Source organism: Chiloscyllium plagiosum, unplaced genomic scaffold (assembly GCF_037043375.1).
Source record: "Chiloscyllium plagiosum isolate Xiang-an unplaced genomic scaffold, Cpla_swu_hap1 HiC_scaffold_37, whole genome shotgun sequence".
In the NCBI taxonomy this organism is placed as follows: Eukaryota; Metazoa; Chordata; class Chondrichthyes; order Orectolobiformes; family Hemiscylliidae; genus Chiloscyllium; species Chiloscyllium plagiosum.
Window position 1 is genome coordinate 17037638 of NW_028270175.1, and position 143799 is coordinate 17181436.

The 143799-nt window shown below is 43.6% G+C and overlaps 2 protein-coding genes and 1 non-coding gene across 6 annotated transcripts; 2 read left to right on the forward strand and 1 right to left on the reverse strand.

Moving 5' to 3' along the window:
* The first annotated feature begins 1054 nt into the window (after positions 1 to 1054).
* On the forward strand, positions 1055 to 39236 carry LOC122540375 (putative glutamate receptor). 2 transcript variants are annotated; one of them, XM_043676015.2, is made up of 11 exons: positions 1055 to 1174; positions 3542 to 3618; positions 8848 to 8879; positions 15777 to 15839; positions 18368 to 18550; positions 19313 to 19539; positions 25609 to 25706; positions 28320 to 28537; positions 29827 to 30052; positions 30338 to 30585; positions 38317 to 39236. In XM_043676015.2, the coding sequence occupies exons 2-11, from the start codon at positions 3552 to 3554 to the stop codon at positions 38398 to 38400; spliced, it is 1446 nt and encodes a 481-aa protein (XP_043531950.1). In that variant the 5' UTR covers positions 1055 to 1174; positions 3542 to 3551; the 3' UTR covers positions 38401 to 39236. The 2 variants fall into 2 exon arrangements, with proteins under 2 accessions (XP_043531950.1, XP_087836522.1); XM_087980396.1 differs by lacking the exon at positions 1055 to 1174 and adding an exon at positions 1240 to 1256.
* LOC122540492 (U2 spliceosomal RNA) lies at positions 30793 to 30985 on the forward strand. Its single transcript, XR_006309324.1, has one exon. It is a non-coding gene; the product is annotated as a U2 spliceosomal RNA (small nuclear RNA).
* Positions 39237 to 39369: 133 nt separating the features above from the next.
* On the reverse strand, positions 39370 to 112522 carry pank4 (pantothenate kinase 4 (inactive)). Of its 3 annotated transcripts, XR_015753447.1 has the most exons (20): positions 110345 to 112521; positions 98997 to 99079; positions 97704 to 97912; positions 94181 to 94364; positions 93334 to 93426; positions 87531 to 87684; positions 82821 to 83002; positions 82536 to 82617; positions 79128 to 79228; positions 75833 to 75988; positions 70697 to 70809; positions 69033 to 69120; positions 61613 to 61764; positions 60831 to 60886; positions 57966 to 58015; positions 51606 to 51710; positions 48544 to 48644; positions 47693 to 47761; positions 45221 to 45497; positions 39370 to 39620 (listed from the first exon to the last, which is right to left on the reverse strand). XR_015753447.1 is itself a non-coding variant. In XM_087980394.1 (19 exons), exons 1-19 carry the CDS (start codon positions 110511 to 110513, stop codon positions 45284 to 45286), a joined length of 2361 nt encoding a protein of 786 aa, XP_087836520.1. In that variant the 5' UTR covers positions 110514 to 112521; the 3' UTR covers positions 39713 to 45283. The 3 variants fall into 3 exon arrangements, 2 of the variants coding, with proteins under 2 accessions (XP_087836520.1, XP_087836521.1); XM_087980394.1 differs by lacking the exon at positions 39370 to 39620 and having other exon boundaries at positions 39713 to 45497; XM_087980395.1 differs by lacking the exons at positions 39370 to 39620; positions 48544 to 48644 and having other exon boundaries at positions 45360 to 45497; positions 110345 to 112522.
* Positions 112523 to 143799: the final 31277 nt, after the last annotated feature.

Below are 143799 nucleotides of genomic sequence, written 5' to 3' on the forward strand. Positions count from 1 at the left end.
TTCAGTGTTTGTAGTTGAGCCAATAGACATCAGTCACCATGCTGGGAAGGTGCAGGGGGACTTCCTACTCCTCTTCACAATAGCCTTTATGGGATCTTCACATGCAGCTGCAAGGGAAGATTAGGCCTTGGTTTTGTTTTATGATGAGAATGGACATGATAACGAGATACTGATATATGGCATGAGGTAACAGTGATATTGGAAGTCGTGTGGAAGAGACTAAGAACGAAAGATGGAAGGGATGAGAGATATACTTATTAAAAGGTACATATTATGTACAAAAATACAAACAAAAGAATTTGCTGAAACTTACCAGAGTCAGTCAGCAGTCACTCACAGGAAAGGGGAAACAATCAAAGGCCAAAATGACTGGAAGAGACAAGGTTAGCTATCTCTCCGATGTGTAGAGTAGAATCAAACTGCAAGCCTCATGGCAACACAAACTCAGATTAACAACCAGTCTGAGAGATGACATCTCCATCAGTAAAGCACCTGCTCTGTACAGTACTGACAGTCCAGATAAGGGGCTCAGATCTCTGAAGTAAAGCTTATTTGAACCCTCAACATTTTGGTACAAAGGTGAAAGTACTACCACCCAACATCAGGATACAGGCACATATAATATATAGATATCTCCTCCTCAATATGTTGTATAAACCAAATTCATATGGGGAACTTGTGAGTCATTCAGAAGAAATCATCTGTAGTTCTATTCTCTCCTAACTTGCTTGAATTTCTTGTGTTTCTTGAGCTTCTAACGTTGTCAGTGTCCCTCCGTTTTCCAATAAATCTTGCTGCTCAGTGACAAGGGGAGAATGCATGTAGTAATTGCACAGACACTCATCACTGCAATCTACTTTGTTTCTGTCTCAGAGAATGTAGCAGGCTGGTCATGCACTAGCCTTAGCAAAAGGGAAAACACAAAATTCGGTACATAGTATTCGTCAGTTTAGCTTTCTAGAGTTTGGTTAAATATCTACAAACAGCTCTCAAACGAATTTAGTATTCAAGGCTCCAAATGTCAACAACCTTTCAGTTGCTAAGGTTTCCTCAACTGGCTCCTCCTAGTCATTCTACACCCTCCCTCAGCTCCAAACACTCTTCATTTTTGTCTGACTTGAACCTAACTAAGCATAACTTGAACTGCCTACACCGAGAGAGAAAGGAGTGGAAAGTAAGTCTCAGTGCTGATGCTTGTATGAAATGTGTTGACTGAAATGAGGAACTCTACAGTTCTTTCTTTTTGACATCATATCGTAAGTTATTGTTGCTAATTATTGTTAATGATCTTGAGGGATCTATAGGAGCTGATCAGGATTATTTTTGTTTCTTTTTTAAAGTTTAGCTCACATAATAAAGAGATTCTCCCCCTCTCCCCCTCCCATTTCTCTCCCTCTCTCCTGGTTTTAATTATTATGCTGGAGTACAGGAGGATTGCAAGAGACCAAAGTCCACAATCTAAGCCTATTTCCCCTCTTCTACTTTAGTGCTTCTCGGCTCTCACTGAGAATTGGTGAACCAGTTTTGTAGTGGGGGGTTCTGGCTCCTAACTTGCATTCTGAAGCATTAATATCTGGATCTCTAGAGCTCTCAAAATAATTGAGATCATCAGCTCTCTTCTGTTTTTAAAGCTCTTAATCACACGTTTATTAACTGCAGCAGCAATTTTCTAATATGATCTGTGTAATTCAGGATTGGATGGCTGGTTTGTGATACAGACCCCAACGGTGCGGGTTCAATCCCCACACTGGCTAATGTTAACATAAAAATCCTTCCTTCTCAATCTCTCTCCTTATCTGAGTTATGGTGTCCCTCAAGTTCAACCAGCACCAGTCATGTCTCTCTAAAGAGCCCTCTGGGACTATGATGACTTAATTTACTTTACCACAAGATCATAAGTGCAGTTAATAGTGCTGGATTGCAGCAGGATAATGTATCCAAAGTTACATGTTGCAAAGTGGAAGCATTTAGTCTCATCTTGCCACTCTTGGTCCACACAATACACATGGTATCTAACGCAGTTTCGGAGGGAATGAGGTGAAAAGGCAAATGATCACCATGGGCAAAACTAACCTAACTACACGATTAGGTGCCGTGCTGATTTTGACATCCTCTCGGTTTTAATTTTCATTCTGGACAGGGGTGTGTTTTACATGCCCCCCCAGTGCCATGATTTTCCCAGCTGGAGGGTCAGGTTAAAATTGGCTCCTATTTGAATTTAGGATTAGTGGTTTCCTCTCAAAAAGGAAGATCAGCACATGATCTGGGATGAGCTCACGTCTGAGAAAGTTGAAATCACAAATCCACCCAAAGCTACAAAACTCTGGATATTGGGAAGTAGTGGAATTGATATTGCTAACACTTTGATGCAGCAGAAATTGGGACGAGGGGGCGCTATCAATAAACACAGTAAAGGAAGAACTTGCACTTAAACATCGCCTTTCAAGAGCTCAGGGCATACCAGTGCTTTTCACAGCCAATGATGTGCCTTGCGTATTGTTACACAGAGAAATACAGAAATCAAATTAAGTATAGCAAGGTTCCACAGGGGGAGTTGAAGAGAAATTTCTTCATGGATCAATTCACTGCCTGAAAGAGGAATGGAATTAATGGGATAGATTTGTCAAAGAGTCAATACATGTTTGACAGGTGGCTGGCCTGGCCTCTTCCTATGCTGCAAGATTCTATGAATCTTTAGGGTTTGGAGGGATATGGGCCAAATAGTAGCAACTAGGAATAGGTCTTTCCATGCTGAAGGGTCTTTCCATGCTGTATAACTCTATGTCTCTATGATCATTTGCTTTAGTGACAGTTATCAAGGGATTAATATTTCAAACATACCAGGAGAACACCCTGCTCCTATAGATTTCCTCCCACAGTCCAAAGATGTGCAGGTTAGGTGGATTGGCCTTGCTAAATTGCCCTACAGCATCCAGAGACGTGCATGCTAAGTAGATTAGCCATGGTAAATGTGGGGTTACGGATATAGGGTGGGCTGTGGCTCTGGGTGGGATGCTGTTCGGAGGGTTGGTGCAGACTCGATGGGCTGAATGGTCTGTATCTGCACTGTAGAGATCCTATGACTCTAGGTAAAGAGTGCAGATTTCTTTCCCTAAAGGGTGTTGACAAACGAGGACACAGAGTACCTGGCCTAGTGATGTAACAATTCCATCATTATATCCTAGACCTTGCTGTACTTGTGGCAGAGAATCTATATCGAGCAACTCGATCCAGAACAACCTATGTCATTTTCAGAAATGACTTCCCCAGTTGATATGACCGCAGAGCCTGAACTGTCCAAACATTTATAAATCAAACCCTATTTTACTCATGAAGGGTTTGAAATTCTCCTCCACAATTTGGGAATGAATTGGATGCTTTCAACGATGATGATTGGCAGTGGGTACAGCATTTGTCAATTACACCAATTCTTCATGTCAGTCTGAAAGTAAACAGGAGGGACTTTTCACCTGAAACAGAGCTGCTCGCTCTACTCTCTTGGATCAGAGCATCTTTTCCCATTGTATTTATCTCATTCCAGGTTGATCACGATGGAGAACGGTATGAAGTTATTTCTGTCTGTGACAGTGCTGCTGTCTTTGACCACCGCACGGACAGGTATGAATGTGAAATGTTGCAAATTTCAAACTGAAATCAAATCTGCCGAATTCAGTTCATAAACTGGCAGCAATGGTTAGCACTGCTGCCTCACAATGCCAGAGATCCAGGGTCAATTCCATCCTCGGGAAACTGTCTGTGTTGCACTTGCACATTCTGTGTGGGTTTTCCTCCCATAGTCCAAAGATGAGCAGGTTAGGCATGGGAAGCATTTTGGAATGGGGCTGATGGGTCTGGGTGGGATGCTCTTCAGAAGGTCTATGTGGACTCAATGGGTCAAATGGCCTGTAGAGTGGTAAATTCTTTGAAATAGAAGCACTTGCATGGCCTGTAGAGTGGTAAATTCTTTGAAATAGAAGCACTTGCATTTTTACAATGCCTTTGAAAATCTCAGAACACCATGAATAAAATATTTCTGAAGTGTACTCACTATTGATATAATGAAAGTGCAACATCAAACCCACCAAAAATAATCAGATTATGACCAGATAATCCACGTTTGGTCAGAACAGCAGAAAGAAGTTCACAACATTTCCACAAAATAGAGCTTTCAGATCTTTAAATATCAACTTGCGAAGGCAGATAGGGTCTCAGCTTTACTTCTCACCTGAGAGACAGTTCTTCTGACAGTGCAACACCCCATCAGCATTACACAAAAGGAACTGTCTGGGATTTATGCACAAGGTCTTTGGTGTAGAACACAAAAACTCAGCATTCTGACTCAAAGACGGCGTCACCAACCACTATCCTCAAAACATAATCACTGAAAACAGAATATCTGATCATTATCACTTTGCTATCTGTGGGAGCTTGTTGTGTACAATTTGACGACCAAATTTCTCACAACTCAAAAGAGACCACTTCAAAAATACTCAATTGGTTGTGAATGCTTTGAAGTTACCAAAGGCACAATATAAATGCAAGTTCCTTCTTTAAGGTGCCCTCAATTGTTCTTTGTGCATAAGGGGCCTAGTGATTGGGACTTTGTTGATCTTTCCAGACCTTGTGTGCAAATTGGCTGTCATGCAAAGTTTGGAGATTATTTAACTGTGATGATAAAGAGTCATCTAGGCTCAAAACATTAGCTTGCTCTCTCTCCAACCGGATGCTACCTGACCTGCTGTGATTTCCAGCATTTTCTTGTTCTCAGTCATTCAACTGTGATGCTTTCTGAGCAGAATAGGCTTCCCATGCAAAGGGTGCTGACAGCATATCAGCAGGCAATCATTAACCCTTGAAGCGGCATTCTCAAAGGAAAAATCAGTGCCTTTGGGAAAGGAGGAAGAGCAAGTTGGAAAATTTGTTTTAAAGAATGTAGCAAAGTCGTTTTGTTTTTTTTTTCACCTTACACTTGCAGCTTATCCCACTAAATAATTGTCACGTTCATCATCAATCTGAGCTTGGGCTCTTGTCACTGGGCAAACTTACATTTTCTATGTGACCAAACCAGACGCAGCCATCACACCCCCCTCGGGCGCTCTTGATCTTTCAGTCTATCTCTTTGAGTGAAATTAATGAAAGTATAGATGCCTCAGTGAGATCCTGGTCTCATATTCAGAGTCAGGCAGTGGTGAAGCAATTGAGAGCTGGGATTCTTTATTTAAAACAAGTCTTTTTTTTTTAAATGATTATTTTCAGAGTCCCAGCATGTTGGCTTCCTCTCTGCTCTTCATTCAATTGTAAGCTTCCTTTTTGGAATGGACTGAAAGGCCTCTCTTGTTTATTCTGGGTCGTTTTATCAGTTTTATTGTCAAGGCTTCAGAAGTGGAAGAGGAACAGAACGAGAGAGGGAGAGCTAGAGTGTGTGAAGAGTGCCACGGGGGACTCCTCGAACAAAACAAAAACACACAAGAAAGCGTTTAGGACAAGTTTTCCAGCCTCCCACAGAGTCGCAGGGCTGATAGTACCTCATTCACCTTCTAGTGGAGAAGATGTAGAGAGCTCAGGGACATTCCTCGGTCAGTGAAAGTTGTCGGTATATGGGGAACATTCCTCTTTAATGTAAAATAATGAGATGCATCTTCCTTTTTAGCACATTCTCAGAAGTTACAGTTCAAAATGGAATTATAGAAAATCTTGTAGGGGAATTTCATAGAATAAATTAAAAGAAACTGTTGAAAATTGGGGTGGGGGGGGGGGGGGAGGTGAAATGTAAAACTGAACATTTTTATCTAACAAAACAGCAAAAATGGCCACAACGTAGTCTGCAATCTCAGCCAGAAACCACCAGGCCCTGGGGAATGATACAAGTGAGTAGCTAACTAGGCAATGCAATAGTCAACCACATTGCTGTAGGTCTGGAGTCCATATGCAAACCGGATGAGGCTGACTGATATCCTTTTCTCAAGGACATTACTGAACCAGATATATATATTACAAACAATGAAAACAGTTTAATTGCAATCATTATAAAGTCTAGCTTTAATTCAAGATTTATTCATTTAATTCAAATTCTACTGGCTGCCATGATGGATTTAACCCAGTGTTCACACAGCATCAGCCCAGATTATTAGGCTAATCTACCATCACTTGGCTACTAACATGGCTTTATGTGGGTGTGGGGATCATCATAATGAATAAGGCCTCATGGCTGTAGGGGCAAGTTGGATGTACCAATGGGTCTTTTTACCAATTCCACATGTTCTTTTGCAATCAAGGTACACAGATTTAAGGGCATGTACAAAGGGTCCAGGTAGGGAGATCATGATAAATGTTTTTTTTTATGCAGCGAGTTGTCATGATCACAAATGTACTGCCTGAAAACATGTTGGAAGCAGATACGACTGTAACTTTCAAAAAGGAACTGGATGAAAAGGAGAAATAAATAAGATTATTCCAGATTATTTGGATAATGTTTTCCAAAGGTTGATCTTGATATGATGGGCCAAATGCACCCCTATGTGCTCTAAGTTTCAAAGCCACCAACCTTGTGATTTTATCAACTGGAACCTGACATTTCTTTTGGTTTTCCATTAAAACAAATCTGATTGCTCAGTCATAAGGATCAACAGGTTACAAATTTAATTCCCAGCCTGCACTGATTTCAGCTTAGCAGAGCAACAGAGCCCTACAATTGAGCTCACTGCCCCTTGAGCTGTGAATTATGTTGTGGGAGTAGCGAGAGGGTCAAGATTAGAAAAATTAACTGCAAGTTGTTAACCAGCGCTGCCTGTTGAAGTCAAAGAAGAAAATAATCTTGTGTGCTCCTGCTATATTTTACTACCTGTGCCAACATTGAGACATACAGCAAAGAAACAAACCCTTCCATCCAACTCATCCATGCTGACCAGATATCCTAAATAAATCTAGACCCATTTGCCAGCATTTGGTCCAGATCTCTCTAAACCCTTCCTATTCATATACCCATCCAGATGCCTTTTAAATGTTGCAGTTGTACCACTTCCTCTGGCAGCTCAGTCCATATACACACCACTCTCTGCAAGACAAAGTTGCTCCTTAGATCCCTTTTAAATCTTTCCCCTCTCACCTTAGATCTATACCCTCTAGTTTTGGACTGCTCCACCCTTGGGAACAGACCTTGTCTATTTACCCTATCTATAGCCCTCATGATTTTATAAACCTCTATAAGGTCACCCCTCAGCCTCCAATGCTCCAGGGAAAATAACCCCAGCCTATTCACCCTCTCCCTAGAACTCAAACCTGTCAAATCTAGCAAAATCCTTATAAATCTTTCAAGTTTCACAACATCCTTCCTACAGCAGGGAGACCAGAATTGCACACAGTATTCCAGAAGTGGCCTATTCAATGTTCTTTACAGCTGCAACATGACCTCCCAACTCCTATACTCAATGTGCATATCATTAAAGGCAAGCATACCACATGCCTTCTTCACTATCCTATCTACCTGGACTCCACTTTCAACAAACTATGAACCGGCACTAAAAGGTCACCCCAACACTCCCCAAGACATTACCGTTAAGTATATAAGTCCTGCTTTGATTTTCCTTTCCAAAATGCAGCACCTCACATTTATCTAAATAAGCTCGATCTGCCACTCCTCAGCCCACTGGCCCATGTGATCAAGATTCCATTGTACTCTGAGGTAACCTTTGCTGTTGGCTATCCCTCCAATTTTCATGTCATCTGCAAACTTACTCACCATATTTCCTATATTCACATCCAAATCATTTATATAAATGATGAAAAGCTGAAACCAACACACCGCTGGTTACAGGCCTCTAGTTTGAAAAGCAACTCTCCACCACCCTCTGTCTTCCACCTTTGAGCCAGTTCTGTATCCAAATGGCTAATTCTCTCTGTATTCCGTGTGATCTAACCTTGCTAATCAGTCTACCAAGAGGTCAAATGCCTTACCGAAGTCCATATTGATCACATTCACCACTCTGCCCTCATCAGTCCTCTTTGTTACTTCTTCAAAAAAACTCAATCAAGTTTGTGAGACATGATTTCCCATACACAAAGCCATGTTGACTATCCCTAATCAGTCCTTGCCTTTCCAAATACATGTGCACCCTGTCCCTTAGGATTCCCTCCAACAACTTGCCCATCACCAATGACACGCTCACCGGTCTATAGTTTCCTGGCTTTTCCTTACCACCTTTCTTAAATAGTGGCACCATGTTAGCCAACCTCCAGTCTCCCAGCACCTCGCCTGTGACCATCGATGATACAAATATCTCAGCAAAGGGCCCAGCAATGACTTCCCCAGCTTCCCACAGAGTTCTAGAGTACACCTGATCAGGTCCTGGGGACTTATCCACCTTTACGCATTTTAAGAAGTTCATCACCTCCTCCTTTGTAATATAAACATTTTTCAAGATGTCGCTGTTTATTTCCCAACAATCTCTGTCTTATATATTGTAAACTCTGGAGGTTTCAAAGCTAACCTTCTCACAGTTCCCTATGTCTGCTGCTCCTCTCACCCCAACACTGCATCACTCCTCAGTGGCAGCTAGTGAGCTTCGAGATTAAACTTGATAGCTATGTCCCTATAATCCTTTGGTTAATTTGCATTGCCTGCCTTTAGCCACATAAATGAAAAGAAGCAACTGGGATGAGGTATTACAGAGCAATGGATTTTCATAGAACTGCAGCTTGACCTGATTTTCAGCCTACGATGGTAAATGATGGCTTTTTGTGCTTTATGTCTATCAAATTAGGTACTTCAATTTTAAATTTTAAATAATGCTTTGGGCATTTTCGTCACTTTGATGCCAGTCTAAGTTTGGGTCCCTTTTCTGTTCGCAGGTGCTATGGAGAGTCAGGACAGCCTTCAAGAGGTCAGAATATTCTTGCAACACACACATAGCCTGTGGGGATATAACATGTTTAATATTCATGATAATATCATTCGGATTTGAATATATAGAGTTATTTGCTACATACTGCCTATATAATTTTCTAATGTAATTATTTCCTATAGATATTTCTGATACATATAAATATTCCTATATAGATAAATATTCACCATATTCATAAATATTTACAATGTAATTATTACCACTATATAATGCTCATTGTAGAAGTATTCTCTGTGTACAAATAGCTTATCTTATATACATTCTTTACATAAATAAACACTTTCTCTAGGAAGATATATTCCCTATTTATGTAAGTACTTATAAATGACTTGGACTTGGCATATTATCAATAACTGTAGATGACTCATAAAATGAAATGTAGTTAACTGGGGATTGAACTGTAAGTGATCTCAGGAGCACATAGTCAGATTTGCAGATAGATAGAAATGTGAAATTCAATGTGGAGAAATGCAAGATGATAAGTTTGGAGAGCACATGGCATGTATCACTGTAGGGTAAAAGTGTAAAAGGACAACAGCAGCAACTCTCATCAACTCAGAAGGATTCACAGCACAGCAGGAAGCCATACAGTCCTTTTTGCCTGCATTGGTCAACTAAGATCCAACTAATACTAATTCTGTTTTCCATTTTGGCACATAGCTTTGGAGGCTATAGCAACACAGTGAAAACATAAATACCCATGAGAGGCTTTGCCTCAACCACTCTTTCAGCTAATGAGTTCCAGACTCTCAATGAATAAAATTCTCCTCAATTCCCCACTTAGATTTCAACCACTTTCCTTAAATCTATGCCTCCTGCTTTGTGACCCCTCTACTAACGGAAACATTGTCTTCCTATTCTGCCTAACTATTGGGGAAGAAGTGACCTGTACAGGAAGGACAGATTGCGCCTAAATTGGAAGGGGATCAATATGCTGGCAGGGAGATTTGCGAGAGCTGCACAGGAGGATTTAAACTAGTAAGGTGGAGCGGGTGGCACCCAGGGAGATAGTGAAGAAAAAGATCAATCTGAGACTGGTGCAGTTGAGAACAGAAGTGAGTCAAATAGTCAGGGCAGGCAGGGACAAAGCAGGGAACAAGGTAGGGCTGATAAATTAAACTGCATTTATTTAATTGCAAGAGGCCTAACAGGGAAGGCAGATGACTTCAGGGCATGATTAGGAACATGGGACTGAGATATCATAGCAATTACGGAAACATGGCTCAGGGATGGGCAGGACTGGCAGCTTAATGTTCCAGGATACAAATGCTAAAGGAAGGATAAAAAGGGAGGCAGAGGAGGGGGAGTGGCGTTTTTGATAAGGGATAGCATTACAGCTGTGCTGAGGCTGGAACTGAGAAATAAGAAAAGGATAATCACCTTATTCGGATTGTATTATAGACCCCCTAATAGTCAGAGGGAAATTGAGAAACAAATTTGTAAGGAGATCTCAGTTATCTGTATGAATAATAGGGTGGTTATGATAAGGGATTTTAACTTTCCAAACATAGACTGGGTGTTAAGGGTTTAGATGGAGAGGAATTTGTTAAGTGTGTACAAGAAAATGTTCTGATTCAATCTGTGAATGTACCTACTACAGAAGGTATAAAATTTAACCTACTCTTGGGAAATAAGGCAGGACAGGTGACTGAGGTGTCAGTGGGGGAACACTTTGGGGCGAGCGACCATAATTCTATTAGTTGTAAAATAGTGATAGAAAAGGATAGACCAGATGTAAAAGTTCAAGTTCTAAATTGGAGAAAGGTCAATTTTGACAGTATTAGGCAAGAACTTTCAAAAGCTGATTGGGGGCAGATATTCGCAGGTAAAGGGACAGCTGGAAAAAGGGAAGCCTTCAGAAATGAGATAACAGGAATAGAGAAAGTATATTCCTGTTAGGGTGAAAGGGAAGGCTGGTAGGTATAGGGAATGCTGGATGACTAAAGAAATTGAGGGTTTGGTTAAGAAAAAGAAGGAAGCATATGTAAGGTATAGACAGAATAGATCGAGTGAATCTTTAGAAGAGTATAAAGGCAGTAGGAGTATACTTAAGAGGGAAATCAGGAGGGCAAAAAGGGGACATGAGATATCTTTGGCAAATATAGTTAAAAAGAATCCAAAGGGTTTTTACAAATACATTAAAGACAAAAGGGTAATTAGGGAGAAAATAGGGCCCCTCAAAGATCAGCAAGGCAGCCTTTGTGTGGAGCGGCAGAAAATGGGGGAGATACTAAATAAGTATTTTGCATCAGTCTTTACTATAGAAAAGGACATGGAAGATATAGAATGTAGGGAAATAGATGGTGACATCTTGAAAATTGTCCATATTGCAGAGGAGGAAGTGCTGGATGTCTTGAAATGCATAAAGGTGGATAAATCCCTAGGACCTGATCAGGTGTACCCTAGAACTCTGTGGGAGGCTAGAGAAGTGATTGCTGGGCCTCTTGCTGAGATATTTGTATCATCGATAGTCACAGTGAGGTGCCGGAAGACTGGAGGTTGGCTAACGTGGTGCCACTGTTTAAGAAGGGCGGTAAGGACAAGCCAGGGAACTATAGACCGGTGAGCCTGACCTCGGTGGTGGGCAAGTTGCTGGAGGGAATCCTGAGGGACAAGATGTATATGTATTTGGAAAGGCAAGGACTGATTCGGGATAGTCAACATGGCTTTGTGCGTGGGAAATCATGTCTCACGAACTTGATTGAGTTTTTTGAAGAAGTAACAAAGTGGATTGATGAGGGAAGAGCGGTGGACGTGATCTATATGGACTTCAGTAAGGCATTTGACGAGGTTCCCCATGAGAGACTGGCTAGCAAGGTTAGATCTCATGGAACACAGGGAGAACTGGTCATTTGGATAAGGAATTGGCTCAAAGGTAGAAGACAGAGGGTGGTGGTGGAGGGTTGGTTTGTGACCAGTGGAGTGCCACAAGGATCAGTGCTGGGTCCACTTATTTTTGACATTTATATAAATGATTTGGATGTGAGCATAAGAGGTATAGTTAGTAAGTTTGCAGATGATACCCAAATTGGAGGTGTAGTGGACAGCGAAGAAGGTTACCTCAGGATCTTGACCAGATGGGCCAACAGGCTGAGAAGTGGCAGATGGAGTTTAATTCAGATAAATGCGAGGTGCTGCATTTTGGGAAAGCAAATCTTAACAGGACTCATACACTTAATGGTAAGGTCCGAGGGAGTGTTGCTGAACAAAGAAACCTTGGAGTGGACGTTTACAGCTCCTTGAAAGTAGAGTTGCAGGTAGATAGGATAGTGAAGAAGGTGTTTGGTATGCTTTCCTTTATTGGTCAGAGTATTGAGTACAGGAGTTGGGAGGTCATGTTGCGGCTGTACAGAACATTGATTAGGCCACTATTGGAATATTGCATGCAATTCTGGTATCCTTCCTATCGGAAAGATGTTGTGAAACTTGAAAGGGTTCAGAAAAGATTTACAAGGATGTTGCCAGGGTTGGAGGATCTGAGCTACAGGGAGAGGCTGAACAGGCTGGGGCTGTTTTCCCTGGAGCGTCGGAGGCTGAGGGGTGACCTTATAGAGGTTTACAAAATCATGAGGGGCATGGATAGGATAAATAGACAAAGTCTTTTCCCTGGGGTCGGGGAGTCCAGAACTAGAGGGCATAGGTTTAGGGTGAGAGGGGAAAGATATAAAAGAGACCTAAGGGGCAACGTTTTTACACACAGAGGGTGGTGCATGTATGTAATGAGCTGTCAGAGGAAGTGGTGAAGGCTAGTACAGTTGCAACATTTATAACTCATCTGGATGGGTATATGAACAAGGAAGGGTTTGAAGGGACATGGACCGGGTGCTGGCAGGTGGAACTAGATTGGGTTGGGATATCTGGTTGACATAGATGAGTTAGACCGAAGGGCCTGTTTCTGTGCTGTACATCTCTATGACTCTGTGTCCCTCTATCAGAGGTAACCTCTATCAGGCCTCTCTCAACCTTTGTTACTCCAAGCAAAACAATTGCTGCCAATCCAATCTTTCATAATTCCTCAGACCCTCCAGCCCAGGCAGCATCCTGGGAAGTCTCCTTTGCAATCATGTAGTGACCAGAACTGAACATAGTACACCACCTGTGGTCCGACCAGCAATTTTTATGGTTCCAACATAACCTCCCTGCTCTTGTATTCTATCCCTCAACTAATAGAGGCAAGTATCCCAAATGTCTTTGCAACCATCTTATCCACTTTCCCTGCTATCTTCAGAGATCTATCGACATTCATATCAAGTTCCCTCTGATCTTCAGTATGTTCAAGGATAATAAAGTTCTCCTGTTATCCCTTGTTAGCCTACCCAAAGTGCATCACCTCACACTTTTCCAGGTTGAATTCCATTTTCCTCTGCTCTATCCATCTGTTCAGTTCATTGTTATCCCCCTCACTTTTCAAGCTGTTAAACCTGCTCGTACTTCTTTCCCTCTCTCAGTTGAATTCTTCCCAACTCCCCCACCTTGATCGCGACACATGCATCAACCTTTCCCTTGTCAAGACCAATTAAAGACTGTGCCCACACAGATTACCTCGATGGTCCCTACTCTTTCCCTAGTCCTTCGCTTGGTCTTTATGCATTCTTAAAGAACCTTTGGGTTTTCGTTTATTCCAGCTGTCAATGCTTTCTCTTGCATACTCTTGAATTTCCTTTTTAAGATCGCCATGCACTATTTATACTCTTCTGATGTATTAAGCCCTCAGTGTCTGCCATTAGCTTCACTTTTTATCTTAATCCTAACCTTTGCGTCTCTTGACTCTACCCTTTGTCTTTATGGGAACATATTTGCCCTCTATTCTCACTATTCCCTCTTTGAAAGTCTGCTCTGGCACAGTTTTATCTGCAAGTAACTGCACCCAGTCCACTTGGGCCAAACTGTATCTTATCTTGGCAAAATTAGCCTTTCCCCAGTTTAAAATATTTAATCCAGATCAATCCTTAGCCTTTTCTATAATTATTCCAATTCTAACAACCACTACCTCCACAATGTTCCCCACTAACACACTATTCACCTGCCCAAGCTTCTTTATGAATATTAGGCACATAACAACCCCTTCCTTGTGGGACTTTCTACAGACTGCCGAAAAAATTATCTCCTGGATGCAATTTAAGAATTGTGTTCCCTCTCTACCTTGCATCCTCAAACTATCCCAGTTAATAATTAGGTGGTTAAAATCCCCTACTGGTGCTATCTTATTATTCTTACACTTCTCTGAAATTTCATTAAGTACTCAATTCTCATCTCTCTCTGAGCTACTTGTAAATCTATAGAATGTACTCAACAGTGCACTTACCTCTTTAGTGTTTTTTTGCTTTCACTCATATGGTCTCATTTAACAATCCCTCCAAGATATATCCCTCCTCACTGTTATAATTGGTTCCTTGACTAATATTACAACACCCCTCCTTTTCCATGCTCCTCTCTGCCTCACCTGAACACTTTATAACAGCATTGAGCTGGTAAACCTGCCCAGCTAGCAGCCAAGTCTCACTGATATCTAGGATATCATACTCCCATATGCCTGTCTGTGCCCCTCAGCTTATCTGTCTTACTGCTCAGTCTCTTTGCATTAAAATGTATCCCATCTGGCCCTGTTAAACCTGCTTCTTACTGTCTTCCAGACACACATACATGAACTTTAACTCCTAATTCCATTTCAGCTTGTCTCCCCTCTGAACTACCTGTCAGGGTCCCATCCTCCAGCCACTCTAGTCTAAATCCACCTGAACAAAATGAGTAAATCTCCCCACCAGGATGATGGTTCCCATTATTGTTTAGATGTAAGATATAATCCTTTCACCGTGTAGAGATTCACGGTGCCTCAGGAAGCTAAAGCCCTCCCTCCTGAACCATCTTTCCAACCATGCATTCATCTGCTCTATCCTCTATTTGTATACTTACAATTGTGAGTATCTGGAGCTTACTATCTTTGAAGTCCTGCTTTGTAGTTCCCTAGTTAACTCCCAAAAGTCTGGTTGCAGTCTTCATTTTTTTATGCCCTCGATCCCAATATGGACCGTGGTCTCTGACTGCTCAACTTCCCCTTTCAGAATGCCTTGTAGCCATTCCATTATATTCTTGCAGGAGCTTATAGAGAGAGGGAGAGGAATAAAATCACAAAGGGATTGGAAAACAAGATTGAGAATGTTAGATCAAGGTGTTTGTGGACTGTATTTCGATGCAGGTCAGTGAGTGCATGTATTTGATGGGTGAAATGATCTGGTGCATTTAAGGTATAAGCGACATGACAACTTAGCAATGCTAAACTTACACAACTTATTAGCTGGGCCACAAGTAGAATATCATGCCCAGTTCTAGGACATCTCAGTTGAGGAACAATTTGGGGAAAATCTAAGGTTGATCACAATCCCATTAATGTGGAGGAGCTGATGTTGGACTGGGGTGGACAGAGTTAAAAATCACACAACACCAGGTTATAGTCCAACAGGTTTATAGCCCAATAGATAGCTGATGAAGGAGCAATGCTCTGAAAGCCAGCACTTCCAAATAAACCTGTTGGACTATAACCTGGTGTTGTGTGATTTTTAGCTTTGACAATCTCATTGAGAAGAGAGTGCCAGAGAAGTAGAATTCTTCAACTCATTTCCCACATAGCAGAACAACAAGTTCAGGGAAATTACCCATGTTCTCCTTCAACCAAGAAAGGAAGAAATCCCAATGTTGAGAACTTCAATGATTGAGACTCAAACTCATAAAAATTAAATCTCCCCATGGCTAAATGCTCCTATCTGTCCACATGCCCAGAAAAAACGAGCAATATTGATATGTTCTTCAAGATCATTCAGAGAAGGATCCTCCTTGCTAATCTGGCCAATAACATGGTTTTGTTTTCTTATCTTTCAGCTGATGCAGATCAGAGAAAAGAGAGAGCTTTCAAATCAGACATTGAGAGTCACTACCATTCTGGTAATGTTACCTTTTGTTACATGGGTAGCACAATCACAATAATCACAACAATGCATTCAATTTCCAGCACCAAACAGGAACTTTTCCCACCAGATTTATACATCATCCTTTTCCATAGCAGTTATGTTTAAGAAGAACAAAACTACAGTCAGTATCAAAGACCGAGCATCAATATAGGTTAGAAACTAGCCTTCTATTTCTGGGTTCAAATCCATTGCAAGATTATTGGACGATAACCTATTCAACCTAAGTAAGGCTCCTGTGTAAAATTGTTTTGACCAGCTCTTAATTGTCATAATCTAACAGCACCAACATGCTCTGAAATCCACAGTCTAGCTTGTACAAGTCAGAAGGTAGACAGATATGGGGAAATGGAATGAACTTAATGTTAAATGAGGAGAATTTTCATCAGAAATTTGGGCAAAACAGACCGAAAGATACTTCAGGAGACAAACAGAGAAATGATTTGGAGGTGCTGGTGTTGGTCTGGGGTGTACAAAGTTAAAAATCACACACCAGGTTATAGTCCAACTGGTTTATTTAGAAGCACTAGCTTTCAGAGTGCTGCTCCTCACAACCACCTGATGAAGGAGCAGCGCTCTGAAAGCTAGTGTGTCCAAATAAACCTGTTGGACTATAACCTGGCAATCTGTGATTTTTAACAGAGAAATGAAACTTTAATCCCATCAATAATGAAAGGTGATCATGTATCGGTGTCCTTGCAGTGCATTCCTGCATTATGACATTCTGCCCCAAACTTGGATTATTCATTAACACAAACTCAAGTCCATCAGATCAGTGCCAAAAGTTCTGCAGGAACACTGGTATCAGCTATACTGGCATCAGCTACACTGGCATCAGCTACACTAGTCCAGAGCTGGTGCTCTGTATCTCTGTAAAAAAACTCAGTTAACTCATTAGTGCAAGGTACTTGGGGCTGTCAGTAGATTTTATTCTGTAGTTTTAAGACAATGAGCTATTGCCACAAGTGACCTGGTGGTGGGAAAAGCTGTTTGCTTATATTTGATGGCAATTCCATATATAAACAAAGGAAAAACAATCGAAACTATGAACTGAGGATTCTTATGGGTGCAGTGATACTGCCCTTATGCCTGAATCAGGAGACCCAGGTCAAGTCCCACTTTTTCGAGGGATATGTTATAACAGGTTGACAATGAATGAATAATCTAGGCTGTCACTTAAACTGCAGTGCCAAACATTCTTGCACTATTTGAGCTGGCAACTTGCAGACGAGTTGTAAATCCAAGGTTCCCCAAGCGACCATAAAAGTTCTCACATCTATAATAGTCTTTGTCAACATTTATCCCTCAGCTGGCATTGATAGAGTAGATGATCTTATTACTTCTGATTTTTGACCCCAAGCTTGCCATTTCAATACACCAGCTTGGTCTCACATTAGCGTTACCATCCTAGAGCAAAGCCCAATGCAACTTGAAGGAACAGCACCTCATTTTCCACTTCGGCACTTTACAGTCTTTAAGATTCAATATTGGGTGCAACAACTTCAGACCTTGAACATTGTCCTCCATTTCTATCATACCCTTTCCTATTCCCGTCCATCATGTTTGGATTTTCTCCCAGCAAAACTGATCTATTGTCAACTATTCATACCTACCATTATCATCTCTCCTCTACTACCATTACCATCTCTCCTCTAACATTTGCCCTGGATATTTTCACCAAAGTTCCACTCTTTTTTTTGATACTGGTATAAAGGAAACCTTTTAAGGATTCTTGTGGGGCAATGCTAGTATCCTTAACCCTGTGTCAGAAGGTCCAGCTTCAGGTCTCACCTCTACTGAAGGTATACCATAACATGTCCAAAAAGGTTAATTAAAACAACTAAACCTATCGTTTTCAGTTCTGAAGAAGTCATATTGGCCTTGTTACGTTAATTTTATTTCTCATCCCACAGATGTTGCCAGACTTTGTTGAATTGCTCCAGACCATTCTGGTTGTTTTTGTTATTGGTGGGTGTTGATTAGTGAAAATTGATTGAGATGCTTCCTTACAGTATAACTGCCATTACATTTCGAAGTGCTTAACTGGCTGTCAAGTGTTTTGGGACAGCCTTAAGTTATCTAAGGTGCTATAGAAATGCAAGTTTTGCTCTTTTAAGTAAAACCTCTGCCTCTTCCTCTGGTTTATTCTGTCAGCATATTTTCAGGTCACTTTGGGTTAATCTTCAGTGCCTAATATTCTATTTCGCAAAATATGTTCTTCCTACTAGACAAATCTTATTAAGATTATCTTCCAAAGCACATTTAATGTTGGTTTGTGTGGTGAGAAATATGTACAAAGCCCTGAGCATAGCACTTGGGTAACCAGAATGGATGAGCTTGCATGAGACTAATAAAAAGATTTAAAACACTCAGTCAAATTATAATGATTAGATGCTATTCATGCAGACAAGAAAGGAAAGACTTGCATTACATAGCATACTTCATTGGTGTGATTGGTTCAGTGATCATGTTAATGGAGTTTTCTTGATGTTTTTAATTCAAAAGCAAAGTCCATTCATTATGGCCAAGCCTTCAGGAGGTTTCGAAGGATTCTGTATTGATTTGCTTCAAATTTTCGCGGAAAGGTTAAAGTTCCGTTATGAAATCAAACTTGTGAAGGACGGTTTCTACGGAAGCAGACTGGAAAATGGAAAATGGACAGGAATGCTGGGAGAATTGATGGAAAAAGTAAGCTTTTTTTAAAAGTTTCATTGTTGGGTGATAATCATTGACCGTTCCTCTTTGCCTGAGGTGGTGATGGGCGATCTTCTTGAATAAATCATGAGTCTAGGACTACCCTTCTAGAATAATCACTTATGTTACTGGATGCTACTAAACGAATAAGTAAGTTTAACTTTCCTTCTTTGTGGGTTGGGTGCCAGTCGACTGTTATGATTGAAAGTCAATAATAGAATGGTTATAATTGTCATGAAGTCTATTACACATGCCTCCTGCACATAGGTCTTCAGTCTGGTCAGTATGATGTGGTGTCAGATTCCTGACTGCAAGGTAAATACATCCTATCTGCTCTCTGCATCTACCACAACAGTGAGACCAGAGTGAAAATAACCGGGAACTTCCCTTCAGTGAGGGGCTTACATACCTTAGGTTGTGAAGGAGATACAGTTAATTTTGCATGAACCTGCACACTGCTCCTATATTTTTTACCAATACCCTTGGCTGAATGAAGGGTAATATCAGGAAGTGGCCCAGCTCCTGATCTTTTCCTGATTAAACTTTGTTGCTTTGGGAAGTGCTGTTTATTGTGAAATAGTTCTCAGCACTCATTGCCTAGCACAAAGCATAAGGAATGAAATGGATAATGTTCAGAGTCACGTTGGTAAAGAACAGTGCACCTCACCTGTTGTTTTAACATTCTTGTGTAACTCTAAGCCTGCTGTTGTTGGAGAGAAGGGTAAATAGTAATTTTCACCTCCTGATTCTTCTCAGGAGGCAGACATGGCCATCGCTCCATTGACCATCACCATGGAACGTGAGAAGGCGTTCAGCTTTACCCGTCCGTTCATGTCTGTGGGAATTAGCATCCTGATACGTAAAGACTCCAACAGCCAGGGTGCCAGTCTTTTCCAGTTCCTGAGCCCATTCACGGCTAACACCTGGCTCAGTCTGCTCATCGCCTACACCTTGACCTGTTTCTGCCTGTATCTTGCAGCAAGGTATTCTTTCAATGTTTATTGGATTGAGTTCTGACCCAATTGCACTGGAACGCATGATCAGGTTTCTGATGACAGACAGAAAAAAAGTAAGAAGGAAATGAAGGAGATAAGGAAAGAGGGAGAAAAATGAAGAATTGTGAAAACTGGAAAGTAAGAAAATCTCCTTAGCTTGACATTGGGATTGGGTTATAAGTGTCTATGAGAGAGTGTATGTATGTGTGAGTGTAATGGGGTATAAGTGTGTGAGAGGGTGCGTGTTTGCATGTGAGTGTGAGAGTGTATGTGTGAGCATATGACAGTGAGTGTAAGGGTCTGTAGGAGTAGCGTGTGAATGTGTGTGTGTGTAGTGCAGTGGGGTCATCTGTAGTGCGACATGAACCCAGGGTCCCGGTTGAGGCCATCCACATGGATACTGAACTTGGCTATCAGCCTTTGCTCGGCCACTTTGTGTTGTTGCCTGTCCCGAAGTCTACCTTGGAGGATGGTCACCCGAAGGTCCGAGGCTGAATGTCCTGGACCACTTAAATGTTAGATAGATAGATAGAAGATAGATAGAAGAATACAGCGCAGTACAGGCCCTTGGGCCCTCGATGTTGCGCCGATCCAAGCCCACCTAAACTACACTAACCCACTATCCTCCATATACCTATCCAATGCCCTCTTAAATGCCCATAAAGAGGGCATCCCAGTTCTCCGACTGGGAGGGAACTCTCCTGTCTGTTGATTGTTGTGCGGTGTCCATTCATCTGTTGCCATAGCATTTGCTTGGCTGAGTCACATGACTACCTGCCACGTACACGGTGGGAGGTGGCCTAAGCGAAATGGCAGTATCCGTGTCGACACTCTGACACGTCTTGCAGCGTCTACTGTGACAGGGGTATACGGTTTTGTCCTGAAAGCCGGATAGTTTGCTGTGAACAAAGATCTGTTTGAGGTTTGGTGATTGTTTAGTGAGAGCTGGAGCTCTGGGGAAGGTCTTGGTGAGGTGCTCATCCTCAGCAACTCTTGCTTGGGATCATAGTGTGCCAACACCTTCCACAATGATAGCTGTTTCTTACATGACCATTTCTACAGCTGACCCTTTTTTTAAAGAGTTGATGCCAGGATGTAGGCCAGGTTATATGTAAACTTTCCATAGTAACGTACCAACCTGGGTCACCTTTGATCACCCTCATTATCTTCCAAAACATGTGTCCAGTTTTGTCAGCTTTGTCATCCAAGTAGATCACTTGAGGTGCCTGGAACACACATTTGTTACCTTCTAGGGCATACACTCACCTGAGAGAAATGCCTAAGGACTATGTCCAAGTTCTCTAAGTGCTCTTTATTGGTCTTGCCTATTATTAACACATTATCTAGAGAAATGGTGATCTGGGATAGACCTTGTAAAATGTTCTCCATCATCTGCTGAAAAATTGCACAGGCTGATGATATCCTAATGGCAGTCTTGTTTATTGGTACAAACCCTTATGGGTATTAGTTGTAACATATTTCTGGGAATCCTCATCTAACTGCAATTGCAGGTACACATGGTTCATGCCCAGCTTTATGATGGTCAGCGCCCCTCCAGCCAGCTTTGAGTGTAAGTCCTCTGTGTGAGGGATTGGGTATTTATCCGGCTGTGAAAAGCAGTTTACTGTTTGTTTAAAATCCCCACTAAGGTGAACCAAACTGTTGGGCTTCACAACTGGTACGACTGGAGCTGCCCATTCTGCAAACTGGACTTCTGTTTTCAGTCTTCTGATTTCTGCCTCTATATTTGTCTAAATGGCACTGAGTGGGTCTTGCAGAATTCTGGAATTGTTCCTTGGTCAACCTGCAAGCTGACCTTGACTCCTTTGATAATCCCTAGATCTTCCTGAAAAATGTCTGGCTATTGAATTAGGACTGCACTCAGGCAGCCATTTTCTAATCGAAAAATGTTGAGCCAGTTGAGGTGAATCTTTCACAAATAATGTCGCCCCATCAAAGTTGGGCCCAAGCCTTTTACTACAAGTAGTGGTAACTGAACCAGCTGCTTCTTATAAGAGTCATAGAGTCATTGAGCTGTACAGCAGGGAAACAGACCCTTCCATCCAATTCATCCATTCTGACCAGATATCCTGAATTAATCCAGTCTCATTTGCCAGCATTTGGCCTGTATCTCTTGAAACCCTTGCTATTCATATACCCATCCAGATTCCTTTTAAATGTGTAATTGTATCAGCCTCCACTCATTCCATACACGCAACGCCCTAAGTGTGAAAAAGTTATCCTTTTCAAATCTTGCCCCTCTCACTTTAAACCTATATTGTCTAGTTTTGGACTCCCCATCATGGGGAAAAGGCATTGTCTATTTATCCTATCCATGCCCCTCATGGTTTTATAAACCTCTACAAGGTCACCCCCCCAGCTTCCAAAACTCCAGGGAAAACAGCCCCAGCTTTAGATTAGATTAGATTAGATTACTTACAGTGTGGAAACAGGCCCTTCGGCCCAACTAGTCCACACCGCCCCGCCGAAGCGCAACCCACCCATACCCCTACATTTACCCTTACCTAACACTACGGGCAATTTAGCATGGCCAATTCACCTGACCTGCACATCTTTGGACTGTGGGAGGAAACTGGAGCACCCAGAGAAAACCCACGCAGATAGGGGGAGAACGTGCAAACTCCACACAGTCAGTCGCCTGAGGCGGGAATTGAACCCGGGTCTCTGGCGCTGTGAGGCAGCAGTGCTAACCACTGTGCCATCGTGATATAAAAAAAGTGTGGGAAGAAAAAAAGAGAACAGGAAAAGAACAGGAATGTCAGAGGTTCTGTTCACTAAGAAAAGGAGTGTCAGACATCCTGCTGACTCTGAGAGCTGGCTCTGAGGGAGCTGGATTAGTGTCAAGGACTTTCCACATGTAAATAAAGCATGACTTGGTGACAGGATACTGGCCTCTGTGGAGTTATTTCAAGCATCACCATAACTTCAAACAATGCGACAGGACTGCATTATCACTGATCCCCTCTGGTGGAACTATTTAGAACAGGAGCTTCCAGCAGCTCAATTGTGCCACTTGCTGGAATTTTGTTAGTACAGCAGGTATTTGTAACTTTGCAGAGTTAAACTCCCTGGGCCAAATCTTCAAGGGATCAGAACAATGTGGGCTATGGTGTAATGTTTGGCAGAGTCAGGTGGCAATGGGTGGGGCTATTCACAATGCCAAGATCATCTCACTCCATCGTTATAGCTTTTCACAATGTCAGAAATCACACCACCAGGTTGTAGTCCAACAGGTTTATTTGAAATCACAAACTTTCAGAACGCTGTTTCTTCGTAAGACTCCACCTGATAAAGGACCAGCGCTCCAAAAGCTTGTGAGTTCAAATAAACCTGTTGAGCGATAATCTGATGTTGTGTGACTTCTGACTTTGTCCACCCCACTCCAACACCGGCACCTCCACACCATGGTTTTTCACAGGCAGTATGGTGAGATTCTTGCTAGGAAGCAGCCAGATACCAAATTGACGGGGATTGACGTTTGTTGAAGGCCCTGTTCAGGTCACAACGTGCCTCATTAATATTCAGCCTCCTGATTTACTGAATTTGCCAACAAGCTGGAGGTCAGGAAAACTCAACAAGGAAACCAAAGCATGTACCTGATGAGTTCAGCTCCCCACTTGCTCTGAACAATACCCATGTTGCCCACAAACAAACAATAGCACATGGGCATGATCCATGGTCATCAGGCACGGGCGCCCCTCACCCTGGGACACTGTATCTAGCATCTGGCATCTGCCAATCCCAGATGACTGTCCGGGCACTTCTCCAATGCACTGGAAGAATAGACTCATATTGCAGGATGTAATGGGAATTAGCATTGAGTGGCTGCAACAGGGACACTGTGTGCACAGGGCCTGGCACGAACTCGCAGACTGGCGGGGTTATATCCCAGTGCTGCTCACTTGCTCTCTGTGTGCACACTCACACTGTGGCTACCTACGTGCTCGGCCTTGCCTTCCCTTGCCATGTAATTTGAACAGACACAACAACAGGTAGCTTTTCTTGCTGCTAAGCAATTCATACTGCTGTGGCTGCACATCTTATAGCACTGCAACGTGCTACATCAATGTCACTCCTGCTCTATGTGACATCCAGTTGGGGTTTCACTGGTCGGGGGTTGTGGGTGGTGTGGTGGTGTATTGGGAATGGGTAACGGTCAGTCTGTTGGCTCCATGGTGGCAAGGCTGAGGGGGTAAGGTTAATGCAGTAAGGAAGATGCACAGGCACCAGTCAAGAGTCTGGGCACTTCTAGTCCAGGGCAGTCCAGTCAGTCTGTTGAGGGAGTGGATCATGGTCATGAGATCAGGGGGGCAGTGGTCAAGTGTTTTCATTGCTGCAGAACCAAGCCCTGGCAGCTTCGCCTTCTGGACTGGGGACTGCAGGCTCCAGGGAAGAGTACAATGGTGAAGTAGCTTAAAAATGTGTTGCTGGAAAAGCGCAGCAGGTCAGGCAGCATCAAAGGAACAGGAGAATCGATGATTCGGGCATAAGCCCTTCTTCAGGAATCGGCAGCATCAAAGGAACAGGAAAATCGATGTTTCGGGCATAAAACCTTCTTCAGGAAGTAGACAGCTGTTAACACACTCAGAGGTGGCTGGATAAGTGACCTGTGAGGGAAGGAGCTGTGGGAAACACCTTTCTTTTGGCTTTTGTTCACTGGCACACAGGAAAGCAGGTCGCCTACTCTGTGGCCATCCTACATCATGGATCCGGTCTGTGTGATACACCTCCCTGACACAACCAACTGTTGGACAATCCATTGTCAGCACACCTTGCACACAGAGGGAGCGCTGAACACACGGAATGTTGTAAAAGGATGGCTAAAGGTTTTCAACATGACCCAATATCATGTATATGCATTGCTCCCCATGCTTTTAGATAGCACAGTAGGCTCTCAGCATAGACCTCTATCCATGGAGTCTCATCTGTGCCCAAGAAGTATTGCTGGGTGATGTGAAAACACCATTAGTACAAACACAGGGAGACTCTCAACACAGGTAGGTTAAAATCAAGAACATAAACTGAAGGTCACTTACAAGAAAGCCACTTTCACCCATGTCATCAAAGTATGTTTTCTTCTTTCTCTCCCTCCTACAGCACGATGGATCAGTGGTTAGCTCTACTACCTCAGAGCACCAGGGACCCAGCTTCAATTCCAGCCTCAGGCGACTGTCTGTGTGGAGTTTGCGCATTCTCCCCGTGTCTGTGTGGGTTTCCTCTGGGTGCTCTGGTTCCTCCCACAATCCAAAGATGTGCAGGTTAGCTGGATTGGCCGTGTTAAATTGCCCATAGTGTCCAGTGGTATGTAGATTGAGTGGGATGCTTTTTGGAGGGTCAGTGTGGATTCGATAGGCTGAATGGCCTGCTTGCACACTAAAGGGATACTATGATACTCCATCTTAGTGGCCTCCCTGGACTCCCGCTGGGGTCAAAGGAGCCTGCTCAGCTGTTGAGTCCATTAGCCCTGGATGGGCGGAAGGGTGACCCAGAGGACACCTATCTAGATGGGCTAGGCATGTTATGGATCTTCTTGCTAGGGTAAGTCAACCCTCCTTTGCCTCAAGTTCCAAGGGTCACAAGGGAATTGGCAGGCTGGAGATGGAGGGCCTAGCCATCAGTGCAGGATCCTGAGTCTGGGTGCACAGCGACCTTTTAAAGATGGCATAGCTGTAATGGATTCTGAGTTTTCTGAGTGGTGAGTTTTTATGGGAATGGCGTGTGGTAAGATAGGGCAGAAATTGGACATAAGAGCGCGATGTGAGAATGATAGCTAATTAATGACATTGGTTTGGTAAAACAGGACAAGAAACTCTCCAAAATACTCAATGCAACTTGGCTGAAAAGCATAAGGTTCAGGGTCCCTCTATCTGTTTGCTCAAACACTTCCAGGACATGAGACAGCACGGCTAAAGTAAATATTGCACTTTAAAAGTTTATGGTTATAAAAATTGGATGGGGTAAAATATTGTTGTTGCAGAGAATTACTAGATGTTAATACAACAATGTGCAATATTTGATGCAATCATCATTTTGCAGACTGAGTCCCAATGAGTGGAGGGAGCCCGAAGTTGAAGATACTCATTTCTCACTGCTTGACAGTTTCTGGTTTGGAGTCGGTGCTCTCTCTCTACAAGGTAAAGTATCTCTAAGCATAGAGTCAGCAGCTGACAGTGCGTTTGAATGAGCCCAGGTTCTGTCCTCTGGATTGTCATATTTTCCATGATTTGCTAAGGTTTAAAAGACTGGTTAGTGCTAATCTTCCAGTTCAGCTTTGTTTTTCAATTTTGATTTATTATTATCAAATATACTGAGACACAGTGAAAAGTTCTGTTTTCTGTGCTAATCAGACAAATTATACATAAGTACAGCAGGGTAATAGAACATAATGCAAAATATAGTGTTACAGCTATAGAGAAGGTGCAGAGAAAGATCAATTCTAATATGAGAGATCTGGTCATAAGTCTGACAACAGTGGGGATGAAGCTGTTCTTAAATCTGTTGTTAAGTATTTTCAAACTTTTGTATTTTCTAACCAATGGAAGATAGTATAACCAGGTTGGGTGGGTTCTTTGATTATGTTGGCTGCTTTCCAGAGGCAGCGGGAAGTGCAGACGGAGTCAATGGTTGGAAGGTTGGTTTTCATAATGGACTGAGCTGCATTCACAACTCTCTGTAATTGGTTGCAGACTTGGACAGAGCAGTTGCCATACCAAGCTGTGATGAATCTGGATAGGATGCTTTCTTTGGCGATTGACATAAGACTGCAAAAGAACCTAAAATCCCTTCAACTTCTGTGCCACAGGTCTCTGGAGTTTCATTGGCTCCTGCTTCAAGGTCCTAGAAGAGTCAGTCAGAATACTGTAGATATATATATATAGGTGAAACTGTTCTTCAATGGTAATAGTGATCTTCAATAGTACAGTGCTCACTGTTTACTGTCCTCCAATGATATAACACTCCCTCATTGCTGTCCAACCAATAGGGCAGCATTCACTAAGCAGTGCTCATATAATAGTGTAGTACTTTGTTAGTACTTCACTGAATGTAAGTCTAGATTTAATACTCAAGCACCCGCACTTGAGATTGAACAGGAAACTTGCCCATTTAGAGATGCCAGTGCTGTTATTGACTCTTGACTGACTCATCAAAGGAATGTAGGAACAAGATTTGACTACTTAACACTGCAAACCTGCCCAGTCATTCAATAAGATTATGGTTTATTAGAACCTGCTCTATATTCTGTACTACTTTTGGCTCACAAAATTCCAGCAATCTCAGATTTAAAAGTAACAACTGATCCAACTTCTATAACAGTTTATGGAAGGGATCAAATTTTAAATTTAAATATCCTTCAGGTGTTTCTTAACTTCACTTCTGTTTCTAACTTAGGTTACATCCACTATTCCTATACTCCTCAATTACAAGAACTAATTTTCCTTTAACATCCCTATGAGTTCCACTTAGTATTTTGAAACTATCAATTAAATGACAACTACAATCTTTCAACGTCCAGGAATATGACCTCAGTTTGTACAATCTCTTCTTGTAGTGTAATATTTGGAGTCTAGGAATCAATGTGTCAATCTATGTTGCTGTCTCTTCAATACTAATATAGCCATCCACAGATATGGTGCTCACAGTGCTCCAAGAGCTATCTAACTATTATAGCTGCAGCACAACTGATTACCCTTTGTAAGAATGTGAGAAATAAGAGCAGGAATAGACCATTCAGCCCCTTCAGTCTGCCCCACCATTCTGTAAGATCACAGCTGTTTTGCCCCAGCCCTCAACTCTCCATTAATTTGACAAAGGATCAGTTAGACTCGAAACGTCAGCTCTTTTCTCTCCTTACAGATGCTGCCAGACCTGCTGAGATTTTCCAGCATTTTCTCTTTTGGTTCCCCATTAATTCAGCTCAGCACTACCCTGAATATCTCCTTATTCTTTAGCTATGCCTACTAGTTTGAAGGTCCCCACTAGTGGAAACATGATAGATATTATCTACATCTATCCTCTATTCTAGCTTTCTGGGTGCAAGTCCTAAATTTCAATTGCTTTCTTGATTATTTTCTGTACCTATCTAGAGCTTTTTAACAATCTGTATTCAGGATCTCTTCAGAGCTCCACTGTTTCTAGTTTTTCATTGTTTAGAAAGTACTCTTTCCACTTTCTTTAAAAGCAGAGTTCGGAAATGGGAGAGAGGAGTGCTGTGCATTACTCTGGTCTTCACAACACAACAATGATAATAAGACACAAGACTTACAGGGGAGATAGCAGAATAGAGGGGCCAATATTGACTGAAAGAATTGAACAGTCTGTGGCCCTTTTCTCTAGGAAAACGAACGAGGAGTGACCTAAAAAATCTTCATAACAATAAATTTTGGTAACAGAGATAAAAAAGATATTTTGACTGGTGGGAATCCAAAACTAGAATACGTTGTCGTCACTAATAAATTTAATAAGGAATTTAGGAGAAATGTTTTCATGGAAAAAATGTGGAACCCAATATCATATTGTAAGTTAGGCGAGCTGAATAGCATAGATAATTCTATGAGAAAACTAGGCAAGCAAGGTCGGGGGAGGGGGGGGGGGGGGGAAGGAATAGACAAATGTACTGATTGGATGAGTCAATGTAGGGTACAAAAAGAATCTTGTGGGCTATAAGCACCAGTAGGGTCAAGTTGGGCTGAATGGCCTGTTTTTGCACTAAGTTCTGTAAAAACAATATCCTTATTATATTTCACTAGGTGTGGGGCCACATCCCAGATCTCTGTCCACACGTATCATTGGGACAACCTGGTGGCTGTTCAGCATCATTTTCCTGGTAGCATACGCTACATATTTTGCAGCCTCATTGAATTCAGAGGCACAGGCACCACTGATCAATTCCTTTGCTGACCTTGCAAAACAAAACGAAATTGACTATGGCACAGTATATGGCGGTTCAACGTTCTCATTCTTCAAGGTATGTGCTTGGACGTGGATAAGCATGGATCTGGCAACATACTGGTTACACTAAGGACAAAAAAAAATCCAGGTGCTTAGACTAATAATTTGTACAATGTGTGTGCAAGTCCCATAATGGTAGCTAGTGAATTTGAATTCAATATCTAAAAATAAAATCATAACAATTCCTGAAACTCCTATCAGTAAATGCAGCAGTAAACGCCCTTCCTGATGATGGGCTTATGCCCAAAACATCGATTCTCCTGCTCCTCGGATGCTGCCTGACCTGCTGTGCTTTTCCAGCACCATACTCTCGACTCTGATCTCCAGCATCTGCAATCCTCACTTTCTCCTAGTAAAAGTAAGCAAGAGTCTGTCAGACTGTCATAAAAGAAACAGTGGTTCACTAATTTATTTTATGGAAATAAATTATGAAATGTTGGCATGTAACTCTGTATGATTAACTCTTGGCCAAGGAAGTCACTCAAAAGCTTAAGGAAGTTCACCTCCCATCTCCTCAAAGTAGCTATGGATGGGCAACAAATACTGGTCTTGCCAGTGATGCCCACGTAGAAGTGCAAAATGTTAAACACCCTTAAAGTGTAAAAAGTTCATGATTTGAAAAATCTTGATAACGAATCAGTGTAGAGCAGCAGAGCACCCATCAGTAAAGAATGCTTAGCTAATTGGGGGTGAGATCAGCGTAGCTAAATACTAATAAAGTCTAAGGTGACAGCTCTTGTGCCACCATAGTAGAATCCCTACCTCAGGACCAAGAGACCCAGGTTCAAGTCCCACCTCCTCTAGAGGTGTGTAATAACATCCCTGAACAGGTTGATTAGAAAATATCTAGAGTATAATAAGGCAACAGTGAAATCCATCAATGTCATCAACAGATGAGGATGAATCAAGTCACCCAAAGCCTTGAGTCCTTTCACAATGTTGTGGCTGGTGGAAATCTGAAAAGAAAGCAGGAAATGTTGAAAAATAGAAAGTAGGTCAGGCAGCATCAGTTGAAATAGAAAACAGGGAGCTAACAATTGAGATTGATGATCTTTTATCAGAGCTGGGAAGAGTTAGTGATTTAAAGGTTTATAAGCAGATGCAAAGCTAGTGGAAAAAGGGTAAGAAAGATCTGCATTACGGTGGAGAGTAGCATTTGATGAAAAGTTAAAGGGATGACTGAAGAACAAATGATGAATGTAGAAATCTAAGCTGCTGAGTGATTAGCATTTATCTAATTTCTACTTATCCTTCTATTAACGAATGTTACTCTTATTGAAACAAATATCTTCAATATCATTGCAGCTCTCAAAGATTGAAACCTACCATAAAATCTATGAGAGAATGAACAATAAAGGTGATTCTGTCTTAGTTCATACAATGAAAGAAGGGATACAACGAGTGCTCGACTCCAACTACGCCCTGATTGGTGAATCCTCAACAATAGACTTGGCTGTTGCAGAGCACTGCAACTTGATGAGGGTCTCCAACTTTGCAGCTATTAGGGGATATGGAATTGCCACTCGCCTCGGTGAGTTGCAATCTTTTTTGCTAAATCAGTTGGCTCATTTAAGATAGATGGATGTGTTTCTAGAGAAATTTTATATTCTGACTGGAATTCGAAGAATTTGAGTTGACTTTGATATGCTTTGGAAAGTCCTGGTGACAGGTGATGCTTTATATAACTTCACACCTACTCAACATTCCATATCTCCTTCCCCACATCAAATGAATATTGTCTTCTCACAGATGTATTGTTTAATTATCAATTGTGCTTCAGGAATATATCATGCTTTGTCTTGTTTTTTGTCTCAAGGTGACCCACTTAGAGACTATTTAACTCAGACCCTTTTGGAGCTTGAGGAATCTGGACAACTTCAGCAGCTGCAAGCAAAATGGTGGAAGTCTTCATGTGGTCATTCTGAACACTCAGCAGAATGGAGTCCACTGGAAGTAAAGCAGATTGGAGGCACCTTCCTGTTTCTAGGAATTGGAGTGTCGTTGGCCTTAGTTGTTGCTTGCATCGAATTGGCTGTGAAATCAAGAAAAAAGGCTGATCAAGATGTATGTATTCCAGTAATTCCTTCTTTCAAATCCCAAAGACATTTTCTCCTCCTCTTCTTAATTTATTACATCACACAGCAAAGGCAAAATCCCAACATCTTTTCCCATGGTGCCTCAGGTAGATGAGACAAAACACTTTCACAGAGGACAAGGAAAAAAATTAAACAAACTTTACTATTTGTCTAACTCTTTCCAATACACAAACAGATCGCTTCTCGGCCTTTTGGCTTAGAACAATGTGTAGTTTCTGTTCTTATCAGTTTAATATCTGATACGTCCCCCATGTGGGGCACTGTCTATTAAATTGATTTTTGGAGCAGGGAGATGGACTAGGAGCTTGCTCTGTTCACTCCACACATTGGCCTGGTATTGCAGTACCTCCAGGAACAGTGTACTCATCATGGGGCAGCACGGTGGTTAGCACTGCTGCCTCACAGCGCCAGAGACCCGGGTTCAATTCCCGCCTCAGGCAACTGTCTGTGTGGAGTTTGCACATTCTCCCTGTGTCAGCGTGGGTTTCCTCCAGGTGCTCTGGCTTCCTCCCACAGTCCAAAGATATGCAGGTCAGGTGAATTGGCTATGCTAAATTGCCCGTAGTGTTAGGTGAAGGGGTAAATGTAGGGGAGTGGGTTGCTGTTCAGAGGGTCGGTGTGGACTTGTTGGGCCGAAGGGCCTGTTTCCACACTAAGTAATCTAATCTAAAAAAAACATGCACACTGTTCCTTATACACACTGCACATGTTGCACAATCTTACACGGTCCCAGCTTCTCACACATTCTGATAAGTATACATTGTACATACATCCCAACCTTACATTGATACTCACACTCACACCTGTGCACCATTTTCTCCCATACAGTCTATTGTCCATAATATAAATACAGGAAGGTAACAATTGGACTGACAATAGCAATGCATTGCCTCATGGTTCATGTATCCAAACCCATTGACTAACTTTGGAGTTGGAGAGCACACAAGGAAAACTGTTTTGTGGTACTGAGATCATAACTTGGTATTACTCAATGGAGTGAACCAGCCTGTTACGTAAGGGGGTGGGGGGGGAGCGGCTGTGAAGGAGAGAGTCAAGACAAACAGTGTCTTTACCATTCACCCACACTTTCCTCCCTTCCTCCCCCCATTTGTGGCTGCACCAAATTTGAAGCCAAAATCCTTCGAATATACATGCATGAATTTGAACAGCGCATAGAATGCGTGTACGTGGTGTCAATTCATAAGGCCTTTATAAACTGTCACGTTGTGGAATTTGTATTTTTTTAAATTCTTCATGGAATATAGGCATTACTGCTTAGGCCAGCAATTGCCTATTGCCCCTCCCTAATTGCCCTGAAGCATGTTATAGTGAGCTTCCTTCTTGAATTGTACAGCCTTTGGGATGCAGAAGTACCAATGATAGGATTTATGTTCGAGGATTTTGACCCAGCAGCAGTGAAAGGAAGGCAATATAGTTCCAAGTCAGAATGGTGTTTGTGCCTTGCATAGGTGATATTCTCATGCATCTGATGGCTTTAGTCTTTTAGGTTGCAGAGGTAAAGTATTAGGAAGGTATTGTCAAAAGAGGCTTGGTATATGACTGCAATGCCTCTTATAGATGGTACTCACTGCTACTACTATGCATTAGTGGTGAAAGGAGAAAATGGTAAAGATGGTGGGTGAAGTGTCAATCAATGGGGCTTTATATTGGATAGTGTTGAGCTTCTTGAGTGTAGATGGAGCTGCAATATGCAAACAAGCGGACAATATTCCATCACACTCCAGATTTGTCCATTACATGGTCAACAATCTTTGGGGAGACAAGTAGACTGCAGGCTTCCTCATGTCTGATCTGCTCTTTGAGCCACAATATGGCTATAGCTGGTCAACGGTAACCTCCAGGATATTGATAGTGGAGATTTGGTAACAGTAATGCCAGTGAATGTTTTAGACAATGGTTAACTTCTCTGTTTTGGCACTGGTTATTCCTTGTCACTTGTTTGGCACAAATGTTACTTGCCACTTATCAGCCTAAGCCTGGATGCTAGCCTGGTAATGCAGCGTATAATCAGTCACCTTCCTTTGTGCTAAGTAGAACTTCAAACAATGGAATGTTCCCCCTCTATTTCCATTGCCGGTAGTTTTGCTTGGGCTTCTTGATGCTGCACTCAGTTAATATGTCAAGGGCAGTCATTCTCATTTCAGTCATTCTTACCTCACTTGTACAGGTCAGCTCTTTGGTCAATGTTTAGACCAAGGCTGTAACAATGGTCCTGGTGGAACACAAACTAAGCATCAGTGAACACCTTATTCCTTTCCAAATGCTACTTCATAGCACCCTTCCATCACTTTGCTTAAAACCAAGACTAGCCAGATATGGTGGTAATTGGAAAGGTTGGATTAAACATAGATAGGTGAAGGGATCAGATAGTGCTGAGAAAGCAGGGAGACTGTAGAAGGATTTGGAGAGGCTAGGAGAGTGGGCAAAGAAGTGGCAGATGGAATACAATGTAGGAAAGTATGAAGTTATGCTCTTTGGTAGGAAGAATAGAACATAGACTATTTTCTAAATGGGGAAGGCTTTGGAAACCTGAAGCATAAAGAGACTTAGAAGTTGTAGTTTAGGATTCTCTTAATATTAAGATGCAGTTCAACTGGCAAGTAGGAACACAAATGCAATGTTAGCATTCATTTCAAGAAGATTAGGATACAAGAGCAGAAACGTAATGCTGAGACTGAATCAGACTATATTTGGAATATTGTGAGCAGTTTTGGACCTCGCACCCAAGGAAGAATGTGCTGGCATTGGAGGGGATCCAGAGGAGGTTTGCAAGAATGATTTCAAGGATGAAGGTTGTGTCATATGAGGAGTGGTTGAGGACTCTGGGTTGGTATTCAATGGAATTTAGAAGGATGAGGGGGATCACATTGAAACTGACAGAATACTGAGAGGCCTTAAGAGTCTGGATATGGAGAAAATCTTTCTACCTCATAGGAGAGACTAGAAACCGAGGGCACTGTTTCAGAATGAATAGGTAACCCTTTAAAACTGAGATGAGTAGGAATTTCTTCAACCAGAGGATAGAGAAACTGTGGAAGGCTGAGAAGGCCAAGTCATCAAATATAGTTATGATAAAGATAGATAGTTTCTTGGTTGGTAGGGTTACAGGGAGAAGGCAGAAAAACAGGGGTGAGAAATAAATATATCAGTCATGACCAAATAGTGGAACAAACTTAATTGGCTGAATGACCTAATTCTGCTCCTATAGCTTACCTTATGCATTTGTCCTTATTCTTGTGGACAGGGCAAATCTAGGCAGTTCTCCACAATATTGAGTAGATGCCAGTTATACTGAAACAACTAAACTACAGATGTGGCAAATTCTGGAGAACATCTTCTGTATTGTTGCCAGAATGTTGTCAGAGACCATAACTTCTACAGTATCCAATGCCTTCAGCATTTCTTGAACATGGAGTGAACCAAATAGGCTGTAGGGGGATATGCAAGATACTGGAACCCTCAAGAGGAAGTCAAACCAGATCACCTTAGGAAGCATAGGATGGGGAAGGAGACTGCAGGGGATGGGCACATTAGAAATATGGAGCTTATTCAAGGAAAAGCTCCTGAGTGTCCTAGATAAGTATGTACCTGTCAGGCAGGGAGGAAGCTGCAGAGCGCAGGAGCAATGGTTTACGAAGGAAGTGGAATCTCTGGTCAAGAGGAAGAAGGCGGCTTATGTTAGGATGAGATGTGAAGGCTCAGTTAGGATGCTTGAGGGTTACAAGGTAGCCAGAAAAGACCTAAAGAGAGAGCTCAGAAGAGCCAGGAGGAGACATGAGAAGTTGTCGGCGGATAGGGGATCAGGGTAAACCTTCAGGCTTTCTACAGCTATTTAAGGAATAAAAGAATGACAAGAGTAAGATTAGGGCCAATCAAGGATAGTTGTGGAAAGTTGTGTGTGGAGTCAGAGGAGATAGGGGAAGCACTAAATGAATATTTTTTGACAACATTCACTCTAGAAAATGACAATGTTGTCGAGGTGAATACGGAGATATATGCAACTAGACTAGGTGGGATTGAGGTTCACAAGGAAGAAATATTAGAAATCCTGCAGAGTGTGAAAATAGATAAGTCCCCTGGGCCGGATGGGATTTATCCTAGGATCCTCTGGGAAGCCAGGGAGGACATTGCCGAGCCTTTGGCATTGATCTTTAAATCATCATTGTCTACAGAAATAGTGCCAGAAGACTGGAGGATAGAAAATGTGGTTTTCCTGTTCAAGAAGGGGGGTAGAGACAACCCTGGAAATTATAGACCAGTGAGCTTTACTTCAGTTGTTGGTAAAGTGCTGGAAAAGGTTCTAAGAGATAGGATTTATAATCATCTAGAAATGAATAATTTGATTAGGGATAGTCAGCACGGTTTTGTGAAGGGTAGGTCGTGCCTCACAAACTTCATTGAGTTCTTTGAGAAGGTGACCAAACAGGTAGATGAGAGTAAACCGGTTGATGTGATGTATGTGGATTTCAGCAAGGCGTTCGATAAGGTTCCCCACAGTAGGCTACTGTAAAAAATGCAGAGGAATGGGATTGCGGGAGATATAGCAGTTTGGATCAGTAATTGGCTTGCTGAAAGAAGACAAAGGGTGGTGGTTGATGGAAAATGTTCATCCTGGAGTCCAGTCCAGTTAATAGTGGTGTATCGCAAGGGTCGGTGTTGGGTCCACTGCTGTTCATCATTTTTATAAACGACCTGGATGTGGGCGTAGAAGGGTGGGTTAGTAAATTTGCAGATGACACTAAGGTCAGTGGAGTTGTGGATAGTGACAAAGGATGTTGTAGGTTACAGCGAGATTAGCTGCAGAGCTGGACTGAGACGTGGCAAATGGAGTTTAATGCGGACAAGTGTGAGGTGATTCACTTTGGTTGGAGTAACCGGAATGCAAAGTAATAGTAAGATTCCTGGTAGTGTAGATGAGCAGAGAGATCTCAGTGTCCAGGTACACAGATCCTTGAAAGTTGCCACCCAGGTTGACAGAGTTGTTAAGAAGGCATACAGTGTGTTAGCTTTTATTAATAGAAGGATCGAGTTCCGGAACCATGAGGTAATGAGATAGCGATGTCCTTGAACCGAGTTGAGTTTTTTGTTTTGAAGATAGGAGTACACTGTTTTTCTCTTGTTCCACTATTCTACATATTTCAATATAAATTTAATGCGGTATTCTTGGGAAAAGAAAACCTTTGTCACTAGCCAAGTGGCTTGGTGAATTGTAACAACCAGTTTTGAGCAAGTTTCCCACATACTTGAATGCTTCCTTCACATTTGCCAAGACATACATAATTTGCATATCAATAGAAATGTTTTGCCCATGTGCTCATCTGACAAACTTATTTTCACTGCTCAACTTATGCTTTTAGATTTGCTTTATTGAAACTTCATAAATAGGACCTGAACCATGTGTTTGTTGCAAACTTGATGCCAAAATGGAACACATCAAAGCCAACTTGTGGGATAATGACTACCTTGATCAGATCATTTCTCTCAGTACATCATGCAAACTCACAATGTTGCAGCTGTACTATGTGAGAATAAGTGAACACTGGTGTAACCAACAAGACTACATCATCAGCAAGTTGCTCAAGGAACATCTGCTCAGAGTTGATGAACTGAAGTCTGATGCCACACACAGAGTACTGTGTATTATTTTGGTACATAAGAAAGCATGTCATTACATCAAGCTGATTCCTGGATGAAGGGGTTAGCTTATCAAGAACAGCTACCAGGTTAGGCCTTTGTTCATTAGTTTTTCAAAGATTGAAGAGTGATCTCATACAAAATTCTAAGAGGACTTGACAAGATAGATTTTGAGAAGATATTTCCACTAATGGGGGAATCCAAACAAGGGGACCTATTTACAGAATAAGGGGATGCAAACAAATTTCTTTTCCCAAAGGGTTAGTGAATGTATGGAAATCTCTACCCCGGAGAGATAGAGAAGCTAGATCACTGAAAATGAGATGGCACAGTGGTTAGCATTGCTGCCTCACAGCGCCAGCGACCTGGGATTGAATCCACCCTTGGGTGATAGTGCAAACTCCGCACTTTCTCCCCATGTCTGCATGGGGTTTCCTCCTACAGTCCAAAGAATTGTAGGCTAGGTGTATTAGCCACTGCAGTTGTAGAGATACGAAGGGTCTGGGTGGGTTGGTGTGACTTGTTGGATCAAATGGCCTGCTTCCCCACTGTAGGAGTTCACATAAAGTATCTAAAGAGGAGGTAGATAGATTTTTGAAATCTGAGTTCTCAAGATCATGCTAAAGAGTTGAGCAGGCCTGAGAGACCAATAACTTATCCTATTTCTTATGTAAAGTATACACAATGGAAAAAGAGGGGGGAAAAAATTAGATTTTTCTCACTGAAAAAGTTTTTAAAAACTCTTTTGATCATTAACTCTTACAGTTCCAGAAAGCACAAAGGATAAGGTTTGAGATGTTCAGATATTATTGGCTTGACATTCTGGCACATATAAATGAGGTTCATCAAATTAAGACAATTGTTTCAGGATTTTGATAGACACAGTTCCTTGCGGAACACAGTATTGAAAAGCCAATCAGGATTGATGACAAAGATTTTTTCAGAAACAGTATAACTGAGATTCAGCAGACTGGTCACCAACTACTCAAGTAAATTCAAAACAAAGCACAGCAACCTGACAGTTATAAACCGGACAGGGATCATTAGTAAACAAGCATTCATCAGAAACGTAACTGCAAGAAGCAAATCCAAAATCTTTCAAAATCAAGTCCATAAAAATTATTAAATATGAAGTCATCATAAGCACTTGCTGCTTCAAATGTTGGCATGCAATTAGTCCCGTGCTGTCGCTGTACTAGGTTGATATCTCATTTTTAGGTTTGCCTGGTACTGCACTCAGCAAACCCTTTTGCAGTCTCCTTTGAATCGGGGTTAATCTACCCGGGTGGAAATGATAGACTCAGGATATACAGAGCCTTGAGATTATGGATCAATTAACTTCTGCTGTTGATGGCCCACAGCACTCGTGGATGCCCAATTTTGAGTTGCTAGATCAGTTTGAAGTCTGCATGGTGGTAGGCTACACAACACAATGGTCTCCACAATGACTGTGCAGTGATCATAGACAGATGCATCTGCTATGGATGGATTGGTGAGAATGACTTCAACGAATTAATTCTCCAGGTCTGTATTCTTCATCATTCAGTTTCACTTTGAATAATAAGGTTTCATGATGACTTTCATCCACAGTATGGCTTGTGTGTGTGTGTGTGTGTGGGGGGGGGAGGCGGCTCACTGGTCCTTTCTTACAACTGAACTGACAATTCTTCCAAGACTAATCATTCTCCGGGGTCAACAAAAATTCTAACACGTTGTAAAAGAAGGGTGGTAAATGTCATTGCCCACCAAAAAAAGGAATTGTACGTGAGGTGAAAGTTCTGATCTTAATTTTAGACCGGATTCACATCTGAAAAAGCCACCTTCTTAAAACGGCAATCCCACTTTGAGATACCACAACAATAACTGTTGTAAGTAGCTTTTTTTTTTAAAGTTATATAGTAAATGATATGTGGTTCATAGTTTGAAGTTAAAGCAGGTGGTGGTCTCTGACTTGAAGTGATGTGGTTGACAAAATCGGAAAAGGCTTTATCAGAGTTGACTCAATCATAATTAATGATTCCATGCATTTGTTCTTTATTTACAGAAATCCTGTTGCAGCATCTTCACTGAAGAACTTAGCCTTCGGTTTAAAGGGAGAAGTGATGCCAGTAAAAAGACCAAGGCCTGACTTAATGAAGATGTCTGTTCACTCTGATGATCCAAGCTAACCCACTTCAATCCTTCTTCTAATGCAAGTTATAAGTTGAATCAAACAACTGCTAACCTAGAAAACTGTAGCACATATCTAAACAACCAACCTCGAAAAAGACTTAATTATTTTATGTAACTAGAAATTGGTAATTAAAAAGTTAAAATGCATTGTAAAAACAGGCTTTGGAAATGATGTTAGACAATGCAGAAATAAACTGCAACAGTACATGTCAGAAGTAGGAAATGTTTTCAAACCAATTAATTGCAAACAGACCAGGCTGGATTGAGCCATACTCCACAAGATCTGAATCTGACTATCCCAGTGGGCCAGCCAATTCCAAGAATTTATCATCTCTACCGGTGTTGGTTTTCAAAACCTTAGCCTGACTGTACAACGTGAGGGGCAATTTTAATCCAGTTCTTGGATAAGTCTATAGTACAAAGCTTACACTAACTTTGCACAAAAAGACAAAAACAATCTGAATGGCCAAAAAAAGGGTTGCTCTCAAATATTGGAAGTACTAGTTCAACAAGGGGAAATTTGAGGTTAAGTGTAAGCACATTGTTTTATTTGACTGCACAATCCTCAACATTTATATTTTGTGCCTGACCTGGGGAACACAATGTTTAAAATAGGACAGTACTTTATTCTCCAGCACCCCGCAATTTAAAGAATTTTTTGATTTATTTTAAAACTTGCATGGCTTTATTTGTCACGCTACTTTATCTATTATTTACGCAATATTCAGTAAAAGCTTCATGTCATGTCAGTGTTGATTTAGACTGTTATCTTAATAAAATATTGTATACATACACTTGTACTAAGTACTTTTTTGTTAAGGTTAACATTTAACTCATGGCCATTTTACTTGTAACTTTGCTCTCAAGACTGACGATCTTACTTTAAAAAATTACATATTTATAATAAGAAGGTTTATAACCTTAACTTAAAATGGTTGTTCATTTCCAGGGTTAGCAGGATAGAAACCAGCACACAAAGACTACTACCCTTCCCTCAGTAGCCAAGAGTTTGAAGTGAGAGCAAGTTTAGGATAGATAAATAGATAAGACAAATAATAAACTGTACTAAAGCGAACATGAAATTTCAAACCAATTCCTAACTATGTCTACAGTACAGTGATAACTTATGCATTACAATATATATACTTACCACTTCATTTAAAACTGGGAGATCTCCTGGAAGTAAAGAACCAGATAAAAATACAGATCATCAACACATTTGGCATACTTTTCAAATTAAGATTAGTCAAAAATCACAGAACAAAATACTCCTTCCAAAATAATCTATATTTAATCTATTGACATGGTTTTATGTAATTGAGCACATAAAATACAGCAAAGATTTTCCCTTTTTAAATCCATTCCTTAGTTCAAGTGGTCTCCCACATCATGTCATGCTGTTTGAGCAGTGTGACCCAGGTCAATCCAAGATAGCTTTGACCATTTTTATTTTTGCCTTGTATTACAGTCAAACTGTACAAAATCCTCTATTTTAAATTGGCATTCATCATTCCAAACCAGAATCTAACCTATTTGATAGCACTAGCCTGAGATTGGAAATGTGACCTGAGTATGAGATTCAGTCATTGACTTTAGAGGTTAACTGCATATTGCTGTATGTTACCTGTCACCCTGTCTACATTACTGCTGCAAGATATCCAAATTCTTCCCTCTGAAAATTTAAATGCACAGCATTTGCACGTTATTTACTCATTCCTTGCAAATTAATTCATCAGCTCATCAAAAAAATGACTTAATTACAATACATGATGCAACTTATAAACAGAGGATCTGGAAAGCATTGTGGAGCAATATTGCTGCGTATTTCACTGCCAGATCACGTTATCCCATCAACTTGCACACCTTCTTGGTGGTTTTAATCATTTTTAACTGCCAGCACAATAGGACTTGAGATGCACTGTCGCGCACCCAAGGAGCATGACTCAATCAGCAGCTGTGAATGGCTGCAGGTTGCTCAGCACTGAATAAAAACCAAAAGACTGCAGATGCTGGAAATCAGAAACAAAAACAGAAATTGCTGGAAAAATTCATCAGATCTAGAAACATCCGTGGACAAAAATCAGAGTTAACATTTCAGGTTGAGTGACCCGAAACGTTAACTTGGATTTCTCTCCACAGATGCTGTGAGACTTGCTGAATTTTTTCAGCAATCTCTGTTCTAGTTGCTCAGCTGAAATTTGGAGAGGCCATCAAACTTTCAATTAACACTGTAAATTTACAAGTGCCACCTCTCTCCACGCCACCACAAGAAGTTATTCCCTTTCAAATTTTTCTTTTTTTTCTGTAAATCTACACTCCAACATAAAAGATGATTTTCAAAATGGGAAGAGGGTGGAGCAAAGGTAGTGAAATGACTGCATTTTCTTACTCAAGATGAACTGCTCAGTAAAACTTGTTCCGAGCCACATAACACTGATTAAATTTTTTATGACGTGTCAAAGTTAAACAGTGTATAAAACAGATTCAAGCCATTTACGCATAAAGTGAAATTTATATCTACATGGCTAGGCTGGGACTTTTAACTCACTAATCAAATATAAATTAAATTCATGAATGATTACAATCAAATTATTTAACATCTTCTTCTGGCGCACTGATAGTGTTGTTACCCCTGGATTGCGAAGCCTAAATTCAAGACCCATTTGCTCTAGAGGTTGATTAGAAAAAGGGGAGTTTAAATAAAAATGCATTTCAATTTTTCATCGTAAGTGCCTGCTTTTGCTCAATGGGTAGCTCTCATCCATGACTCAGGTTATTAGTTTGAAACCCTTTATGGACTTTGACAGTGAAATGCTGCACTACTGGAGGTAGTTCAGCATCAGATATTAATCTAAGATCCTAACTGCCTGCTCAAGTATTAGTTATATATCCCCTGGCACTACTCAGAAGGAAGTTCTCCTAATTCCTACTCAACATTCCTTTCTCCAACTCTACCAGTCACTCAACCAGTTGCTGTTTATGGGACTGTACTGAAAGAAAATTGGCAGTTGTTTAGTTGATTTCTTTTAAAGCACTTTGGCAGATCCTTGTATAACTATAACGCTTTTCTTTTCTCTAAATAGCCTTTCAAAACAACGAGAAAGATCTTTAAGCCCATCTTTATTCATCCAGCCAGAAAGGTTCCCCTGCCCCAACTCTTGGAACCTGACAGCTGCTTAAATGATTTATGTACACCTTACCGTACCCACTAACCATTTTTAGTGTGAAGAACTTCTTGATGTTCATGCTAATGTTACCTAGTACCAGCTTGATCTATCCTACTGTCACTGTTTAATTTGAAGGAGTGCTGCCAACGCATCTTTTACTAGCTTGTTAAAGACTTACTCAAACTCACACCACATCCTGAAGACAGCTGCCTGGCACAACAAAGACGATACAAAGCAATCAAATTGGGGCTAGTGTTTCTCTAAGCTGCATGCATGCACCAACCTCACAGTAAACATCAGTGTAAACTGTAACAGTGGCCTTGCAAAACATTCATCATACATTAGAGCAAACAGATCATGCAAAACAAAAAGAATTGCGGGGATTGTTAGAAACAATGAATATTGATACCAGTGTGTCAACCGATGAATTGGAGTGGATCAGGATTTACAATTGGATTTCACAAGTTTCTAAACTCATGTTTGAAACTACAGGAAATAAGTGTCCCAAGGACAGCAGGACTGTTTTGCTGGCTAAGTGGAGGATAATTAAATAATTAATAATGTGCATAAAATCAACCCCTAGACAGTGCAGCCTCCAGGTAGGACCGACAGGGGTATTTTATTAACCTCTCATTTTGACCAGTGGTGGCGTTGTCACTAACTGCAGACAACAAGAATATCATGTGATTATCTTAGTGAGTCAAAATGCTGGTTCTGAATTTAAAAAGCATGATTAAAACCCCATTAAATTAATTTTTTCACTTAAAATCAAAACTTCTTGTGGTCTGATTGTGCCAGCTGATTATGACACAGCTACAGAAATCAGGAAAAGCCAGAGTTTGATCTGTTTAATGAATTGATCTCAGTTAGGGCAGCAATACAAGTCAAACAGTTGGTCACAGCTCCCCCAGGGACACAAGTCCAAGAAAGCCAGCTATGATTCCTACTTATGACTGCCACATGGCAACCCCATTAGAAAAATATTGGGGTGCTTAAATGTAAAACAAGAACAGGATCAAGCACTCTGCAGTATTTTCCAAGGCCAAACACTGTGGTGAAAGGAATTGTCTGGGCATATTCATGAGGTGCAGTCAATTGCTGAGATGCTACAGGTATATGGGCTCTGCAAGGCAGCCATTTTGAGTTCTCTGGAAAGATTTTAAAAATAGCAATAGTGAGAGAATTAATATTGCAAACCTATTCCATAATCATGATTCCTGAAGAAGGGCTTATGCCCGAAACGTCAATTCTCCTGCTCCTTGGATGCTGCCTGACCTGCTGCGCTTTTCCAGCAACACATTTTTCAGCTATTCCACAATCATGTCTTGGATATTAAAGCAATAGCGCTGGGAGGTGCTTCAAGCTTACATGATTACTAACACACCACTGTTATCACATAAGTTCCCACATTTGCAATAGAACATATGAAGTGGTTTCACTTCCTTTCACCCTGTGCTCCCAAGCTCTGTCTAGCTGACACTGCTTGTGCAATGCTGAAAGGATGGCAGAGCAGATTCATTAGTAACTTTCAAAATGGAATTGGAAAAATATTTGAAAAACATTCTGGGCTGCAGGGAAAATCCAGTAATATAGAACTAACTAGATTGATATTCTGAAGAGTTGGCAAAGAAGATCCCATTATACTTCAATCACAAAGATAAAATCATTCTGCCAAATGAGATATCCAACTAGCCATAAACAATTTCAATTAGAATACATTTTGGGAACAAATACTGCTTAAAATTTCTACTTCCAGTTAAATTAGCAGATTTTAAAACCATGGAGGCAGAAATAAAGCAGACTGAACATTCCTTAGAAAAGGATACACCAAATGAGGCTCTTAATGAAGGCCAATTCCTAAAAGGGCAAAAGTAAGTTCATGTGACTAATATAACTGATTGACAAAAAAGGATCTTAAGTGTTCAACTGGGTGGTGGAGACAGAACTCATTTTGGTCACAGCAGTTCAGAAAAATAGCATGATACACCCTTCAATTTTTATTTATGCTCTCCATCGTTCTTGACCAAACAAACTCAGAGGCATGGGGAATCAAGAACAGACCAGCCTCCAGGCATTATTTCTGTATAGTCATGATTTGTACGTAAGCTGAGACACCAAGAATCAGCATGCTCCTGTAACCTAGATCATTTTAAACTTGATCTCTTCAAATCATATCACCTGCCAATGGAAATAAAGCATGACTATTTACAAGACCATAACCACTCAACAATGGCATCAACCAGAACTCTTTTGATCCTTCACAGCTCCAATTCCTCCCTGTTAGCTCTTGGTATTAGCTCCTCTACCCCATCACCCAAAAGACCTGGGTACATTTGACTGAATTTACTCTGCATCATTTCCAATTGCCACAAGGTTTCCAAAAATTTGCAAAATTCTTGCAGGGTACTGCTTACTTTGAAATGTAAAAGTGGACAACATATAAATGTAATACTTGAAACCTGACAAGCCTTTCAGGACAGTACATTGCTAGCATCTTAAATCAAGAAAACTTCAAACAAAAGTGAAACCTCCAGGTCAATGGTCACTTCTGCAAAAATCAGGTGCTGGGCTCAACTAACATTTCAGTTCAAAACAAGTCTTCGTTTTAAAGCTTTGAGTCCCTGTCTTCAGAGATTTAAGTCGGCTGTTTCAAATCACAAATAGATTGTACCTGTCTTGATCTGGTACTCCAAGCCAGCAGGTTTGGGTTCAAGACAAACACCAAAGACATATACACAATATCCTAGTTGATACTCCCAATGTAGTACTGTAAGAGTTCTGCACTGTCTAAGATGCTTCCTTTTGGATGAGACATTAAATTGAAGACTATTTGCTATCTTAGATGGAAGTGAAAGATTTCATGGTGTTACCTCCAAGAAGCAGAGGAGAGTGTTCTGTGGTCTGATCAACATTGATCTCTCAACACTGAAAAAACATGCCATCTGGTCATTATCGCATTGTAATTTATTGGAGCTTGTTGTGTGTAAATTGGTTGATATGTTTTCCTAGTTTACCACAGTGATGACGTTTCAACAGTAGTTCACTGGTTATAGAATAACAGACCCGTACTCACCAGTACTGCACCCAGAGTGGTGCAGTGATAGATTTGCACTCCAATACTGTGCTAGTGACAGAACAACATCCACCACAACTGTATCCAGAGTGTGATACTGACAAAAAACTATACCTACCAATACAGCTTCAATTGCTCTTTTCAAACATGATTCAAGGTTTGAAGCACATTTGCAATTGTACTACCACCAAGGAGGTGCAGTGTTAAAATATCACTCATGCACCATTACACTTTATTGGCACCTAAAAGGAAACACCAGCATCTGCAGACACACTACCTTTAAGTAGATTTCTTCAAAGGGAACAGATAGCCAAAGAGATAACATTTCACCTGATTGTCTTGAGTGACCAAAAGCAAAATAATTGTTCGTTTCCACAAATACTGTGTCTATACAATAATTGTTTGTTTAAAACAAGGATATGGTTGCTGTACATATATAATATATATTATTGCTTCTGACACAAAAGCTTTGCTGATCCATATTGACATTTTTTGCAAATTCAATTATATAGTCACGGAAAAAAAAATACAATTACATTCCACAGGAGACATCTCAGTGCCAGTGCAATGTGAAGTCCTTCTTCATCAAGTCCTCCCAATCACTTTGGTGGCATCTCATATTTAAAAACGACGCTGAAAATTCTCCCACCAAGTCGTTCTGCCAACCAGGCATTCTTGATGACGGCAAGTTTGAGGCTTTCACAACGTAACGCAGCGTAATAGTTTGTATGAATAGCTCGACCCATGCCTTCAATTATCACCAGGTCAGTCTTCCTCTCCCAGACGACTGTTGCCAACCCTTTGTCCAGTCGACTGAGAGAAAGAGAAATATAAAAGATCAGTATTAATATTTATAATAATTCTAATCTTTGGGTGAAAGTGACAACAGTTCGGGATGTCAACTGGGTAAAGGCTCGTTCTCCATTATCCAGAATTTCCATATCAACATGCAGCAGAAATGGAGGGTAATTCCATCAAACCCATCTATGCTCATGCTATCAATGAAACAACATGACTTCACATCCCGTTAATCTTCAATCCCATTGTTAAAAATAACACACCAGGTTATAGTCCAACAGGTTTATTTGGAAGCACTAGCTTTCGAAGCGCTGCTCCTTCATCAGATGTAATCCCATTGTGGCATCATCAGCACTCTGAACTCCCTCCATTACACCATTTCACATAATACTTCAAACAACAGAGTTAACTAAATAATGTTTTCTGGATTTCTCTTTAAAGCAGTATTTTACACCAATTAAAATTTGCATCTAATGGTGCTACAAAGCTTTTGACCTCAGTCAGGTGTCGACTTAAATCAACAAGATTTCCACATCAGAGAATTTAAGCCTCCCTGTTTCTCTCATCTTTCAAAGCCTGCGCCCTATTATACCTTGCTTTGGGTGAAGAGTCAAGTTGCTTTTATCTGTATCACCTCCACAGTGCGCTTCTACTTTTTTGTGTTGTGCTAACTGCACCCGAATACAATATTTGGCATAATTTTGCCAGTTGTTTACTATCAGTGCAACTCAGTTGCTAATGCTCTTTCTAAAATGATAAGGTTGTAATTAAATCTCCACTCCTGGGCTTTGATACATCAATACAGAACTGCAAGTTAAATAGAAACCCTGTCTGTTTAGTTGGAGAATAAAGATCCCATTTGGTTTTTGAAAAGTCACAGGGTGTTCTCCCCATACCTAGACCAACATTCTTTGCTCAGTTGCTAACACAAAGACAGAATTACTGCTCAATTTCTCAACAGCTGACTGTGAACCTTTTTTGTGCAAAAAATTGGTACTTGCAGGGTTAATCTGCGTAACAAAAATATTAGGTGAAACACAGTGCAATATCCTGAAAACATTTAATACTACGCAAATGTTTTCTTACAGCATTTCCTAAGTACCACATATATATCCTTTAACTCTACTGCTCAGAATACAAATTTCACCGTCCTCTTAGCTTGGAGAACAATGATGCAAAAACAAATTGCTCTTAAAACCAATGTGTTTTATTATAACCACATACATCACTAAACATGAGAGACAGATCCATGCCCTGCAGCATTTCACTCTAATGTTATGTTTTTAAATTAAAGTCTAGGGCAAAAAAGTACTTGTTCAAACTTTTCACTCAACTGGACTTGTATGAAAATTAAAAATGCAAATTTCTGAAATATTATTTTTAAAATTCACTCAAGTTATGGGTCAGATATACACTCATGACTAACTCCATCAAGTTGAGTGTGTGTCAGATCTTTTTCCCTTGGGAAAAGACTGCAGAACTATTAAGGAGAGGACACAAACAAAAATAGTTCCCTCTTGTACCCCTCCCAATAGTTATTGGCCAAAGTGACAAAAATTTACTCAGCTCAAATGAGCATAAGCAGAACAGTAGAACGTTTTAAAAAGGGTAACAACTCCCCAATGATTCAGTTGCTACAGGCAACTTAGTCTCACAGACCAGAACGTCCCTGAATTCTTGCCAGACAGCTGACTTCAACTGCTACAGCAGTTTTGATCCTACAACTGGAATGGCAGTTCTGGATTATTATGAAGGAAAAATAAATAAGCCTGTGTTCGGTTCCTAATTATGCATTCAATTGTGTGTGTGGGACACACACTGAGACAAAATAGAGAAACAGGATCAAGCAACTGAGAAAGTAGGAGAAGGAAAGCACAAGTTTGAACGTTAGAGAGAGAGAAAACAAGGCCCGCATTGGCACAGTAATGATGAAAAGATGGCACTAGGAACTGTACCAGAGCAAGAATCAAAGTCACAGAACAAGGTCCATTGCCTATCGTTTCACAGCATAATTATAATTAAATATTGACAAAGCAGCTCACCTCCGTAAAAACAAACAGGCACTAAATTTATTTTTGGGGTGGGGTTGCAGTGGTGACTGAACCCTTATTAGGTAGTATGATTAAGGAGGCATTTGAAAGACACACTGGGAAAGACAAACAATTATCAATTAAACAAGGTCTATTTAATAAAAAAATAAAGAAAATTACCTCAGATCTAGACAAGGCGAACTTGAGCCACTCTGAACCAATAACAATTTATCTTCCTCTAAAGCTTTCCTGCAAGAAGGAACAGGAACACAGTTAACCACAGTTGCCAGCTCAAACATTACAACAGCCACACAGCAATTAGTTAAAGGGCCAAGGATAGTCCATAACAGCAATAAATACCCTAAAGTCACAGATATCACATTACTGCAGGGGTGCTCTCACTTAACTTCAGCAAAAATCTGAAGGAATAGTGTAAAAAGCCTTTTTTATCAAGTGTGCAAGTGTTTTATCTTACACTGGTAAAGTATGGCAGAGATTCCACCTTACTGTTTAAATCTCACCACAATGACTGAAAGCAAATTTTGTTAGTTCTGCTCCTGTCCCTTTACTGGGGTACAATTCTAGATCCATCTAGAACCTGGACTTAACCAGGTGTAAGCCTGGATGACATTCGCCTCAAGGGGCAATTCAGTGGTGGAGATGGCGCCTAGTCTTGTCCTCATTTTCTAAGCAAAGGTCAACCAACCAATTTACTGGAATCTTCATACTTTAGACGATGTGACCAACAAATCGTGCTTACCAGCTTCTCTCCATCCCAGGATACACATAATCAAATGCCTTTGAAAGAGGCCATTTGGCCCACCATGCCTGGATCAGCTCTTTGAGAGAGACATCTTAATTAGTCCCACTTTAGTTTAATAGCACAGCAAATTCCTCCAAATGTTATAAAATAAAATGAAAAGATAAAGTCTCTTTTTTAAAATTAGTACTCCTCCAGCCAGAAGTAATATTTGGAATTGTATTGAAAGTAAAGGCAGGACTAGTGAATGCAATTCTTTTACACTGCGCACCTGATGACTGAATCCATCGCTGCAATCCTCTCTGTAACTATTGCCAACTCACTGCAGGTAACATCATTTAATGCTGGTCCTGAGTTACTGGCTAAAATGACCTGCATTTGAAGACAATTGTGTCAGGCAAGCTTGGAGTGAAATCACAGACAGATCTACTGAAATAGAATTTAGACATGTCTTGCAAAAGCCATGGAAGCAAAGCAAGACTCAAAAGCTTCTGCTATCACATCAAATATTTACAGTGATGATCCAGCAACTGTGGAGTGTTACCCCAAATATACAGCTGCTGACTGGAAACTGCCCGTAAAAAGGTTTTTGACTACACTTGGCATTTGGAATGGAGAAGGGAATGAGATCAGACAGCCTCGAAAGGTAATAAGCAGCAAAACAGCAATCACAACAAAGTAAAATAGCAACAGGTAAGCCTAGAGTAAGGTCTTTGACACAGGCACCTCCAACTTAAAAGATGGTCAACATATCACAAAAGGAAGGAGCAAATTACTGTAGATGCTGGAATCTGTACTAAAAACAAACGATGCTGGAAATCCCAGCAGGCCAGGCAGCATCCGGAGATAGAGCAAGCTAATGTTTCGAGTGTAGATGTCTCTTCATCAGAGCTGAAGTGAAATGTGAAGGAGCAGCTTTTATGCAATTCACTTCATACATTATTGATTTGGATGAAGGAACCGAGGGTATTCTAGCTAAGTTCACAGACAATACAAAGATAGTGAGAGGGACAGGGAGGCTGTAGAAGGATTTGGACAGGGTAGGAGAGTGGGCAAAGAAGTGGCAGATGGAGCACAATGGGGGAAGTGTGAAGTCATACACTTTGTTAGGAAGAATAGAGGCATGGACTAGTTTCTAAATGAGGAGAAAATTCAGAAGTCTTAAGTGCAAAGAGACTTGGGGGTTCTAGTCCAGGATTCTCTCAAGGTAAACTTGGAGAATGAGTCAGTAGTTAGGAAGGCAAATGCAATTGAGAGAGTTGAATATAAAAGTAGGGATGTACTTCTGAGGCTCTCGAATGCTCTGGTCAAATTGCATTTGGAGTATTGTGCACAGTTTTGGGCCCCATGTCTCCTGAAGGGCTTATGCCCAAAACATCGATTCTCCTGCTCCTTGGATGCTGCCTGATCTGCTGCGCTTTTCCAGCAACACATTTTCACCCCATATCTCAGGAAGGATGTACTGGCCTTAGCATGTGTTCAGGGGAGATTCACAAGAATGGTCCCAGGAATGAAAAGCTTAATATATAAGAAATGTTTGAGGACTGTTGGTCTATACTCTATGGAGTTTAGGAAGATGAGGGGGGGGGATTTAATTGAAACTTGCAGAATACTGAATGACCAGGACAGATAGATGTTGGGAAGAGGGAAGATGTTTCCATTGGTAGGAAAGACTTTGAGTAAAGGGGAGCCCTTTTAGAACGGAGATAAAGAGAAACTTGTTCAGCCAGACAGTAGTGAATCTCTGGAATTCATTGCCACTGAAATCTGTGGAGACCAAATCATTGCGCATACTTAAGACTGAGATAGATATGCTTTTGAGCATCAAGGGAGAATGGGATTGAGAAACTTTTCAGCCTGATTGATTGGCAGAGCAGACTCAATGGGCTGAATGGCCTAATTTCTGCTCCTATGCCTTATGATCTCAGTAATTGGGAGCTGAAGTGCTGGGGTAAAAAGGGTGCTGAAAGTGCAGGTTAAGTGATCGGAATATGAGAATGAATGGCAGAACAATGGTCTGTCTAACTGCCAAACTGGAAAGAACAGATGGTCCCACTGGAGCTGGGGAGGGGATATGGTAACAGATAACATAACAAGTGAAGCTACAAGTATCACAAAAGGAGTATGTATTTTGAATGTAATTCATTCCTATCAAAATGTTGCATGATCATTATAGCTGGCTTACAGCTAGATGAAAGTCTGTTACACACTAGGAAAAATAGCATTTACAGACAAAGATGGATTTAAGGTAGAGGAGGCACAGCCAGAGAATATTAAAATGATACTTATTTTGCAAACCTCTTTTGATTAACACACTTACTTTCGTGTCACACTTTACTGACGCCACATCGTGAAGCTCTGATTCAGCAAACAACATTACACAAGGGTAGAGACACAGCCTAATGCCCAACAATCTCAATTCAATGCATGTATGTGCCTGCGTACATGCTCACTAACACACATATACACAGCCAAACACAATCGGTGTTAAGATTTGAGATACTAAATGGAAGGTGGGGCAGTTTACTCCTTGGACCAAGCAACTGTGTGAGGATGCTAGGGATGGGGGTACGCCATTTTAAGCCAATGACAAAGTTGGTGACAAAGAGGAACTAATAAAATAAAAATTAAATTCGACCGTTTGCAACAACTCGAAGTCCAAGGAGGAAGAATGAGGACCAATTTGGCTAACAGAAAATATGCCCTTTTTTTTTCCCCCATTTCTTAACCGTATAACACAAGTTCCCTAAAAATGCTGTCAAATATTTGCTGCCCTCTGGAGCTTTTCCTGCATGACCTCTTGTCATAAACAAATCTACAGAATTAGTGTCAGATACTCAATTCTGGTAGACATTGAGAGCCAAGTCATATCCTGTCCTTATCCAGCACACTTTAGAGCTATTTTCATCCGCTAATGATTAGGGGAAACTAATCTGCCTCCTAATTATCCCAGTGCTTTAGAGGTCAGCACCTGTAGCCTCCCACTGCCATCCTGAATTCATTCAACTAACTCAATACAGCTGAGGCACTGAACACCCATGGCTAGTATCAAATAAGAACAAATTTACCACTTTCAGCCACTGCAGCAACCTAAGGAAGAGAATAAGCATAAAATCAAGGAATAAAAAGTGGGTTTGCCCCACCTCTAGCATCTCCACACTGTTGCGTGGTCCAAGAAGTGACTGCCACACCCTCCATTTAATATCTCAAACCTTAACACAGTTTGGCTCTGTATATGGTAACGTGTGCATACACATGCATGTGTCTAATTGAGATTGTTAGGCCTTTTGTTCACTATTTCTCAACCATAAGTAGCAATGTATAATATGTTACCTCTGTGCCTTTTGAGAGCAGCTCCCTGACAAATGGGAAGACTCCAAGAATTATGTCTATTCCACTATTATCTACGAAAAATAAGGCACATTTGTGAGGAGGACCCTGCAAGAGAAAGCCAGTAAAGTTTGGTATTTGATCAGTGTTTCTTATTTTTTTAAAATCTCTAATCAATTGTTATATTCAGATTGCCATTAGAACTAGAAATAAAATTTCTTGTTAACCAATGACAATAAAAATTCAATAAATTAGCAGTACTAACAACAGAAATTAATGGCATTTTTGACAGTCATTGCCAGATTAAGTTAAAAATTTCCCAACACCAGGTTATAGTCCAATATGTTTATTTGGAAGCACTAGCTTTTGGAGCGCTGCTCTTTCAAAAGCTAGCACCGCTACATCATGAATGCCAGATTAGTGAGATCATATGACAATACTCCAATTCTCAAAACTCGCTGACAATACCAATTCTCCTCCCCTGCCCATGTCTTGCTCTTGGGATTTATGAAGAATTAATTCTTCAAGTATCTTAATTGTCCTATAGCCATTCTGCATATACATTTTACCTATAAACCATCCAGATAATTAATTAGATACCAATTTGTAACTCACTTTCAGGAAGTTGAAGTAACTACATAAAAATTAAACATTTAAAAATGTCTGCAATGAGATCAGAATTCCTGCTGCTTCCTCTCAGATCCATAGCTCACGAGGGCTCATATACACAATGCCAAATCAGGACACAAAAAGCAAAATGCTGCAGTCGTCAAGTCATATAGCACAGAAACAGACCCTTCGGTCCAACCACTCCATGCCAAACATGATCCCAAACTAAATTAGCCCCACCTGCCCGCTCTGAGCGCATATCCTTCCAAACCTTTCCTAATCATGTATTCATCCAAACATCTTTTAAACATTGTAATTGTTCCCATATCAACCACTTCCTCTAGAAATTCATTCCACATGTGAACTTCCCTCTGTGTAAAAGAAATCATGCTTCATGTCTTTTTAAATCTCTCTCCTCCCATATACTAGGGAAAAGACAACGATCATTCACTGTATCTATACCCCTCATTATTTTATAAGCTTCTAAGGTCTCCTCTCAAGCTCCTATGCTGCAGTGGAAAAATGTCCCAGCCTTTCTTTATAACTCAGAACTTCTATACTGGGCAACATCCTGGTAAATCTCTTTTGAACCCTCTTCAACTTAATAGTATCTTTCCTATAACTGGGTGACCAGAAGAGGCCTCACAATTTTTTTTAGATTAGATTAGATTACTTACAATGTGGAAACAGGCCCTTCGGCCCAACAAGTCCACACCGCCCCGCTGAAGCGTAACCCACCCATACCCCTACATCCACCCCTTACCTAACACTACGGGTAATTTAGCATGGCCAATTCACCTGACCTGCACATCTTTGGACTGCACCCGGAGGAAACCCACGCAGACACAGGGAAAATGTGCAAACTCCACACAGTCAGTCACCTGAGGCGGGAATTGAACCCGGGTCTCTGGCGCTGTGAGGCAGCAGTGCTAACCACTGTGCCACCGTGCCGCCCACAGTGAAGTTCTGTACAACTTCAACATAACTTCCAACTCTTATACTCAAAGGTCTGAGTAATGAAGGCAAGCATGACTAACGCCTTTTTAACCACCCTGTCTGTGACGCACACTTCCCCTTAGGTACCTCTGTTCTATGACATTACCCAAGGCCCTACGATTAATCGTATAACCGCTACTCTTGTTTGTTGTACTAAAACACAATACTTTGCATTTATCCAGATTGAACTCCATCTGCACTTTTCAGCTTATTGACCCATTTGGTCAAGCTAACTCTGTTATCTTGTAGAACCTTCTTCACTGTCCACTGTGCCATCAATTTTGATGTCGTCCACAAACTTACTAATCATGCCTTCTATATTCTGAAAATCATTTACATAAACAAACAGAAAATACTTTAATTATTCAGCAAGTCAGATAGCATCTGTGAAGAGGAAAACAAAGTTAGCATTCCAGGTCAATGACGTTGCATCTGAATAGTTTTGAATGAAGATCACAGATGAGAAATGTTAACTCATTCTCCCTGCACAGAACTGCCTGAACTGCTGAGTATTTCCAACATTCTCAGTTAAAAGATGACAACTTGGAAGAGATAACTGCTTTCAGCCATCATATTTGACTGGTGTCAAAGTCAAGTTGTCTGCACATTTTAATATATTGAAGAACTTCATTTGGTCACTTATTTGACCCAGTACTCAACAGTTTAATACAACATTAAATTATTCTTCATGACCCATTTGAAAGGATACTCAGTAATGGTGAATGGTTATTTTCCAGACTGGGGAAGATATACAAGTGCATGCTCTTCGGGGTGGTGATAGGACTAAAGCACCACCTGATATATATCAATGACCTTGACTCTGAGGTATCAGACACAATTTTAAAATATGCCAATGAAGTATTGTGAAATGTGAAAAATGACATCCCAGATCCAATCCTCCAACTCGGCACCACCCTCTTGATCTGTCCTACCTGTCCAACGCCACCCATGTGCATCTACCTATTGCCTTCTCAATTACATTCCCCACAGGCCTGGCCCCACTCATCCTCCCCCACATTCTTGATGAAGGGCTTACGCCCTAAATGTTGATTCTCTTGCTTCTCGGATGCTGCCTGACATGCTGTGCTTTTCCACTGCCACACTTTTTGACTCTGATTTCAATCATCTGCAGTTCCCACTTTGTCCTATAGATGCAGAGGGGTCAGAGACAGACTGGTTGAATGGGCAGACAGTTGGATGATGATATTTCATAATAAAAAGTGCAAAGTTTGATAGGAAGACGACAGAGCGGCAAATTGAAATAAAGGGTACAATTTTAAAAGAGGTGCAAGAACAGAGAGACCTGGAGACATTAGCATTGAGAAAGTGATTAATAAGACACGCAAGGACCTTTGGTGTTTAAATTGAGGCATAAAGTGTAAAAGCAATGCTATTATGAAATACTTTTATAAAACACTGAACACCAATTTGGCTTCAATTGCAGCATTGCACCCAATTCTGGGCACTACATTTATGTTGACTTCAATGACATCAGACAGGTTGTAGAAAAGAATGGTTCCAGGTAGTGAGGAACTTCAGTTATGCATAAGCTCTTCATCAGGAATGTGGGTGGGGAGGGAAGGGACTGAGAGATAAATAGGGGGGTGGGGCTGGGAGTAAGGTAGCTAGGAAGGCATATGGCGATGGGGTGTTTGGTGAGTGTGTCCCAGAGATGTTCCTGAAAACGTACCACAAGTTGGCATTCTGTCTCCCCAATGTAGAGGAGACCACATTGAGAGCAACAGACACAGATGTTTGGATGTGCAGAAAAATCTCCTGGATGTGGAAGGATGTTTTGGGGCCTTGGGTGATGGGGGAGGTGTGGGCACAGGTTTTACACCTCTTGCGGTGGCAAGGGAAGGTGCCAGGAGTGGAGAGTGGGTTGGACCTAACAAGGAAGTTGTGAAGGGAATGGTTTCTGCTGAATGCTGATAGGGGTGGGGATGGAAATATATCGCTCATTGGGGGGGGGGGGGGGGATTCTGAGTGCAGGTGGTGGAAATGGCGAAGCTGTATCAGGAGATTAGTGGGGTGGAAGGTGAGGACTGGGCGGGTGGGGGGTTCTATCCTTGTTGAGGTTGGTGGGGTGGGGTTAAAGGCCGGAGGTGCGGGAAATGGAGGAGATGCGGTGGAAGGCATTTTTGACTACACGAGAGGGGAAATTGTGGTCGATGAAATCTGGGATGTCTTGTAGTGGAATTGCTCCTCCTGGGAGCAGATACAGCAGAGGCATTGGGAGTAAGGGATAGGGTTTTTTTTTGGGGGTGGGGGTAGACAAGGTAGCTGTGGGAGTTGGTGGGTTTGAAGTAAATGTCCGTTGATTCGGTCGTCAGAGAGGTCCAGGAAGGGGAGGGTGGTGTCTGAGACAGAAAGGTGTATTTGAGGTCATGGTAGAAGGTGTTTGTGAAGTTGATGAACTGTTCAACCTCCTTGTGGGAGCTCGTGGTAGTGCTGATACAGTCATCTATGTAGCGGAGGAAAAGGTGGGGAATGGTGCCAGTATAACTGCAGAAGATGGACTGTTTCACGTATCCAACAAAGAGGCAGGCATAGCTGGGGCCCATGCGGGTGTGCTTGGCTACCCTTTTGGTCTGAAAGAAGTGGGAGGATTCGAAGGAGAAGTTGTTGAGGGTGAGGACCAGTTCCGTCAATCGAATGAGTGTGTCGGTGGATGGGTACTGGTTGGGTCAGCAGGAGAGGTAGAAACGGAGTGCTTGGAATCCTTCACCATGGCAGATGGCCATGTACAGGAACTGGATGTCCATGGTAAAGATGAGGCACTGGGGGCTAGGGAATTGAATGGACATAAAAGGCTGACAAAAACTGTTGAGGAAAAGAATGTGCCTTTTCCAAAATGCTTGAAAAAATTTGAATAAAATATTTGAACTTGGAACCATATGTTGAGGCAAGATAATAACAAGATACCTTTGGGAGTGTGAAATTATGGCTCACCCCACAAGAGAGAATATGCGAGAAGGTTAATTATTCAGGAAAGAAAATGATAATCAGAGGAGTGAAGGTGTAGTTTTATATGATTCAGGTGTCAAGACAGTGCATTTTGGTTGGCACGCTATGGCCAGCATGCTCTATAGAGGCTGCAGAGTAGATCAAGCTTGATTGAAAGTGTAAAATAGATGTGCGAAGTAGAAAAGACAGAAAAGCTAGAGTTATTTACTTGAGGGAGCAACTGGCTAAAATGGAAGATTGCATGGAGGTACTCAGTACAATAAACAGCATTGACAAGACAAATCCAGAAGGTTATTCACAACTAGTCTAGCTGATAATAATTAGAGGATGCAAATTTTAAAATAGCTTTGTTTATTCATACTGCAATTTATGCCTGAAACAACCTAACTAGTAAAGGAGTGCAAGTGAAAGAAACAGCAGTATTCAATACGCAGTTCAACAGTATGCTAGACCAGACGAACTGATAAACCAAAGGACAAGATGAAGGGCCAAAAGGCCTTTATAATATCATTTTCCTTAGTTTATGCATGTAAGGGCAAGTTTTATAAATACATAAGTAAGATGTAAGTGATCGTACTGTAATTATTAAATGACTTACAACATTTAAAAGGCATCTGGATGGGTATATGAACATGAAGGGTTTCGAGGATACGGGCCAAATGGTGGCAAATGGGACTAGATTTGTTTTGGATATCTGGTCAGCATGGACAACTTAGTCTGAAGGGTCTATATCCATGCTGTACATCACTATCACTCTAGGACTCTAAACGAGTGGCAAGAGGCTTGTGTGAAGCATGAACGCTGCATAAATCAGTTGAGCTGAACAACCCATTCCTGCACTGTAAATTTTGTGATAATGTTTTAGGCAATAAATCTCATGTCTGGTACATTAGTAGTTAATGGAAGCTTTTTGGCCTCCTGAGGGATGGATAAGAATATAACCCAGGACATTGAAAGCTATAAAAACACAACTCAAGTCTTTGTTTAAAAAGCAAAATGCTTTTGTGAAGACCTGGGACCAAATCATAGAAAATTACTTGGAGGGAATGTAAATTGCTGGCCAAACTCTTCTTGATGTGAATCATTCAGCAAGCAAGAGAGTCCATCAAGTCAGCTTCCATGAACATTCCTGCAATTTATTTTGAAGAAACTTTTTCACTTTCCTATATGCTAATTTCAATTCTGCATAAGCAAACCTTTTACATGTATCACAAATAGTTGTAACATCGACACACAAGTCAGGCAAGATTTTCCACTTCTGTATACTACAGAATACAATTAAGGGCAACAACTCAGCTGAAATAAATATGAGCCATTTATGGTGCATTCACTAATGGTGCCAAGTGTTAGTGGTTTTGTTTGAATATGGGTATAAATGTAGGGTCTTCTTGGAAATGTACCACAGCATGCTTGATTAAAAATGTAATGCGTGCACGTTTTCTACATAATGGTCAAGCTTTGCATTTACTGATGGGATAGAAGTTTAAAAAAGATGAATAAATGGAACAGATCATATAGATATATAGGAGTAGGCAGCCTATGTTTGCAAATTTAAGAATTGGATAGATATTTAACACAGTAAATGATAGGGAGGCACAAGAGTTAGAAAACTATGTTATTTTACAAATTTAGAACTGGCCAGATCAACTGCAAAGAATTATTTAGATTCTGCATACTAATTTAACTCCCTTTAACATTATAAACTTCCAGGTATCATTATTATATCCAATATTTAACCCATGGTATCTTGATTATGAAACACAAATGACTAAATATTTCTAAAATTCCTACCTTAAGACGCTCTAACCAGTCATTGTATGCATCCACCAACCAAGGGCGTGCTGTGAAATACAGAAATATACACCTCTGTTAGTTAATTAAATCAAATTCTTCACAAATGGACTCCCACTGTTTATTAAAGGGAAACTTCAGCATCAGACCAAGTATTGTGGCAACAATGACAATCTCTAACATCAGTCTCAAGGACAAAAAGGAAGTGGTAATCCTCATACAAGGAGATACTTTGGCAGGAGTCAGGAGCTCCGCCAGAAAGATTAAATTGATTTATTTTGGCAAAGATGCACACCGTACTAATAGTCTATACATTTTTTTGAAGAGATTTGGATGGGTGAGTGGGGCATTGAGATGATTTAACTTTGTAGTGGAGAGGTTAATTGAATTAGGATAGAATCCTTCTTTTCCATCTCTATCTAGACCCCTCCTTGCAATTCTGTTTCAAATTCACCTGTGGCACATGGCTATCGCTGGCTGGGCCTGCACTTACTGCCTGTCGCTAGCTGCCCTTGAGAAGGTGGTGGTGAGCTAATGCAGTCCATTTGCTGTAAGTAGATTCACAATGCCATTTGGGAGGGAATTCCAGGATTTTGACCCAGCAAAGGAATGTTGATATATTCCTAATGGCGAGTAGCATGAGATGCAGGTGGTGGTGTACTCACATATTTGCTGCCCATGTCCTTCGAGATGGAAGTGATCATGGGTTTGGAAGTTTGGAGGACCTTTGGTGAATTCATGCAGTGCGTCTTGTAGATAGCAAACATTGCTGCAACTGAACTGGTGAAGTGACTCAATCAAGCAACTGCTTTGCACTGAATGGTGTCAGATTTCTTGAGTGTTCTTGGAGCTGCACATCCAGGGAAGTGAAGAGTATTCCATCACACTCCTGATTTGTACTTTGGTAAACAGGCTTTGGGGAGTCAGGAGATGAGTTACTCTAACCTGCTCTTTTACTTATATGGCAAGTCCAGTTCAGTTTCTGGTCAATGAAGACCTCCCAGAATGTTGATATTGGGGGATTCAGTGATGGTTATGACACTTGTCCAAGTCTTGTTGCATTTGGACATAGACTGCTTCAGAATGAGGAGTTGCAAATGGTGGCAAACACTGAAATCTACGGCAAACATCCCCACTTCTGAACTTACAATGGAGGGAAGCTCATTGATGAAGCAGCTAAGGTGGTTGGGTCTAGAACCCGACCCTGAGGAACACCTGCAGAGATATTCTGGACTGGGATGAGGGACACAACTATATTTTCTATGTGCCAGATATGACTCCAACCAGCAGAGAGCTTTCCTCTAATGCCCATTGACTCCAATTTTGCTCGGGCTCCTGGATGGTACACTTGATCATATGTGACCTTGACGTCAAGGGCTGTCACTCTCATCTCACCTCTGGAAAATCAGCTCTTTTGGCCATGTTTGAACCGAGACTATAATATGGTCAGAAGCTGAGTGGCCCTGGTGGAACCCAAACTGGGAGTCAGAGAGCAGGTTATTGCTGAGCAAATGCTACTTGATAGCACTATTGATGACACCTTCCATCACTTTACTGATGACTGACTGACGTGGTAGAAATTGTTTTGCTTTTTGCGTGCAGGATGTACCTGGGCAATTTTCCACATTGTCGGGTAGATGCCAATATTGTAGCTATATTGAAACAGCTTGGCTCCGGGCTCGACAAGTTTTGGGGCACCAATTTTCAATGCTATTGCCGGAATATTGACAAGGCAGTATCCACGGCCTCCAACCATTCCTAGATATCAGGTTCAGTGAATTGAATTAGCTGAGGATTGGCAACTGTGATGCTGTGGACCTCTGGAGAAGGTCAAGATGGATCTGGCTGAAGTTTACTGTGAATGTTTCAGCCTCATGTTTTGCACTAATGTGCTGGGTTCTCCCATCACCAAAGATGGTGTTATTTGTGGAGCTACCTCCTCTGTAAAGTTGCTTGACTGTCCACCACTATTCACAACTGGACAGCTTTGATCTAATCTGCTGGTTGTTGGTTTGTTTAGTTCAGTCTCTCTGCTTATGCTCTTTGGCATGGAAATATTCCTGTTTTGTAGCTTCACCAGACTGAAAGCTAATTTGTAAGCTCCTAATTTGATATGGCTTCCTGTGCTCTGTATTGAACCAGGGTTGATCTCCTCCCTTGATGGCAATACCCATGGGAGACACAATAGGCCATGAGGTCGCAGATTGTGTCAGAATTTGATTCTACTGGTGCTGATGGTCCACATGGATCCCAGTCTTGAGTTGCTAGATCTGTTGAAGTCTGTCGCATTTAGCACAGTAATAATGCCACATACGATGCAAGATATTATTAGTGTGAAGTTATGACTTTGTGTCCATAAGGACTGGGCGTGGTCACTCTTACTAATACTGTCATAAACAGTTGCATCTGTAGCAGGCAGATTGGATGAGGTGAGGAAGAGGTGAAGTATGTTTCTCCCACTGGTTGCTTCCCTCACCATCTGCTGCAGACATAGTCTGGCAGCAATATCCTTTTGGACCTAACCAGCTTGGTCAGTAATGATGCTGCCAGGCCACTCTTGATGGTGGGCATTGAAATCCCCCAAAATGTTGAAGAATTACTACTTGAAATGAGTATGCTGGTGAGCAAACATTACCCATGAAATTGTACTGCAGAGTGATGCAGCCATTTCTGGAGCATTTGGGGAGGCAGGTAGGCTAAAGTGGAGATTACTAGATTAGTAAGTAATTTAAATAATTGAATTTAGATTTCAATTAATTTAGAGATTCCCCTAATATCTAAAGTCAATCCCTGGCACAAAGGATACCAATCTCATTTGCAGATTTGAAAAACTTTAATTTCGTACAATGCCTCATGGCACCTTACCTTGTAAGCGCTTTTTTGCTTCTTCAAAGCCAAATGCTGAATTTGTTTCAAGGACACTAAATGTGGGGGGGAAAAACATGATTTACCACAACAGGTACATTGTAACCAGAAAATGTTTTTCAAGAGAATATCCAAATGTTGTTCCTGGAATATGGCAAGGCAGTGCTTTTCTATCATCAGAACTTGTATTTGTATGTACAAACAGCATCTAATCTGACAGTGAGCCAGCTTCTGTTCTTTGTTGGTGCTTAATTTACCAACAGTTCCCAAGACTGCAACAGAAATCAAATCCCATGGGCCAGGGTTCCTGCTGCTGATTGCTGTGACATTACCCCTGCTGCGAAAGTCACAGGATAGATGACAAATTATGTCAAAATTGATGCCTCCTTTCACCCCACAGTCAAAAAGACTGCAGAACATCTATAGTCAGACATTAAGACATTAAGAATGCCTACAAGCAAATGCTGAACAGCGACAAATGTCCAAGATCTCAAAAAATGGAAACAAAATAATTGCGAGTAAAAGAACAGCCTGTATTATGTCAGTAGAAAACTAACTCACTGAAACCTCTTGCTCTCCAAGAAGTCGGATGACACCAGCTGGAACTTAGGTCGCAAAGGTGAAACCTGAACCAACCAGCATCGAGGTAATTATGGACAAAAATTTATTAAAAACTTGAGCACAAGACAGCACTTCAAGAAACAAATCTTCCTCTATTCTTCAAAATTTTGCAAATTAATTAAAGTATGACAGAGTTCAACAATGCACTCTTTCCAACTTACTCTGAAACAGCTTTGGCTCCCCAGTCAAAGACATTTCCTGCCAAGAGACCTTTCACTAGTGCAAACTGCCGCTCCTCCATGCTAAGTGACTCCAAAGCCTGCACAACCTTCTGAAAATGTTTCAATGCTATGTCATTCTCCCTCTGTTTCACCTGCAAAACAGTAAGTGAACATAACTGCAATCAAACATTAAGAAACACCAGCAGAGACATAAAATGCTCAAGATCAGCCAACACTGGGAAAGATATATGGACCGCAAACAGGCTAATTTGATAATCACAAACAAGTTACAGTCAACACCAGAAGTGGGACATATATCAGGGCTGCGGCAGATGTTGCTCATGTTTTGTGCCAAGAACCACTAAACATTAATGAATTCTCACTTGGAATACTCCAAAGCACATCTGTACCCACATCTGTTTACCAGATACAACAACAAGTAACATGCATTTCCCTTGACTAAAATAGAATATCCTTTGTCAGGAATTAGCATGTGCTTTATTGTATACTTCAGGACTTCAAATGGAAAAATTTCTGGCTGGAACAGCTGCTCCTTTTTGGAGGTATTTTAGGTGCTGGAGGTGATTTCCTCAAATTCCAAGAGCAACAATTACTGTTTTATATGCTGTTGCATTGTTTTGGAACTTTGGAAAATAAATCAAAACAACAGCAGTTTTAAAAGGGAGAAGAACAGACAAATGAAGCACATGGTGAGGTCAGTGCAGGGGAGAGAGAGAGAGAGAGAGAGAGAGAGAGAGAGAGAGAGAGAGAGAGAGAAGAAACTGACACCAGAGTGAACCTGCACAGTACTGCCTTTACTGTTTGAATTCATGCATCATTGGACATCGGAGTGCGTCTGGGAAAATTAACAAACAGTGAAATTCGTAACTGATCTTGGAGGAACTGTGTGGACGAAGTTCACAGCACAGAATCAGGTAAGTTAATTATTTTAAGTGGTCTACAGAAAGTCTGTAGTAGTGCGTAGAGTGGGTTCTTTCTTGATTATGTATTTTTGAGATATGTCTCTTCATTAAACTTAAAATATATGCCGTAACTATTAATCAAACCTGGGGCAGTGTTTTGTAGAGGAATAAGACGGTGTTATTTTCTGGGTCTGTAGATTGTGAAGGAGCAAAAATGGCCTTTCATAGAGTGATATGTGCTTCTTGTCAGATGTGGGAGTTTAAAGAGAGTTTAAGGGTTACTGCAGATTATATCTGCAATAAATGCTGTTGGTTGCGAATCTTATCAGATCAAATGGATCGGTTGGAGAGACAGTTAGAAGCAAGAAGGAATTTAGGTGATGGATGGCAGTTATAGGAAGGGGGGAGCTGGGGGAGTCTCAGACACAGTCACAGAGATGGGTTAACTCCAGGAAAGGTAAGAGAGGTAGGCACCCAGTGCAGGTGTGTTCTGTGGCTATACCCATTTCAAACAAGTATGCTGTTTTGGAAAATGTAGGTGGTGATGGATTCTCAGGAGAACGTCGCACAAACAGTCAAGTTTCTGGTATTGAGACTGGCTCTAATGTAATGAGGGGTACGTCGGGTTCCAAGAGATCAATTGTGTTAGGGGATTCTCTAGTCAAAGGTACAGACAGACGTTTCTGTGGCCAGCAGCGAAAAATCAGAATGGTGTGTTGCTTCCCTGGTGCCAGGGTCAAGGAGGTCTCAGAGAGGGTGCAGAATATTCTCAAGGAGGAGAGGGGCCAGCAAAAGGTCATTGTCCACATTGGAACCAACGACATAGGAAGGAAAAAGGTTGAGATTCTGAAGGGTGATTAGAGAGAGTTAGGTAGGAATTTAAAAGGAGATCCTCAAAAGTAGTAATATCTGGAATACTCCTGGTGCTATGAGCTAGTGAGGGCAGGAATAGGAGAATAGAGCAGATGAACGCATAGCTGAGGAGCTGGTGTATGGGAGAAGGATTCACATTTTTGGATCATTGGAATCTCTTTTGGGGTAGAAGTGACCTGTACAAGGACGGATTGCACCTAAATTGACAGGGGACTTAAATACTGGCAGGAAAATTTGCTAGAGCTGCTCGGGACGATTTAAACTAGTAAGGTGGGGGGGGTGGCACCCAAGGAGATAGTGAGGAAAGAGACCAATCTGAGACTGGTACAGTTGAGAACAGAAGTGAGTCAAACAGTTAGGGCAGGCAGGGACAAGGTAAGACTAATAAATTAAACTGCATTTATTTCAATGCAAGGGGCCTAACGGGGAAGGCAGATGAACTCAGGGCATGGTTAGGAACATGGGACCGGGATATCATAGCAATTACAGAAACATGGCTCAGGGATGGGCAGGACTGGCAGCTTAATGTTCCAGGATACAAATGCTACAGGAAGGATTGAAAGGGAGGCGAGAGAGGAGGGGGAATGGATAGCATTACAGCTGTGCTGAGGGATGATATCCCTGGAAATACATCCAGGGAAGTTATTTGGGTGGAACTGAGAAATAAGCAAGGGATGATCACCTTATTGGGATTGTACTACAGACCCCCGAATAGTCAGAGGGAAATTGAGAAACAAACTTGTAAGGAGATCTCAGTTATCTGTAAGAATGGTTATGGTAGGGGATTTTAACTTTCCAAACATAAACTGGGACTGCCATAGTGTTAAGGGTTTAGGAGGAGGGGAATTTGTTAAGTGTGTATAATACAATCTTCTGATTCAGTGTGTGGATGTACCTACAAGAGAAGGTGCAAAACTTGACCTACTCTTGGGAAATAAGGCAGGGCAGGTGACTGAGGTGTCAGTGGGGGAGCACTTTGGGGCCAGCGACCATAATTCCATTAGATTTAAAATAGTGATGGAAAAGGATAGACCAGATCTAAAAGTTGAAGTGCTAAATTGGACGAAGGCCAATTTTGACGGTATTAGGCAAGAACTTTCAAAAGCTGATTGGGGGCAGCTGTTTGCAGGGAAAGGGATGGCTGGAAAATGTGAAGCCTTCAGGAATGAGATAACAAGAATCCAGAGAAAGTATATTCCTGTAAGGGTGAAAGGAAAGGCCGGTAGGTATAGAGAATGCTGGATGACCAAAGAAATTGAGGGTTTGGTTAAGGAAAAGAAGGAAGCATATGTAAGGTATAGACAGGATAGATCGAGTGAATCCTTAGAAGATTATAAAGGCAGTAGGAGTATACTTAAGAGGGAAAAAAGGGGACATGAGATAGCTTTGGCAAATAGAATTAAAGAGAATCCAAATTTTACAAATACATTAAGGATAAAAGGCTAACTTGGGAGAGAATAGGGCCCCTCAAAGATCAGCAAGGCAGCCTTTTTGTGGGGCTGCAGGAGATGGGGAGATACTAACCGAATATTTTGCATCATTGCTTACTGTGGAGAAGGACATGGAAGATATAGAATGTATGGAAATAGATGGTGACACTTTGCAAAATGTCCATATTACAGAGGAGGAAGTGCTGGATGTCTTGAAACACAAAGGTGGATAAATCCCAAGGACCTGATCGGGGTACCCGAGAACTCTGTGGGAAGCTAGAGAAGTGTTTGCTGGGCCTCTTGCTGAGATATTTGTATCATCGACAGTCACAGGTGAGGTGCCAGAAGACTGGAGGTTGGCTAACGTGGTGCCACTGTTTAAGAAGGGCGGTAAGGACAAGCCAGGGAACTATAGACCAGTGAGCCTGACATCGGTGGTAGCAAGTTGTTGGAGGGAATCTTGAGGGACAGGAGGTACATGTATTTGGAAAGGCAAGAACTGATTAGGGATAGTCAACATGGCTTTGTGTGTGGGAAATCATGTCTCACAAACTTGATTGAGTTTTTTGAAGTAACAAAGAAGATTGATGAGGGCAGAACAGTAGATGTGATCTAAATGGACTTCAGTAAGGCAATTGACAAGGTTCCCCTGGGAGACTGGTTAGCAAGGTTAGATCTCACAGAATACAGGGAGAACTAGCCATTTCAATACAGAACTGGCTCAAAAGGTAGAAGGCGGAGGGTGGTGGTGGAGGGTTGTTTTTCAGACTAGAGGCCTGGACCAGTGGAGTGCCACAAGGGTCGGTGCTGGGTCCTCTACATTTTGTCATTTACGTAAATGATTTGGATGTGAGCAGAAGAGGTACATTAGTAAGTTTGCAGATGACACCAAAATTGGAGGTGTAGTGGACAGCGAAGAGGGTTACCTCAGATTACAACAGATTCGTGAACAGATGAGCCAATGGGCTGAGAAATGGCAGATGGAGTTTAATTCAGATAAATGCGAGGTGCTGCATTTTGGGAAAGCAAATCTTAGCAGGACTTATACACTTAATTGTAAGGTCCTGAGGAGTGTTGCTGAACAAAGAGACCTTGGAGTGCACGTTCACAGCTCCTTGAAAGTGGAGTCACAGGTAGATAGGATAATGAGGAAGGTGTTTGGTATGCTTTCCTTTATTGGTCAGAGTATTGAGTACAGGAGTTGGGAGGTCATGTTGCGGCTGTACAGGACATTGGTCAGACCACTGTTGGAATACTGCGTGCAATTCTGGTCTCCTTCCTACCGGAAAGATGTTGTGAAACTTGAAAGGGTTCAGAAAAGATTTATAAGGATGTTGCCAGGGTTGGAGGATTTGAGATATAGGGAGAGACTGTACAGGCTGGGGCTGTTTTGCCTGGAGCGTCGGACGCTGAGGAGTGGCCTTATAGAGGTTTACAAAATCACAAGGGGCATGGATAGGATAAATAGACAAAGTCTTTTCCCTGGGGTCGGGGAGTCCAGAACTAGAGGGCATAGGTTTAGGGTGAGAGGGGAAAGATATAAAAGAGACCTAAGGGGCAACGTTTTCACACAGAGGGTGGTACGTGTATGGAGTGAGCTGCCAGAGGAAGTGGTGGAGGCTGGTACGTTTGCAACATTTAAAAGGCATTTGGATGGGTATATGAATAGGAAAAGTTTGGAGGGATATGAGCCAGGTGCTGGCAGGTGGGACTAGAATGGGTTGGGATATCTGGTCAGCATGGACGGGTTGGACTGAAGGGTCTGTTTCCATGCTGTACATCTCTTTGACTCTATGACTCTATAACAAAGATAGGAATTGAGCTAAGTCTGTGATTTGGACTATAACTTTCCCAACAACTTGAATAGAAGTATAAATAAAACAAGAGCAAAATAAAAGAGTAAACTACATCGCATTTAATTTCTAACTCCTAGATAACAACAACGATTGCAATATCCAGTTAATTTTCCAGTAATAATTAATCCAAACCAGTGCATGTGATGCAGGAGTTATTGTGGAAGCACTGTCTTCCTACACACAGGTTTTTCTCTCCACATTAATGACATCTGAATACTGCTGCAGGGTTGGGTGCAGGAATATAGAAAAAATAAGTAAATTATATTTCATTGCATCTTTTATGACCCCAAGAGCTCTTCACAACTAATTTGTTACTTTTGATTTGCAACCACTAATGGCAGGCAGAGAACTATAACAGTTTCAAAGCAATAATGTTATAGTGGCCAGACGAGGAATGAGATAAATGACAAGATTATCAGTTTTAATGATTTTAGTTGCGGGATAGTACTGTACTGGCCAGCACAAAATGAGGACTCTTCTGCTGTACTTCTAAGTCTGTCCTAGGAGGATAGATAAGGCATCCATTTAACTCAATTAAAGATGCCACTTTTTCCATTCTGCACTTAAGTAACTGCACTTAAGTGTCAGCACAGGTTAGGTGGTCAAGCACCTGAAGTGGAATTTGAACTCAGAACCTAAGTGGAATTTGAACCCCAACTTAAGGTGACAGTGTTCTTCCACAGGATAAAATAAACCTACTGAATCCTTTCAAGCTCAAACCTGGAAAAAATAAATTGAAGCTGTCTCCACATCAACTGGATCCAAACAACAACTGTTGATAGGGAAGAAATGTATCTCTAGTTCCAGTTAAGATTCAGATTGGGTCAAATAAAATATAAGGTGACTGAATAAAAGTGTTAGTTATACTAGGGCCTCAAAAAGACATCATATTCCAAGTCAGAATGGGGATGATTGGATAACTCCCCATCAATATCCATGGGATTGATTTTACACTTACGATTTTTATCTAACTATCTTCTGCTCACCGCCTGCTGCTGCAGAATTAATTTTGATATCATTGAGAGTCATTGCTTTAGTGTGTACAGACTCATTAAACAGACTCCGCAGATTGTTTGATGCAATGCACTACTTAACTGATTGCTGAATAAAAGGCCTAACTTGTTGCAAAATAGAATGCTTTCTGCACACTCTGCCACAAGTTCTAATTCATTAGCTGACATGGTGACATTAATACATATTAAACATAAAGCACCAGTATCTTGGAACCAGTTGGCCCTCCATGGACCCAACACATTTGATTGCAACGTTATTCACCTCGAGTAATTTTCAAGACATTTTTGAAGAACACATCAAAATGAAAGTTCCATCTGCCAAAGGTGCACACAAGGCTGCAATTAACACTACTGTTTTATACAAGATTCTACAACTGCTTAGACTCTAGGGACAATAACACTGATTGAATGAATGTTTAAGTTTCAATCTGACAGGTTATTTTAAATACATGTAACAATGTTAAACTGTAATATTGTCAAGGGATATGGCGTGGGGGGGGGGGGGGTGAGATCAAGCAATTTAATCAGATCCTACATGCACTGGTTATTCCCCAAGTCAAGCAAGTAGATTAAAAGAATCCACCATTCATCTCTGCCATCCTTTATAACCATTTTGTCAGAGCCAAGGCCTTTCCTTTGATGGTATTTGCGATTGTTCCACATCCACTGCATTTGAATTTGAATTATTAATTTACTTTCGGTTTGTTTTTATTATCTTCGTGTTACTGCACCTTGCATTGCCAATTCTGTATTCAACTTTAACCTTGATGCATCCAGGAATTTGAAAATTATTTCTCATGATTTTGAGAGACATAACAGTCGGATTGCAGGGTTGGATAGGCTCACAATCTCAGGAGAAGGGAAGTGAGAAGTTGTGTATGTAGAAGCTTTTGGGTTTATTCTTCGGAAGGCTGGACTGTCAGGGATTGGAACAGGCAAGGAGACAGAAAACCACTGTGCCAAATACTGACATATCATTTATAATTTATCAAAAAGCGCACACTGTTATATATGCAAAAGTGTGTTTGTTCTTTTATCTTAGTGGCCTTCTTTTCAGAAAAGGCTAACTTTGATGAGCTGAGTGCAAATAATGTCATAGAGTACTTTTTTCAACATTGTCCCCTGGTTGCAGTTTATCACCATAATAAACTTGAAATATTTCAGGGGCTATTTAATCTCCAAATACACTTTAAACATCACAGGCCCCATTTTTCCATGATCAAAGCAACGCAAGGATCAAACACATTTGACAAAAGCTTTTTCTTCTAAACCAAATTACTGGTACTTCTTTTTTGAGGAAAAGTAAGGAAAGCAGGTGTGCCTACTTTTGAGTAAGGATCTGGAAAGTTGAATTCATTCAGACAATGCTCCCGTGTGTCCAACAAGCTTCTGACTGTTAGGGATCCGTATGCACTGAGAGAAAAACGGAAGTGAAGAAACATTTTCAGGATATACCAGGATAGCCAAAAGGTGTACAAGAATCTTTTTTTTAAAAAAGCAATCATAATGCTGCCCAAGGTTACTGCACCTTGCTGCTATGTCCAGTAGAAGGTGTAAATGCGAAGGGTGTGCAATAATAGATCAGGTTTAGCATTAATGCCTTCCATGTTTCATAGCCTGTTGACATTCATTCCCCAGGCTCCTCCAGCCATTTCTGTCATGCATTGGAAGGTTTCCCCACTTTGGATGCATCAAAAAATAGGTTTCTTTAAATAATGCATTTTAAAGTATAAAATTGTCACTGGAAAATGAAGATTTCCCACTTTAAGGGTTTTTGTTTAAATATTTCTCTATCTCTTTGGCAGCAATGAGTTATGCTTTTCAATAATAGCAATCCTGATTGGCCACAAGACTTCTATAACCACTTAATGATAGTAAATATAGGAACTGTTTGACTAAAAAAAACAAGATCATTTGAGTCTACCCTCTACATCCTGATAGTCAAGTGATATAAAACTAAATGGATTTGCTAAGCAGTCATGGCAATTATTCTCTATAATAAATCTACAACAGATTCAGACATGAGACAAGGAATGCCACACCCCACTGGAGAAGAGCCTTCAGAGCCACAGACCCAAAGTTACCTGTTTCACCCATACATAGTTCAAACACCAAAAATTGTTTACGCAGTACATAATAAAATATACTATTTCCTGAAAGAAATCAATCTAATTTGCAACTTGAATCAATTACAACCATCTTCCTCGGCTGTTTTCCTCTGAACACTACCAATGATTTACCATTCACTTGATGAAATAATGCTTCTGCAGATTAGTTCTGAATTTAATGCCTTTCGAGTGTAGGCTGTATCCTCTGGTGCTATTGCTCTGGATACGGTGAAGCAACTGGTAATGGCCAGCATTATCTATTCCTGAAAGCAAACAGATCAACTTCTCAACCTTCTCATTGCCAGTGGGGACATGCACAATTTACATATCATTCCTCATAATCAAATCCCTTCAATCATCCTGACTGCTCTCTTTTGTATCTTTTTAATGGCTAAAATATCTTACTTGCACTGTGGCAAACAGAACTGGACACAGTATCCAAGAATAGACACACGAAAGTGGCAAGATTGCCTCACTATTTCACTGGATTTATCATCCAGAAACAGGCTATTTGGCCCATCTGGTCTGGTCTTTACTGAAATTTATTCTCAGCTTAAGTTTCCTCCTATCTTACTTCCTCTAATCTCATCAGAATATCCTTTCGCATCTTTCTCTCTTAACTACTTGCTTCTGTTTACATACATTTGGAATCGTCTCAACTACTTCTTGTGATAGAAGGTTCCAGCTCAATGTGAACCATTAGTGATGTCTCAATATCTGATTAGTCATAAAGCCAGACATTTACATGTATTAAAGCAACATGATCCAGATGCTTGGAAGGGGAGATGTTGTCAACACTGAGCAACATTACAGAATTGTGAACTTCGTACATCTAGAATTACTTTGAATCCATTTAGAAACTGGACTTGGTCAAAACTCACAATGGTTGGTGCCTCAACGTCTGAAGTTTGTGCCTGTATTTCTGCCGGAATTTCTCTGCTCGCTCTGCAGCATCCAGTGATTGTGGTTGGCTCGCAACTGCTCGCTTTACTACCTGAAATGAGAAATAGAAAAACATGGATTCATACCAAAGCAGATTCTGTTAGCTGATCTAAAGAGGTGTCATAATACGGAGGAAGTGAGGACTGCAGATGCTGGAAATCAGATTTGAGTTGTTGTGGTTCTGTTCGCCGAGCTGGAAGTTTTTGTTGCAAACGTTTCGTCCCCTGGCTAGGCGACATCATCAGTGCTTGGGAGCCTCCTGCGAAGCGCTTCTTTGATGTTTCCTCCGGTGTTTATAGTGGTCTGTCCCTGCCGCTTCCGGTTGTCAGTTTCAGCTGTCCGCTGTAGTGGTTGGTATATTGGGTCCAGGTCGATGTGTTTGTTGATGGAGTTTGTGGATGAATGCCATGCCTCTCGGAATTCCCTGGCTGTTCTCTGTCTGGCTTGCCCTATGATAGTAGTGTTGTCCCAGTCGAATTCATGTTGCTTGTTGTCTGCGTGTGTGGCTACTAAGGATAGCTGGTCGTGTCGTTTCGTGGCTAGTTGATGTTCATGTATGCGGATTGTTAGCTGTCTTCCTGTTTGTCCTATATAGTGTTTAGTGCAGTCCTTGCATGGTATTTTGTACACTACATTCGTCTTGCTCATGTTGGGTATCGGGTCCTTCGTTCTGGTGAGTTGTTGTCTGAGCGTGGCTGTTGGTTTGTGTGCCGTTATGAGTCCTAGGGGTCGCAGTAGTCTGGCAGTCAGTTCCGAGATGCTCCTGATGTATGGTAGTGTGGCTAGTCCTTTTGGTTGTGGTATGTCCTCGTTCCATGGTCTTTCTCTTAGGCATCTGCTGATGAAGTTGCGCGGTATCCGTTTTTGGCGAATACCTTGTATAGGTGTTCCTCTTCTTTTTTGCAGTCCTGGTGTACTGCAGTGTGTTGTGGCCCTTTTGAATAGTGTCCTGATGCAGCTTCGTTTGTGTGTGTTGGGGTGGTTACTTTCATAGTTTAGGACTTGGTCTGTGTGTGTGGCTTTCCTGTATACTCTTGTAGTGAATTCTTCGTCTGGTGTTCTCTGTACCATCCTAGACGTGATGGTACAGAGAACACCAGACGGAGAATTCACTACAAGAGTATACAGGAAAGCCACACACACAGACCAAGTCCTAAACTATGAAAGTAACCACCCCAACACACACAAACGAAGCTGCATCAGGACACTATTCAAAAGGGCCACAACACACTGCAGTACACCAGGACTGCAAAAAAGAAGAGGAACACCTATACAAGGTATTCGCCAAAAACGGATACCGCGCAACTTCATCAGCAGATGCCTAAGAGAAAGACCATGGAACGAGGACATACCACAACCAAAAGGACTAGCCACACTACCATACATCAGGAGCATCTCGGAACTGACTGCCAGACTACTGCGACCCCTAGGACTCATAATGGCACACAAACCAACAGCCACGCTCAGACAACAACTCACCAGAACGAAGGACCCGATACCCAACATGAGCAAGACGAATGTAGTGTACAAAATACCATGCAAGGACTGCACTAAACACTATATAGGACAAACAGGAAGACAGCTAACAATCCGCATACATGAACATCAACTAGCCACGAAACGACACGACCAGCTATCCTTAGTAGCCACACACACAGACAACAAGCAACATGAATTCGATTGGGACAACACTACTATCATAGGGCAAGCCAGACAGAGAACAGCCAGGGAATTCCTAGAGGCATGGCATTCATCCACAAACTCCATCAACAAACACATCGACCTGGACCCAATATACCAACCACTACAGCGGACAGCTGAAACTGACAACCGGAAGCGGCAGGGACAGACCACTATAAACACCGGAGGAAACATCAAAGAAGCGCTTCGCAGGAGGCTCCCAAGCACTGATGATGTCGCCTAGCCAGGGGACGAAACGTTTGCAACAAAAACTTCCAGCTCGGCGAACAGAACCACAACAACGAGCACCCGAGCTACAAATCTTCGCACAAACTTTGATCAGATTTGAATGTGGGATGCTGGAAACACACAGCAGTCAGGCAGCATCCGAGGAGCAGGAGAGTTGACGTTTTGGGCCGAAGCCCTTCATCAGGAATGAGGCTGTATAGTCTGTTGAAAATTGTTAAATCACTGACTTCTTCCAGTTCTCATGAAAGGATAACTGACCTGCTCCATGGCCTCTTTTCTCCTTGATGCCTTGGGGTTCTCAGATATGGACAGCTCGGGTCCTCCACTTCACTCTCCTCTCATCATCCAATAGAAAAGCGGAGGACCAGCGCCATCCATATCTGAGATCCGCAAGGCATCTATATCTGAGATCCCCAAGGCATCAAGGGAAAGGAGGCAATGAAGCAGGTCAATTATCCTCTCGCGAGAACTGGAAGACGCCAGTGATTTAACAGCTTTTAACAGGCTGTACAGCCTCATTCCTGATGAAGGGCTTCTGCCCAAAATGTCGATTCTCCTGCTCCTCGGATGCTGCCTGACCTGCTGTGCTTTTCCAGCACTACATTCTCGACACAGGTGTCATAGTACAACATACCAGGAGAGTGAGAGAGCGCATGAGAGATACAAATAAAGAATTTATATTGCGCATTATCATACAATCCAAATATCCAAATTGCTTCATGATCAATTAAATTACTTTTGATGTGTAGACACTTCATATATAGACCAACATGGCAGCCAACTTGAATGTAGTGAATGACACAAATGAGCAGGTAATCTCAAGTTGGCAGTACTAGTCGAGATAAGGCAATGACTTTTATTGGTTCTACAGAGCCTTGGATTTTACTTCAAATTACTTTGGAGTTACTGAAATCTTCCCCAGGACCTGAAATTCTCTCTCTAAACCTATGTGCCACTCTCTCTGCCCATGTTTAAGTTGCTCCTTAAACTTACTACTTTAACAAACGATTAGCAACCCAGTATGCAAGTTACTTGGTTTCAAACTTTTTCCATGATTAAACTCTCATGTGAAGCATCTTGCCATTTTACTACATTTAAGTGTTATATTAACCCAAATGATCCAACTTCAAATGTACTCAGATTTTGTACATCTGGAATTCAAGATTTATCACTTTCATAATGGCTTATTCAGCAATATGTTATTTTACAGAATAAAAGTGGCAAAGCATATAAAAAGCATGACAACTGCACTATGGCTCATACAAAAATATGTTGCAACAAATCTGGTGACTGTAAGCTCTCAAATCCAAACACAAGTCCTAGTCATTTTTGGATTTCAAAATAATTTTAGAATGCCGAACCTCTAGCTTGTGAACCAGATAAAAGTATAAAGCTCAGACATAAAATAGCGACAAAGCATTATAAAACAGTAAAAAAAATATTTTTATTCAACTAAAACTAGTGATGAAACATTTATAAAGCAGTTAATCGGGGAATCAGCAAAGGTACTGATTACATTTGGTAGCTACATCGCCCTTGGTAAAGGATCTGTAAAGTTTTCAAAAAATTGGACAGACCTCAGGCATGTCTTTGGCATCCATCCAAACTATAAAGGACCAAGCCTTTCAGACCTCTTGTTTCAAAAGAATGCTGAGTTCAAATTTAAAATAGAAGAAGAATATAAATTCTCTCCAAATGATAGCTTGGGAGCACTGGCCTAAGCTATTGATGGTCACCTGTAATTGCAATGTACTAATATGACACAAGGACTGAAACTAAGAACCTTCCAAATGCTTCATTGTGTATGGTAGACAAGCAGTAGCTCAATGTGTATAGGATGGTGAGGGAAGAGGAACTGACTACAATGTGTGTCTGTCACCATTTTGAAGACAGAATATGGAGGTTTTATTTACCAGAAATTAACTAGAAAGTTTTATTCATAGATTACAAGTTATCCCATGAACAGCAATTGATTAAATGACCAAATAACCAGATTTTAGATTTTCATTGAGGAACAAAGTTTGGCCAGAATTCTGAGGAAATCTAACCTACATTCATTTGCAATGTACCACCAGACTTTTAAGGACCAGTGGAGAGGCTTTGGTTTAAACATCTTATCGTAAAGATAGTATCTCTGACAGAGCAGATAACCCTCAATATTGCACTAATGAGTCAACCTAGATTATGTGTTCAAATTGATGACGTGGAAGTTAAACTGCAATCTAATGACTTGGAGATACAAGTCCTATCCACCAAGGGAACTGACAACGGAACAGCAGCAATATCCAAATTTACCATTAAAACTTAAAATTGAGTAGCTCAGTGGGTGCGTGCACCAAACAATAGAAACCTATACTGACATTGCCAGCCTCAATTCCTTATTTAAGTGATTACAGTTGGTGCGACTTGCTGAAGACCAATGCCATAGGAAATGGAAAAAGTCAGGATTTCTGTCACTGACTATTACCCAGGAAAGCTTCTTGCAAGTGCAGCATGGATCTCAACAGAATTTAAGATCATACTTCAGTTTGGTAAACATGATAAAACAGCCCAACACTTCTTTTTGAATACTCCACAAGGCAAACGCCTGCTTATACTAAGCTGGAAGAAAGCGAGGACTGCAGATGCAGATCAGGGTCAAGTGTGGGTGTTAGAAAAGCACAGCAGGTCAGGCAGCATCGGAGGTGAGGGGATTCAACATTTCGGGCATAAGCCCTTCATCAGGACATAAGCCCTTCATTCCTACTGGTCGATTCTCCTGCTCGTCTGATGCTGCCTGACCTGCTGTGCTTTTCCAGCACCACACTCTCTGCTTATACTAAGCAGTCAACGCCTGTGGAAATGAACCCGAACAGGAAGGAACATCCTAGGCAAAATAGGGAAGTGCGGTTTAATTAAAATAAATCAAGAGGTAGGAGGGGGCATAAATCAATATTTCCAGATAACTACAAAGGAGATCACACAGCAGCTTCACCCAGAAGTTAAGGTAAACAGCACAGCTACATTTAAGGTGAAGCACACGAAGAACCAGAAATAGCTTTGATTGGGTTAAAGGAAGAAGTAAAATGTCAAGGCACTCGTAAAGAACAAATACCAGCACAGATGAGGTGGGTCAAATATAAATTCTATTTAAACAAAATACTTACACCATCTAAAGCATCCTCGAAGCAGCTCAGCCAATACTCCCTTGCCATTGCATCTTCTGTGAGATCAACTGTATCTGGGACATATGAAGAGGCGTCAAGGAGGAGTGGAAGGTTCACTAGCTGCCGTTCCAGTCTGTCCATCTCCAACATGTCAAACTACCAAAGAACCAAACCTTGAATTTACTGCATGAAGTAACATGTTTATTTCTCATTAGACATCTTTTGTAATACCTCAAAAATGTACAAATATTGGTAGAGTGAGCATACACACTGCCAAATTGTCACTTACTGGAACTCTCATTGGCTGTTGATGTTTATCTGGCAAAGTTTCTTTCGTTTTCTGCTACCTAGTCATTTATCAGGTCAAAATTCATTGCAGCTTGGTATAATGTATTAATAAATGAAACCCAGCATGAACTTGTTAAAACAAAATGACATTCCTTTGATTAATTCAACAGAATTCTTTAATTTAACAATGCAATTAATGGATCATGGAGGAATGGCTGATGAAGCTTATGACTTTTGGACATCAGTTGTGTGTATATAAACTTAGCTGAAGGACAGAATGCAGAGTGATGAATAATCATTTGAGAGGCTGAAGGGAAATGTGTGGTGGTGTGCTACAGGCATTGGTATTAAGAGCACTGTTCTTTTTCATCTAAGTCCAGGTCATTAATGCAAATGTGGAAAAGTTGTAGACTAAGTTTGCAGATAATGCAAAACATGTTGTAAACCATGAGGATAGTTAACAGGCTTCAGAAGGTCATAGACAACTGGTGAAATCTGCAGACACATGGCAGGTCAAATTTAACCAAGAGAAAAATGTGGCATGTTTCATTTTGATATGAAGAGCAAGAATCAGTATAAATTAAGTGGTACAATGTACAGGAACACAGGAGGTGCATCTTGCTGGTGCAACAAATTCAGAGGTTGTTAAAAAGGAAAGGAACCCTTGGCTAGGCCCTACTTGAGTACAGTGGCCAAATTCTCAGATAACCAAGATCTCACTGAACGGAGGAACAGACTGAATGGGCTGAATGGCCTACTTCTGCTCTTCCATGTAATGATTTTATTCTGGGCACCACACTTCAGGAAGGATATCAAAACTTTTGCAAGGATGTAGAAAACCTTTACAGGATGCAACATTACTTCAGGATTAAAGACTTCAGTTATATGGAGAGACAAGAGAAACCCAAGTTATTCTCTTTAGAGCAGCAAAGGCTAAAAGAGAAGGGGCATTTGATGGAGACAGTCAACATTTTAAAAGAGTTCTATATGTCTACGATTCGATCACAATTAAAACTATAAACACGAGCCAGCATAGGTGGCCCCGTAACCCAAACACTTTGGAGGCTTTTTAATCATGGCAGCACTGTCCTTGCAAGTCCTTCCATTTCTTGCTTTTTACCACAAGGCACTGAAATAACTGTATTTCATTTTATTATTTGTTTACAAGTGCTATCAATATACTTCCAACTCACACTTCTGGAAATACTAAAATAAAAATTATGGGGTAAAATTCAGCATGCCTGTTAGAGTAATTCGAACTGATGCAAAAATACAGCGTGGAATACGGACAGGTTTTGTAGGAATTTATCCAGCTGGGATTTCTCTCAACCCTCCCAAGGATATGTAAACAGTGGAGTGGTTGTAATCAAATGCACTCCTTTCTATCCTGCACTAGAGAGAAAGGGAAAGCAAGGTAACAGCATGCATGGCCATTCAACCTGCAATGCCAACTGTTCAAGGTATTTGCCAATTCTTTTCTGCTCCTTCTTTCAACAGGATGAGAATTACACTGAAAAGGTAACGCAACAAAGCAAAGGGAAAGAAATGAAAATGGTCACTTACTGAAAACTGTAGCAGGAGTAACATAAGGTGGAAGAAACCAGGAAGGAATGAAAGATGCAGGTTAGAACTTAAAAGTGCAAAATAAGCCAAATAAGAAAATACCCCCCACAATTTCATGCAAGCTAGATCTCAACCACTGAAGAGAAGAAATGCCTCCTTCTCTGCACATCACCACAACGCTTCAAGTATCATAAATCTTATTGCTTGACATTACAGGGAATGAAGTGGACAATACTCTGCAACTAAAAATATCTCAAGGCTTTAACAGGTTTTTTATCACCCTAATTCAAAACACAAAAGCCTTCCTACTTTAACAGCAGTCAAGTGTCGGTCAATGATAGCCTAACAAAAAACTTAAACATGGACAATATTCTGTCAGGAAACCAATATTCTCATATATAGACCATGTGACTTGACATATCCTGTAACAAATAGTAGCTACCTGGAACACAATCTGATGTGAAGGTACCATGGTTTCATACAAGACAGGCTCAAAGTAGCATAGACAGTTTATGCAAAAGCAAATTTCAATGACAATTATTGACTAGAGTTCCTCAATTGATTTTGGAGATGCAAAAGTAGTACTGGAAAGAACCTTTGTACAGACTAATATCTGAGTTTCAAACATTCTATACATGTTTACATTAAAGTAAATATTAGCATGAAGTTTCAAAAACCACTATAAACAAGGATGTTTCAGAATCTTCTGGAATAAATAGTGAATTTTCAAAACATGGTGCAATATGTGGGGGTGGTGAGATGAGGGAGTTAGGGAGGGGGCAGACATTGAAGAGTCATCTGCTGGTTTCAGGAACAGGGCCTTTTTCATTCCCTTCATGGCATCGTGGGATTAAAAAGAAAACTTCCAGGAAATAAAGATTTGCAGAACAAATCAAACTACTGTAATAGCCTGTGCATTAGTGAATGCATAACCAAGCCAAATTCATGAAAGTTTTAAGGCTCATTTACACTGTTCCTTACTACTGTGCTGTAAAGGTAGCCAGAATCCAGGGTCTCGGCCAAATGCAATACAAACCAGAACTCGATGGAACGAGGCTTTCCTGTGAAAGGAGAGTCCTGCACCTCTCCAGGATCAGGATAACCCTCCAGTTAGCATTTGTACAATACAAGCTGAGTGTTCAATATCTCTCCCACAAAGTGCTACATTAGAAAGCATTATAAACAAGGTTTTTTGCAAATCGTTTGAAACAAATAGCACAAACTTTGAAATGCCAGCCATGATTTGTTTTGTTACGCTAGACAAGAACACCAAATGCTAACTTAACTCCCTGCTTCTACAGCAACACTGTCTACTTAAACTGGAACTACTTAAAAAGGTCATGCTGGTATTTGTTCACTGCTCTAGCTAAATGTTTTGAATGTACTAGATTTTATATAACTCACTTGGTTCAAAGAATACATGATTCTCATTACATATGCATACCGTTCCACTTCGTGTTCGCTGTAATGGATGCACATCAGGAGAACTGTTCATTAAGCCTGAACTGCCAGCATAGTTCTCTCCCCAGCTATACTGGTTCGGATCTGAAAAATAAGATGATAGGGTTGAAAGTGTGCAACTTAGGAGCAAAATGGTTGAAATTCTGGGAAAGGAGAAAAATTTGGAGGAACGACAGTGAATTGAGAAAGGTTTCCTATCAACTAATACGCACTTTAGGAACCTCTTCCACTACTGCCTGTAGTATCAGTCTCAATTACATGTTCAAGGTCTTGCTGCCTGGTTTGACCCAATGAACTGCTGATTCAGAAAGCAAGGATACTACTAATGATTTGCAGCCAATCAACAAATTAATTTTGTTATCAATCAAAGCTAAATTATAAGAGCAGGTGTCAAACCCAGGCTTGTATTCCTTTGAACGCAGCAACACATGGGTGCTGCAAATGAGGTGCTTATAGATGTACAAACAAAGTCACAGTGCTGATAGAAACAGAGGTAGGCCATTCAGCCCATCAGGCTTACCCTGTCATTCAAGCAATTATGGTGTAACTTCTAAATCAATGCCACTTTTTTGCATTCTCTTTATGTACAGAGGAACTTTGATTATCTGAGCTACACGGGCGGGGAATATTTTGTTCGGATAATCGAATGTTCGGATAACATGGTTCACCCAAGCATCGGGACCTTGAGATCTTATCCGGATAATCTGAAATTCGGATAATTGCCATTCAGATGATCGAGGTTTCTCTGTACCTTAATATTATTAGTATCCGTGAACTTATTGATTGTTGTAATGAACATGCTCAATGACTGAGCCTTCACAACCCACTGGAGTTGTGAATTCCAAAGACTGAACATCCAGAGCGAAGAAATTCTTCCTCAACACAGTCTTATTCAGCATACTTCATAACCTAAGGTTACGTACCCCAACTCTAGGGTCACCAGCTAGGGGAAACATTGTACTCACATCCACCTTGACCCACTCTGTAAGATTTTTATTTGTTTCAATGAGACAACCTCTCATTCTTTAAAACTCTAGAGAATACAAATCTAGTTTCCTTCACAATCCTGCCAAGCTAAGGATTAATCTGGTGAGACTCCATTGAATTTCCTCTATTCAAATATATCCTTCTTTCTGTAAGGAGAAAGTGATGACTGCAAGTGCTGGAGATCAGAGTTGAAAACTGTGGTGCTGGAAAAGTACAGCAGGTCAGGCAGCATCTGAGGAGCAGGAAAATTGACGTTTATCCCGATGAAGAGCTTATGCTCGAAATATCGATTCTCCTGTTCCTCAGATGCTGTCTGACCAACTGTGCTTTTCCAGTGCCATACTTTTTGACCCTTCCTTAGATAAGGAGACCAAAACTATATACAATGTTCCAGATGCGGTCTCACCAAGGGTCTATACAATAGTAGGAAGATGCCTCTATTTAGGTACGCTCTGTTCTGATATAACATGATATTCCTGTGCAATTCCGCGTTATAAGAAAATCGCAGAACAGCAGCACCATTTAAACCAATGGGACCGGAATCACGTTATAGAATCATGGGTAAGGAAAGTTTGTGTTCTACAAATAATGGACTAAATTCTTCAATCACATTATAGCCAATTCGCATTGAAGAAGTGTGCGTTACAGCGGAACAGTTTGAAATCAGTTTGAAATGAATGCTAACATATCAGTTGACTTTCTAATTTGTTTTACCTGCATGTTAGCTTTTATTGACTTATGGACAAGGACACCCAGAGCCCTTTGGACACCTACATTTTCCAACCCCTCATCATTTAAAAAAATCGACCTTTTGTTTCTTTTCTATCACAGAGAAAAACCTCACACATATTCACATTAGATATAATCTGACACATTTAAACCCATTAATTCAGCCTGTTCATTTCTCCTTCAATGGCCTTGCATCTTTTTCAACACTTACATTCCCACCCAGTTTGGAGTCATCAGCAAATTTGGAGATTTTGGTTCCTGCAAAAAATTATTTATATGGGTTGCAAAATTGGAAATCTAGCACTGACTGTTGCAGAAGTTCAGAAGTAGGGATGATCACTGATGACTGCATAATATTCAGCACCATTCAGGACTCCTCAGATACTGAAGCAAATCCATGTTCAAACGCAACAAGATCTGGTCACTATCCAGGTTTGGGCTGACAAATGGCAAGTAACAATCGAGCGACACAAATGCCATAAAAGACATTCTAACCACTATCCCATGCCTTTTGGTGGTGTTGCCTATCATTGAATCCACCATGATCAAACATCCTGGGGGTTTCCACCGACTTGAAAATCAACTGGACCACCATATAAATTCAATGGTTACAAGGGCAGGTTAAAGGGTAGGAATACTATGGAGAATAACTCATTTCCTGACACCCCAAAGCCTGTCCATCATCTACAACGCATAAGTCAGGAGTGTGATGGAATATTCCCCACTTGCCTGGATGAGTGCAGCTCCAACAACAATCAGGAAGCTTGACATGATCCAGGACAAAGCAGCCCACTTGACTGGCAGCATATCTACAAGGATCCACTCCATCCACCACTGACACTCAGTAGCAACAGTGTGTACTTCCTACAAGATGCACCACAGAAACTTACCAAAGATCCCTAGACAGCTCCTGCCAAACCCACAACCACTTGCATCTCGAATTTCAAGGGCAGCAGATACATGGGAACACTACCATCTGCAAGTTTCCCTCCAAGCCACTCACCATTCAGACTTGGAAATATATTACTGTTCCTTCACTATTGCTGGGTCAAAATCTACGAATTCTCCTCCTAAGGGCATTGTGGGTTTCCCTACAGCACATGGACTGCAACATTTCAAGAAAGCAGTTCAGTACCTTCTTCTAAATGGCAACTAGATAAAAGCACTAAATGCTGGTCAGCCAGCGGTATCCATGTTCTACTAGTGAATAAGAAAACACCTGGAACAGCTTGCCACTCAGTGAATGATCCATTTGTTCCTACTGTCTACTTTCTGTCAATTAACCAATTCTCAATAAGGTAGGAGGGAAAATATTTCGTCTGGTAGGAGCAGCTCAGACAAGGTGGCATTGCCTTAAATTAGAGCAGGGCCACTCAGGTTGGATGCCAAGAAGCAATTCTTCACATGAAGCGAACAGAAAATTGCTAATAGGTTGCTTAGGCTAGGAAGGAAGTGAAAGTCTTTTGTCAGGTAATGGTATTAAGAGTTACAAAAGCAAGCTGGGTAAATTAACTTTAAACAGAAATCAGTCCCAATTTAATTACATGACAGAACAAATTCAAGGAATGGAATTGTTTGTTGCTGTTCTTATGATTTAACTACAACAGAGGGATGAGTGTAGAATTCCAGATTTTACCTCAACTAAAAGAGTAGTACATTGAAAACAGGCACTTACTGTCCTCTTCTGCTCCCTTTAGAAAAGCCCCAATGGCACCAAGGTATCCTTCATGTCTTAAAAAGAGTGCCTGAACTTCACCCTAACAATCAAGCAAGATAAAAATAAATGGTAAACTAATCAATTGCATATTTGTTACTACACTGTTAGGACATCTAGATTCATGCCAAATAGTTTAGATACCTCCATCAAAGATCCAATAGAACACAGTACCCCATACCCTCTAGCAAATCACTTGCCAATCATCTACCCCACCACTTCCCCCATCAATCCCTAAATTGTTACCTTTGTAAAGTAGTTGATACTGTAGGTAATGGTGTGCATGGTAACAGGGTGGCCGCGGATAAAGAAACCACCAAAGTATACTCGGCTGAGGTTGTGAAGCTTGGCATACAAGCAGGCCAGCTGGCCAATGTCATTGCTGATCATGTGCAGTAAACTCTTGGCCATATCCTCTTTGGTGAACTCTAGATACAAAAAAAAACACAGTAGAGACATCTAATGAATTGTAAAGTCTTTTTTTGTGTGGGGTGGGGAGGTGAAGGGGAAGAAAGAAGAGGGTGAGACAGCACAATCAAGAGAAAGAAAAACTGAGAGGTAACTGTGGGATTCACATTACCAGGTGTCACTAACCACTTGCAAAGTTCCAGAATCTCAATTAACTCTATTTACTAACCACATGAAGCAGAATGACACAGTCTTGTGATGTGAGGTGTGGTAAGTGTGACTGCTTTTGACATCAAGGCAGCATTTGACCAAGTGCAGAATCAAGGACTCCTAACAAAAATAGAGTTAATGACTGAGGGGAGGACCTGCCAGGAGTGCACAAGGTTATGAGGATCTGAACAGGGTGAATAGAAAGTCAAAGAGTCAACAACAGGAAACATAATTTTACACCGAAAGACAGGATGATCAGAAGGGATTTGAGGAAAGGTATTTTTCACCCAAAGGGAGGTGGGGTTCCAAAATGCAGTAGGTGGGAAGGTAGTTGAGGTGGATAATCTCACAACCTTGAAAATTTACTTAGATGAATGAGCACTAAATACTCCCAACATTCAAGGCTATGTAGTGTTGGACAGTGAGACTAGTGTAAATCCAATATAGCTTTGGCAGTACAGATTTGATGGGCCAAAGGCCTCTTCTGTACTGTAGGATTGTACGAAGCTAAAGGAAGATGGTTATTACTGTTGAAGGTTAGTCATCTCAGCTTCAGGCATCCCTGCATCCCTCCTTAAGGTAAATATTTTCTAAACCTTCTGACAGGTGTTACTACACACCTCTGGAGCAAGCGGGACTTGAACTAGGGTTTTCTCTGACTCAGATACAGAGACATTACTACTGTACCACAACAGTTCTATAACTCTTCAGGGCAACCATCGTCAGCTGTTTCATCAATGACCTTCCCTTAAACACAAGGTCAGAAATGGGATGCTCATTGATGTATGCACAATTTACAGCACAATTCATGATTCTTCAGATACAGAAGCAGTCCATGTCCAAATGCAACAAGATCTGGACAATTTCCAGATTTAGGTTCACAAGTAGCAAGTAACATTCATGCCACACAAATGACAAGCAATGATCATTTTGAACAAGAGAGAATCTAACTATTGCCTTTGATATACAATGGCACCATTGTCACTGAATCCCCAACTAGCAATATCCTGGGGCTACCATTAACCAGAAAATGAACTGAGCCATATTAACACTGTGGCAACAACAGTGGTCAGAAGCTAAGAATCCTGCAGCAAGTAACTCACTTCATGACTCCCAAAGCCAGTCTACTTATAAAGCATAAGTCAGAATTGTGATAGAATACTTTCCACTTGCCTTGATGAGTGCAGCCCCAACAACACTCAAGCAGCCTGACAATATCCAGTTAAAAAGTAGTCTGCTGGATTGGCATCACATCCATAAACATTCACTCTCTCCATTACTGATGCTCAGGATCAATAGTGTGTACCACCTACATGATGCACTGCAGACACTCACCAAGGCTCTTCAGACAGCATCTGAGCCACAAACACAAACATCTGGAAAAACAAGGGAACTCCACCATCTGCAAGTTCCTCTCCAAGCCATTGAGATGGAAGCATTCCTTCATTATAACTGGATCAACATCCTGGAACTCCCTCCCAAACGAAATATGCATCTACTAATACCAAAAGACTACAGAGGGTCAAGAAGGCAGCTCATTATCAAGATCATAGAACATTGAACATTACAGCACAGTACAGGCCCTTTGGCCCTCGATGTTGCGCTGACCAGTGAAATCAATCTGGAGCCCATCTAACCTACACTATTCCACTTTCATCCACGTCTATCCAATGACCATTTAAATGCCCTTAACGTTGGCAATTTGCTACTGTTGCAGGCAGTGTGTTCTACTACTCTGAGTAAATAAACTACCTCTGAAATCTGTCCTATATCTATCACTCCTCAATTTAAAGCTATGCACCCTCGTGCTAGCCATCACCATCCGACAAGAAAGGCTCTCAATGTCCACCCTATCTAACCCTCTGATCATCTTGTATGTCTCTATTAAGTCACTTCTCCACCTTCTTCTCTCTAGCGAAAACAGCCTCAGCCCTCAGCCTTTCTTCATTAGAACTTCCCTCCATTAGTTCCTGGTAAATCGCCTCTGCACCCTTTCAATGTTTCCACATACTTCCTATCATGCAGCGACCAGAACTGTAGGTAATACTCCAAGTTTTGTACTGCTGCAGCATGACCTTATGGCTCCGAAACGCAATGCCTTTACCAATAAAAGCTAACACACTGTACACCTTCTTAACAACCCTATCAACCTGGGTGGCAACTTTCAAGGATCTATGCACATGGACACAGACATCTCTGCTCATCCACACTACCAAAAATCTTACTATTAGCCCAGTACTCTGTATTCCTGTTACTCCTTCTAAAAAGTGAATCACCTCACACTTTTCCGCATTAAACTCTATTTGCCACCTCTCAGCCCAGCTCTGCAGCTTACTTATGACCCTCTGTAACCTGCAATATCCTTCAGCATTATCCACAACTCTACCAACCTTAGTGTCATCCACAAATTTACTAACCCATCCTCTATACCCTCATCCAGGTCAGTTATAAAAATGACAAACCGCAGTGGCCCCAAAACAGATCCTTGCGGTATCTCTTTAGTAACTGAACTCCAGGATGAACATTTCCCATCAACCACCACCGTTTTCTTACAACTAGCCAATTTCTGATCCAAACAACTAAATCACCCTCAATGCCATGCCTCCACATTCTCTGCAATTGCCTGCCGGGGAGAACCTTATCAAACGCTCTACTGAAATCCATATATACAGCATATCAACCACTTTACCCTCATCCACCTGTTTGGTCACCTTCTCAAAAAACTCAATAGAGTTAGTGAGGCACGACCTACCCTTCACAAAACCGTGTTTGACTATCCCTAATCAAATCATTCCTTTCTAGAAGACTATAAATCCTATCTCTTGTAATCCTTTCCAGCACTTTACCTACAACCGAAGTAAGGCTCACTGGTCTATAATTACCAGGATTGTCTCTACTCCTCTTCTTGAACAAGGGGACAACATTTGCTATCCTCCAGTCTTCTGGCACTAATCCTGTAGAACAATGGTGACAAAGATTAAAGCCAAAGGCTCTGCAATCTCCTCCCTAGCATCCCAGAGAATCCTAGGATAAATCCGATCCAGCCCAGGGGACTTACCTAATTTCACATTTTCCAGAATTGCTAACACCTCCTCCTTATGAACCTCAATCCCGTCTTAATAGCCTGAATCGCAATATTCTCCTGGACAACATTGTCTTTTTCTTGTGTGAATACTGATGAAAAGTATTCATTTAGCGCCTCTCCTAACTCGTTGGACTTCCCACTACTGTCCTTGACTGGCCCTAATGTTACTCTCGTCATTTTTTTTATTCCTCTCATACCTATAGAAAGCTTTAGTGTTTTCCTTGATCCTACCTGCCAAAGACTTCTTGTGTCCCCTCCTGGCTCTTCTTAGCTCTCTCTTTAGGTTCTTCCCAGCTAACTTGTAATTCTTAAGCGCCCTAGCTAAACCTACACATCTCATCTTTACATAAGCCTCCTCCTTCTGTTCCTTGAACAAGCTCCACATTTCAATTGTGCCCATCCCTTGCAGTTTCCTTCTCCATCTTAAATCTTGCTTAATCACATCATAATAGACTTTCTCCCAGCTATAACTGTTGCCCTGGAGTATATATCTATTTCTTTCGATCACTAAAGTAAACGTAAGCAAACTGCGGTCACTATCAGCAGAGTGCTCACCTACCCCCAAATCTAACACCTAGCCTGCTTCATTATTCAATATCAAATCCAATGTGGCCTCACCTCGCCTCTTGTTGGCCTATCCAGATAAAAGTCTGGCACAGCCAGTCATGCCCACATCCGAAAAATGAATAAGAAAAACTTGCATTTGAATTCCCGCACAAAAAAAAACAATTAATTTCAGTGATGCAACACACCTAATTCAATTAGAGTCATAGAGTAATAGAGATGTATAGCACGGAAACAGACCCTTCGGTCCAATTAGCAATTTGGCCAAGGGGTGTCAAAAGTTACTAGTAACGGATGATGTCACACTGGTGCAGAAGATGAACATGGTTCTTCGCTTGGACTTTAAACGTTGTTCAGTGAAAGAGTGAAGATGTTTTACTTTGAATGAAACAACATGTACTAAAATAGGAGGTATTCCAGCACTAACATCTCCCATCTTAATGTATTTAAAACTTAAAAGTGATGGCAATACATTAATTCCAACATCAATCATCATATATGTAAAATGAAGCTTAAGATATGATTTTGCATTCTATTGTTGTTTATGAGAGTGTACAATGGTAGTGCTAATGGGTAGGATCATAAAGCAGCAATAATTATTACGATCGTTATCTATAAAAGGTTATTACAAGAAACTGCCTCTGGCCAAACAGGATTCAAGACGTGGCAACTGAATAAGATGTACCTACCTTTATCAGTAGTGGCAGATTTTCCAAAGCTACTGGCAATAAGATCTCCAGTCAGCCCAAAGGATTCATATGCCCCACCGTAAATGTCACGAACTAACATATCCACATTTGTGTGCTGCCCTTTTGAAGCAAGTTGCAATAATTCATCAAATCGCTGTATGAAGAGAATAAAAGTTAAAGTAAGCCATACACAAATTAGGTTAGCCTTTTGGGCATAAGTCTAGACATGATAATGCAGAAAATTGCCTTTATAACTTAAAATGCAATGAATCATAAATAATAAGCATATTACAGCCCTTTGGTTTCTAATTGCTGCGTACAGTTAGGGATATAAAAAGAAACTCAAGGAAATAAAATTGAACTTAAAATTGTGATTTATGTCATCTGAGTGTTCCTTTTGCTTAGCCTACTCCTTCACTGATTCCTTCATGAAACCTAAATGCCAGTTTCCCTTCAAACACCTTAGTCACATATCCATGTTTTAACAGGAACAGACAGTGTCATCGCTCTTTTCCTGGCCTCCCCCCATCTGTACTGAGTTGAATGAATAATAAATAAGAGCAGAAACAATGGTTAATTCTGTTCTTGTAGATCAGTTAACAGAAGTCAATTATAACACCCCTACTCCACCATGCAATAAAGATCAATTCGCTCAAGAGAAACTGGGATTAAACTTTATCATCATTTTTATTTTCCCTAGGTTTGCAACTTTGGGCCGGGGGAAATGTTCTGAATAAGAAGTAAAGCAATTAATAAAGAATGACAGCAATATTAACTGGAAACCACAACAGAAAAGGACAATTGCCATCATCAATGCTGTGGCCAAACTTTAGGACTGAGTCAAAGTCATACAGCACAGAATCAGACCTTTCGGTCCAACCCATCCATGCTGACCAGATATCCTCAACTGAACTAGTCTTGCTTGCTTGCATTTGGCCCATATCCCTCTAAACATTTCCTATTCATATGCCTACCCAATTGTCTTTTAAATGTTGTACAGAGGAATCTCAATTAACCAAATATCAATTATCCAAATATCGGATTATCTGAAGGAGATCTCATGGTGCCGATAGAAACATTACATCAAAGAGGTGTTTTCAACACTGATTGCGCTTTTTGTTTACAATGATTAAAAATGAACTTGGCTTACTGATTTGCTGCCGAGAGCAGTCCTGGACATCAATGGCAGCCCAGGCACTGTCTTCAAATGACTGACTGCCCACCCCCTCTCTCTCTCCCCACACCTTCCCTGAAGTTCTACGCAGGCATGTACCTTGAACCCCCCCCCCCCTTCCCCAGATAATCACTCCAACATTGTCCTGGACAGGGCAAAGGTGGAACTTTGCAGAAACAGTTGCAGTAAAACATTGTGTGCGTTTGCTATTTGAAGACTCACTGTCCAAAGGCAGCAGCAGTCCTACTGTTGGTGTCCAGTCTGTCTGTCCCGGGAAGGGGGGGATTGTTGGGGGTGTGGATGGTGGGTGAGGATGGGGTCGGTCAGAGGCGGACAGGGGGCGGGGTTGGATGGGTTTGAGGGTCAGTCGTGTGGCAGGGTTGGGGGCGGGGGGGGCGGAGGTAGAGTGGGGTTAGACAAGAGGTGGGAAGGACAGGGTTGGACGGGAATGGGGGCAAAGGTGGGGTGGGGTCAGATTGGGGGGGTGGCCAGGTGGATGAGGTTGGGGGGGGGGCACACTGAAGAGCCGGGTTGGAAGAGGTTCGGGGAGCAAACAGGGGGGCAGTGTTGGATGGTGTTGAGGGGAGCAGGAGGGGTTGGGGAGTTTGGACAGGGGGAGCAGGGTTGGTTGGGAGGGACGGAGACATAGCAAGTACTCACTGAGTCAATCCCACTGAATTGATTTGGGGTGGGGTCTACAGCACTGCTGCAAGTGCCTTACACACAAGAGTGAGTATGCTCAGAAACAAACCCTGAGGCAGAGAGAGGGAGCAAGGCAGGCAGAGCGAGGGAAAAGGAAATTTCTGAAAACTCAGAGTCCCAGAGAAGAGGCATTGAATCAATTAACTGAATAATCAATTATCCGTATGAAATAGTGCCCACCCATCTCGTTCGGATAATCGAGATTCCTCTGTAATTGTAACATCTTCTACCACTTCCTCTGGGAGCTCCTTCCATACATGCACTATACTCTATGTGAAAATGTTGCCCCTCAGGTCCCTTTTAAATCTTCCCCCACTCACCTTAAACATACATGTTCTATTGAACTGAATTGGGTTTACTGGCACATGTAATCACATGAGTACAGTAAAATGTGGTTGAAAGAGGGACAGGATTAGCAGCTTCATGTTCCGGGATATCGATGTTTTAGAAGAGGCAGAGGAGAAAGCAAAAGATGTGGGGAGCTACATTACTGGTTAGGGAGCAGGTCACAGCTGTGTTGAGGGAGGTCACAGCTGTGTTGAGGGATCTTGTACCAAGGCATTATAGGTACAGCATTGTCCTTTGTTCTTTATCCTTGTTCTAATTCCATACGTTTTCAGATACTTACCGAGAAGGACTAGAGCAGACCTCAGATGAAAACTTTAAACCGAGGGAGTGCCAACCGAATTAGGCAAGAATTGGAGAATGCAGATTGGAAGTGGTTGTTTGAAAGTAAATCTACATTTGACATGATGGGGTCTTTTAAAGACCAGTCAATTAAAGTGCAGGACAGGCATGTTCCTGTGAAAATGAAGGACAGGAATGACAGCATTCAGGAACCTTGGAGGACACGGAAAATTATCAGCTTAGTTGAAAAAAAAGGAAGCATGCCTAAGGTTTAGGCAACTAAAAAATGACGAAGTCCTTGAAGAACATGGAGAAAGTAAGGAGCTCAAACAGGGTAAAAGTTAGGAGGGCTAAATGGGGCTATGAATTGTCCTTGGCCAGCAAGATTAAGGAGAATTCCAAGGCATTTTATAAATATATTAAAAGCAAGAGGGTAGCTAGGGATAGCGTAAAGGAGAGAGGTTAAGTGTGAAGCCACAGGAAATAGGCAAGATCCTGAACAAGTACTTTGCATTGCTATTCACCAAAGAGAATAGCAATCCGAACGTGACGGATGTTGAGGTTATGGAAAAATGTGTGAATAATTACAGGCTAGTCAACATAATGAAGGAGGAAGTGTTGGTTGTCTTGAAATGTATTAAGTAGACAAGTCCCCAGGGCCAAATAGGATTTATCCCTGGATACTGTGAGAGGAAAGAGAGGAAAGCGCTAAGGCCTTAACACATACCTTTGTATCCTCTTTGACATCAGGCAAGGTTCCACGGGACTAAGGAATGGCTAAATGTTGTCCCTTTGCTTAGGAAAGGAAACAGAGAAGCCAGGTAATTACAGGCCAGCAAGCCTGACATCATTATTGGGGAAGCTATTGAGGAAGATACTGAGAGATAGGATTTACTCATATTTGGAAGCAAATGGACTTGTTAGTGTTAGACAGCATGGGTTTGTGCTGGTCAGGTCATGTCTCACCAACATGATTGGGTTTTCTGAGGAGGTGACAAGAATGATTGATGAGGGAAGGGTAGTGGATGGTGTCTACATGGACTGTGGTAAGGCATTTGATAAGGTACCTCCTGGCATGTACAAAAGGTAGAGTTTGATGGAATCCTGGGTGAGCTGGCTAGGTGGATACAAAACTGGCTTGGTTATCGAAGACAGGGTGTAGCAGTGGAGCAGTGCTTGTCAGAATGGAGATCAGTAATTAGTGGTGTTCCGCAGGGATCAATGCTAGGACCTTGGTTGTTTGTAATATGTATAAATGATTTGAAGGAAAATATGGTTGGTCTGATTAGTAAGTTTGTGGATGACACCAAATTTGACAGAGTTGCAAATAATGAGGAAGACTGTCAAAGAATACAGCAGGATATAGATAGGTTGCAGATCTGGGCAGAGAAATAGCAGATTGAGAGTAATCTGGACAAATGCGAGGTGACATATTTTAGATGATCAAATTCAGGTGCGAATTATATAATAATGGCAGCACCTTTAGGTGCACTGAAATACAGTGTGATCTGGGCGTTCAAGTCCATAGGTCCCTGAAAGCAGCAACACAAATGGGTAAGGTGGTCGAGAAGGCATACAGAACACTTGCCTTCATTGGCCAGAGCACTGATTATTAAAGTTGGCAAGTTATGTAACAACTGTATAAAACTTCAGTTAGGCCACATGTGGAATACTGTTTGCATTTCTGGTTGCCACAATACCAGAAAGATGTGGATTGTTTGGAGGGGGTGCCGAGAAGTTTTATCAGGATGTTGTCTGGTCGGGAGGCTTTTAGTTATAAGGAAAGATTGGATAAACTCAGATTGTTTTCACTGGAAAGACGGACGCTGAGAGGTGACCAATGTAGGTCTACCAAATTATGACATGCATAAAGAGGTTGGATAGTCAGGGGCTTTTTTCTACTCTCGCTGCCAAAAATAAGGCTTTCCCTATTTAGTCAAGGTCAATTTAAAATAGAAATTAGTATTGAGTTTAGGACTCCGCTACCCTTGGTAAAAAAATCTTGGCTACTCACCTCATCTATGCCCCCATTGCATTGGAGGCAGTTCAGAGGTGGCTTACTAGATTGAGACCAAAACTGCACACAGTATAAGAGATGCGGTCTCACCAGTGTCCTGTATAATTGAAGCATAACATCCTTACTTTTATGTTTAATTCGTTTCGTAGTAAATTATACCATGCTACTGGCCTCCTTGATTACATATTGTACCTACATACTAAAGTTTTGTGACTCCTGCACAAGAACACGAATCCTTCCAAATCTCTCCGTACTTTGGAATTCAGTAGTGGTTCTCTACTCGAGTTATATTCTGTTCTTATAGTTTTTCCTGACAGAGTGAACAATCTCACACTTTCTCACATTATACTCCATTTGTCAGATTTCTGTTCAGTCACTCAACCATACCCACCTGCAACCAGATTATGGCTTCCTTAAAATATATTTTGCTACCTACCTTGGCATCATCCGCAAATTTAGTTATCATGCCTTCATCACCCTCATCTAAATCATGTGTGTAAATTGTAATAAGTTGAGGCCACAGCACAGATACCAACAAGATACCATTTGTCACATCTTGTCAATCAGACAAAAACCCATTTATTCATATTCTGCTTTATACCACCCAGTTAATCTGCTATCCATGCTAATAAGTTACCCCAATAACATGAGCTTTTATTTTCCACAATAAGCTTTGATACAGCACCTTGCAAATGCCTTCTGGAAAGCCAAGTACAGAAAATCTAAAAGCTCCCCTTTATTCAGAATGCATGTTACTCCTTCAAAGAACTCCAAAAATATGGTTAGATGCTTTTCCCTTTGACAAAGCCATGCTGACTCATTCAGATTACCTTGATCTTTTTTTCAAAATGCACAGTACAATCTCTTTAATTATCACTTCTAACACCTTGCTCACAATAGACCAGTAAATTTGGCCAGTAAATTTCCTTTTTTCTGCCTCCATCCCTTCTTATTTCTGCTTTACTAGTCAATGGGCATCTTTCAATGAATATTTCTAGATTGGCAGCCTATCTGCGCACATCATCCATTAAAGTTATACTTCAAAAAGCTTTTTGGAAGTCACAGGTCATGAAAGGTGCAATATAAATATCAGCCTTGTACTTGGCTTTATGCTTATGGAGAGGAAGTAGACATGCCAAGCTTCTAAATACCTGACTAGAGGCCTGAATCGCTGATGCTTGAAGACTGTTTCAAACCCATACTCCTGATCTCAGATAGACATGTGATGAGCACAGAATCTATAAAATCAAAAGGTAGGGAAGAGATTGGGACAAAATGACCACCTTTGTTTTTGTCAGCAATGCTCCAAGCCCCCAGAACGTACCACCTCCTATTGAGCTTCCTCCAATCCGCTCAAATTGGTCTTCAGACTCGACCTGGGTGGATGAGAAGAATTAAAATAAACAGTTTGTTATACAATTCAAGGCTTCTAACCCCTTTGAGAGATATCAAAATGTGATACATAACCATAAGTCTTTTTTGAGTATTAAGTAAACCAGTAATTTCAATGAAAGCTTAAAATTTGGAAACCTTCCTCCATTGTCTCCATCACAGAAGAAAGCAGGTTTTAATTTTGAAAAAAGTCAACAGTCCCTTATTTAAGATTTGTATTTTGAAAGGATAAATTAGCTGATCTTAGTCAGCATATTCATTGAATGCCACATCTAGCCTTTCTGATTCCAGCCTGATGGACATGTATCGTGGTGAGGGCAGAATTGGGTTTACCATGGTGTTCTTTATATATAATAGCTGGCTGACTCTATTATCTGAGAGCTTAAGAAATTACCACTTTGGCAAGGCACTATGAGGCTGCTTGCTCCCAAAGGTAACCATTCCCAAAGAACAGTCAGTGCTCTGACAGGCTCAGGGCAGAAAGGTATGAGACAAAGGAATATCTGCCATAATTCTGCACAATTACCTATGCCAGCTCAGTTCTGAAGGTTAATTGATAAAAGAAAGTAATTAAGAGGAAAAGAGAGAGATTAGGTCATTGTAGAGGTGTATCATTTTATAATATTGATTAAGCTACTGGAAAGCATCCTTTCACTCCTTAAAAAAGGCAAGACCCAATGTGGACATGTTGCACTTAGACAGTCAATGATAAAACAATTTGAAATAAATCCTCCTTACCCTAACTATAGATACTCCTGACCCAATGTTCACCAGCAGGTAGGGAAAGATATCTGGGTGCGTTGTCTGAAAGCGGAATTCAGGATCTGCATGCTTCACGTACACAAAGGCTTCATGTGGAATATTTCGCAGCACAAAGTTGCAACCCTTTATTAGGCAAGTCATTTCATCTTCCTTATCCACCCTGCAAATAAATTAAAAGAAAATGTTAGTCTTACTCAGTTGAAAAGCCAAAGTACAAAGAATCACATCAATAAGGCAACAGCATTATATAGACTATCAAAATAAAATCTCAACTGTTAAGCACTAGCCATATAGCCTGCCTCATCATAAAAGTAACCAATTTAAGAAGCTCCTGAAGCTAACATACTGTACTGCCCTCAGTATGAAGAGCACTGCATTTAAAAAATCAAAGCAGCAATGAATTCTCTTGCACAGTGCAAACCATGTCAAGCCAATTTTGCATCCAATTGGCAAGCTCTCCATGAAATCCATGTGACCTAACTTTACTGATTAGTCTCCCACATGGAATCTTGTCATCAAAGGCTTTACTGAAGTCCATGTAGACAACGTCTACTGCTCTGCCTTCATCAATCTTTTTGGTAATTTCTTCAAAAAACTGCTGGGGGGGGTGGGGGACACTTAATCAGGCAGGATGGTGGCAGAAGAATGGGAACTCCACTGCCTTCCTGTCACTGCTCCAACTAAGTTCATTATGGGAAAGCCTGAAGCCCATTGAAGGTCAGCTCTGGTGCCAATCTGCTCTACTACAATCCCACCCGGATATTCACTCCAACACAGTTGTGAGCTCGGTCCCTCAGCAATCCTGGGGACGTTATTAATGACAGTAAGCATCTGCTAATTGTGCTATCAAGCAATGAAGAACTTGTTAGCTTCAAATTGGCTGCCAACGCTCAGGACTTCTCTGCTAGGATACTTACAACAAGTCAGTGTTTTATATCAGCAGAAGCTTTGTCGTGGATTATTCAGATTCTAAAATTTATTTCAGATTATACTGCTCATCAGAGTCCAATTATAGTTAAATAATTGCTGGATGAGATCAAGAGTTTAACAGTTCTTTAGGCCGTTGTTGACTGCTCAGGATGAATTGCTTGATTTAAGCTTTTTTTTTAATTTAAAAAACTGCAATTGCTAAGATCAAGCAGACATACCAGGTATTCCAACTTCAGTGTTAAAATAGGTGTTTCAACTGAAGACAGCTTCTCCTTAAATTCCAAATGATTGTCTTAAATATGCGTGAGACAAGACAGAAGGTAGTGAAATAATTGATCATATCTCAGCAAATGTCCTTTAGCAATCCTCACAATCAAAGAAAGGATGTAGTTTAAAAGGAAAGAATTCTTCTTCTCAAAAAAAAAGCTCAAAGGGTGACTTAATAGACCTTTTAAAACCACGGAGTTTAAGTTAGACATACAAAAAAGAATTCCACACATGGAAGACCAAAACTAGGCACCATTAATAAATCCAATAAGGAATGGAGGAGATACTCCTTTATCCAGAATGCGTTTGGAATGTGGAAATCATTATCAAATGTAGTAGCTCAGCATATAGCATGGATGCATTTTTAGGTGTAAGGTAGATAAGTTGCCGAGAGTGAAACAAATAAGGATATATCGATGGGGTTAAATTATGGAAAGTAAAAAATGAAATAGGGTGAGAGGAGGAACATAAACACTGGCATAGTTCAGTTGGGTCAAATACTCTCACTATATGCTATACATTCTTTGTATTATATAAAGTTGAAATGTTATTAGTTAAAAAGTGGAAGTATACATAAATCAATTTTGAAATTTGCTGCTGTTAAGCAAACAGTTAATACATTCACAATGACGCTACCTAATAGACTGTTGCCATCCTAATTTCAGAATTTTGTTTTTCTGAAAACTTCCTTCATTCAAAGCACTCTCAAATAAGACACATAAGTAACGCATATTTGACAAGACAGTTTTAATATACCAATCTCCTACAATGTTGCAGACAAGATTAAGATCAAAATAACATTCAGGCGAAGTGGTTACAGGTAGGGAAAATCAGACCAAACCTGGTTCAAAGTCCTTTTCAAAATCACACTGCCTACCTTTCTTACTTCTAACACAAATTCCAATAGCTGAATTTACAATGGCATGGTAAGCTTTGCACTGCAATTATCTCTAGCAATAAGTTAGGGTGCTACAACACAATAGGCTGGAGAGTGTAATTATTGAACAAATTTATTTGAACAATCTTCATTATAAATGTAGACCTGGGGGTTTAGAAGAGAGTTAAGTGGAACTATATACAGATGCAATTTTCTTTCTTACAGATTATAAAAATACAAGAAATATATAGTCTCAGATTCATAACCAATATCTTAGGTGATGGAAAAAATAAATTGGTAGGAAGTAATATTTAAGTACACAACACATTTCAATAGTTTTGAGTTGCATCTAATCTGAATATGCTACTGACCCAGCAGTAGGCTGAATAAGTGCTATTAACATAAGCCAATATCCAAAGGTCACTTACTAACATATGATTTAGCAAAATATGAAAGGTTTTAATGCTGTTGCCTCACAAAGGAAGGCAAGTGGTATGTCTGGACATTTACTTCAGAAATGTAAATAACAATACAGTGAATAACTCAAAGGATAACCAGAGAAGACTTCTCTTGCAGTGCACCAAAACCACTTAATTCACAATTGACAGACTCAGAGGTAAAACATATGGCCTATTGAAATAGAAGATACTGAACAAACATTTGAGTTCTATTTCAAGAATTTAAAAAAAATAGAATTGTAGCAGGTATAATCACAAATTGTAAACAGGAAGGAAATAAAAGAAACACAATTATATAGCATGTTTCATGACTTCAGCACATTGCAAAAGAGTTTTACAGTGAATAACGTTGTTTGGAAGTGTGATCAATGATAGAATGTATGAAATGCGGCAGCTAATGTGCACAGAGGAGTCCACAGCTAGAAATGAGAAGAACAGAAATTATGTGTTACAGAGATTGGGATAAAGTGAGGACTGCAGATGCTGGAGAGTCAGAGTCGAAAAATTTGACGCTGGAAAAGCACAGGTCAGGCAACATCAGAACAGCCAGACAGTTGACATTTCCGGCATAAGCCCTTCATCAGGAATGTTGAAGCTCTATTTATCTTTCAGTCCCCTTCCACCTCCACAATCCTGATGAAGGGCTCATGTCCAAAACATCAACCCTTCTGCTCCTCGGATGCAGACTGACCTGCTATGCTTTTCCACCGCCACACTTTTCTACTTTTACAGAAATCAGCTGAACAATGAACATTGGTAAAGACAGCATGGAGAACTCCTTTTCTCTTCTTCAAGAAAGCACTTTGGGAATTTTTTAAATTTTGCCTGAGATTAAAAACTGAGCTTTGGTTTAACAAGTCTTCTAAAAGACAGCATCTCTAATGCTGTGGTGCCATAGTCGAGTTTTCCACTATGCCCAGAAGACAAGAAAGATTTGTTTGGAGTCTTGTTTTAAGCTTTCACTTACTTTAGTCCCAGCTTTTTCTCAATGAGATTCTTGAATTTGTGAGCACCACCTCCTGTAGCTTTAATCACTTTGGTCTCTGTGTTCACCAGGTGTGCTTTGATGAAGTCCAGACATGTTTCTATATAAGCGTTTTCAAATTTAACAAAATGAAGTCGGGCAGTGATTTCTTCCTGAACTGAGATCTCATACAATGGTTCATCATCAGGGACCTTTGAAAAACATTAATACAGGAGCATGATCTGAAACAAATGCTGTGGAAAACCATGATTTCTAGGAGATATATAATACAATTTGATAAATAAAAACCTAACCCAATGACACGTCATAAGAGTTGCCTAGATTTAAAAATTTAAAATAGGATTGAAAAGTAATGACTTAAAAAGTTAATTCTTTTTACCAATGAATAATGTAAATCAACTGTCCTGTTTATCATCACATGGGAAACAATTGTTTTTGAAAATAGCTCTTTACTGTTGGACTTGCAAAGACAATTGTTCTCTTCGACTTGTGAACCATTTTCATCAAGTTTCACATGTATGCTGATGAAACCCAATTCCACCCTGACACCATCCCTCGATCCCTCCACAGCCTCAGTGTTTTACAACATCCCATCCCAGAAGTGGCAGATTTTCTTCTCACCATAACTTGGAAGACCCAAGCCATTGTTTTTGGACCTTGCCACAAACTCTATTCGCTAGTTACTGACTCCAACCCACACCTGCTTATTGCCTCAAGCTGAATCAGGTAGCTCGCAAACTTGATATCCTATATGTGTCTGAACTGAACTTTCCATTCATCATCCATCATCAACACAACCTCTTTCCACTTCCAAATCATTCCTCATTGTGACTTTGTCAGCTCATCTGCTAATGCAACTCTTGCATAGGTCTTTGTTACCTCTAGTCTTGACAATTTCAATGCATTCCTAGCCAGTCTCACATATTCGAACCTCTGTAAATTTGATGTTATCCAAAACTTTGCTGCTCACGCAAAGTACCATTCATGCATCATCTTTGGGCTTGCAGTCCTATAATGGTTCCAGGCCCAAATCTTCTCTGCACTCCTCTAAATCTAGACTTATAAACATTCTTGATGTAAATTGCTCCACCAGTGAGGATATGAATCTTTCTTCCTTTAAAACCTACCTTATTGACCATGTTTTCTGCCATCTGCCCAATTGTATAGACTGTATAGTTCAATGCCATTTCGAATTATGAAATATTGAAAAATGTTGCGATGTTTTGTTAAAGACACTTTATAAACAGAAGTTGCTTTGTTACATGTCATACTTACTTTACCATAATGATCGAAAGATCGCACTTTAGCAACTTTGTGCTGCACTGTTGAATAGTAGGCCAGCTTTGTCAAGGATCCACCTGTTAACAAAATACATTATTCTGGCTCTGTTTACAATATTTAACATGGCAGCTCAGGCACCGCAAAAGAGAAACAACTCTAAAAGCAGAAACTTTGTGCCAACATGCAAGAAAATCAGATTTGTGCCAATATGACTCAACATCCTGCAGCTCTGAATTTACCAGCTCAAACTGCTCCAAACCCCTATGCTTTGATAGGTTTGTAACCACTGGTAATTTAGCTGGGATTATTGGCTCAAAATGCTCTTGACGAGCAAGTTTGAAAGAGCTAAATTCATACTTTTACTGTTCGGCACTCTTATCTCTCCTGAACAGGAACATTAAGCTACATACCAACCCATCATTTTTATTTTATTATCAGACCTCTCGTGGAAGCAGAGAGCTGCAGCTGCTGAAGCCATTCTTTTTTGTACTTCTGCACTCTGTCATTTACTGTTGGAGGGACAGGTGAAAGCATCCCAAAACTTTTGTTTTACCTACAATCCCATTCATGGGAAAAGCATCCAGACAATGGAAGTGTAGCCAGATTACCACAAGCGCCTACCAAAGACATGTGACCAATCTGGTTCCTGCTCAAGACATGCAAACTATAAAGTAGACCATGCTCAAATGGTATACATTTTATCATTCTGTTGTTTCTCATGATTAACTTTGAATTTCCTGCATTCTAATATTTCTGCTAGAGTGACAAGTGGTGAGGAGAGTGTCAGGAGTTAGCAGAGAACTGGTCTAAAAGAAAGCCATGAGAAGCAAGTATTGATTAAATAAATACAAGGTTGTTCCTGGGAATGGAGGGCTTAAGTAATAAAGACAGGCTGGGACTGTTTTCATTGGAGCATGAGAGGTTGAGGGGGTGACCTTATAGATGTTTATAAAATCATGAAGGGGATTGGTCAGGTGAATAGCAAGGGTCTTTTTCCTCGGGCAGGGAAATTCAAAACTAGGGGGCATATTGTTAAGGTAACAGGAGAAAGATTTAAAAAGGACACGAGGGGCAGTGTGGCTCATACATGGAATGGACTGCCAGAGGAAGTGGTGGATGCAGGTACAATTACAACATTTAAAAGACATTTGAATAAGTTCATGAATAAGAAAAGGTTTGGAGAGATATGACCCAAATGCAGGCAAGTGGGACTAGTTTGGTTTGGAACCATGATCACAGAGTGGACAATTTGGACTGAAGGGTCTGTTTCCATGCTGTATGAGTCCATGACACTATAACTTAAATTGGCATGTACATAGATACATTCAGGTAAACCAAGTGTACAATAATCTGCTCCTTCACACAAAGCCCCAGTAAGCTCAGAATAATAGGACGCAGCTCACAGCGAATCCTTTAAACACTTTGCCAGTAATGTCTACGATGAATCTATTTTTAACTAGTATTTCAAGTAAATAATACTCATTTTTTCCACTTCATTGAGAATAACATATCACAAATGGTCCTGTGAAAGCTGTCACCTCTAGCACTGTTATGAAGATGTGGGCGTAATGTACCTTTCAGAGAGTTAAAAGCAATAGAACTACCTGACAGCACCAAGTGTTCTGAAAAAACATATAATGAAACCTTTTGGTCCAGCCGTTAGTGTAGATGGTTGCCTGGAGACAAAAACAGATTTGAAGTTTGTTTTATAAATCTTAATCGGGGGGTTTTATTGTAGAAGATGGAAGGTAAAAGATAGGTTAGAGGAAGGAGTTGTAAATAGTTGTTAGTTAATTATTCTCTGTTATACTTTTAAGAATTATATTTGTTATTGTTTACTTTATATTGTTCTTGACCTCTTGAACTTTCAGATTACTGCATGGTATAAATACTTTCTGTGTTGCTGGCTTAAATTAAGCAGGAGGGTTTACCCAGAGTTGTAACAAGTACCAAACTGATAAAAAAAAATTCCCGTGAGAATCAGAAGAGTACAGAAGCAGGTATTAACTTTATTTTGGGATAGGTTGTGCCCAACATACTTCTGACAAATCATTTTCAGTGACAAAGTCAGTCAGGCAAACATCTTGACCTGTCAATGCCACTCAAGCTGCAATAGCACTCTTTTAATAAAAGGAAATTCTCACTCCATACCAAGTGGTGCCAATTGTAGCTGGAATTTGAAGTTTTGTCCATTCTTCACATGTCACATAGATGGGATTTTTGCAATTCTTACATGCGAACCCAGCCCTCATTCATTGTGCATACCTTTCAAGGGGAATCACTGAATATGACCAGAGGATGCACTTGCCCCTTCCTAATCCAGACATATTGATCCCAATTGCATTTCAACTCCTGTTGCTCCATTCCTACGCAGACTCAGAGATCAAAATCAGAAAAGGCCATTTCTCAAACCTAGGACCTGCTGACTCATCTAACATGTATTATCATGTAAAAGTCAAAATGTTTAGATTATTTCTTAAGGTTAAATTTATGGGATTGACTATTACATGGATACTACTTTTGTGGGCTGAAATTCATGTTACACTCCAAAATACCGTATCATTTGCAGCATTCCTTCTGCTGACTTCCAATTATAAACTGGTGAAATTGTAATATCTTATCTTCTCGTTCAATAGGCAGCTTTTTGTGTAATCTTAGTTCTCTACCAAAGTAGTAAGTCATGCCTTCTCATGAACCTTGTGCACCACCAAGCACTTGCCTTAAACCCGAAATTCCATCCTTCTTCAATTAGTTTCAAGCATGGATTTGGATGGCTTCACGACTAACACATTTTCCATTTTGACAATTTTTCAGTTCCCACTCAGCAACATTTTTCCCCAATTGTGGCCACTTGCTAGGTTTATTTCTGTTGGCACTTTTGTTTCGGCAATGCCTAAAGTTAGTTCGATATCTTTCTCCAGTCTCTCACAAATTTCTCCAAAACACAAAATTCCTTTGCTGCTCCACAGTTACTTGTCTTCTCTGCAACTTCAATAACAAAGAAAAGCCTGGAAACTATAGACATAAACTTAACATCTATGATGGGTACGTTACTTAAGAAGATTCTGAAGGATAAGATATACATGCATTTGGAAAGGTAGGGTTTGGTTAGGAGTAGTCTTTGTGAGTGCCTCACAAATTTGTTATAGTTCTTTGATAAAGTAACCAGGAAGGTTGACAAGGGCAGGGCGATCAACATAGTCTATATGGCTTTCAGTAAGGCCTTTGATAAGGTTCCACATGGACAGCTGTTTTGGAAGGTTAGATCACATGAAATCCAGAGGGAGCTGGCAAATTGGATACAAAATTGGCTTGATGGTAGAAAGCAGAGGATAGGATGCTTGTCAGACTAAAGGTTGTGACTAGTGGAGTGCCCTAGTGGAGTGCCCCAGTGGAGTAGGTGCTGGGTCTATTATTCCTTGTTATCTATATTAATGATTTGGTTGAGAATGTACAAGGCAAGATGAGTAGGTTTGCTGATGACACTAAACTAGGCGGTATCGTGAACAGTGAGGTCAAGATGTTTATCAGAAATTGCAGCAGGACCTTGATCAGCTAGGGAAGTGGGCCGAGAAGTGGCAAATTAACTTTAATATAGACAAGCGCGAGGTCTGGAATTTTGGAAAGTCAAATCAAAGTAGGATTTTCATGGTGAATGGTAGGGCCTTAAGGAGTGTAGTGGAACAGACAGATCTTGGAGTTCAAGTGCATGGTTCTCTGAAAGTGGAGTCACAGGCACACAGGGCAGTGAAGACGACTTGGCACACTAGCCTTCATCACTCAGGGCACTGAGTATAGAAGTTGGGAAGTTATGCTGCAGTTAGACAGGACATTGGTGAGACCGAAGGGCCGAAGGGCCTGTTTCCACACTGTAAAGTAATCTAATCTAATCTAAAGTTGGACGATTGTGTTCAGTTTTGGTCACCTTGTTACAGAAATTATGTTGTTAAACTGGAAAGAGTGCAGAAGAAATTTATAAGGATGTTGCCTGCACCTAATGGTCTGAGTTATACGGAGAGGTTGGATGAGCTAGAACATTTTTCTTTAGAGCATAGAGACTGAGGAGGAACCTTATAGAGGTATATAAGATCATGAGAGGCATGGATAGGGTGAATACACTCAAGTCTTTTGCCCAAGGTTGAGGAATCAAGGATTAGAGGGTATCAGTTTAACTTTAGACGGAAAAGAATAAAAGGGAACCTGAGGGGCAACTTCTTTTACACAGAGGACGGTATGCGTATGGAATGAGCTGCCAGCAGAAGTGGTTGAGGCAGGTATATTAACAATATTTAAAAGGCACTTGGACAAGTACGTGGAAAGGAAAGATTTTGAAGGATATGGGCCAAGTGCAGGGAAATGGTGTCAGTGTGGACAGTCAATTTGGTTGGCATGGACCAGTGTGGGCCAAAGGGCCTGTCTCCGTGCTGTAGGGTCCTATGACTTTCAGTTTAAACGTTGTTGTATATTTTTTCTTTTTTCTGGAGGACATTTTTACACAAAAAGAAGAAGAAATTTCAAAACCTCAACTAGCTATACGACTGCATTCCATGAGCGCTACAGGGGAACTGAGCTCAGCAGAGCTGCACACAAAGGGAGGTTATCACCTGACTCTAATGTATCTTAAACTTTCATGCCAAATTGGTGTGAATTATACATCAAAACACATAACAGCACAAAAAAATTAATTTCTTCATCTTAACATTTATGTACAGGATAATATGTTGACTCACAAATGTTAATCTGTTAAGAAACAGGGTCAACTTTTACACAAGATATATGGAAAATTAGGGCCAAAAATAGGGAGTCGACTTTTACATGACATTGACGTTTACTCAAGTATATACAGTATTTTACAGAACTTATTCAAGTGCATAACTTGGACTCATTTTTCATTTCTGGGTCCCTCGGTTACTACTGTGAAGAAGCACAGAATGTTATAGCCCAAGAGGAATCATTCAAACCAAAGCATCATGAGTTCAGCTTTTTCTAAAATGCTATCTGATTAATAGTTCCTGCCTCTGAGCGAGAAGCTCCAGGTCAAGTGCCTCTCCAGGATTTAAGAGTTATGGACAGTGCATTCAGAATATGGCCATCATACTGTGTATCAATCTACAAATCCTTCACACATCTACCAATGGTTAAAGCAGGTGAGATTCCCGGTTAGCCATGCAACGATGAAAGAAAATTTGAGATTCTCTCAACGCTATTCTTTCCTCCAGGTTATTAATTGCTTGTAGAAGGCGGAGATGCCACAGCAACCTGAATTTCTTGGGCAAGCGGTTGGCTCAGTTGACTGAATGACCATGTGGATGAGATTGGTGCCAACAGCAGGCAGATTAATTCCCTGGGGTGGATTTGAGACAGATCTCCTTGCCATACTCATGGTGGAGATCTTTGAGGAGAAAGTGAGGTCTGCAGATGCTGGAGATCAGAGATGGAAATGTGTTGCTGGAAAAGCGCAGCAGGTCAGGCAGCATCTAGGGAACAGGAGAATCGACGTTTCGGGCATTAGCCCTTCTTCAGGAAATGGTGGAGATCACAATGTTGTGGGTTGAGACTGCCTTTGGGCAGAGAATTCAAGAAGAATCTCAATAACCTCACTGTTATGCTGTAACCAGAAAGCCAGGCAATGTTGTTTCCTTTTTGAGTTTCAAATTCCCCTTTGAAAGTCAGTGTTGAATCTGCTTCCATCAATTTTTTCAGGCAGAATATGCAGATCAAAACCTGCTGTTTGCAGAAAAACTCTGCTGATTATTTTGCCAATTTTCTTAAATTGGTCTTATCTAGTTTACCATATCTCTCACCAACAGAAAGGTTCTATTTACTTAATATTTTTAATCAGCATGTTTGGACATGTTATGACACAACTCCATGACAAGCAGGATTTAAAACCAGAACCTCTGGTCTAAGAACACTATCATATCCCCACAAGATGCTAATAAAATTATTTATTCAGACATGTTATCATATCTCCCTGGCAGATGGAACTTAAATGGATTTTGACTTATTAAGAGGTAGGTACACTGCCACTGTGATGCACCTTTTCATATTTTTAACAAGGACAGATGGGCCTTGAATCCAGTTTACTCTCAGTAAAATCCCCTTTTGATTTAAGTCAACTCTGACTCACCTTGTAATAATCCTGGAGCCCAGACCCCCTGCCCTGGTTTAATATGATCAAGTACTTTATTTCTACCTCCAAGCTCCATTGGTAAAGCTTTCTTACAGTTGGCAGCTCAAGAGTAAACTGAAATAGGAGTGCATTCTTGTGACTGTCAGTTACATATGAACTGAAAGACAACTCCCTTTAGTCAAAGTTTGGACTGACAGTTACAGCTAAGCCAAAATTCCTATATAGCTTACACACATTCCAGGAGATACCACTGCATAGCACTGAAAATGTTATTTTTCTCGCCACCCATAGAAACTAAATACTTCTCTCAACCCTTGCTGAAATTGAAATTAAATAATTCAACCTAAGGTTCAAAGCTAGGACATGCTTGATCTAGATTCGTCATAACCATATGATGTAGACAATTTACACATTGAACCAATATGGGTCCATTTTATGAGTTTTCCTTATTTTGGCATCTTGATACACATTAAAGGTTAAAACATCTACTTGCCTATTACAGTGCAGGAGCGCACTCAGTTCTTTGAAAGGGCTATTCAGTTCATTCCATTCATCAGCTTCTTCACCACCTTCTCAGAATCAGCCACAGGTTACAGAAACAACAAACACTTGCTCAAACTTGATCCTCCCACTGCTACATTTTTCATTCTTTGATTGATAAATGTACTACCATGCACTTATTCTCAGGATAAAATAAAAAACAAACCTGAATTCGTACAGTACCTTAATATAGTTTGCAAATGTCTCAAGACACTTCACACTTAATTTGGTATGTTTAATGATAGCCATCTGGACCAATTTCATGATGATTCTGCATACATTCAGATCTCACACAAATAGCAGTACATTAAACATTTAATCAATCTGATTTTGGTTGAGGTTAGGGCATTGTTTCCTACTCATCTTCAAAAACTTTGAGAACGTTAGGCTATGATTCACAATACAAAAATAAGTTGAGAGCTTGATTTGACACCTCAACCAAAGGACCTCATTACCAACCAATGTAATACAGCCTTAACAATGCAGTGAAACATTAGTCTCAATTATGAGCTCTCAATTACTGGGGTGTGCCCTTCAACCCACAACCAGCATGTCAGGGAGAAGGATGGTATCAACCACAGAAACCAAGCAAAACAAAAAACAAAAATTGCTAAAGATCAAATCAAACCAGAAAGACAGAAATATACAGCAGGTCAATCAGTTATGAAATATTTTGTACCTGATGTGATGAAAAGTTCTCCATTTCCTTTCATCTACAGGTAGGCTACTACCTGTTTGCATCCACTCATGCCAACCAGAATGAATGTAAGGATTTGAAACATCATGTTTTTGCACAAATTTCTCATGACACCAAAAATGTCTAAATGCTGAACTCAAATCAAATGTCTCTCTACTTATATTTAAAAAAAGGGAAAATCTGTGTACTATTGAATCAATTTGTTCCATTCCTGAAAACTGTGAACTGCAATCTGTATGTCCTAACATTAAATTAATAATGAGTGCATATATCATGGATTGCTGTTCAGTTAATATTTCACCTTTTCATAGCAGACAAGTCCTTTAATGGTTTCAAAGTCGATTTTCTTAAGTTGGCACAGGCAATTCACACATGACTTGATAATTTCATAAGGGAGACTATTCAACTATTTTGAATGGGATGATGCATGATATTCTTTGCCATTTCTATTACTCAAATAAGTATGAAGTACTGTGCAGGAGAGTGGAAAATATTGAATTTCTTAAGGGCAATTAAGGAGTAAACCAGACTGAAATCCAATTAATTTTCCCCAAGAGGTTTACTGGCTACTCCCTTTTTGCACAAAAACATCCAACTTCTCTGATAGTACAGGTGAAAGTAAGTCATTAGTAACTGAGCCACATACTATCTGGTTCCTCACCAGTGCTGAGTAATGTAATTTCAGCCTGACTAGCAGTAGCTCATTATCTGACATCCTGAAATTAGAGAAAAGATAGAGGAAAAAAAACTGCTCAAGTATTTTTTCCTCTTGATTATTAGCTGGAAATACCAACCACATAATACCCTGATCAATACCTAGCATATAATTTTGCAAAATAGTAAGTGGCAACAGGGGAATCATATTTGGAGAAAGTCAGTTTTTTTTTAAATAAGAAAAGCGATTGACAGGGGAAAAAAAAACTCCTTTAATGATAGGCGTTCAACTTGTTTGTTCAATAAATGAAATCTAGAAATAATAACAGCTATGTGCAAATTTCCCCTCAATGAATTAAGCCCAACATAAATGCATTGAGGTCTTAAGCAACTTGGGATGTCCAACAATTTGCATGAATATAGTGCCTTTAACTTAGTAAAATATTCTAGAGGACTTCACACAGGCAACTATCAAAAACTTGATAGTGAGTAACAAATAGAAATATGCCAGATAGGGAAATGTTTGTACAGAACTAAGTTTTAGGGAGTGTCTTAAAGAAAGAGAGAGATTACAAACGCGAGGTGATGCATTTTGGAATACCAAATTCAGGTGCAAATTGTACAATAAATGGCAGAACCCTTTGGAGCATTGACATAGAGAGGGACCCAGGCAGTCAGGTCCACAAATCCCTGAAAGTGACAGCACAGGTGGATAAGGTGGTCAAGAAGGTATACAGCACACCTGCCTTTATCAACCGAGGCACAGAATATAAAAGTTGGCAAGTTATGCTACAAGTGAATGAAACTTTAGTTAGGTCACATTTGGAACATTGTGTGCGGTTCTGGTCAGTACACTACCAAACGGATGTGGATGCTTTCGAGAGGGTGCAGAAAAGGTTTACCAGGATGTTGCCTGCTATGGAGGGTTTCAGTTATGAGGAGAGTTTGGATAAACTCAGATTGTTTTCACTGGAAAGGTAGAGACTGAGTGGTGACCTGATAGAGGTCTACAAAATTATGACATAGATAGGGTGGAAAGGTTAATTACAAAAGAGCACAGGTTCAAGGGAGAGGGGGAAACTTTAGGGAGAATGCAAGGAAGATTTTTCATACAGAGGGTAGTGGGTGATTGGAAAGCACTGCCAGTGGAGGTGGTGGAAGCAAGCATATTAGCAATATTTAAGGCATAGCTTGATAGACACATGAATAGGTTGTGAACAGAGGGATAGAAACTGCACTTGGACAATAAGGAGCAAGTCAAAATAAGGACTGGGAATTGGCACAGGCTTGGTGGGCCAAAGGACCTGTTCCCGTGATGTACTGTACTGTACAAATGGTGAAACAAAGAAAATTTGTGAAACTTGAAAGATACAATTTGGAGGAGCACAAAGATCTCAGAGGGTTGTAGATCTGGAGTAGATGACAGAAATTAGGGGGAGCAAAATAAGGAAAGGATTTGGACACAAATATCAATATTTGAAAATTAAGCCGCTGCTGGACCAGAAGCCAAAACAAAAGTCATTGAGCTCAAGAGTGGGAGATAAATGGATAAGCATTCTATAGAGTAGTAAGAGTATGGAATGCTTTGCCTGCAACGGTAGTAGATTCCCCAAGTTTAAGTGCATTTAAATCGTCATTGGACAGGCATATGGACCTACATGGAATAGTGTAGATGGGATGGGCTTCAGATTAGTATGACAGTGCGGCGCAACATCGAGGGCCGAAGGGGCTGTACTGCCCTGTAATGTTCCATGTTCTATAAATTACAAATTGTTGGTGTTACACACCCATCGTCTGGCTGCAAAGGTTAAAACTACACGATCCCTGCAAAATAACAATCTACTAGCGAGTTTTGAGAAGATTTGTAGTTCAGCTTGAGGTTCTGGATGTAGGTTTGTTCACTGAGCTGGAAGGTTCATTTTCATCACCATACTAGGTAACATCTTCAGTGAGCCTCCAAATGAAGCACTGGTGGTGTAACCTGCTTTCTATTCATATGTTCGAGTTTCCTTGGCAGACCCCTTGGCATCATGGTAGCCCACAAACCCACCAACACACTAAAACAGCATCTGATGAACTTGAAAGACCCTATATAGACAACAGGCAAATCTAATGTCATTCACAAAATACCTTGCAAGAACTGTAGCAAACACTATATTGGACAAACATGCAGAAAACTAGCCACCAGGATACATGAACATCAACTAGCCACAAAATGACATGACTCATTCTCACTAGTATCCTTACATATGGATGAGGAAGGGCACCACTTTGACAGAGACAACATATCTCTCCTAGGACATGCCAGACAGAGACACGCACAAGAATTCCTAGAAGCATGGCACTCCAACTGGAACTCTATCAACAAACACATTGACCTGGATCCCATTTACCACCCCTGAGAAAAAACACAGGAAATGACATCTCCATAGGAAATGATGTCACCTCAGGAATGACATCACCAACCCTAGGAAACACAAACATATAAACAGAAAGCGGGCTACACCACCAGTGCTTCAATTGGAAGCTCACTGAAGATGTCATCTAATATGGTGACAAATAGTCTGAGAACAAACTTTCCAGGTCAGCAAGCAAGCCTACATCCACAATAACAATCTACTGCTGAAATAAGTCAAAGTACTGCAGATTGTGTAGATTTGTGGTTTAGTAGCACCTGTGGAGAGAAACAAAGTTAACTTCTTGAGTCCAACTTCTTCAGAACTGAAGCAGGTCAAAAAAATGAAGAGTCACTGGACTCAAAACATAAACTGTTTTCTCTGTATGGATGCTGCTAAAGACCCGCTGTGTTTCCCAGCACTCTGTTTTTGTTTTTGTTTCAGGTTTTCAACGAACACAGTTCTTTGCGTTTATTATTATGGAGATAATATTTAGGTTTCTGAAGATTGGTGCTCAGGCTCTGCAAGGTAGAGGTCATTACGCCTGATGATAACTGAGTATTGAAGGTTGGTCACATTTCAGCATATAGCATGCAGCCAACCTGGTGACAGCTCTGACTTCAGTGGCTGTGCAAAACACCTGTACAGATTGGTGCTCTCTCTGTCCCGGTTGAGCAGTCACAGCAATGCCTGATGGGTGTCGTAGTTTTTGCTGTCCGTAATTTTAAATGTGAACCAATAAGTAGCATTGGCGCTGAGAACTACAACTCCCAGGGAGCGCTGTAACAGCCGCACATGCGCATCGCGCCCCCTTATTGGTCACACCCCTAATCTCCCAATCGTCTAAGGCCAAACAGTTCCCTGCCCCTTCTCATCCGCCCCTCACTCACAACACCGCCGCCTTACTCAGTTCTCTGCTCACCTATGTCGATGGCGAAGCTCTTGGCATTCTCCAGGTTGCGGAAGATCTCGTCGGGCGGCAGCGTGATGCTTTTGTCCAAGCCATCCCGTGCAGAGCGGGACGTTCGAACAGCTCCGACCGCCTTCGTGCGATCCGCCGCCATTGCCGTTCCCACTGCGCCCTGCGTCATACGTCAGACGCACCCCCTCGTGGGCGTAGTGACGTCACACGCAACGCAAGGTTTCTGTGTGTTCTGCAGCCCTGGCTCCTGGCTCCCAACTAGGGGGAGCGCAGCGCAACCCCATGGAAATAGTACAGAAGACGTGGGCACCCCTGCAAATACTGACACCCTACAGACCCCTGTGCAGTTAGAAAACCACGAGATCAGCCATTGCCTTTGCACAAAGACAAACTTTGAATGAGACTGTACATTAAGATCCCCAACCTGAGCAGTAATGATCCCCAAGCTGCTCTGGAGGCTTGAACCATCTGCCGAGATCATGTAAAAGCAGCGGAGAAAAGCTACGTGTCGTCTTCACACACCTTCATCTCCGCCCTCCCCACACCACTGGCAAGTAAACCCAAAAGCAGCATCCTCTCCCCAAACTATAACGACTGTTTTAATTTGGGTTCACTGATCTCCATCTAATTCAGGCCAGACTTGAATGTTACTTTTTTTTAAAAATGACTAAGAGATTCTAAATGTTTGAAAGGCTACAGAGCAGTCTGATGTAGAACCTTCAAGCAGATTTCTGGGACATGACATGCTAGTTTATCTTACAGTTATCTTTTCTAAGATAAGTTACAGTTCCCTAAAAGAAACTAGAGTTTACCTTAGAAGTTTATCTATATATTTATTAAACTCTATCTCTATGTTTCCTTACAAATACTTTGAGTCATAGATTTTTACAGAAAACAGACCCTTTGGTCCAACTCATCTGCAGCAACCAGATATTCTAAGCTTAAACTGATCTAGTCCCATTTGCCAGCATTTGGCCCATGTCCCTCTAAACCTTTCCTATTCATGTAGCCATCCAGATGCCTTTTAAACGTTGTAATTGTACATGCCCGCTCCACCACCTCCTCTGGCAGCTCGTTCCATACACACACCACCCTCTGCAAGAAAAGTTGCCCCTCAGGTCCCTTTTAAATCTTTTAACACTTACCTTAAACGTATGCCCAGTAGTTTTGGACACCCTTAATGGAAGGAAAAAGCCTTGGCCATTCATCCAATTTTAATATCATGCCCATCATGATATTAAAAAAACTCTATAAGGTCACTCTTCAACCTCTGAGTTCCACAAAAAAAATAACCCTAGCCTAGTCAGGCTATCCCTGTAACTCAAACCCTCCAATCCTAGCAATATCCTTGTAAATCATTTCTGAGTCCTTTCAAGTTTAACCACGTGGACTTCACCTGACAAAGGAGCAACCCTTTGAAAACTTGTGATTTCAATTAAATCTTTGGACTATAACCCCTGTGACTTCTGACTGTTTCTTGAAGATGCAAGGATTAATCATGATGGTCAGCATGGTTTTGTTAAGGGGTGGTCGTGCCTTACTAAATTCAACTTTTTTGAAGAAGTACCAAGGAAGATTGATGAAAGTACTGCATGGATATTGTGGAATTTTCTTGCATGTGCAGATAGCAATCTGTTTTCTGTAGTATTGTACAATCTCATGAGATTCACACTGTTTGTTACTGTTTGAAAGATCGTTGTGACAAGCTTGTAAAGCTGAAAATATTGGAATTTCCATATTTCCCTCAATAGATGCATGTTGCGCTGTTTTATGAACAACATCAGTCATCAAAATTGGCATTGACGTTGGAGAGGGTGAACAATTCTCTCACTGATCTGGGAGAGTATTGGAGTGATAGAGATGTTCCACACCAAAACTAAAGAGTCAGGTGCCACAGGATTTTATTCCTGAAATGAAGAAACAGGGCCTGAAAGTAACATATTATCAGGTTCATCCACTAAAGAAAGAAGCTCTTCCACATATTCGTTAATCCCTACCTTTGCAATGCATGGTGTCGAAATGTAAGTCACTTAAAACCAGCTCTTCTGGATGGGATATTCATATGCCTGGAACCATATGCCCTGTAGAAACTGGAATTCAGTTGTGACAAGAGATTCCCAAGAGGTCAATGGAATTACTTTAGGGATATCCCAAAGCACCCTTGCAAAGGAAAAGCTCCACTGGTTCTTGGAAGTTCCTACTTTGTGAACAACCAAGATGGAGAAGATCTGTTCAGGAGGACACCAAAAGCATGGGATAGTTTTGAGGCATTGGAGAGAATGCATAAGTCTCCAAACAACTCATCTACCCAACTCTGCAAGTGCCACCTCCCATGTTGGATAGGGCCTGCACATCATACAATGTACTTGGATCAAAGTCAAGAGTGTGGTGCTAGAAAAGCACACCAGCTCAGGCAGCATCCGAGGAGCAGGGCAATCAATGTTTTGGGCAAAAGCCCTTCATCGGGAATCAGCTTTTGCCTGAAATGTCAATTTTCCTGCTCCTTGGATGCTGCCTGACCTGCTGTGCTTTTCCAGCACCACACTCTCAACTCTAATCTCTAGCATCTGCAGTCGTCACTTTCACCCCATACTTGAATTAAACTCAAGCCATCCCTGAACCCAGTGGTCTTCAATCTCAATGGACTGCTTATGAAGATATCAGGGTTAACATAACAACAAAATTACCATGCTCAGACAAGAAACAAATTCAGTACCTCAAAGAGGGGCAGAAATGTATTACTTATGCCAACTAATTGTTTCTTTTTGTGAACAACTATTACAATCTGTGTGGATTGAGAAGGAATGAAGCTGTAATTTTACCACTATGATGTCACATTAAAAAGTTCCTATAATATGTCCTTGTCATTAGTTTTGATAATTTGGAACCAAATTTAAGGAGAAAATATTTGAGATGGCAGTAGGTTGTAGAGACTGAGATTCACAAGTAGAAGATATTCAGGAACACTGGCATATGCAAGTACCCTTCCAAGCTGACATTGTCCTGATTTGGAAATATATTGCCATTTCTTCACTGGACCAAAATCCTGGAACTCCCCCCGAATGGCCTTGATCTACCTATAACATGGGCTGCCGTGGTTCAAGAAGGCAGCTCACAACCACTTGCACAAGGGCAACTCAGGATGGGTGATAAATACCAGCCAAGCCAGTAATGCCCTCATACCAAGAAATCTTTAGTAATTTAACGACTACATTATAGATGCATGGAATTTAAGAATATGGAGGCTATCCTATAACACTGTTCAGTTATGTGCCATGGATAAGACAACAATACAGTTCTGATCACTACATTGATGGAAGGAAGTGATCAGCTGAGTAAAATTAGATTTGATATTTACAAGGATGTTGCCAGGACTGGAGAATATTACTTTTGAGAAGAGACTGGCTAGGTTGGCATTGTTTCAGTTAGAACGGAGGATGTTGATGAGAGATTTGCTTGTGGTATTGATGATAATCTGGCTGTAAAATTTGGGAACACTACCAAGATGTTTGCTGCTATCAAGGTCCATTAATGTTGGAGAGCCATTACCCAGTGATATTATCAAACATTATGATTGAAGAATCTTATGAGGAACCTATAGGAAGGACCAATTCCCTTAGCAGACAGTTTAGTAACCACAGGACATAGAGTCATAGAGATTTTCAGCATGGAAACAGACACTTCAGTCCAACTCGTCCATGTCAACGAGATGTTCTACATTAATCTAGACCCATTTGCCAGCATTTGGCCCATATCCCTTTAAACCCTTCCAATTCATATACCCATTCAGATGCCTTTTAAATGTTGTAATTCTACCAGCCTTCACCACTTCCTCTGGCAGCTCATTCCTTACACACACCACCCTCTGTGTGAAGTAGTTACCTCCCAGTTCTCTTTTATATCTTTCCCCTCTCACCGTAAGATTATGCCCTTGAGTTATGCACCCCACCCCCCCAACCCTGGTGTAAAGCAATCAATTAAAAGATTAAAGGTGTATCGGCGATTCTTTTACACCTTGCAGAAGCTGGCATTCAGGAAATTGCTGCCTAAAAGGATGGGAGAGGATGAAGTCCACATCACATTTCCAAACTACTTAGAAATACACTTGACGAAGATGGCGTTTGGTATGCTTTCTTTTACTTGAGTACAAGAATTGGGAGGTCATGTTGCAGCTGTACAGGACATTGGTTAGGCCACTGTTGGAATATTGCATGCAGTTCTGGTCTCCTTCCTATCAGAAAGATGTTGTGAAACTTAGAAGGGTTCAGAAAAGATTTACAAGGATATTGCCAGGATTGGAGGATTTGAGCTACAGGGAGAGACTGAACAGGCTGGGGCTGATTTCCCTGGAGCATCGGAGGCTGAGGGGTGACTTTATAGAGGTTTACCAAATCATGAGGGGCATGGATAGGATAAATGGACAAAGTCTTTTCCCTGTGGTCGGGGAGTCCGGAACTCGAGGGCATAGATTTAGGGTGAGAGGGGTAAGATATAAAAGAAGGGCAACTTTTTCACGCAGAGTGTGGTACGAGTATGGAATGAGCTGCCAGAGGAAGTGGTGGAGGCTGGTGCAATTGCAACATTTAAAAGGCATCTGGATGAGTATATGACTGGGAAGGGTTTGAAGGGATAAGGGCCAGGTGTTGGCAGGTGGGACTGCCTTGGGTTGGGATGTCTGGTCAGCATGGATGAGTAGGACTGAAGGATCTGTTTCAGTGCTGTACATGTCTATAACTCTATGTGCTCTCACCTACAGGATTACCAATACAGATGGAAAGTGGGATGAGAATGGAAAGCTGTTTTTTCTGTTGGCACACACTGGATCAACTGAATTAATGCCATGCCTTTTCTGTATTTCAATAACATGTCCAGTGAGACATGAAGCACAGCGTCCCAGGCAGTGTTTCCTGTATCCACTATTACAAGCCAATGTTCTGTGAATCAACTTGACATTTACCTTCCAATGTCATTCCTTTACTCAAGCAGCTTGGAGGGATCAAATGAATATTTGAAACCTCATTTTCCAAAGTTTTGTGGATGCAATAGAGTGGATGGTCTTGAGGGCAACATTTTCAAGGAATTGAATTCACATGCATTGCCACATATGTCTGAGGTGGAGCGAAATTGAAACTGAAGTTATCACCAGAACACCCCTTTCAACATGCAGATAAAGTATAGTAGCTTATCTAATCTATATGTTATCATATCTGCGCTGCGCTAGAGGGTTGTGGAAGTAGATTTCAGAATCAGTCTCAAAGGCTCATCAAAAGAACATTCAAGGGTTATAGCTTGGGGTTAGGTGTCATTGGATACAGAGTAGTGAGTGGGAGACAGTAATGAGTGGGAGAGAGTAGTGAGTGGGAGATAGTAGCGTGTGCGAGACAGTCGTGAGTGGTAGTGAGTGGGAGACGGTAGTGAGTGGGAGACAGCAGCAAGTGGGAGAGAGTAGTGAGTGGGAGAGAACAGTGAGTGGGAAATATTAGCGAGTGGGAGAAAGTAGTGAGTGGGAGAGAGTAGTGAGTGGGAGACAGTAGCGAGTGGGAGAGAGTAATGAGTGGGAGAGTCGCAAGTGGGAGAGAGTCATGAGTGGGAGAGACTAATGAGTGGGAGAGAGTAGCGAGTGGGAGAGAGTAGTGAGTGGGAGACGGTAGTGACTGGGAGAGAGTAGTGAGTGGGAGAGTGCAGTGAGTGGAAGACAGTAGCGAGTGGGAGAGAGTAGTGCGTGGGAGAGAGTAGCAAGTAGGGGACAGTAGTGAGTGGGAGAGAGTAGTGAGTGGGAGACAGTAGCGAGTGTGAGAGAGTAATGAGTGGGAGAGAGTAGCAAGTGGGAGAGAGTAGTGTGTGGGAGACGGTAGTGACTGGGAGAGAGTAGTGAGTGGGAGAGTGCAGTAAGTGGAAGACAGTAGCGAGTGGGAGAGAGTAGTGAGTGGAAGAGAGTAGTGAGTGTGGGGAGAGTAGTGAGTGGGGGAGAGTAGTGAGTGGGAGAGAGTAGCGAGTGGGAGACAGTAGAGAGTGAGAGACAGTAGTGAGTGGGAGGGAGTAATGAGTGGAGGAGAGTCGCGAGGGTGGGAGAGAGTAGCGAGTGGGAGAGAGTAGTGAGTGGGAGACAGTAGCGAGTGGAAGACAGTATCAAGTGGGAGAGAGTAGTGAGTGGGAGACAGTAGTGAGTGGGAGAGAGTAGCGAGTGGGTGAGAGTAATGAGTGGGAGAGAGTCGCGAGTGGGAGAGAATAGTGAGTGGGAGACAGTAGCGAGTGGGAGAGAGTAATGAGTGGGAGAGAGCAGTGAGTGGGAGACAATAGCGAGTGGGGGAGAGTAGTGAGTGGGAGACAGTAGTGAGTGGGAGACAGTAGCGAGTGGGAGAGAGTAATGAGTGTGAGAGAGTAGTCAGTGGGAGAGATTAGCGAGTGGGAGACAGTAGCGAGTGGGAGAGAGTAGCGAGTGGGAGAGAGTAGTGAGTGGGAGACAGTAGCGAGTGGGAGAGAGTAATGAGTGGGAGAGAGTCACGAGTGGGAGAGAGTCGCGAGTGGGAGAGAGTAGTGAGTGGGAGAGAGTAGTGAGTGGGAGACAGTAGCGAGTGGGAGAGAGTCGCGAGTGGGAGAGAGTAGTGAGTGGGAGACAGTAGCGAGTGGGAGAGAGTAGTGAGTGGGAGATTGTAGTGAGTGGGAGAGAGTAGTGAGTGGGAGAGAGTAGCGAGTGGGAGAGAGTAGTGAGTGGGAGACAGTAGCGAGTGGGAGAGAGTAGTGAGTGGGAGACAGTTGCGAGTGGGAGAGAGTATCGAGTGGGAGAGAGTAGGGAGTGGGAGACAACAGCGAATGGGAGTAGTGAGTGGGAGACAGTAGTGAGTGGAAGAGAGTAGTGAGTGGGAGCGAGTAGTGAGTGGGAGACAGTAGTGAATGGGAGAGAGTACTGAGTTGGAGAGAGTAGTGAGTGGGAGACAGTAGCGAGTGGGAGAGAGTAGTGAGTGGGAGACAGTAGCGAGTGGGAGAGAGCAGTGAGTGGGAGACAGTAGCGAGTGGGAGAGAGTAGTGAGTGGGAGAGAGTAGTGAGTGGGAGAGAGAAGCAAGTAGGGGACAGTAGTGAGTGGGAGAGAGTAGTGAGTGGGAGACAGTAGCGAGTGTGAGAGAGTAATGAGTGGGAGAGAGTAGCAAGTGGGAGAGAGTAGTGTGTGGGAGACGGTAGTGACTGGGAGAGAGTAGTGAGTGGGAGAGTGCAGTAAGTGGAAGACAGTAGCGAGTGGGAGAGAGTAGTGAGTGGAAGAGAGTAGTGAGTGTGGGGAGAGTAGTGAGTGGGGGAGAGTAGTGAGTGGGAGAGAGTAGCGAGTGGGAGACAGTAGAGAGTGAGAGACAGTAGTGAGTGGGAGGGAGTAATGAGTGGAGGAGAGTCGCGAGGGTGGGAGAGAGTAGCGAGTGGGAGAGAGTAGTGAGTGGGAGACAGTAGCGAGTGGAAGACAGTATCAAGTGGGAGAGAGTAGTGAGTGGGAGACAGTAGTGAGTGGGAGAGAGTAGCGAGTGGGTGAGAGTAATGAGTGGGAGAGAGTCGCGAGTGGGAGAGAATAGTGAGTGGGAGACAGTAGCGAGTGGGAGAGAGTAATGAGTGGGAGAGAGCAGTGAGTGGGAGACAATAGCGAGTGGGGGAGAGTAGTGAGTGGGAGACAGTAGTGAGTGGGAGACAGTAGCGAGTGGGAGAGAGTAATGAGTGTGAGAGAGTAGTCAGTGGGAGAGATTAGCGAGTGGGAGACAGTAGCGAGTGGGAGAGAGTAGCGAGTGGGAGAGAGTAGTGAGTGGGAGACAGTAGCGAGTGGGAGAGAGTAATGAGTGGGAGAGAGTCACGAGTGGGAGAGAGTCGCGAGTGGGAGAGAGTAGTGAGTGGGAGAGAGTAGTGAGTGGGAGACAGTAGCGAGTGGGAGAGAGTCGCGAGTGGGAGAGAGTAGTGAGTGGGAGACAGTAGCGAGTGGGAGAGAGTAGTGAGTGGGAGATTGTAGTGAGTGGGAGAGAGTAGTGAGTGGGAGAGAGTAGCGAGTGGGAGAGAGTAGTGAGTGGGAGACAGTAGCGAGTGGGAGAGAGTAGTGAGTGGGAGACAGTTGCGAGTGGGAGAGAGTATCGAGTGGGAGAGAGTAGGGAGTGGGAGACAACAGCGAATGGGAGTAGTGAGTGGGAGACAGTAGTGAGTGGAAGAGAGTAGTGAGTGGGAGCGAGTAGTGAGTGGGAGACAGTAGTGAATGGGAGAGAGTACTGAGTTGGAGAGAGTAGTGAGTGGGAGACAGTAGCGAGTGGGAGAGAGTAGTGAGTGGGAGACAGTAGCGAGTGGGAGAGAGCAGTGAGTGGGAGACAGTAGCGAGTGGGAGAGAGTAGTGAGTGGGAGAGAGTAGTGAGTGGGAGAGAGAAGCAAGTGGGGGAGAGTAGTGAGTGGGAGAGAGTAGGGACTGTGGGGAGAGTAGTGAGTGGGGGAGAGTAGTGAGTGGGAGAGAGTAGTGAGTGGGAGAGAGTAATGAGTGGGAGAGAGTAGCGAGTGGGAGAGAGTAGTGAGTGAGAGACAGTAGCGAGTGGGGAGACAGTAGCAAGTGGGAGAGAGCAGTGAGTGGGAGACAGTAGTGAGTGGGAGAGAGTAGCGAGTGGGTGAGAGTAATGAGTGGGAGAGAGTCACGAGTGTGAGAGAGTAATGAGTGTGAGAGAGTCGCGAGTGGGAGAGAATAGTGAGTGGGAGACAGTAGCGAGTGGGAGAGAGTAATGAGTGGGAGAGAGCAGTGAGTGGAAGACAGTAGCGAGTGGGGAGAGTAGTGAGTGGGAGACAGTAGTGAGTGGGAGACAGTAGCGAGTAGGAGAGAGTAGTGAGTGGGAGAGAGTGCAGTGAGTGGAAGACAGTAGCGTGTGGGAGAGAGTAGTGAGTGGGAGAGAGTAGTGAGTGGGAGAGAGTAGCAAGTGGGAGAGAGTAATGAGTGGGAGAGAGCAGTGAGTGGGAGACAGTAGCGAGTGGGGGAGAGTAATGAGTGGGAGAGAGCAGTGAGTGGGAGACAGTAGCGAGTGGGGGAGAGTAGTGAGTGGGAGACAGTAGTGAGTGGGACACAGTAGCGAGTGGGAGAGAGTAGTGAGTGGGAGAGAGTAGTGAGTGGGAGAGATTAGCGAGTGGGAGACAGTAGCGAGTGGGAGAGAGTAGCGAGTGGGAGAGAGTAGTGAGTGGGAGACAGTAGCGAGTGTGAGAGAGTAGTGAGTGGGAGGCAGTAGCGAGTGGGAGAGAGTAGCGAGTGGGAGACAGCAGCGAGTGGGAGACAGCAGCGAATGGGAGTAGTGAGTGGGAGAGAGTAGTGAGTGGGAGACAGAAGTGAGTGGAAGAGAGTAGTGAGTGGGAGAGAGTAGTGAGTGGGAGACAGTAGTGAATGGGAGAGAGTACTGAGTGGGAGAGAGTAGTGAGTGGGAGACAGCGAGTGGGAGAGAGTAGTGAGTGGGAGACAGTAGTGGGTGGGAGACAGTAGCGAGTGGGAGAGAGTAGTGAGTGGGAGAGACTAGTGAGTGGGATAGAGTAGTGAGTGGGAGAGAGTAGCGAGTGGGAGAGAGTAGTGAGTGGGAGACAGTAGTGAGTGGGAGACAGTAGCGAGTGGGAGAGAGTAGTGAGTGGGAGAGAGTAGTGAGTGGGAGACAGTAGTGAGTGGGAGACAGTAGCGAGTGGGAGAGAGTAGTGAGTGGGAGAGAGTAGTGAGTGGGAGAGAGTAGCAAGTGGGGGAGAGTAGTGAGTGGGAGATAGTAGCGTGTGCGAGACAGTAGTGAGTGGGAGACGGTAGTGAGTGGGAGACAGCAGCAAGTGGGAGAGAGTAGTGAGTGGGAGAGAACAGTGAGTGGGAGATAGTAGCGAGTGGGAGAAAGTAGTGAGTGGGAGAGAGTAGTGAGTGGGAGACAGTAGCGAGTGGGAGAGAGTAATGAGTGGGAGAGTCGCAAGTGGGAGAGAGTCATGAGTGGGAGAGAGTAATGAGTGGGAGAGAGTAGCGAGTGGGAGAGAGTAGTGAGTGGGAGATGGTAGTGACTGGGAGAGAGTAGTGAGTGGGAGAGTGCAGTGAGTGGAAGACAGTAGCGAGTGGGAGAGAGTAGTGAGTGGGAGAGAGTAGTGCGTGGGAGAGAGTAGCAAGTAGGGGACAGTAGTGAGTGGGAGAGAGTAGTGAGTGGGAGACAGTAGCGAGTGGGAGAGAGTAATGAGTGGGAGAGAGTCGCAAGTGTGAGAGAGTAATGAGTGGGAGAGAGTAGCAAGTGGGAGAGAGTAGTGTGTGGGAGACGGTAGTGACTGGGAGAGAGTAGTGAGTGGGAGAGTGCAGTAAGTGGAAGACAGTAGCGAGTGGGAGAGAGTAGTGAGTGGGAGAGAGTAGTGAGTGGGAGACAGTAGCGAGTGTGAGAGAGTAGTGAGTGGGAGGCAGTAGCGAGTGGGAGAGAGTAGCGAGTGGGAGACAGCAGCGAGTGGGAGACAGCAGCGAATGGGAGTAGTGAGTGGGAGAGAGTAGTGAGTGGGAGACAGAAGTGAGTGGAAGAGAGTAGTGAGTGGGAGAGAATAGTGAGTGGGAGACAGTAGTGAATGGGAGAGAGTACTGAGTGGGAGAGAGTAGTGAGTGGGAGACAGCGAGTGGGAGAGAGTAGTGAGTGGGAGACAGTAGTGGGTGGGAGACAGTAGCGAGTGGGAGAGAGTAGTGAGTGGGAGAGACTAGTGAGTGGGATAGAGTAGTGAGTGGGAGAGAGTAGCGAGTGGGAGAGAGTAGTGAGTGGGAGACAGTAGTGAGTGGGAGACAGTAGGGAGTGGGAGAGAGTAGTGAGTGGGAGAGAGTCGCAAGTGTGAGAGAGTAATGAGTGGGAGAGAGTAGCAAGTGGGAGAGAGTAGTGTGTGGGAGACGGTAGTGACTGGGAGAGAGTAGTGAGTGGGAGAGTGCAGTAAGTGGAAGACAGTAGCGAGTGGGAGAGAGTAGTGAGTGGGAGAGAGTAGTGAGTGGGAGACAGTAGCGAGTGTGAGAGAGTAGTGAGTGGGAGGCAGTAGCGAGTGGGAGAGAGTAGCGAGTGGGAGACAGCAGCGAGTGGGAGACAGCAGCGAATGGGAGTAGTGAGTGGGAGAGAGTAGTGAGTGGGAGACAGAAGTGAGTGGAAGAGAGTAGTGAGTGGGAGAGAGTAGTGAGTGGGAGACAGTAGTGAATGGGAGAGAGTACTGAGTGGGAGAGAGTAGTGAGTGGGAGACAGCGAGTGGGAGAGAGTAGTGAGTGGGAGACAGTAGTGGGTGGGAGACAGTAGCGAGTGGGAGAGAGTAGTGAGTGGGAGAGACTAGTGAGTGGGATAGAGTAGTGAGTGGGAGAGAGTAGCGAGTGGGAGAGAGTAGTGAGTGGGAGACAGTAGTGAGTGGGAGACAGTAGCGAGTGGGAGAGAGTAGTGAGTGGGAGAGAGTAGTGAGTGGGAGACAGTAGTGAGTGGGAGACAGTAGCGAGTGGGAGAGAGTAGTGAGTGGGAGAGAGTAGTGAGTGGGAGAGAGTAGCAAGTGGGGGAGAGTAGTGAGTGGGAGATAGTAGCGTGTGCGAGACAGTAGTGAGTGGGAGACGGTAGTGAGTGGGAGACAGCAGCAAGTGGGAGAGAGTAGTGAGTGGGAGAGAACAGTGAGTGGGAGATAGTAGCGAGTGGGAGAAAGTAGTGAGTGGGAGAGAGTAGTGAGTGGGAGACAGTAGCGAGTGGGAGAGAGTAATGAGTGGGAGAGTCGCAAGTGGGAGAGAGTCATGAGTGGGAGAGAGTAATGAGTGGGAGAGAGTAGCGAGTGGGAGAGAGTAGTGAGTGGGAGATGGTAGTGACTGGGAGAGAGTAGTGAGTGGGAGAGTGCAGTGAGTGGAAGACAGTAGCGAGTGGGAGAGAGTAGTGAGTGGGAGAGAGTAGTGCGTGGGAGAGAGTAGCAAGTAGGGGACAGTAGTGAGTGGGAGAGAGTAGTGAGTGGGAGACAGTAGCGAGTGGGAGAGAGTAATGAGTGGGAGAGAGTCGCAAGTGTGAGAGAGTAATGAGTGGGAGAGAGTAGCAAGTGGGAGAGAGTAGTGTGTGGGAGACGGTAGTGACTGGGAGAGAGTAGTGAGTGGGAGAGTGCAGTAAGTGGAAGACAGTAGCGAGTGGGAGAGAGTAGTGAGTGGAAGAGAGTAGTGAGTGTGGGGAGAGTAGTGAGTGGGGGAGAGTAGTGAGTGGGAGAGAGTAGCGAGTGGGAGACAGCAGTGAGTGAGAGACAGTAGTGAGTGGGAGGGAGTAATGAGTGGGAGAGAGTCGCGAGGGTGAGAGAGTAATGAGTGGGAGAGAGTAGCGAGTGGGAGAGAGTAGTGAGTGGGAGACAGTAGCGAGTGGAAGACAGTAGCGAGTGGGAGAGAGTAGTGAGTGGGAGACAGTAGCAAGTGGGAGAGAGTAGTGAGTGCGAGACAGTAGTGAGTGGGAGAGAGTAGCGAGTGGGTGAGAGTAATGAGTGGGAGAGAGTCGCGAGTGGGAGAGAATAGTGAGTGGGAGACAGTAGCGAGTGGGAGAGAGTAATGAGTGGGAGAGAGCAGTGAGTGGGAGACAATAGCGAGTGGGGGAGAGTAGTGAGTGGGAGACAGTAGTGAGTGGGAGACAGTAGCGAGTGGGAGAGGGTAGTGTGTGTGAGAGAGTAGTCAGTGGGAGAGATTAGCGAGTGGGAGACAGTAGCGAGTGGGAGAGAGTAGCGAGTGGGAGAGAGTAGTGAGTGGGAGACAGTTGCGAGTGGGAGAGAGTAATGAGTGGGAGAGAGTCGCGAGTGGGAGAGAGTCGCGAGTGGGCGAGAGTAGTGAGTGAGAGAGAGTAGTGAGTGGGAGACAGTAGCGAGTGGGAGAGAGTCGCGAGTGGGAGAGAGTAGTGAGTGGGAGACAGTAGCGAGTGGGAGAGAGTAGTGAGTGGGAGATTGTAGTGAGTGGGAGAGAGTAGTGAGAGGGAGACAGTAGCGAGTGGGAGAGAGTAGTGAGTGGGAGACAGTAGCGAGTGGGAGAGAGTAGTGAGTGAGAGACAGTTGCGAGTGGGAGAGAGTAGTGAGTGGGAGACAGCAGCGAGTGGGAGACAACAGCGAATGGGAGTAGTGAGTGGGAGACAGTAGTGAGAGGAAGAGAGTAGAGAGTGGGAGAGAGTAGTGAGTGGGAGACAGTAGTGAATGGGAGAGAGTACTGAGTGGGAGAGAGTAGTGAGTGGGAGACAGTAGCGAGTGGGAGAGAGTAGTGAGTGGGAGACAGTAGCGAGTGGGAGAGAGCAGTGAGTGGGAGACAGTAGTGAGTGGGAGAGAGTAGTGAGTGGGAGAGAGTAGTGAGTGGGAGAGAGAAGCAAGTGGGGGAGAGTAGTGAGTGGGAGAGAGTAGGGACTGTGGGGAGAGTAGTGAGTGGGGGAGAGTGGTGAGTGGGAGAGAGTAGTGAGTGGGAGAGAGTAATGAGTGGGAGAGAGTAGCGAGTGGGAGAGAGTAGTGAGTGAGAGACAGTAGCGAGTGGGGAGACAGTAGCAAGTGGGAGAGAGCAGTGAGTGGGAGACAGTAGTGAGTGGGAGAGAGTAGCGAGTGGGTGAGAGTAATGAGTGGGAGAGAGTCGCGAGTGTGAGAGAGTAATGAGTGGGAGAGAGTCGCGAGTGGGAGAGAATAGTGAGTGGGAGACAGGAGCGAGTGGGGGAGAGTAGTGAGTGGGAGACAGTAGTGAGTGGGAGACAGTAGCGAGTAGGAGAGAGTAGTGAGTGGGAGAGAGTGCAGTGAGTGGAAGACAGTAGTGTGTGGGAGAGAGTAGTGAGTGGGAGAGAGTAGTGAGTGGGAGAGAGTAGCAAGTGGGAGAGAGTAATGAGTGGGAGAGAGCAGTGAGTGGGAGACAGTAGCGAGTGGGGGAGAGTAGTGAGTGGGAGACAGTAGTGAGTGGGAGACAGTAGCGAGTGGGAGAGAGTAGTGAGTGGGAGAGAGTAGTGAGTGGGAGAGAGTAATGAGTGGGAGAGAGTAGCGAGTGGGAGAGAGTAGTGAGTGAGAGACAGTAGCGAGTGGGGAGACAGTAGCAAGTGGGAGAGAGCAGTGAGTGGGAGACAGTAGTGAGTGGGAGAGAGTAGCGAGTGGGTGAGAGTAATGAGTGGGAGAGAGTCGCGAGTGTGAGAGAGTAATGAGTGGGAGAGAGTCGCGAATGGGAGAGAATAGTGAGTGGGAGACAGTAGCGAGTGGTAGAGAGTAATGAGTGGGAGAGAGCAGTGAGTGGAAGACAGTAGCGAGTGGGGAGAGTAGTGAGTGGGAGACAGTAGTGAGTGGGAGACAGTAGCGAGTAGGAGAGAGTAGTGAGTGGGAGAGAGTGCAGTGAGTGGAAGACAGTAGCGTGTGGGAGAGAGTAGTGAGTGGGAGAGAGTAGTGAGTGGGAGAGAGTAGCAAGTGGGAGAGAGTAATGAGTGGGAGAGAGCAGTGAGTGGGAGACAGTAGCGAGTGGGGGAGAGTAGTGAGTGGGAGACAGTAGTGAGTGGGAGACCGTAGCGAGTGGGAGAGAGTAGTGAGTGGGAGAGAGTAGTGAGTGGGAGAGATTAGCGAGTGGGAGACAGTAGCGAGTGGGAGAGAGTAGCGAGTGGGAGAGAGTAGTGAGTGGGAGACAGTAGCGAGTGTGAGAGAGTAGTGAGTGGGAGGCAGTAGCGAGTGGGAGAGAGTAGCGAGTGGGAGACAGCAGCGAGTGGGAGACAGCAGCGAATGGGAGTAGTGAGTGGGAGAGAGTAGTGAGTGGGAGACAGAAGTGAGTGGAAGAGAGTCGTGAGTGGGAGAGAGTAGTGAGTGGGAGACAGTAGTGAATGGGAGAGAGTACTGAGTGGGAGAGAGTAGTGAGTGGGAGACAGCGAGTGGGAGAGAGTAGTGAGTGGGAGACAGTAGTGGGTGGGAGACAGTAGCGAGTGGGAGAGAGTAGTGAGTGGGAGAGACTAGTGAGTGGGATAGAGTAGTGAGTGGGAGAGAGTAGCGAGTGGGAGAGAGTAGTGAGTGGGAGACAGTAGTGAGTGGGAGACAGTAGTGAGTGGGAGAGAGTAGTGAGTGGGAGAGAGTAGCAAGTGGGGGAGAGTAGTGAGTGGGAGAGAGTAGCGAGTGGGAGAGAGTAGTGAGTGGGCGACAGTAGTGAGTGGGAGACAGTAGTGAGTGGGAGAGAGTAGTGAGTGGGAGACAGTAGCGAGTGGGAGAGAGTAGTGAGTGAGAGAGAGTAGTGAGTGGGAGACAGTAGCGAGTGGGAGAGAGTCGCGAGTGGGAGAGAGTAGTGAGTGGGAGACAGTAGCGAGTGGGAGAGAGTAGTGAGTGGGAGATTGTAGTGAGTGGGAGAGAGTAGTGAGAGGGAGACAGTAGCGAGTGGGAGAGAGTAGTGAGTGGGAGACAGTAGCGAGTGGGAGAGAGTAGTGAGTGAGAGACAGTTGCGAGTGGGAGAGAGTAGTGAGTGGGAGACAGCAGCGAGTGGGAGACAACAGCGAATGGGAGTAGTGAGTGGGAGACAGTAGTGAGAGGAAGAGAGTAGAGAGTGGGAGAGAGTAGTGAGTGGGAGACAGTAGTGAATGGGAGAGAGTACTGAGTGGGAGAGAGTAGTGAGTGGGAGACAGTAGCGAGTGGGAGAGAGTAGTGAGTGGGAGACAGTAGCGAGTGGGAGAGAGCAGTGAGTGGGAGACAGTAGTGAGTGGGAGAGAGTAGTGAGTGGGAGAGAGTAGTGAGTGGGAGAGAGAAGCAAGTGGGGGAGAGTAGTGAGTGGGAGAGAGTAGGGACTGTGGTGAGAGTAGTGAGTGGGGGAGAGTGGTGAGTGGGAGAGAGTAGTGAGTGGGAGAGAGTAATGAGTGGGAGAGAGTAGCGAGTGGGAGAGAGTAGTGAGTGAGAGACAGTAGCGAGTGGGGAGACAGTAGCAAGTGGGAGAGAGCAGTGAGTGGGAGACAGTAGTGAGTGGGAGAGAGTAGCGAGTGGGTGAGAGTAATGAGTGGGAGAGAGTCGCGAGTGTGAGAGAGTAATGAGTGGGAGAGAGTCGCGAGTGGGAGAGAATAGTGAGTGGGAGACAGTAGCGAGTGGGGGAGAGTAGTGAGTGGGAGACAGTAGTGAGTGGGAGACAGTAGCGAGTAGGAGAGAGTAGTGAGTGGGAGAGAGTGCAGTGAGTGGAAGACAGTAGTGTGTGGGAGAGAGTAGTGAGTGGGAGAGAGTAGTGAGTGGGAGAGAGTAGCAAGTGGGAGAGAGTAATGAGTGGGAGAGAGCAGTGAGTGGGAGACAGTAGCGAGTGGGGGAGAGTAGTGAGTGGGAGACAGTAGTGAGTGGGAGACAGTAGCGAGTGGGAGAGAGTAGTGAGTGGGAGAGAGTAGTGAGTGGGAGAGAGTAATGAGTGGGAGAGAGTAGCGAGTGGGAGAGAGTAGTGAGTGAGAGACAGTAGCGAGTGGGGAGACAGTAGCAAGTGGGAGAGAGCAGTGAGTGGGAGAGAGTAGTGAGTGGGAGAGAGTAATGAGTGGGAGAGAGTCGCGAGTGTGAGAGAGTAATGAGTGGGAGAGAGTCGCGAGTGGGAGAGAATAGTGAGTGGGAGACAGTAGCGAGTGGTAGAGAGTAATGAGTGGGAGAGAGCAGTGAGTGGAAGACAGTAGCGAGTGGGGAGAGTAGTGAGTGGGAGACAGTAGTGAGTGGGAGACAGTAGCGAGTAGGAGAGAGTAGTGAGTGGGAGAGAGTGCAGTGAGTGGAAGACAGTAGCGTGTGGGAGAGAGTAGTGAGTGGGAGAGAGTAGTGAGTGGGAGAGAGTAGCAAGTGGGAGAGAGTAATGAGCGGGAGAGAGCAGTGAGTGGGAGACAGTAGCGAGTGGGGGAGAGTAGTGAGTGGGAGACAGTAGTGAGTGGGAGACCGTAGCGAGTGGGAGAGAGTAGTGAGTGGGAGAGAGTAGTGAGTGGGAGAGATTAGCGAGTGGGAGACAGTAGCGAGTGGGAGAGAGTAGCGAGTGGGAGAGAGTAGTGAGTGGGAGACAGTAGCGAGTGTGAGAGAGTAGTGAGTGGGAGGCAGTAGCGAGTGGGAGAGAGTAGCGAGTGGGAGACAGCAGCGAGTGGGAGACAGCAGCGAATGGGAGTAGTGAGTGGGAGAGAGTAGTGAGTGGGAGACAGAAGTGAGTGGAAGAGAGTCGTGAGTGGGAGAGAGTAGTGAGTGGGAGACAGTAGTGAATGGGAGAGAGTACTGAGTGGGAGAGAGTAGTGAGTGGGAGACAGCGAGTGGGAGAGAGTAGTGAGTGGGAGACAGTAGTGGGTGGGAGACAGTAGCGAGTGGGAGAGAGTAGTGAGTGGGAGAGACTAGTGAGTGGGATAGAGTAGTGAGTGGGAGAGAGTAGCGAGTGGGAGAGAGTAGTGAGTGGGAGACAGTAGTGAGTGGGAGACAGTAGTGAGTGGGAGAGAGTAGTGAGTGGGAGAGAGTAGTGAGTGGGAGACAGTAGTGAGTGGGAGACAGTACTGAGTGGGAGAGAGTAGTGAGTGGGAGACAGTAGCGAGTGGGAGAGAGTAGTGAGTGGGAGAGAGTAGTGAGTGGGAGAGAGTAGCAAGTGGGGGAGAGTAGTGAGTGGGAGAGAGCAGTGAGTGTGGGGAGAGTAGTGAGTGGGGGAGAGTAGTGACTGGGAGAGAGTAGTGAGTGGGAGACAGTAGCGAGTGGGAGAGAGTAGTGAGTGGGAGACAGTAGCGAGTGGGAGAGAGTAGTGAGTGAGAGACAGTTGCGAGTGGGAGAGAGTAGTGAGTGGGAGACAGCAGCGAGTGGGAGACAACAGCGAATGGGAGTAGTGAGTGGGAGACAGTAGTGAGAGGAAGAGAGTAGAGAGTGGGAGAGAGTAGTGAGTGGGAGACAGTAGTGAATGGGAGAGAGTACTGAGTGGGAGAGAGTAGTGAGTGGGAGACAGTAGCGAGTGGGAGAGAGTAGTGAGTGGGAGACAGTAGCGAGTGGGAGAGAGCAGTGAGTGGGAGACAGTAGTGAGTGGGAGAGAGTAGTGAGTGGGAGAGAGTAGTGAGTGGGAGAGAGAAGCAAGTGGGGGAGAGTAGTGAGTGGGAGAGAGTAGGGACTGTGGGGAGAGTAGTGAGTGGGGGAGAGTGGTGAGTGGGAGAGAGTAGTGAGTGGGAGAGAGTAATGAGTGGGAGAGAGTAGCGAGTGGGAGAGAGTAGTGAGTGAGAGACAGTAGCGAGTGGGGAGACAGTAGCAAGTGGGAGAGAGCAGTGAGTGGGAGACAGTAGTGAGTGGGAGAGAGTAGCGAGTGGGTGAGAGTAATGAGTGGGAGAGAGTCGCGAGTGTGAGAGAGTAATGAGTGGGAGAGAGTCGCGAGTGGGAGAGAATAGTGAGTGGGAGACAGTAGCGAGTGGGGGAGAGTAGTGAGTGGGAGACAGTAGTGAGTGGGAGACAGTAGCGAGTAGGAGAGAGTAGTGAGTGGGAGAGAGTGCAGTGAGTGGAAGACAGTAGTGTGTGGGAGAGAGTAGTGAGTGGGAGAGAGTAGTGAGTGGGAGAGAGTAGCAAGTGGGAGAGAGTAATGAGTGGGAGAGAGCAGTGAGTGGGAGACAGTAGCGAGTGGGGGAGAGTAGTGAGTGGGAGACAGTAGTGAGTGGGAGACAGTAGCGAGTGGGAGAGAGTAGTGAGTGGGAGAGAGTAGTGAGTGGGAGAGAGTAATGAGTGGGAGAGAGTAGCGAGTGGGAGAGAGTAGTGAGTGAGAGACAGTAGCGAGTGGGGAGACAGTAGCAAGTGGGAGAGAGCAGTGAGTGGGAGACAGTAGTGAGTGGGAGAGAGTAGCGAGTGGGTGAGAGTAATGAGTGGGAGAGAGTCGCGAGTGTGAGAGAGTAATGAGTGGGAGAGAGTCGCGAGTGGGAGAGAATAGTGAGTGGGAGACAGTAGCGAGTGGTAGAGAGTAATGAGTGGGAGAGAGCAGTGAGTGGAAGACAGTAGCGAGTGGGGAGAGTAGTGAGTGGGAGACAGTAGTGAGTGGGAGACAGTAGCGAGTAGGAGAGAGTAGTGAGTGGGAGAGAGTGCAGTGAGTGGAAGACAGTAGCGTGTGGGAGAGAGTAGTGAGTGGGAGAGAGTAGTGAGTGGGAGAGAGTAGCAAGTGGGAGAGAGTAATGAGTGGGAGAGAGCAGTGAGTGGGAGACAGTAGCGAGTGGGGGAGAGTAGTGAGTGGGAGACAGTAGTGAGTGGGAGACCGTAGCGAGTGGGAGAGAGTAGTGAGTGGGAGAGAGTAGTGAGTGGGAGAGATTAGCGAGTGGGAGACAGTAGCGAGTGGGAGAGAGTAGCGAGTGGGAGAGAGTAGTGAGTGGGAGACAGTAGCGAGTGTGAGAGAGTAGTGAGTGGGAGGCAGTAGCGAGTGGGAGAGAGTAGCGAGTGGGAGACAGCAGCGAGTGGGAGACAGCAGCGAATGGGAGTAGTGAGTGGGAGAGAGTAGTGAGTGGGAGACAGAAGTGAGTGGAAGAGAGTCGTGAGTGGGAGAGAGTAGTGAGTGGGAGACAGTAGTGAATGGGAGAGAGTACTGAGTGGGAGAGAGTAGTGAGTGGGAGACAGCGAGTGGGAGAGAGTAGTGAGTGGGAGACAGTAGTGGGTGGGAGACAGTAGCGAGTGGGAGAGAGTAGTGAGTGGGAGAGACTAGTGAGTGGGATAGAGTAGTGAGTGGGAGAGAGTAGCGAGTGGGAGAGAGTAGTGAGTGGGAGACAGTAGTGAGTGGGAGACAGTAGTGAGTGGGAGAGAGTAGTGAGTGGGAGAGAGTAGCAAGTGGGGGAGAGTAGTGAGTGGGAGAGAGTAGCGAGTGGGAGAGAGTAGTGAGTGGGAGACAGTAGTGAGTGGGAGACAGTACTGAGTGGGAGAGAGTAGTGAGTGGGAGACAGTAGCGAGTGGGAGAGAGTAGTGAGTGGGAGAGAGTAGTGAGTGGGAAAGAGTAGCAAGTGGGGGAGAGTAGTGAGTGGGAGAGAGCAGTGAGTGTGGGGAGAGTAGTGAGTGGGGGAGAGTAGTGACTGGGAGAGAGTAGTGAGTGGGAGAGAGTAATGAGTGGGCGAGAGTAGCGAGTGGGAGAGAGTAGTGAGTGGGAGAGAGTCGCGAGCGGGAGACAGAAGCGAGTGGGAGAGAGTAGTGAGTGGGAGACAGTAGTGAGTGGGAGAGAGTAGCGAGTGGATGAGAGTAATGAGTGGGAGAGAGTCGTGAGTGTGAGAGAGTAATGAGTGGGAGAGAGTAGCGAGTGGGAGAGAATAGTGAGTGGGAGACAGTAGCGAGTGGGAGAGAGTAATGAGTGGGAGAGAGCAGTGAGTGGGAGACAGTAGTGAGTGGGGGAGAGTAGTGAGTGGGAGACAGTAGTGAGTGGGAGACAGTAGTGAGTGGGAGAGAGTAGTGAGTGTGAGAGAGTAGTGAGTGCGAGAGATTAGCGAGTGGGAGACAGTAGCGAGTGGGAGAGAGTCGCGAGTGGGAGAAAGTCGCGAGTGGGAGAGAGTAGTGAGTGGGAGAGAATAGTGAGTGGGAGACAGTAGCGAGTGGGAGAGAGTAATGAGTGGGAGAGAGTCGCGAGTGGGAGAGAGTAGTGAGTGGGAGACAGCAGCGAGTGGGAGACAGCAGCGAATGGGAGTAGTGAGTGGAAGAGAGTAGTAAGTGGGAGAGAGTAGTGAGTGGGAGACAGTAGCGAGTGGGAGAGAGTAGTAAGTGGGAGACAGTAGTGAGTGGGAGACAGTATCGAGTGGACAGTATCGAGTGGGAGAGAGTAGGGAGTGGAAGAGAGTAGTGAGTGGGTCACTCGCGAGTGGGAGAGAGTAGTGAGTGGGAGACAGTGGCGAGTGGGAGAGAGTAGTGAGTGGGAGACCGTAGTGAGTGGGAAACAGTCGTGAGTGGGGGAGAGTAGTGAGTGGGAGACAGTAGCGATTGGGAGAAAGTAGTGAGTGGGAATACTAGTGAGTGGGAGACAGTAGTGAGTGTGAGAGAGTAGTCAGTGGGAGACGGTAGCGAGTGGGAGAGAGTAGTGAGTGGTGGAGAGTAGTGAGTGGGGGAGAGTAGTGAGTGGGGGAGATTAGTGACTGGGAGAGAGTAGTGAGTGGGGGAGATTAGTGAGTGTGAGAGGGTAGTGACAGTAGTAAGTGGGGGAGAGTAGTGAGTGGGGGAGAGTAGTGAGCGGGAGAGAGTAGTAAGTGGGAGAGAGTAGTGAGTGGCGGAGAGTAGTGAGTGGGAGACCGTAGTGAGTGGGAAACAGTAGTGAGTGGGGGAGAGTAGTGAGTGGGAGACAGTAGCGATTGGGAGAAAGTAGTGAGTGGGAATACTAGTGAGTGGGAGACAGTAGTGAGTGGGAGAGAGTAGTGAGTGGGAGACGGTAGCGAGTGGGAGAGAGTAGTGAGTGGTGGAGAGTAGTGAGTGGTGGAGAGTAGTGGGTGGGGGAGAGTAGTGAGTGGGGGAGAGTAGTGACTGGGAGAGAGTAGTGAGTGGGGGAGATTAGTGAGTGTGAGAGGGTAGTGACAGTAGTAAGTGGGGGAGAGTAGTGAGTGGGGGAGAGTAGTGAGAGGGGGAGAGTAGTGAGCGGGAGAGAGTAGTAAGTGGGAGAGAGTAGTGAGTGGCGGAGAGTAGTGAGTGGGAGAGAGTAGTGAGTGGGAGAGACTAGTGATAGTAGTAAGTGGGGGAGAGTAGTGAGTGGGGGAGAGTAGTGAGTGGTGGAGAGTAGTGAGTGGGGGAGAGTAGTGAGTGGGAGAGAATAGTGTGTGGGAGAGAGTAGTGAGTGGGAGAGAGTAGAGAGTGAGTAGTGAGTGGGAGAGAGTAGTGGGTGGGGGTGAGTAGTGAGTGGGAGAGTGTAGCGAGTGGTGGGGAGTAGTGAGTGGGGGAGAGTAGTGAATGGGAGAGAGTAGTGAGTGGGAGAGACCAGTGATAGAGTAATTGGGGGAGAGTAGTGAGTGGGGTAGAGTAGTGAGTGGGGGAGAGTAGTGAGTGGGAGAGAGTAGTGAGTGGGAGAGAGTAGTGAGTGGGAGAGATCAGTGATAGTAGTAATTGGGGGAAAGTAGTGAGTGGGGGAGAGTAGTGAGCGGTGGAGAGTAGTGAGTGGGGAGAGTAGTGAGTGGGAGAGAGTAGCGAATGGTGAAGAGTAGTGAGTGGGGGAGGTAAATGAGTGGGGGAGAGTAGTGAGTGGGAGACAGTAGCGATTGGGAGAAAGTAGTGAGTGGGAATACTAGTGAGTGGGAGACAGTACTGAGTGGGAGAGAGTAGTGAGTGGGAGACGGTAGCGAGTGGGAGAGAGTAGTGAGTGGTGGAGAGTAGTGAGTGGGGGAGAGTAGTGAGTGGGGGAGAGTAGTGACTGGGAGAGAGTAGTGAGTGGGGGAGATTAGTGAGTGTGAGAGGGTAGTGACAGTAGTAAGTGGGGGAGAGTAGTGAGTGGGGGAGAGTAGTGAGCGGGAGAGAGTAGTAAGTGGGAGAGAGTAGTGAGTGGGGGAGAGTAGTGAGTGGGAGAGAGTAGTAAGTGGGAGAGAGTAGTGAGTGGCGGAGAGTAGTGAGTGGGAGAGAGTAGTGAGTGGGAGAGACTAGTGATAGTAGTAAGTGGGGGAGAGTAGTGAGTGGGGGAGAGTAGTGAGTGGTGGAGAGTAGTGAGTGGGGGAGAGTAGTGAGTGGGAGAGAATAGTGTGTGGGAGAGAGTAGTGAGTGGGAGAGAGTAGAGAGTGAGTAGTGAGTGGGAGAGAGTAGCGACTGGTGGAGAGTAGTGGGTGGGGGTGAGTAGTGAGTGGGAGAGTGTAGCGAGTGGTGGGGAGTAGTGAGTGGGGGAGAGTAGTGAATGGGAGAGAGTAGTGAGTGGGAGAGACCAGTGATAGAGTAATTGGGGGAGAGTAGTGAGTGGGGTAGAGTAGTGAGTGGGGGAGAGTAGTGAGTGGGAGAGAGTAGTGAGTGGGAGAGAGTAGTGAGTGGGAGAGATCAGTGATAGTAGTAATTGGGGGAAAGTAGTGAGTGGGGGAGAGTAGTGAGTGGTGGAGAGTAGTGAGTGGGGAGAGTAGTGAGTGGGAGAGAGTAGCGAATGGTGAAGAGTAGTGAGTGGGGGAGGGTAATGAGTGGGGGAGAGTAGTGAGTGGGAGAGAGTAGCGAATGGTGAAGAGTAGTGAGTGGAGGAGGGTAGTGAGTGGGGGAGAGTAGTGAGTGGGAAAGAGTAGTGAATGGGGGAAAGAATAGTGAGTGGGAGAGAGTAGCGAGCGTGTGGGAGAGAGTAGTGAGTTGATGAGAGTAGTGAGTGGGAGAGAGTAGTGAGCGACAGTAGTGAGTAGGAGAGAGTAGCAAGTGGTGGAGAGTAGTGAGTGGGGGAGAGTAGTGATTGGGAGAGAGTAGCGAGTGGGAGAGAGTAGCGAGTGGGAGAGAGTAGTGAGTGGGAAACAGTAGCGAGTGGGAGAGAGTAGTGAGTGGGAGACAGTAGCGAGTGGGAGAGAGTAGTGAGTGGGAGAGAGTGGTGAGTGGGAGACGGTAGTGAGTGGGAGAGAGTAGTGAGTGGGAGACACTAGTGAGTGGGAGAGAGTAGTGAGTGGGAGAGAGTAGTGAGTGGGGGAGAGTAGTGAGTGGGAGAGAGTAGTGAGTGGGGGAGAGTAGTGAGTGGGAGAGAGTAGTGAGTGGGAGAGAGTAGTGAGTGGGGGAGAGTAGTGAGTGGGGGAGAGTAGTGAGTGGGAGAGAGTAGTGAGTGGGAGACACTAGTGAGTGGGAGAGAGTAGTGAGTGGGGGAGAGTAGTGAGTGGGGGAGAGTAGTGAGTGGGAGACACTAGTGAGTGGGAGAGAGTAGTGAGTGGGAGAGAGTAGTGAGTGGGGGAGAGTAGTGAGTGGGGGAGAGTAGTGAGTGGGGGAGAGTAGTGAGTGGGAGAGAGTAGTGAGTGGGAGACACTAGTGAGTGGGAGAGAGTAGTGAGTGGGGGAGAGTAGTGAGTGGGGGAGAGTAGTGAGTGGGAGACACTAGTGAGTGGGAGAGAGTAGTGAGTGGGAGAGAGTAGTGAGTGGGGGAGAGTAGTGAGTGGGGGAGAGTAGTGAGTGGGAGAGAGTAGTGAGTGGGAGACACTAGTGAGTGGGAGAGAGTAGTGAGTGGGGGAGAGTAGTGATTGGGAGACAGTAGCGAGTGGGAGACAGTAGCAAGTGGGAGAGAGTAGTGAGTGGGAGACAGTAGTGAGTGGGAAACAGTAGTGAGTGGGACAGAGTAGTGAGTGGGAGACAGTAACGAGTGGGAGAGAGTAGTAAGTGGGAGAGAGTAGTGAGTGGGAGAGAGTAGCGAGTGGGAGAGAGTAGTGAGTGGTGGAGAGTAGTGAGTGGGGGAGAATAGTGAGTGGGAGAGAGTAGTGTGTGGGAGAGAGTAGTGAGTGGGAGAGAGTACTGAGTGACAGTAGTGAGTAGGAGAGAGTAGAGAGTGGTGGAGCATAGTGAGTGGGGGAGAGTAGTAAGTGGGAGAGAGTAGTGAGTGGGAGACAGTAGCGAGTGGGAGAGACTAGTGAGTGGGAGACAGTAGTGAGTGGGAGACAGTAGCGAGTGGGAGAGAGTAGTGAGTGAGAGATACTAGTGAGTGGGAGACAGTAGTGAGTGGGAGAGAGTAGTGAGTGGGAGAGCGTAGTGAGTAGAAGACAGTAGCGGGTGTGAGAGAGTAGTAAGTGGGAGAGAGTAGTGAGTGGGAGACAGTAGCGAGTGGGAGAAAGAGTAGTGAGTGGGAGAGAGTAGTGTGTGGGAGAGAGTAGTGAGTGGGAGAGAGTAGTGAGTGGTGGAGAATAGTGAGTGGGGGTGAGTAGTGAGTGGGAGAGAGTAGTGAGTGGTGGAGAGTAGTGAGTGGGGGTGAGTAGTGAGTGGGAGAGAGTAGCGAGTGGTGGAGAGTAGTGAGTGGGGGAGAGTAGCGAGTGGGAGAGAGTAGTGAGTGGGAGAGAGTGGTGAGTGGGAGACGGTAGTGAGTGGGAGAGAGTAGTGAGTGGTGGAGAGTAGTGAGTGGGGGAGAATAGTGAGTGGGAGAGAGTAGTGTGTGGGAGGGAGTACTGAGTGACAGTAGTGAGTAGGAGAGAGTAGAGAGTGGTGGAGCATAGTGAGTGGGGGAGAGTAGTAAGTGGGAGAGAGTAGTGAGTGGGAGACAGTAGCGAGTGGGAGAGACTAGTGAGTGGGAGACAGTAGTGAGTGGGAGAGAGTAGTGAGTGGGAGAGCGTAGTGAGTAGAAGACAGTAGCGGGTGTGAGAGAGTAGTAAGTGGGAGAGAGTAGTGAGTGGGAGACAGTAGCGAGTGGGAGAGAGTAGTGAGTGGTGGAGAATAGTGAGTGGGGGAGGGTAGTGAGTGACAGTAGTGAGTGGGAGAGAGTAGTGAGTGGTGGAGAGTAGTGAGTGGGGGAGAGTAGTGAGTGGGAGAGAGTAGTGAGTGACAGTAGTAAGTGGGAGAGAGTAGCATGTGGTGGAGAGTAGTGAGTGGGGGAGAGTAGTGAGTGGGAGAGAGTAGTGAGTGGTGGAGATTAGTGGGTGAGGGTGAGTAGTGAGTGGGAGAGAGTAGCGAGTGGTGGAGAGTAGTGAGTGGGGGAGAGTAGTGAGTGGGAGAAAGAGTAGTGAGTGGGAGAGAGTAGTGTGTGGGAGAGAGTAGTGAGTGGGAGAGAGTAGTGAGTGGTGGAGAATAGTGAGTGGGGGTGAGTAGTGAGTGGGAGAGAGTAGTGAGTGGTGGAGAGTAGTGAGTGGGGGTGAGTAGTGAGTGGGAGAGAGTAGCGAGTGGTGGAGAGTAGTGAGTGGGGGAGAGTAGCGAGTGGGAGAGAGTAGTGAGTGGGAGAGAGTGGTGAGTGGGAGACGGTAGTGAGTGGGAGAGAGTAGTGAGTGGTGGAGAGTAGTGAGTGGGGGAGAATAGTGAGTGGGAGAGAGTAGTGTGTGGGAGGGAGTACTGAGTGACAGTAGTGAGTAGGAGAGAGTAGAGAGTGGTGGAGCATAGTGAGTGGGGGAGAGTAGTAAGTGGGAGAGAGTAGTGAGTGGGAGACAGTAGCGAGTGGGAGAGACTAGTGAGTGGGAGACAGTCGTGGGTGGGAGACAGTAGCGAGTGGGAGAGAGTAGTGAGTGGGAGACAGTAGCGATTGGGAGAGATTAGTGAGTGGGAGATACTAGTGAGTGGGAGACAGTAGTGAGTGGGAGAGAGTAGTGAGTGGGAGAGCGTAGTGAGTAGAAGACAGTAGCGGGTGGGAGAGAGTAGTAAGTGGGAGAGAGTAGTGAGTGGGAGACGGTAGCGAGTGGGAGAGAGTAGTGCGTGGTGGAGAATAGTGAGTGGGGGAGAGTAGTGAGTGGGGGTGAGTAGTGAGTGGGAGAGAGTAGTGAGTGACAGTAGTGAGTGGGAGAGAGTAGCGAGTGGTGGAGAGTAGTGAGTGGGGGAGAGTAGTGAGTGGGAGAGAGTAGTGAGTGGGAGAATAGTGAGTGGGGGAGAGTAGTGAGTGAGGGAGAGTAGTGAGTGGGAGAGAGTAGTGTGTGGGGTAGAGTAGTGAGTAGGCGAGAGTAGTGACAGTAGTGAGTGGGGGAGAGTAGTGAGTGGGGGAAGTAGTGACAGGGAAAGAGTAGTGAGTGGGGGAGAGTAGAGAGTGGGAGAGAGTAGTGACAGTAGTGAGTGGGAGAGAGTAGTGAGTGGGGGTGAGTAGTCAGTGGGAGAGAGTAGTCAGTGGGAGAGAGTATTGAGTGGGAGACAGTGAGTGGGGGAGAGTAGTGAGTGGGAGAGAGTAGTGAGTGGGGGAGAGTAGTGAGTGGGGGATGGTAGTGAGTGGGAGAGAGTAGTGAGTGGGGGACACTAGTGAGTGGGAGAGAGTAGTGAGTGGGAGAGAGTAGTGAGTGGGGGAGAGTAGTGAGTGGGAGAGAGTAGTGAGGGGGGAGAGTAGTGAGTGGGAGAGAGTAGTGAGTGGGAGAGAGTAGTGAGTGGGGGAGAGTAGTGAGTGGGGGAGAGTAGTGAGTGGGAGACACTAGTGAGTGGGAGAGAGTAGTGAGTGGGGGAGAGTAGTGAGTGGGGGAGAGTAGTGAGTGGGAGACACTAGTGAGTGGGAGAGAGTAGTGAGTGGGAGAGAGTAGTGAGTGGGGGAGAGTAGTGAGTGGGAGAGAGTAGTGAGTGGGAGATACTAGTGAGTGGGAGACAGTAGTGAGTGGGAGAGAGTAGTGAGTGGGGGAGAGTAGTGAGTGGGGGAGAGTAGTGAGTGGGAGACACTAGTGAGTGGGAGAGAGTAGTGAGTGGGAGAGAGTAGTGAGTGGGGGAGAGTAGTGAGTGGGAGAGAGTAGTGAGTGGGGGAGAGTAGTGAGTGGGAGAGAGTAGTGAGTGGGAGAGAGTAGTGAGTGGGGGAAAGTAGTGAGTGGGGGAGAGTAGTGAGTGGGAGAGAGTAGTGAGTGGGAGACACTAGTGAGTGGGAGAGAGTAGTGAGTGGGGGAGAGTAGTGAGTGGGGGAGAGTAGTGAGTGGGAGACACTAGTGAGTGGGAGAGAGTAGTGAGTGGGAGAGAGTAGTGAGTGGGGGAGAGTAGTGAGTGGGAGAGAGTAGTGAGTGGGAGACACTAGTGAGTGGGAGAGAGTAGTGAGTGGGGGAGAGTAGTGATTGGGAGACAGTAGCGAGTGGGAGACAGTAGCAAGTGGGAGAGAGTAGTGAGTGGGAGACAGTAGTGAGTGGGAAACAGTAGTGAGTGGGACAGAGTAGTGAGTGGGAGACAGTAACGAGTGGGAGAGAGTAGTAAGTGGGAGAGAGTAGTGAGTGGGAGAGAGTAGCGAGTGGGAGAGAGTAGTGAGTGGTGGAGAGTAGTGAGTCGGGGAGAATAGTGAGTGGGAGAGAGTAGTGTGTGGGAGAGAGTAGTGAGTGGGAGAGAGTACTGAGTGACAGTAGTGAGTAGGAGAGAGTAGAGAGTGGTGGAGCATAGTGAGTGGGGGAGAGTAGTAAGTGGGAGAGAGTAGTGAGTGGGAGACAGTAGCGAGTGGGAGAGACTAGTGAGTGGGAGACAGTAGCGAGTGGGAGAGAGTAGTGAGTGGGAGATACTAGTGAGTGGGAGACAGTAGTGAGTGGGAGAGAGTAGTGAGTGGGAGAGCGTAGTGAGTAGAAGACAGTAGCGGGTGTGAGAGAGTAGTAAGTGGGAGAGAGTAGTGAGTGGGAGACAGTAGCGAGTGGGAGAGAGTAGTGAGTGGTGGAGAATAGTGAGTGGGGGAGGGTAGTGAGTGACAGTAGTGAGTGGGAGAGAGTAGTGAGTGGTGGAGAGTAGTGAGTGGGGGAGAGTAGTGAGTGGGAGAGAGTAGTGAGTGACAGTAGTAAGTGGGAGAGAGTAGCATGTGGTGGAGAGTAGTGAGTGGGGGAGAGTAGTGAGTGGGAGAGAGTAGTGAGTGGTGGAGAGTAGTGGGTGGGGGTGAGTAGTGAGTGGGAGAGAGTAGCGAGTGGTGGAGAGTAGTGAGTGGGGGAGAGTAGTGAGTGGGAGAGAGTAGTGAGTGGGAGAAAGAGTAGTGAGTGGGAGAGAGTAGTGTGTGGGAGAGAGTAGTGAGTGGGAGAGAGTAGTGAGTGGTGGAGAATAGTGAGTGGGGGTGAGTAGTGAGTGGGAGAGAGTAGTGAGTGGTGGAGAGTAGTGAGTGGGGGTGAGTAGTGAGTGGGAGAGAGTAGTGAGTGACAGTAGTAAGTGGGAGAGAGTAGCGCGTGGTGGAGAGTAGTGAGTGGGGGAGAGTAGCGAGTGGGAGAGAGTAGTGAGTGGGAGAGAGTGGTGAGTGGGAGACGGTAGTGAGTGGGAGAGAGTAGTGAGTGGTGGAGAGTAGTGAGTGGGGGAGAATAGTGAGTGGGAGAGAGTAGTGTGTGGGAGGGAGTACTGAGTGACAGTAGTGAGTAGGAGAGAGTAGAGAGTGGTGGAGCATAGTGAGTGGGGGAGAGTAGTAAGTGGGAGAGAGTAGTGAGTGGGAGACAGTAGCGAGTGGGAGAGACTAGTGAGTGGGAGACAGTCGTGAGTGGGAGACAGTAGCGAGTGGGAGAGAGTAGTGAGTGGGAGACAGTAGCGATTGGGAGAGATTAGTGAGTGGGAGATACTAGTGAGTGGGAGACAGTAGTGAGTGGGAGAGAGTAGTGAGTGGGAGAGCGTAGTGAGTAGAAGACAGTAGCGGGTGGGAGAGAGTAGTAAGTGGGAGAGAGTAGTGAGTGGGAGACGGTAGCGAGTGGGAGAGAGTAGTGCGTGGTGGAGAATAGTGAGTGGGGGAGAGTAGTGAGTGGGGGTGAGTAGTGAGTGGGAGAGAGTAGTGAGTGACAGTAGTGAGTGGGAGAGATTAGCGAGTGGTGGAGAGTAGTGAGTGGGGGAGAGTAGTGAGTGGGAGAGAGTAGTGAGTGGGAGAATAGTGAGTGGGGGAGAGTAGTGAGTGAGGGAGAGTAGTGAGTGGGAGAGAGTAGTGTGTGGGGTAGAGTAGTGAGTAGGCGAGAGTAGTGACAGTAGTGAGTGGGGGAAGTAGTGACTGGGAAAGAGTAGTGAGTGGGGGAGAGTAGAGAGTGGGAGAGAGTAGTGACAGTAGTGAGTGGGAGAGAGTAGTGAGTGGGGGAGAGTAGTCAGTGGGAGAGAGTAGTCAGTGGGAGAGAGTATTGAGTGGGAGACAGAGTGAGTGGGGGAGAGTAGTGAGTGGGAGAGAGTAGTGAGTGGGGGAGAGTAGTGAGTGGGGGATGGTAGTGAGTGGGAGAGAGTAGTGAGTGGGGGAGAGTAGTGAGTGGGAGAGAGTAGTGAGTGGGAGAGAGTAGTGAGTGGGGGAGAGTAGTGAGTGGGAGAGAGTAGTGAGTGGGAGACACTAGTGAGTGGGAGAGAGTAGTGAGTGGGGGAGAGTAGTGAGTGGGGGAGAGTAGTGAGTGGGAGACACTAGTGAGTGGGAGAGAGTAGTGAGTGGGAGAGAGTAGTGAGTGGGGGAGAGTAGTGAGTGGGAGAGAGTAGTGAGTGGGGGAGAGTAGTGAGTGGGAGAGAGTAGTGAGTGGGAGAGAGTAGTGAGTGGGGGAGAGTAGTGAGTGGGAGAGAGTAGTGAGTGGGAGAGAGTAGTGAGTGGGGGAGAGTAGTGAGTGGGAGAGAGTAGTGAGTGGGAGACACTAGTGAGTGGGAGAGAGTAGTGAGTGGGGGAGAGTAGTGAGTGGGGGAGAGTAGTGAGTGGGAGACACTAGTGAGTGGGAGAGAGTAGTGAGTGGGGGAGAGTAGTGAGTGGGAGAGAGTAGTGAGTGGGAGAGAGTAGTGAGTGGGGGAGAGTAGTGAGTGGGAGAGAGTAGTGAGTGGGAGACACTGGTGAGTGGGAGAGAGTAGTGAGTGGGGGAGAGTAGTGAGTGGGGGAGAGTAGTGAGTGGGAGACACTAGTGAGTGGGAGAGAGTAGTGAGTGGGAGAGAGTAGTGAGTGGGGGAGAGTAGTGAGTGGGAGAGAGTAGTGAGTGGGGGAGAGTAGTGAGTGGGAGAGAGTAGTGAGTGGGAGAGAGTAGTGAGTGGGGGAGAGTAGTGAGTGGGGGAGAGTAGTGAGTGGGAGACACTAGTGAGTGGGAGAGAGTAGTGAGTGGGGGAGAGTAGTGAGTGGGAGACACTAGTGAGTGGGAGAGAGTAGTGAGTGGGAGAGAGTAGTGAGTGGGGGAGAGTAGTGAGTGGGAGAGAGTAGTGAGTGGGAGATACTAGTGAGTGGGAGACAGTAGTGAGTGGGAGAGAGTAGTGAGTGGGAGAGCGTAGTGAGTAGAAGACAGTAGCGGGTGTGAGAGAGTAGTAAGTGGGAGAGAGTAGTGAGTGGGAGACAGTAGCGAGTGGGAGAGAGTAGTGAGTGGTGGAGAATAGTGAGTGGGGGAGGGTAGTGAGTGACAGTAGTGAGTGGAAGAGAGTAGTGAGTGGTGGAGAGTAGTGAGTGGGGGTGAGTAGTGAGTGGGAGAGAGTAGTGAGTGACAGTAGTAAGTGGGAGAGAGTAGCGCGTGGTGGAGAGTAGTGAGTGGGGGAGAGTAGTGAGTGGGAGAGAGTAGTGAGTGGGAGAAAGAGTAGTGAGTGGGAGAGAGTAGTGAGTGGGAGACACTAGTGAGTGGGAGAGAGTAGTGAGTGGGGGAGAGTAGTGAGTGGGAGAGAGTAGTGAGTGGGAGAGAGTAGTGAGTGGGGGAGAGTAGTGAGTGGGAGAGAGTAGTGAGTGGGAGACACTAGTGAGTGGGAGAGAGTAGTGAGTGGGGGAGAGTAGTGAGTGGGGGAGAGTAGTGAGTGGGAGACACTAGTGAGTGGGAGAGAGTAGTGAGTGGGAGAGAGTAGTGAGTGGGGGAGAGTAGTGAGTGGGAGAGAGTAGTGAGTGGGGGAGAGTAGTGAGTGGGAGAGAGTAGTGAGTGGGAGAGAGTAGTGAGTGGGGGAGAGTAGTGAGTGGGGGAGAGTAGTGAGTGTGAGACACTAGTGAGTGGGAGAGAGTAGTGAGTGGGGGAGAGTAGTGAGTGGGGGAGAGTAGTGAGTGGGAGACACTAGTGAGTGGGAGAGAGTAGTGAGTGGGAGAGAGTAGTGAGTGGGGGAGAGTAGTGAGTGGGAGAGAGTAGTGAGTGGGAGATACTAGTGAGTGGGAGAGAGTAGTGAGTGGGAGAGCGTAGTGAGTAGAAGACAGTAGCGGGTGTGAGAGAGTAGTAAGTGGGAGAGAGTAGTGAGTGGGAGACAGTAGCGAGTGGGAGAGAGTAGTGAGTTGTGGAGAATAGTGAGTGGGGGAGGGTAGTGAGTGACAGTAGTGAGTGGGAGAGAGTAGTGAGTGGTGGAGAGTAGTGAGTGGGGGTGAGTAGTGAGTGGGAGAGAGTAGTGAGTGACAGTAGTAAGTGGGAGAGAGTAGCGCGTGGTGGAGAGTAGTGAGTGGGGGAGAGTAGTGAGTGGGAGAGAGTAGTGAGTGGGAGAAAGAGTAGTGAGTGGGAGAGAGTAGTGTGTGGGAGAGAGTAGTGAGTGGGAGAGAGTAGTGAGTGGTGGAGAATAGTGAGTGGGGGTGAGTAGTGAGTGGGAGAGAGTAGTGAGTGTCAGTAGTGAATGGGAGAGAGTCGTGAGTGGTGGAGAGTAGTGAGTGGCGGTGAGTAGTGAGTGGGAGAGAGTAGTGAGTGACAGTAGTGAGTGGGAGAGAGTAGTGAGTGGTGGAGAGTAGTGAGTGGGGGTGAGTAGTGAGTGGGAGAGAGTAGTGAGTGACAGTAGTGAGTGGGAGAGAGTAGCGAGTGGTGGAGAGTAGTGAGTGGGGAGAGTAGTGAGTGGGAGAGAGTAGCGAGTGGGAGAAAGAGTAGTGAGTGGGAGAGAGTAGTGTGTGGGAGAGAGTAGTGAGTGGGAGAGAGTAGTGAGTGTGGGAGAGTAATGAGTGACAGTAGTGAGTGGGAGATAGTAGCGAGTGGTGGAGAGTAGTGAGTGGGGGAGAGTAGTGAGTGGGAGACGATAGTGATTGGGGAGAGTAGTGTGTGATAGAGAGTAGTGACAGTAGTGAGTGGGGGAGTGTAGAGAGTGGGAGAGAGTAGTGACAGTAGTGAGTGGGAGAGAGTAGTGAGTGGGGGAGAGTAGTCAGTGGGAGAGAGTAGTCAGTGGGAGAGAGTATTGAGTGGGAGACAGAGTGAGTGGGGGAGAGTAGTGAGTGGGAGAGAGTAGTGAGTGGGGGAGAGTAGTGAGTGGGGGATGGTAGTGAGTGGGAGAGAGTAGTGAGTGGGGGAGAGTAGTGAGTGGGAGAGAGTAGTGAGTGGGAGAGAGTAGTGAGTGGGGGAGAGTAGTGAGTGGGAGAGAGTAGTGAGTGGGAGACACTAGTGAGTGGGAGAGAGTAGTGAGTGGGGGAGAGTAGTGAGTGGGGGAGAGTAGTGAGTGGGAGACACTAGTGAGTGGGAGAGAGTAGTGAGTGGGAGAGAGTAGTGAGTGGGGGAGAGTAGTGAGTGGGAGAGAGTAGTGAGTGGGGGAGAGTAGTGAGTGGGAGAGAGTAGTGAGTGGGAGAGAGTAGTGAGTGGGGGAGAGTAGTGAGTGGGAGAGAGTAGTGAGTGGGAGAGAGTAGTGAGTGGGGGAGAGTAGTGAGTGGGAGAGAGTAGTGAGTGGGAGACACTAGTGAGTGGGAGAGAGTAGTGAGTGGGGGAGAGTAGTGAGTGGGGGAGAGTAGTGAGTGGGAGACACTAGTGAGTGGGAGAGAGTAGTGAGTGGGGGAGAGTAGTGAGTGGGAGAGAGTAGTGAGTGGGAGAGAGTAGTGAGTGGGGGAGAGTAGTGAGTGGGAGAGAGTAGTGAGTGGGAGACACTGGTGAGTGGGAGAGAGTAGTGAGTGGGGGAGAGTAGTGAGTGGGGGAGAGTAGTGAGTGGGAGACACTAGTGAGTGGGAGAGAGTAGTGAGTGGGAGAGAGTAGTGAGTGGGGGAGAGTAGTGAGTGGGAGAGAGTAGTGAGTGGGGGAGAGTAGTGAGTGGGAGAGAGTAGTGAGTGGGAGAGAGTAGTGAGTGGGGGAGAGTAGTGAGTGGGGGAGAGTAGTGAGTGGGAGACACTAGTGAGTGGGAGAGAGTAGTGAGTGGGGGAGAGTAGTGAGTGGGGGAGAGTAGTGAGTGGGAGACACTAGTGAGTGGGAGAGAGTAGTGAGTGGGAGAGAGTAGTGAGTGGGGGAGAGTAGTGAGTGGGAGAGAGTAGT

Coding starts and splice junctions, on each gene's coding strand:
- LOC122540375 (XM_043676015.2), top strand. CDS start 3,552: ATGGAGAACGGTATGAAGTTATTTCTGTCTGTGACAGTGCTGCTGTCT. Junction 8,880..15,776: donor GTCAGGACAGCCTTCAAGAG/GTCAGAATATTC, acceptor CTTATCTTTCAG/CTGATGCAGATCAGAGAAAA. Junction 25,707..28,319: donor CGGTGCTCTCTCTCTACAAG/GTAAAGTATCTC, acceptor ATATTTCACTAG/GTGTGGGGCCACATCCCAGA.
- pank4 (XM_087980394.1), bottom strand. CDS start 110,513: ATGACGCAGGGCGCAGTGGGAACGGCAATGGCGGCGGATCGCACGAAG. Junction 51,711..57,965: donor ACTGGTTAGAGCGTCTTAAG/GTAGGAATTTTA, acceptor TTTCTCTTGCAG/GGTCCTCCTCACAAATGTGC. Junction 47,762..48,543: donor GCGATGGATTCAGTCATCAG/GTGCGCAGTGTA, acceptor TCCTTCTTGCAG/GAAAGCTTTAGAGGAAGATA.